Here is a 142,477-nt window from a genome sequence, read left to right as displayed (position 1 = left end):
ACAGAAACGGGGACTTAAAGGGTGCGTTTCTTTACTAAAATTTGTAATCCGAAAACGGATACCATAAAATTCCGAAAATAAGCTCCGGGGCTTATTTATTCGAAGGGCCTTATCTAGGGAGGGAAATTTGCGTCTCAAAATCGATTGGGCTAGCCTTATAGTTGGAAGTAAATTTAACGTTTTTGCTTTGTTTTCCTTTGCATTTCAGGGCAATTTTCCAAGTACAAGCCCCCGGGGGGGCTTATATTTGGAAGGGCGATTTAACGGAGGGTCTTTTACGTTACCGGTTTGGGGGTCTTATACTTGGAGGGGCTTATTGACTATTTTCCAATTGCCCATAATACACTCTGTTTGCCCCCCAAATTTTGCATAACTTATTGTCTTAAAATGCTCTTGGGAAAATGCAATACTCCCAGGAGCATTTAAAAACAATGGTTTATTCAGAATTTGGGGGGCAAACAGAGTGTATTATGGGCAATTGGAAAATAGAGAATTCAGGGATTATTTTCGGAATTTTACGGTATTTCATTTCTTTACTAAAATCAAAAAACGGATCATTGATCAAATGATCCACAACGGAGGTGGATTCTTTGGATCATATCCAAAACCAGATACTTTGGATACATGACCCGAAACGTTTCTTTACCTGACGGATCCGAAAAATAATAATAATAATAATGGAATTTGTATAGCGCTTATACATCGCTGTTCTAAGCGCTTGACAATGTAAGAAAGGACATAAGGATATCATTAAGCACGAGCTTACATATAAAAAGAGTGAATATTGCCTGCGTTAACTCTAAACTTATCAGTTGTAATACATGACATAGATCAGCTTTTTGACAAGACTGCTTATCTTTACGGCCATTTTTGCAGTCGATTTTACCCGTTTTATCGGGGTGGTAAAATCAACCTGCATAGTCCCATTGTTCTAGTTACAACGAAGAAAACTATTATACACAACTTCGCCGGCGCGTCTCACAAGACTTTACTTTTCAATTACATATCTTATTTCAACTATCCTAAAGCTAACCCTCCAGAATACAATGAAAGCCATCCGCAAACTTGCAACCTTGTCAGCAGCCGTGTTGTTCTTTCCCGGGGATACCGTCGATATTGTAGGTCGTTTCTATGGAAGTGAATGAAAAATAATCCCTTTTTGCATACATCGTTTCTTTTCTCAACGAAAATTCCTAATGATCCCGGATTTTTGATCTGATCTTGGATTTTAGTAAAGAAACGCACCCTTAGTCGATTAGGGACGGACCATTCGTTGGCACTGCGTGTCTAAGGCGCTTTAGCAACAATAACGGCGACGGCAACGACAACGGCAGAAAGCAGTAGGTTTGGATTAGCACGTGCATCACGCTTTTTTGATCATTTTCTCTGCTCAGCATTTTATTGAAAAAAATGAAATCAACAGAAGTTATGTACGTAAACTCTTATGATAAAGATATAAAATCACATTCTAGTGGCCGTCCAGTCCCCTGTTCTAATCACATCTCAACACATCAAGAGAACTCATGTTAACAATTTAAAGTTTTACATGGCAGTTGTTTTAATACTGTCATCATCTAAGGTGGCTATTTTGGCAACCCGAAAGTTGGGATTTAAGAAAAGACGATTGGGCGGTGTAATTTGCAGCATTTTAAAATGAAGTAAAGGATTTGCAACGTAGTTAAATTTCGATATAACCACAGCAAAAAGCTTGATGGGCTGGGTCACGGCCACACGACGAAATGCACCCACTCGGACCAGAGAGGTTGTTATTATGTTCGGAAACCAACAAATGAGAAAAATAGCGCAAGTTTGGAATGTTATTTTGGTTATCTTATATTCGCGTCGTCGATTTACAGAGGTTAAACGCGTGAAAATAAAAGAGCGAAGCTTTTTTAAAATCCGAAAAATTGTGATGACGATTACTATTGCGGTGATGACGTTGGGTATTGTACGTAAAACTAGAGAGTAAAGTACAATGATATGGTTGTCAGGAATGGTGACAAAGGAATTGTAAGGGTCCATTCTTGAGCAGACGGAAGACTCCTTGCGTAGTATTAAACCGTGGAGGAGAGCAAACAGAAATCCTGCTACCCAAGTGACGGAAATCACTCTTTTAACATTCGTTAGTGACAAACGTCGCTTCAAGGGAAATATGACACAATCCTGCCGATCAATGGCCATCATGGACAAAGTTGAAGCGTTGATTACGGTAAAACCCATGGAGGAAGAGTATCCGATTTTGCATAATAGGTCCAACGAGACGTCACCGATCGCTGGAAAATAGTTCACCACCGCCATTCCTAAGACCGCGGGCGCTGATATTAGAGAAGAAAGAAGACCATTTAAGGAGAGGCTTGCGAGTAACTGATGTGGAACGTATCGGAGGTCTCTTCTTCTTGCAAGAATTACGCAAACTCCAAAGTTGCCGACAGTTCCCACCGTCATAGCGATTGCTAACAATATAACAACAGAGACTGCAATTTCTTGAGAGGGAGCTGGTAAATTGAGATAACTATCCTCAGTTTCCCTTGAGCGATTCATTGGCGTGATAATAACGGTTAGCCAGGTGCAGTTTTTTTGATAACTTACACAGTACAGTGCCTGATGAAAAGAGGAAAGGACGTTGAATAAGTCTGGTGGACAAGAAATCGTAAATGGATACCGTATTTCCTCGAATAACAGCCGCCCCTCGATTAATCGCCCACTCGAATAATCGCCCCCCTTGGACGAAAATATTTAACATAATCGCCTCCCTCGAATAATCGCCCCCAGACCCTTCTCGCCATCTTCTCTTTCTTTTATGCCCTCCCTGTCAAGTTGAAGTGGAGTCCGGATGCTACAAAACTCATCAGTAACTATTCAAGCTCTGACGCCGAGGATCTGACATTGAAAAGTAGTCAAGGAACCAAATTTGGAGCACTAAAAAGCCCATGTTCAGTTTATTTGATGTGATCATTTTAGGGCACGACTTCCAGTGAGCAATGTTTAAAATAATCGCCTTCCCTCGAACAATCGCCCCTTTCTTGTGCGAAAAAAATAATAATCGCCTTCCTGCCCCCGGCTTCGAGGAAATACGGTAAATATCAATCGCGATTTGAATACTTTCTGTTTTTCCTCACACATTGCTGAGTATAGGCCATAACAATATTATGCCTCCTGAACGAAGAGCATCCGAAGGCTTTTACACATCTTATTTTTAAAACGGTTTTGCCGCGAATTTTGAATATCTTTTAAATTCCACAAACCAGTCAGCAAAACCTGCAGACCTAAAAATGATATCTTTTGCCTTTTAGTGACGTTTAATTTTCCTTTTTGATACCTTATACTTCGAATGTGCTCATAGACATAGCGGACATGCTATTTTCGCGGGAAAAAGTGCCCTAAACATGTGTCTAAAAATAAAACGTAAAGCGTCGTGACATAGGCCCGTGAGCCTAGAGTTACGCGCTCCGGGTTAGGGGCTCCCGAAATGTCCAAGGATTGAAAATTGACAACCTTGCTTTGCTTGTTACGTAAAAAGACATTTTGTTTCAGGTGACCAGGTATGGTCAAGTCAGGGAAAGAAGAAAAAATTGAAATGGAATGAAAAGACGCCAGCACAGACAGTAGATATCTCAAAATGATTGTTCATCGCATGAATCTGGCCGGAATGGTTGACTCCGATTTCCACTTGATGAATAATTAAGCAAAACAGATCACGTGACTCTTTTCCATCTGTTCATATTTTTGTAATGTATTTTAAAAAATCAAGATTCTGGTTTATGTAAACCAAACGTGCAAACAACCTTTGGTTGCATTTTTAGAATTTATCGTTCCTACCCCATGCATTTAAAGTTTCCTTTTCAGTATCTGCTAAGACGTCGAGACTCACGTGAGCAAATTCACGTGAACTCATCTTCATCGGAGAAAATTTTCCCGAGAGATTTCAGCGACTGTTGCTACTAAAATACACAAAGTATACAAAGTCTCATTTTTTTCCGGGGTCCGTATCAAAAACTGAGCTATGCTTAAAAACAAGCTTGAGAAAAAGTCAGTTCAGCACCCGTGAACAAGAAAGAACTGAACAGCCTGTTTGTAAGTGCGATCGGTTATCAGCAAGAAATGGGCCGAGTGAAATCGAAATCTGAAGTTGTGTCGCAAAAATTCGATTTGGTCCATATTTAGCAAGGCGGTAGACAGTCGCTCTACTGTTACCGTTGAATTTGAAGATTTGAAGCTAAATGACGTGTTTTAGGCCATTTCAGTCGGGGTTTCCGGTAAGAAGGATCAGTCAACAGTATATTGCGGTGATTTACCTCTTTGATTAGACACTGGAAGCTTGGTGGAGGCCAGATGGAGATAGGGTGCACCACAGACGCAACTAAACTTGTGGCTCAGTCGTACGTTTCTAACCGGGGCTGGATCTGTTAGATAACTTCTGCAACGCAGGCTATGTGGACGTAGACCCGAGGCAGTGGCAGAGGTGTGTAAAATTTAAGAACGCCTTCGCTCTAGTACTGTACTACGAGGTTGCTCTTTGCAAGGGTAAAGAGATCTGGCTTCAACGCAGACAACGCAGTTTCGTTAGTCATTAGGACAAGTCAAGTCGTCTTTGCAGCCTTGAATATTTAAGTCTTAAAACACAAAAGGGAAAAAAAAACGTCCCTGGATTAGGCCATAAGCCGCTCATATTTTAATAAATCTTTGTTAGTTCATTGTCAAATCGATGCATCTGGACCTTGTTTTGAGTCCTCTTGTGACCTGAAATACCATTAATGTTATTAATTCAAAAGGTCCGCTCTCGACTAGGAGAAGCAGCAACGGTAAAGACAGTCGCAGAAACAAGTCAGCTTCTATAATTTAGCAGAAATGTAGCGACGCCGCTACATCCCCAATCAGTGTTACATATTTTGAAAGAAGAAACTCAACAGCGGTGATATAAAAATACTGACCAAATAAGAACTTAGGATAAGTAAACCAAATAACTACTTGAGTACTTAGGATTATTTACTTTAAGACCAAATAAGCACTTTAATTACTTTACTATTAGGAGATGGCGGACTGTTACTGTCGCATCTCATATCTAGTAAATTAAAGAAAGTTGTGTTGTTTCTTTGAACTTGACATTAAGTGATTTTATATGACATACTTAAAGTGCCTCCAAATTAAATCTTACTGATGTCAAGGTAATATACGTTTGTTTTTTTTAAAATCGAAACTTTTTGATTAAATTTTTTTAAAAACGCCACGCTCTCAAAATTTAAGCTAAAACCAAAGTTTATTTATTCTGAGAAACACCACGCTTATTCGTAGTTGTGGGTTTCTTTTCTTCAATTTTGAATGATAGTTGATTTCATATCACATTTTGTTTGACTGGTAAGGTCACTTTGGCCTCGGTCGATCCTTGGTCGGCCTCCTTTTATTTTCAGGTTTTTTAACCATTAAAAAAGCACATAGTTAGTAATGAGGAATATTACCAACTTTCAGTTAAAAAACAATTAACTTTAATTTTCTGCGGGATTGTTGCAGTCTTAAGGAAGCTTTTAAATGGCAGTTGTAATTCAGGCTTCGGTTATTCAAACGTTGGATAGCGCTATCCACCGCATAAATCACTATAAAGCGGATAGCTTAATCGGTTTCCCTAATACTTATCCGCTGGATAGTGATTTATCCGATGGATAGCGCTACTACAAGATGGACTCCTGGGTAAAACGGACGCCTAAAGTTGGTGCTTTCGTTGCTCCCGTGATTTGATATCTCTATATGAAGATGGACACTTGGTAACGGTCCGGCCAAAGGTGTCTGTCTTTCGGAGACTGTTAAGTGCTTGAGGAAAAAACACAAAAAGAGCTATGTTCCAGGACATAAGGTATCTTCACTTGCTTTTACTTCAACTGTACCATCGTTTAGCGAGGAGGAGATATTCCTTCCCTTTCGCACAAAAAAAGTGTTATGGTATGTGCTCTTGAGAAGTTCGGTAATAACCGAATGTATGGTAGTTTCTGAATAAAGGCGTGGAAAGAATTTTATACCTGTGGGGTTTCTGGAAGGCAATGAGTCAATAGCTGAGAATGAAGTAGTAGCAGTACAGTAGCAGTAACGTTATTAAAGTGTCAGTCGTTCTAGCGTTTACACACTAATCGGAGACACTATATTAAAAATATACCCTATTTGAATATTACATCTACAACATAAACATTAAAATAAGATATTGCCTGGTGACATTAAAAAATATGACATAAATACTAAAACTAACTATTGCACAAACTAATCAAAACTAACTATTGCACAAATAGCAGCCTTTACAACACCCATCTTCCTTTGCCTCTGACAAGTCTCTTTTTCTTATCGAAAATTTCCTTTGCTTACGATACCCAAAACATGCAATTTTTCCTCAGTGAAGTAAATTCTATTCATAATTAATTTAATTCTAGTCATAAATCATTCGATCTCTCTTAATTTTCATGGCTGCATTTCTCAAAGACCAATTTCTACCGCAGAAAATGTATAGGCGGGTTACGTTTTTCATTAATTTTATTTAACTGAAGGTAGCTTACAACGCTTTTCAATATTATTAGGACTTCACTTTAATGGATTGATGCTACAACAGTTTTTAAATTTACCCTTCGGTAATGATATCAACTCAATACCTATTACTTGACAATTTTAAACACTTAATGACTGGTCCCGAGGGAAACAGTTAATTTTGTCAAGAGATCATAATAGGATTATGATCTGTTGATTTGTTTCCCTCGAATCCAGTCAATATTTCCCGCGGGCTCCGCCACGGGAAACATGGAGATTCTCAGGAAACAAAATTAATTGTTTCCCGAGGGACCAGTATTTTAAGTGTTTTGTTATACAGCTGGAAATTTTGAAGCTCAGGAAATTCATTAAACCTTGCTGTAAAGACGGACGTCGGTCAAGACTCGCGGGTAACAGAAACGGGTAACAGTGCACTGTCATTCTCTGACGTCATAGATTTGTTGAGAGATTTTGGCGGGAAACAGTTTGATAGTAAGATGTCATGTGACCTTGAAGTAACCAATGAGGGCGCGTGCTGTTGGGAAAAAATTTCCAGATATATAACAATTAAAGCCACTTAAACAAAATGGCCTATGTAAGGCAGAGGCCTCGCGTTTGAAGGCAAAACTTGAAGCGATTAGATATATGATATCGAAAAGTGATGGTAGCTGCCTGACTAGTGACAGGATGGGCAAATTACAGACAGTGCCGTGAATATAACTCTTACACTGTCCATGGGCCATATCAACAAACAGATAATCAATTTTTTCCGAGTTTTGTGGCTCACGGCCACTTTGATTTTCTACCAGGCTGAGTCAGAAGCCGATCATAGTTTTACGGAAAAATGTTTTGACAAAAGAGTTTTTAATTATTTTCTTTTCTCACTATACAGAGAAATACAATATATCTTTTCCATTTGCTTTTCTCGATATAAATTATTCTTTATATCTCTTTATATTTTACATTTAACTTCTTTCAGGCTCATGCTTCTTTACATTTTTAAATATAAAGACAAAAGAAATAACACTTTCTGAATATATCATACATAATTATATAGTCCGTTGACTTTTTTACTTTCCTAAACCTGGGCACGAGTTTCGACCACTAGTCACTTTTCAGCAAAACCAGCAATACCTGAGTTAACAATAGCGAATGCGCTTCTCACTAACAAGAAAGTAAACGGATTCAAAGGCTTAGAAATTGCTTCTGATGACCACTGTAACCATCCCTTTTCGGCCTGCACTGTCTTGAAGCCGGCTTGTTTTATACTGGCTAGCGTTTCCTTGTTACAGCGACAACCATTAAAGAGCGTGGGATATATCAGCAGCTTTGTTAGAAGATGCTGAACAAAATATTGGAGAGTCCAAGGTTTCCCTATTGAAATAAATCAGTTGAGATAAAATACAACTAAAAACAAATAACTCCTACTCGGACCCCGATTATGATAAATGTTTGGTGGTTAATACAGACAATACAAGTAATAGCCATTTTCCATATATGGAGGCAAAGAAACAATGCATTTGTTAATGATGACATATCGTCAAGACATCATCACTAATTTCGGTTGCGTGCATGATAGATCTACCGTTTCATTTTTCAGGGAAGTTTTCCGCATTAGCGTACTTATCAACCGAAGTTTTCATGCTAAAGAGCAATGTCACTACAGTATCATTCATAAGTAATACTAAATTTTTAGTGATTCTGATATAAATCACATGTATGTATTCGAGCTTATTCGATTTTATATCTCCTTTTATTCAACAGGCATGATCTGTAACATGTAAAAGATGAAACGTGATCTATGACGTTCGTAGAAAACAACAGAACGACTTTTTCCCGAGTTTTGTGGCTCACGGCCACTTTGATTGTTTACTGCAGACGTAACTGTGGTCGTTGTTGCAAATGGTTGATGGAATCCAACATGAATACTGATTCAGGCAGATTATATTGTGAAAATGTATGTTTAAACGCCATGTCTACTACAAGTACAAGTGTTTTAGTCCGGGGGAGGGGGTACTCGACCAATATTTGGGTATGGGTGAGCTGCTGAGGGCTTGGAACCCTGACAAAAAATTCCTAAAATACGTAGCCTGTTTAGGAAGACATCCTCAATTTTAGTACCCTGTTTAGGACAACTCCCTCAATTTTATTACTAGAACAGACTCGCAAAAACCATGCACACTGTTTAGGACAGACTTGCGCGAAATTATATACTCTGTTTAGGACAGAGAGGATGAAAACCATACCCTGTCCAGTGGCACATCCACGCATAGGCCATATAAGGGAGTACCCCCCCCCCCCCCCCCCGCTGAAGTAAGCGAGCGGCTTTTTACAAAACCATAAAGCTAGGACTCTGCAGCTTTTTTAAAATATCAAAGTACCATAATATTCGATGAAACGCCGAAATATCTGAAATATGTGATGACAACAGTGTGGTTCACATAACTGGTGAACCAAGAACAAATTCAAAGATAACGATTTTATTTCTTTTATTATCTATTTTTTTCCACATATACAAGTACAATAAACAGTGAACATTAATTTTCATACAGTGCTTTAAATGTAATTCTCATGCTTTCCTCTGTTGAACATTAATCATTAAATTTGCTTAAACATACTTTCTGGCAATAGACCTCTTTAGCTTGTACGTTTTGTTTTCCCAATACAGGTCATGTGATAATACTCTCGGGGACCGATTTCTTCCAAATTCCGTCTTACTCATGTGCATATATTAGCATATGCACGCACGTGCATTTGCATGACAAAGGGTCAAATTCCCCTGGGACCTCTATTGGGTAAACAAAATATACAAGCTAAAGAGGACTATTGTGTAGCTGATGTTAAACCTGTAAACTTCATAATTGCTTTTACCAGCCTTGTAGAATGCCTAGAAATTCCAAGTCCACTCTCATTTGAACTTGGACAATTTCTGGGAATTTCTAGGAATTAGGAACCACAAGTTTTAAACTGGGAATTCCCAGGAATTTCAAGAGTTATTTCACAAGGGTATGGTCTTGCCATTCTAATGAAACCTCTTCAGGAGTAACTTGCACATGGTACTATTTATTTGAGCACATGTATTCTTAGTTAGCTGTTACTTCATATACTGAGTCTGTGGATGAAACCCTTTGGTATGAAACCTTTTGGCAGAACTTTCGCTTAAGCTTAATGAGGGCCACAAGTTTATTAGCCTTTGGCTATTAAGTGCTACCCTCTTTAAATAAAGGCTGTATTATTATTATTATTATTAAGCTCAGTGACAGCTAGGGTTGAGTTTATTGATGGTGCATATAAAATAGACCAAGGCAATGATGAACATGATGAAGATTTTGATAAATACATGTATTTGTACCTAAAGGCAAAGTTGTTGATAATCAAATGATGAAGAATGAATTTCATGGATACTCCACAAAGTAAAGCGCACCCTTATTTCAATGTAAAACATTTTTGTGAGGGAGTGAAAGGCTCTTAAAAATAACATAGTGAAATTGTATGTACCAACCTGCTACATGCTCTAGAAAAAAAAATCTCCCGCCCTGAAAGACATAAAATAAACAGTCTCAGAGTCAATTCAAGATATATCCAACAGATAAAAATACTTAATTATACATTTATGTATCTGACATTTTGTGGCAAAGTTTTAGCACTTAATTGCGCTGAATTCAGTGACTTTAAATGCTCATAAGGCCCAACTCTACTCTCGGAGTGGAGTGTAATTATAACTTTTGTACATAGTTTGGATTCTATATAGCTAGATTTCCTCTTAGTATTATTGATTTTCATATTTTTTTTATTTTTTATATCTTTGTATAATTTTTATTTTATTTTATTTATTTATTCATTTTATTTTATTTTTTCCGTTTTGATATGTACTGAATTTGTGGTAATTCAGCATGTTCATATTTAAACGAGTCTTGTACTCATCAGTGTAAAATGGATAAATAAAATACTTACCTATCTACCAGTATTAAAACGTTCTGATGGTAATATAATCAAAATCAATGCAAGCTGTACATGTGCAAAGAAAAGAGACTTAGAGAATTATGAGACTCACTTAGATATATGTTGTATATTTATGAGTCTCCTGTAACATTTCTCCAATCACCCTCTTGGGTTCTTTTGTTATGTATCGGTCAAATCAAAGCTTCAACATCCCCCCCCCCCCGGGCATACCCCAGGCATTTGACACCTTTACCATCCCGGGGAGGAGGGAATTTGATTATCAGAGTCTTCCAGGGGGTGGGGAATTTGATCCCCATGCGTTAGGGGTGGGGAATTTGAACTGCACCCTCGATTTCATGTGAAATCTCTAGCGTGGCAAGCTATCATTAGGACGGGGTGTTAGAGGATTTTCATGGAAAAGATTATGCCTTTGTGGCCAATTGGTTACGAGGAAAGGGCTTGGATTCAGGCTTTGAATATATGAATGTATTAAGTTGTGTTTACAATGAAATACAAATATACCTATACCGGCGATTCAATTAAAAGCTCAATAGAGGTCAATTACTTCCACATGCCGAATGTATGTTAATTAATAAGGTGAGCGATGATGCACGTCAGTGAAGGGTCATGATGTAGTACTTAATCTCAATAAATGTTATTTTTTTTATGGAATGCTTTGTATGTTGCATGACACACGACGAAAGGCTGAGCATTCAGTATTAAAAACCTTGTAGCAGCGATTTCTGCCACTTTGCATGAGACGTTTGTTCGTAGTAAATACGCCAACAGTGTTTCTCAGTTTTTGTTACAGTGAATGTGAATTATTTGCTGTATTTATAAATAAAGATTTTTTTTCAACAACTGAAGGCGTTTCTGCCGTCCTTCTGTCATTTATGTGCCTTTGAAATGTCCCCAGGGTGGGGGCATTTGATCACATGAATGGACCCTAGTGTGGGGCATTTGAATGGTATTTTGGCCCGGGTAGGGGGGAATCTAAACAATAATTTTCGAAAAAGTCAAATGCCCGGGGGGGATGTTGAAGCTTTGATTTGAGCGATACATTAACGGCTTAAAGTTATGTTTTCATTGCGTGACAGTGAAAACACTCTATACGGAAGGAGTACCTCTTCGGTCCAAAATGGTGTATTAAAATGGTAAGGGTTTAGACCACAGGACAAGAGCCTCCCCGTATCAAACTTCGTTGAGGGATCCCCCTTGGGGGAGGGGGTGGGGACGCAAGAGCGATTATTGAACTTACGGGCATCAAGACCCTTTTCACGGCCGTTAACAAAACCCGGATCGGATTGCTTGGATCGGATCGGATCGGATCGGACTCCGGATCGGATCGGATCGGATTACGGATCGGACTAGTGTCTTCGCTTTTGGTGCAGAAGAATTATTTTGACAAAAGCTGCTTTAACAATGACACAGGTGGCTCGGAATAAGAAAGCCGAGTTCTCACAACGTGAGTCTAACCGGTTCGACTCGGATTTTTTCTTCCGAGCCGCCTGTGTCACTAATACCAAAAAAATAGTTTCTCATGTATCACCAGGCTTAAAATTCACCATCAGCTTTAAAATCATCGCAAAGAATTATTTTCAACTGAACTGCACTGGGAAATTTTCTGTTGCATAACTTCATACGATTACAATTCCAAAAAGAGGCTTGGTCACATGACGTCTCCCGAATCCAAGATGGCGGACAGAGATGTACGTATCTCTCATTGCAATGATTTTGTTTTTCTTTTCATCTCCACTCTCTTCTGAATTGGTCTTCTTTCTCACTGAGCTTGGATTGAATGCTTCTTTTCAGAGGAGACGATTAAGAAAATCGCGGTAATAAGCAAGGTACGATAGCGACGACTTGTTGTCAATAAGCGAATGACATCTTAAATGTCACCTCCGTTCAAGTAGGCTCAGAAAATAACGAGATCACTTTACAATAAAAAAAAAGAAAAGAAACACTAAATTAGTTACAGAAGATTGTATACATACTCTTCTCTCCGCCATCTTCATTCCGGGGGATGTCACGTGACCATTTTGGCGGGAATTTAAGGCGAATTGTCAGTCCGATCCGATCCGATCCGATCCGGAGTCCGATCCGATCCACAATCCGATCCGATCCGAGCAATCCGATCCGGGTTTTGTTAACGGCCCCTTTTCACTTCTGCAAGTGTTTTCGTCGTTTGATCGTCAGTAAGAGAACACAGTACCATCGTACAAACAACAGCAGCTACGGAGTTGTCCTCCACGCCCGGTTTTCCTAATGAACAGCTCATATCCTCTACTGAGGCTAGCACAAACTTCTTCAAGTGAACTCTCTCGCCTGCTTTCTTCAAGTTTTCCGTAAGAAGTTCCACAACGTGTGGGTTTGAATCAACAGCTATGAGGGATGTTCCTTCAGGATAAACATCGAAGTTCTCTCCCGCACCGATCCCGATTTCCAAAACATCGCCTTCCACTTCTTTCAAATGATGGCCAAGTTCAACAAAAATCTTTTGTTTCAGAGGCGCCATGATTCCTTTCACCAGCTGTGCGCTGTTGGACTCCATTTTGGCGAAAAACTTCTTGTACCAATCTGTTGATACTGCAATCCGTACGACCATCACGAGAAATATTATTACTAATGATGGGATAGAGAAAACAGTGGACAAGAAAGCTGACAAATATTCCGACACCATTTTGACGTGCAACGCAGAATGCGAGCGTAGTGGTGCGCGCATTGATCGTGCATGGTACCACGTAAAACGTGACAGCTACGTGACGGTCAACGTGACGGAAGTGGTATCAATGCCAACCTGTCCCCAGGGTCTTCTCGTTTTCCAAGTCGTACTCATCCCTCTGGACGATTTGACAACTTTTGTTTGTCTGTTTTTTTCTTTTCTTTTTTTTTTTTTTTACCACTGTCTGTTAAACCTGTACTAGAAATACGTTTATCGCAACACCCTCTCGAAGCTGTGATGAGGGGAAGCAATATGAATAAATTGAAACCAGCTATTAGGTAAAACAAGTATATATAAAAGAGAAAGAAAAAAAGATCAAAACGACCAAAAAATAAAGAGCCCCGGACCATTCACGCGACAGGTCAACGCTTTACCTATTGTGCCAGCACGCCAAGTGTTTAACTTCTTTGCCCATGATATTTCTGCTGATAGACGCTGTTTGAAGCTGGATTCATCAAGAATTCAGAAATATATTCGGGGACAATATAAGAAGGGCCGTTTGACGGTAAAAGCCATACTTTAACTCATTTCGCGGCATTTGAATAACAAAGAGCCATAATGGGACCGGCCCTATTATGATCTCTTGGAAGAACATATGGCCAACAAAGCGATATTTTAAAAGTGTCTCGTAAATCCGTCGCGAAGTCTCGTGTTAGCCTGTGTACAGACTCTCCCCTCTCCTCAGAAAAAATCGGGGAGAGAGACGACGTCTCTGTGAATCGCCATCTTTAATCGTTTTCCCATTTCCTCGGAATGTGGGGAAAAGCCTCTAATTGGTTGTAATGCTAATGCCATGACGCAAGTAATTTCCGGGTCATGAATCTCAGAATAGATTCCCCGGGGAAAACTTCAGCCTTTGTGGACAGCTTACCACATTTATATAGAGGGTTTTCACTCACGTGCACGTGACCAGCATCTATGCAAAGTTATTGGAATAAAAGAGAGCGTTTGTATAAGAAAAGAGTTCAGCTCCCACAGGATTGTCTTGGTACTCCAACATGGCCGCCGTTTTATTGTTTTGGAACACCAATATGGCCGTCGTGACGTCATTTGAAAATGCTCTATACGTTTACTTCAAGAGACTATAAAGGGGACAGAGAGGGCATCCCCCATATACACCCTATTCCATAGGTAATTCGTCTCGAGTTATTTTTAACACCACAGATCTCAAGGGGGATTAGACAACAGCCAATCACATAACGCGAATGTGTTCCGCGTGGATGACCCACGCTGAGAGCCACGCGTCCTTCACGAAATGACGCAGAACAAAATGGGGAAGACGCGGAGAGCGATTTTGCTATTCCTTTTGTCGTCGAAAACGACTACAGCGAGATTTCTGCGAAAGCTGTGTCAGCGAAACCGAAATTAAAAAAGAATCGCCCTTCCTCTCTTGTATAGAGCTAACAGTAGAGCAGGGAAATCCTTAACACACTGAATATTCTCTCAGGATCATTTATAATTTACAGTTTGAAGAGAGCAATTTCTGGTTTGATGTTTATTTTTTCAGTCTTTATAGCGATTATTCCTACCCACTTACTTTGTCAATTGTAGGCGAACCCTCCTAAAGCTGAATTTCAAGGGACCATATTCAAGCTCAGAGAGAGAAATAAAATTTCGTCGTTGCTTATTTACGTCCTCCATAAAACGCGAAATTAGGCATTTTCACGTCGTAGTCGTGCAAAAACGGGAAAGAAATGAACAAAAAAGTGTGTTGCACGAGCAAAGTTGTTGTTTTGCTAATTAAACCTATTGTTTTTTTGACGTTCTAGTTGTCGTCCGCGTCGTTGGATCTTAAACTCCCTAAATTGTACAAACGACCGGTTTCAATAGACCGGCGAAATTTCTCATTTTATTAAAGCACTGAGGTTACGACAACTTCGAGTTAAACTGATTTCACGGGTTGTCAAAGAGTCCAGCGATTCCTTTTTCCCAGGTGAGCGCCGACTCATTTCGCTTCAATATTCAGGAATGCTCTCGATCTTTTTACGCTTTCATTGCCTCTCGCCCGACATGTTTTGCACGGCGTTTGGTCATGCGAAACCTCCACGAAACATCAACGCCACGCGCGAGGTAACTTTATCCCGATTCTAAAAATAACTCGAGACGAATTACCTATGGAATAGGGTGTATATGAGGGATGCCCTCTCTGTCCCCTTTATAGTCTCTTGGTTTACTTGTATTTCGGCTCTCGGGAATAGGCTTGTGAAGCAAGACCACCGACTGGTTTGCTGCACCGGTTGCGCGCGCATGGTGCATCTGCTCTCTGCATGTGGCTATTGTAAATAAAAGAGAAGGACGTAGAGAATTAAACGCTTAATCAGAGATCTTTCCGGATTTTAGCGTGGACACTACGTAGAAGTTTTTTTGTCGGCTAGCCTGTGCTCAGAAGCTAGGGGAGGAGGCTATTTTTCGGCCTACATGTGACCGTCGTGACGCGTAAAATTAGACAAAAGTAGAGCTATAATTTCTTGCTGAAGAAAAGGGAACGATCCCTTGCGTGAAACCTACTCGAAATCATCGAATGGATCAACTCCTGCACAAAAGGCTTAAATTTGAAATGTAAACAGTGTTTCCGAGATCATGATACCGTAAATTATTTATTTCAAGCCCATTTGAGTGGGTGGGGCTTAATAGAGACCGGGGGCTTATTTATTAAGAAACGAAGATGGTATCAGTTCTCCATAAAGAACTTTAGAATACAAAGTGGAAAAGCTCAAGTACAAGAAGTTGGAGATAATGCAGCCTGTGAGAAAATTAATGCGTCTTTGCATTGTGGCCGGAAAACTCGTCACGTGATCTAAAAACTGTATTTTGCACCAGAGTATTGGACTTGTGTAGTCGTTCGGAGTCGTGGAGCTGATCCAATCAATAAAAATTTCGATGATCTACGCTCAATCTAGACTGTCCAGTGTGTAGATTGAGCGTAGATCATCGAAATTTTTACGCGAATTGGGGTCTATGAATTCTGTAAGTGTAGAACAGAGTACAGAATTCTAAAATATGAACATGTGAGGAAATATACTTTCAAGGGAGTGAAGAATTAAAGCTAAATGGAACTGGTTGTATCACACATAATTTGTGACACAGCCGAGGATCAGCAAACCTCGTCCCCAGGGCGCTTTCCCACCTCCAAAGCCAAGGGAGGTTTTAAAATCATTTCCTAGTACCCTGCAAATTAGTCTACTTTAAAACAACAGCATTTAGCGACGGAATAACTTTATTTTATGTTGGACTCGCGTCAGAGAATGCAAATTTCAGCCGAATAACTAGTGATATTTACCTCGTGACTGCTCCAATCATGGTTAACTTTCTCACTCGTAGTGTGGTCGCTGAGAAAGACGGATATCCCGCTTCTTGTGAGCGCGTTTTAGCTCTCCTCCTCATTCGTGATCAAATATCCTTTCGCCAACAGCGAAATATGAAAATTTCTGATTGGATTTTCTTACAGCACGTGTCTATGTAGCAACAACAAAAGTTGTTTACCTGACCACATACACCACGGGGCATTTGGGATTTGAAAAATATAAAAGTCTTTGTTCTTGGGTGATTGCCATTTGTTAAGTAGAGAATCCTGGTATTTTGGCGAAAAAAAAAACCGGACTTAATTGTAAAGTCGTGTAAACTTGCTTCTGTAAAGGAAACAAATCTTGTCAAGATTTCACATTTACTGGGGTATACAGTTTTGACTCTTTTAAAGCGGCTTTACAATAAAGTTCTCCCCAGGATTTTCAAAAGTATTTTCAACTATCGACATATAAAGAAGGCTCAAAGGTGGATACAAACACCTTACCCAACACAGTCTCTTCGTTCTGTTGAACATATCTTAGGATGACATGTTCGATTTATGTTGTGTTTCGCCTTTGATGGTGGAAATTTTCAACACCGGCGTAGAGATAATTTTAGGGATAAGGGTTGTGTGTTTTCAGATTAAGGGCGGGTTTACACTGTCGCGTAATTGTTTACGTCGGTTAGTGCGTAAAATTTTCACTCGCAAAGAAAATAGAGGCAATGTATGAAAGGTCGCTCGTAAACGTGAAAGTTCGAACCTCGATCGCTCAACTTCACGTTCAAGCTCGACAATTTATATCTTGCCTTTATTTAAGGGCCTGTTTACATGGAGTGGGGGACCCCGGTCTAGTGGGGTTGGTTTCTTTTGTTTTCACGCTCTGGCGGACACAAAACAAAAGAAACCTACCCCACTAGACCGGGGTCCCCCACTCCGTGTAAACAGGGTCTTATTTACACGAGTAAAATTTACGTCAGTCACGTAAAAATTACACGACAGTGGAAAGACACTACCCCTAACCCTAACCCTAACCCCCAAACAGCATTCTTTTTTTAAAAAAAAGATCGATCAGTAATGAGTCTGACTCTCACTCGAAGTATGGGTATGTTACAGGTAACCCAGGCTCACTGTGTGTGTCACGTACGGGTTTCATAACATGAGTAAATATAGAGAACATATGGGGCGAAGTTTAGGTCTGGAAATTTGCTAGGAAATGGAAATAAAAATCGATGGAACTTACCATGTGGCGAGTCGTTGTTGTCCTTAATATGCACACGAAGTTTCGGGAAAAATAGTCTCCTTCATCTTTCCTACATAGTAGACAACTTTGCCCCTATGTTCTCCATATTTGCTCATGTTATGAAACCTGTACGTGACACAAACAGTGAATCACCAGTAGGTACAGTTGGAGTGTGAAATCCATTAAGGATTTTCCCAAAGGAATGCTGCCTTCCCGGGCTGAAGAAACGGATCTCGGATTTTTCTTTGGCACTTTATGCTAATAAAACTAACAGGTTCTTATTTGAACAAAAAAAGTGTGGTACAATATGACTGCACTTGAACAGCATCGCAATTATAAAGAGGAACCCGGAACCTCGGTCTGAAGCTGCGTCTAGCTCATAAGGAGAAACCCGTCCTACAACTATGACGTAATTGTTTCATTTGATCTTCGGGTACATTTTATTTGCATACAAATCATCTTCTTTTTTCAATAACAACTTTGCAGCGTTCGCCAAAGCCACGGTGGTTTTTGTTAGATCTTGCACAACTCTTCGCTTATTCTTGGCCTTTGGGTCTCTGACGTGTAGTTCAGTTACAGCTACTACAATCTGCTAAAATCAATAAAGCTCTCATCAACACAAAACCTGCCTTCAATGATTTGGCTTTCAATTTGATTCTCAACAATCTATTAAATTTTACATTACAAATAAAACAGCAAATAAAATGCATTCCAGTTCTTTCATAGCAAATCGCCAAAAGGAAGAAGTCGGCGGTATTTGCGCAAGTATGAAAAGTACCTATGGGCTCCTGCTGGCAGCATATAGAAAGCATCTTCCGGCTAATGGAGCCTGCGAGGAGTAGGCTTTCGCATTAAGCTAAGTGCAACATTGTTGGGCCAACAATGTTAGGAGTTGTTGTGTGTTGGCAGTGGTCTGCAACCGGATGCAACAACTCCATCCCATCGTTGTTGGCCCATCATGCACGCGTGTTGGTCCATCACGCGAAGTTATTGCTTCGCTGTTTCCAAGGAGACCATGTGTAAAGCGCTTGCGTGGCCACAACAATGTTGGAAAGGGCTGTACAAACGGATCCAACATTGTTGCGCTACGCTTCGGCGATCACGGAACAAAAGAAATGTTGGGAGTTGTTGGCTCAAAAGATTGACTGGTTTCAAACTTTGCGCAAGAATTCCCAACAATACGCAACAACATACAACAGGGTGTGCAACGGAACGTAACAACGAACGCAACGAGTTGTTGGCCAACAATTTTGCGTCCGTTTACACGGAGCTTTAGAGTTTCTCGCCGCAGTTCGCGTTGGTGATCACTCCAGGATTCTACAGATATGGGAATCAGAAGCAGGGACGCGAGCGACTCGTCTTTGCAAATGCGCTTTGCGAGTCAGGTCGTCGGTTTGCTGCATTGCTCACTTGCGCTCGTAAAAGATAGCCTACTAGCGAGCTTGTAGTAATAGTGTTACGCGTGAGATGTTGGCGCGTGTATAGACAGATTCACCCTGCGAGGAGGACCTCTTTTTTGCGGACTTTAAACTAGGAGAAACTAGGAGTATATAAAAATCAATCTTCATTTTAGGATAACTTTAAGTTTAACTCAGACTATTGTTTCATGAGCGAGACCGGCAAGCATTAAAAATGCTTTTACTATGATAATTACTAATTCCTAGATCCTAGCGCTTTTAACTTTTGTTTTTTTCGATAAGCACTCCTTTGAAAGAGCGTCGGCCTTAAGTTTCCCCCAAATACCGTAACGTTCATAGCTGGTATGAATTGAATTCAGTCATCATGAACAAAAAGCTTACCTTGTTATTATTACGCTACTATAGCGGTTGACAGTTATGAAAGCACGATGTTGCTATGGATTTGACGTCCATTGAGGGGCATGACATTACGAAAGTTATTGCACATGCGCCCTTTGTTTGTGCCCTGAGCATGCGCCTTGTTGCTTTTCAAATTTCGGAATGCTTGAATCTGTACAAGAAAATGGCCATAAATTAATTATATGAATGGAACGATAAAATGTGGTTTAGTGAATGGTTTAAAGTGAGATTCATGTCATAATGAATAAATGCAATATGATCATCAAGACGGCTGTAGTTTTGAATAGGAATGAAAGTGACTGACAAGTCATGATCAGAGTTAAGGTACTTTTGTTTGCTGTCAATCATACTAATATATAGATTTAGCCAGGGCTAAAAGCGAAGCTCTCGTTAAATGATTTACTCAAACAAAAAATAAAATCGAGCAATGCTAAACGGCGACGGCAACGAGGACTGCAAAAAAACCCAATAGTCTAATAAGCAACAACAACAACAAAATTTGCACGTGCAGCACTCTTTTTTGAACATTTCTTTGCCGCTGTTTTGCACGACCACAACGTGAAACTTTCTAGTCACACATTTAACGGGAAAAAAAATGTCGTTTGTACTCTTCAAACACTTTGTTACTTGTGTTCAGTTCCTGTTCGCTTATCGCTACTTTCGAGTACTTTCGGAACTTTACGGTACTTATCGCCCTATTATATTGTGAGCGTTTAAACAAGCTCTTAGAATTTCTCCAGAAATAAGGCATAGATACTTGAAAGCCTATTTATAAAACACTTGATTTGTACGTACATCGAATAGTGTTAATTCTTTTTTCATATCCAAATTCTCGGTGTCTGAATATCGAATGCAACAATCCTTCTCTCGTTTGATATATGAAATACCCGGTCAGGGAGTTCTATATAACCACGAAATATACCCTTTTCAGTATAGCTTGTACAGCGGGGGTGATTTAGCCAAACATAAGGAAAGAGACTAGAAAAAATGAGACAGATCGACATCGCAGCCTGTTTAGCCCTGGAAAAGCTGAATTGAGTGAATCACATGTAAGGAAATATCCTAAAGATCTGAAATAAATACTGACTCAAAACTAATTAAATATTGCGAGAATGAAGAGTTGGAACGATTTCTTTTTTTTTTTTTCTTTTTTTTCCCACAGCTTTATTGGGTACTCCTCTTGTAATATATAACATAAATTTATAATACAGCACAAAAGAAAAGAAAAAAAGAAGGAAACACCCAAAAGGGGTAAGTGCAACGGGACTAGATCTAGGTTAAAACAAAATAAAATGAATACTCAAACATTTGTACAAAAATAAAAAAAAATTACGAGTGGCATGGGCACGTAGGGACTAGAATCCACGTGCAGGGGTAATTGATTTCATATACCCGCGACAGGTGAGTGCTCATTAAATTGCGAACAAAAAGTTGAAAGGCAGTAGGCGAGGAAAAACTGGTTGGTGGTGCTAGCTTACAAACATAGTTCCATAGTTTAACTATACGGTTAAAGTAGGAGGCCTGAAAAGTTGATGTTTTGCAAAAAGGGGTGCGAAGATTAAAGGAGTTACTTAGTCTTGTACGATCATGGGAAACAAAAGATACATATTTCCGAACATCTAAATCGGTACTACAGTAAAGGCATCTATAAAAAAAGATCAAATCTTTAAGTTCACGATCTAGAGAAAGTGGAAGTAAGTCTAGCAAAGTCAGCCGCTCTTTGTACGACGACTCGGTTCTCGATGAAGGCTGAAGATTCTCGGTTCTCGGTTTTCGGTTCTCGATGAAGGCTGGCGCTGCTTCCCCAGTAGTAAGGTGGCAACAAATGCCGGCGATTGTGGTTAGTATCAGACTCCTCAAGGAGTTTGCTTTAGTTACAAAGTTGCAAATGAGTATTTTTTCGTGAGAAGATATACATGTAGTTGAGAGTGAAAGTTTTTGAATTCGTTGCGGCCTGATAGATCATCATTCAAATGCGCCGTAAGGAAGCACTTATATAGAGTACGAGTGCACAGTACTCTAGTACGGACGGGCCTGGGGACCGTTTCTCGAACGTCCCGGTCACTTTTCGGAGTCGGAAAGGTGTTTCTGTTTGCCAGGTTTGCATTTAAGATCAAGGTATCAATGATTTTTAAAATGATCAATGATAAAACTATCCATTAACGAAGCAAAATTGACTGGTTTGTGAGTTAGGAATTGTGCTACTATTCAGCAGATTTTGATTTTAAAATTTGCTTAAAAGATTAAAAAAAGGTTAAAGTAGTCGAGCGCGAAACCCTACGCAGACTCTTTTCAGCAATTACGTTTCCCCCAGCTCAATTTGGAGTCGAGTAGCAAAGTCCTGAAATAATGCAGACCTTTTTTATTGTTTGCCCATTTACTGCTGGAATAAGTCCCAGCCTATTAATTTAGCCATTAATCATCTCGCCATAAAACTACTCACTCTGTTGCCTGGTTACTCTTACCTCTAACTCCGATATTTGTGGATGATTATTCATGACAAACCATGTGACAGATTCGTAACATCCGGGAGTTGTAAGAGAACCCTTGTATTTGAAAAACCTGTCAGCGACATCCGGGGAAACAAGAAGAGGTGCCAAATCCTCTATATGTATCGCTGCACTCTGAGTGACCACGTAATTGCTGTCTGTTTTCAAGATAGCGGTATTCTAATTACTAGCCTGCGTAGCAGGCACTTGGAAGTAGAGACAAGGGCGCGAGAAAGGGCGCGCGCGAGGGAGACACGCGAGGGGTGTCTCTCCTCGCGCGCCAATTTTTTCTTGTGCCCACTACTTCCAAGCGCCTGCTACGCAGGCTATCTAATTACTACCATATATAGCTAGAGTTTAACGGTTTATTTAGATGCTAGGTATTTCCTTACCTGTAATGTATTGTTGGTTTCACAAATATTATATTGCATGTATCTGACCGTTAGACTAAAACTACCTTCTGTAACTATAATTATGCTAAAAGTGAAATGTAAGTAAAGCTTGTTGTTGTTTTGTTTGTTTGTTGTACTGTCAGGGAGGTTTGCTTCCATATGAAAGTAGGGGCATTGTAAGGTAGAAGTTAGGTTAAGCACTACGTTTCACGGAAAACGGCTGCCCCCCTCCCCTACTGTTTGAAAAGCCTTATAACAAGTTATAAGGGGAGAGGAACGTCATGATTAAGAATTTAGTATGTCCCTTAGCTTTTCCAGTTCTTAGCGTCAACGTTCTTACAAAAAAGTTCCGTTAGAAAAAAAGATTATTATGTAAGGAGAGCAACTATAATGTTTATTACTAACCTTGATCAACAACGTTGTTGAGGAGTTTAGAAATCTTTTCTAGTGCATTGTTTGGATTAGATGTGCTAGTATTTGCCATTGGCAGCTGTGAAACAATCAATCAAACAAGCGAGGAAATACAAAGTTCAAATTAGCAGGCTAAAACTCTTAACTCTCCGGTCCCCGAAGAGTCAGGTTCAATTCAATGGCCTCAGTGTGGGTCGAGATCAATTTTAAGCGCCCCGAAAGCCGGCAAGCACAAAAGGAGTAGAGAACAATACCTTAGAAAAAAGGAAATCTCAAATACCTTGGTCTAAAAATTTGGTGTATTTTTTTTCGTTTTTTCTTTTTTCTCTTCACCCTAAGGATCTGTTTGCCGCTCCTGCAATTTTGTCATTTTTAATGTCCCAGCTCTTTGCTTGAGACTCAGTTCTCGGTCAACATAGCCTGACTGAATCTGAGTTAGGTCCCCATTAGCTTAAACGTTAAACGTTGTTGAATGAAAAATAAACTTCCGCGATTAGTTAATCCAGACTTTTTCACTTTAATTAATTCGACTGATCATTTCCGGTTATTTTAACCGAATGACCCTATTTTTGCGTTAATTCCTGGTTATAACACTCTTAACAGGTAAACCAATGTCTCACCTCGTACATGACAGATACCACAGCCAGTCCATCCTCTCCTTCAGCGGCCAGTTCAAAAGTTGCGTAGTTAGTGTTATCCCAAAAGACCATGTGTAACTAGAAAGAAAGAAAGGAAAAAGAAAGGAAAAATTGAATGGTTTTCACAACCTTTTTTACCACTTTTGTTTGTGATTTTAGTTAGGTTTACACTAACATTAAGATAAACTTTTTTAGACAGTATGGTAAAGCTCTCCTCTTGCCTAGTTCCTAGGCCTCACTATTGCGCGCGTCCAACGCGTTTCGGGTCACGTGGTCCGGGCGAAGAAGTTTCCCGCCTTTTCGCCTCGAATACGCCTATGTGAATTGACTGAGACGGCCTGGGAATACGGCCTTCCTCTTTCCCTTGGAGATCGAGTTAATGGTTCGCACCAGTGGAAACTTGAGGCGTAACTTTCGCATCCTACTAACGACGCGTCATACAAGATTTAAAATAAAAAAGAAAAGAAAAGAACTTTTGAAACTGGCAGAAAGGTAAATCGTCTTCGATCCGATTCAAATCCTTTCCCAAAACGTCTGATAGACTCATTAACACAGGTAAAGAACAAATGATTATGATATAACTAATACAGCGTTTGGATTCCATGTAGTCGATTAATCGTGCGTCTAAGCCAGGAGTTTAGAAGTAAGCGCGCAATTGTTCAAAAATACTAACGTGATTCCAATTTTAATTAAAGAAAACACTTCAAATTTTGATATTTACCTCTAGCGGATAGTTGTTACCATCAATAGTGTGTTCGGACCCAACCGAATCGTTGCAACCAAAGTGGAAATGGAATTGCTTGAGGAAGTAGTTTTCTTGAAGAAGACCGCCGGCCAGTTTGACCGTCAGTTCTTCTCCGACGTAAAACGTTGGCGCGTACCCATTGTTTCTAAGCTCACCGGTGATTGGTCTACCGCCTGCCACAGTGAGGCGCAGATTTGGCGGATTTGTCGGATCTTTCTGCATGACCTGGTCGGTGACGATGTTAATTGGAGATTGCTTGCGCCCATTGCAAGACCAGTTGCCATTCAAGGTTTCCCACTCGTCTGGACCTGGACAAAATAAAATTGAGGATTAAAGCTTGTCATATTTATAGCAACAATCGTAATCAAAAGTGTTGGTTGACACGTTCGACCTTTTTTCTCTCTCAACCTGTCTACGCCAGTTCTGTAAGTAACCGGGTTCTTAAAAGCGGATATGGTCTGTTATATCCCAAAAAATGCAATTAACCTTTGGAAAATGCAAATGGCGGATCCAAGTAACAAATGATTCGGAATGTTCACGGAACGTTAAGAGAACGTCGTTAAGCTAAGTCACACTAACAACATGATTTTTACAACCTTTTCAGCCTCTTTTGTATATGACTTTAATTTAGTGAGGCTGAAGATTAACCACGAGGTCGTTTGAAAATCGTCGACCTTGTCATTGAATATTTTGCCAAAAGAGAAGGTGCTTTTTCGAAGAGGAACGGTTATTTTTTTCCTCAACGAACCAACCGAACCTTATTTAAATATTTAATAGCTTAATAGGTATAAGAGTTAAGCATTGCCATGAAAGAGTGCGGAAAGAAGAAGCCTTCCTTTTAATACGTGATTTAACCTTAACAAAGTGAAGTGGGAATCGAGTGTCTTTTCAAGGGGCAGAGGAAAGGACTTATTTGTCAGTTTCACCTAAGGTTTGGGTGCTAATTTGGAAAAGGGCGTATCCGTATAACTCTCATTAAGGTTAAGTGTTAAAAAGAATTTATGTGTATATTAAACCTCTTTTTTTAGGTAAGATTATTAACCTTTTGCGCCTGCTATTCCACGATCGTAGGACCACGAGGTGCCGTGTTCCACTGAAAAATAAAATATTTACTTGCAAGTTAGTAAGAATGAAATTGAGTTTGATGGGAAGCTTTGAGCTCGGAAGATGATAATGATCTAATTTTAGTAACGATTGTCACTCTAAAGTTGCAGTATTCTAATCAACAGTTTTTTTTTTCAAGTTGTGTTGGTAGCACCTCCCGATCACCTCAGTTTGTTTCGAGCCTTTTCTAATCGAACTAGTTTAATTATAATAAACAAAAATAAACATGTTAAAGATGTTTTTTTAAATTTCTTTCTCGCGCGCCTTTATATCTTTCTCAGGTTGTACAACTTTCCTCTCAGGTTGTATGAGGTTTTAAAACTAGCTTAGGGTGTGTCAATAGACTACTGGGTGTGTACAATGTGCCTGCACCAAACAATTGATTAGATTTTGGACTTACTGGTGTAAACAACGTCCATTTTCAAGATGATCACAATAGCTGAAAAGCAAAAGGGGAGCAATCGAGATACAAATCAGTATTTATCTTTAAATATATAATGTGCGTAAATATAATCTTTGTCTGTTTTTCCAGTAAATTCATAAAGCTGGGTGTACTCCTTAGCATCTGAGTGACAGATTAAAAAACACTGAATACCTATTAAAGTTATTACATATGAGCGTTTAAGCTTGTCGACAGCTAAGTCTAGTTTACTTTACTTTACATTGTTCTATCTATTAAACTTGTCTAATACAGTTTCACTCTCCCTCCTCCCAACACAATTCCCTGTAGATTTTTGCCGCTGAAACCATCCCAACGGCTGAAACCATCCTCAACGGCCATCTTGAGAATAGAAGAAAGTGGCTGTTGTAGAGAGATGGCTGTTTGGGAGGTGACCTTTAGAGGTAGAGGTTCGACTGTTTAGAGTGTGCACTCAATTTGGCATAACATCGATTCAGACTCTATGCCACCTCAAATCGCCTCTGTACGACATATCTTATATTTTAGTACCTGTCACCTCCTTTCTTTGCCGAGCAGTGACATGTCAGAGAACGGTGAATGCTGAATCACTACAGTCTGAATGACTACAGCTGTATTTCGCGGACAAACTTTCGAACATTTCACTGCAAAAGACTCTACATAAAAAAAAATTGAGCAAATAAAATACTTTTCGTCGTATTCGTTTTATTCCCTGGTGTCGTCATATAATCAGTAACCCTGATCCGAAATGTAACTTAACGAAAATCAGTTTTACTGCTAATGGTTATGTGAACTAGTTTTCTTCGCTTTATTTTCATGGTTAACAACGTGTACTTAGAACTAACTACCCGTTAAACGTAACTAGGGTTTAGTGTAGTTTTTTAGTTTAAAGTGAATGAACTGAAGAATGTGGACCTCTTGGGCTTCCTCGCCATGAGAGTTTAAATAATTATATTTTATTTTATTTGTACAATTTATGGCAAACAAAACAATAAAAAATAAACAATAGACCTTGACAAGTTCCTGATCAATTAATTTTGAATAAGTGCTTACAGTTCTTTGCCATAGAAGAGTGTAATTGGGTCAAAAATCTATTGACCTTTTAAAACAAACAAGTTTTATGTAAAAAACTCAATATAATTATGAAAAAACAAATGTTTACTTTTTTTTTTGTATTGTATGGAAATATTGGATGAAGGAGAAGCGGTACAGCGGTACAATCGACAAACAAAAGACATAGAAAAAAATAAAACAGTACTCTGACACTTGATTTAAACTTCCCAAACAGAACTTTCTTACCACTTAAAGTTATAACGGAGAAAACACAGCTCCCTGTGGAATCCATCTTTGTTTAGCTCCGATTTTTTTAAAATATAACTGAAGTACAGGCGGTCAATATCGATGTTGGAGTAATTTTGAAGAAGCTGTTACGATAAATTTTTAAAGACATCGAATCGGTGATACAATTATTTCACTGGTAAAATTCAATGAAACTGTCACAAACCTGTCAAACTAGAACAGAAACAAAGAGATTTGGGGCTTAAAGGTTTTTTAGAGATTAAAAAAGGGCGCAAACGAAAACAGTTGCAGTCTACTTATGATATATATTTACTCTTAAAAGGGTGTAATGTGCACGTGCCAAACATTATCCAAACTTTTGACAAAGTAAGCAGCAAGGTTCGTACAGTGAAATCCCGCCTTACGACCCCTACGTTCTACGACCACCACTTTTATTACCACTATATTCCTTAGAACCAAACGCAAAAACAGTGAGTCAGTTTATTATTTTGAAGACTCCGTTAATATGGCACCTCGTTTTACTACCAGGATCCAACCCAACGGTGGTAGCAGTAACTGGTTTCCATGCACTGCGCTACGAATTTAGGAGAAAGTTGTCTTAAGCTTGAGTCCTCCTCTGTTGAAGTTTCGTTCATGTTGATGTATAGCAAAGTTAATTTTTCTACGTAGTATCACCACTCTTGCTGCTTTTTTTGTAATTTGTGTAGAATGACCCCAAACTTAAGCAGTAATCAGTGTAAAAAAGCACAAATTTCATAAATGATCGAATCCCACTAGCTCTTGCATGATTAGGCTGCCTCGAGTCTAGGTGTCCCAGCGTCCGCAAGAAAGTATCAATGGTGATCAAGAGCCACAATAGTTCTTGTAAATTTGCAAAAGAACGGAAGAAGAGAGTACTGCATGAATACTGATGTTTAGGAATAGAGTCTGGGAGATCTAATTTTGTCATTGGGGAAGGATTTCGAAGTCCACCTTTTTCGTGTAACCGAAAAATGCGCCAAAATATCCACGTCCACAACTGAGTTTTGAATCGTTCTCCACGATCCATGCTTATTCATCGAAGAAGCACTTCTGAGGGTGCGTTTTAGTTCCCGGGCTAACTTCGTATTTGTCTACGATTAGTGCTTTCGAAAATTTCCGTTTTTTCCGGCCTTCATACAAAGCAATAGACCATCGTTTTCACTTTGGACGCAAGGCCAAACTAATATGTGTTTCAAGAAAAATCGCATTGGTCCCATGATTGGTGAGGGTCGAGTCTTAGGGCGCTGTCCAAAAGTCAGAACTGGCCGGCTGGACCTGTCATTTTGAAAATGAAAAAGGCTTTTTCCAAGAGTCGATGAAAAACGATTTCCTTCGTTCATACTATTTAGGATTTCACTGATATGGCTGGATAGCTTTGATTAAAAGTAAAATTTTCATTACGACGGGAATGTTCTGGCCGATCAGTTCTGACAAATGGAAAGCGCCCCAGTAGGCGTCTCGTTTTGGATCCTTCCCATGACACCTTGCGCGTCTTGATATTCCTCTATATTTGAGCGTCGCTTGAGACCGAGTCTCCCACACCGTTTGATCAAGAAAAGGATACTCTTTGTTGAGGACACAAAAAAAGACCGTGTCGTTTTTTAAATGCAATAAATTAGACTTACGAGTTCACAGTTCCGTCTACGCGTGAGCGGAAGTCGTACCCCACCGGAAGTGAAATTTTACGCTAAGCGTGAACGGTCTTTAAGCCGAATAAGTTCTCCACTAGTTTGCAAACTGAAAAATATCGTCCTTCCAGGTTTACAGACACAAACACAGAAAATGTCAAGAAGTGTATACAATTACAGACTTATTAGGTTAAACGGACTCTCATGGTTTACTGACGGTGATAACTTCGATTAAAGTGAAAGGTTTCGAATCTGTTGAACTAAGGCTGCCGATCAAAAGAAAAAATATTCGCCAATAAAGGGGTGTGTGTTTTATAAGAGTCGCATCTTGTCTACGCCACGCCTCACGTACTACAACAAACTGAATTCCTATGTTCACCATTTATATGTGCTCGATCATATATAAGTTAAATTCAGCTAAGAAAACTTTTAACTCCAAAGTGTTACTGTTCGAGAAACTTCCTTTAAAAGCGAAAACTAGTTACAAACTAAATACGGAATTCGAACCTCTAAAGTTTCATTTTCCATCGTGTTCTCGTGATAATATAAGCTGAGTAGAATTTACATTTACCATTCAATCATCAAGTTTATTTGGGAGTTATCTGCCAAAAAAGAACCCACTGCCAAGATAATTCTGCGCCACAACAACCTCTATTCTGAACGTAACTACAGGTAACTTTCACGGTCATAATGTACCATATCAGTGACCATGGACAAAAGTCAATAGAATCATTTAGTTAACAAAGAGTATGATTATTCAGAGATCGCTTAAATATGCCAGACGGCACTATGGCTGATCCTATCAGGTACAGTTCAGCTGGTACGGGTGGGTCAGCTTCTCTCGTTGATGGTTGCAACAGCTTAAGATGACTTAAGTTGCGGCATTAAAATGTTTCGTCATCGCGGTTTACCCTACAGTATCCCTGCAAATATTCAGTTCAAACAATACACATTAATGTGTTTAACATTTCTTTCATTACGTAAACTCACAGAAGAAACATTTCGATATTTTAAAAGTTACTTCATAGCCATGAGGCCCAACGAAAGAAATACATCAGCGATTCATTAGCGGAAGTAGCCAATCTCATCAATTTCGCAATTTGCCACTTTCCGGAGTCGCTATATTTGGGGATTCTATACTGAGTCTGCGGAACAAAAAAAGGAAAGAAAATATCGCCAGTGGATATTAAGTTTGAACACAATTTAACCCCCTAATTTTCTGCGATAGGAATGTAGGAACTCTAGAATCTCTGGGCATCCTAGTAAAATTAACTTGATGAATCACTAACAGCATAATACGCTAGCGCGATGTCGTGCCTTCGATCTCCGCTGGTCGAACCCCAATACTCAGGGTTTTAAGTAGCTAGGAAATGATAAGGTACTGCCTTTGTCCTGCAAAAAACTTCTCCATTCAGGGGAGTAAAGTTCTTGTTCGTGGTGGTAACAAATTTAATGCCACCATATTAAAACAAGGGCCTATTTCGGTTTCATTGTTTTCTCAGTTTACTGTCCGGTAATGTCCGAAGAAGAAACAGGGACCCGCTTTGCATTTTAATCTTCAATCGTCTTATATCCTCGTTCGCATCTTCATTTGACAACGATACAGTTGACTTTAAGGGAAATTTTAATGGTTAGAACATACAAATACACCGATGTAGCCATAAACCATGAATTAAAGCGGAGTTGTTTGAGCCACTTTGGTGACCAAAGGGCTTTTTGAGAGAAGTTACAAAAGCTGTTGTTTTTGTTGTTGCTCTTTTACAGATGATTTCTGAGGATGTCATCTTTGAAGTCACTGGCAAATTCCGAAGACCAGTCACCGTGTCGGAGTGAAAATTCATCCCTCCTTCCCATACAATCTAACACAAAGCGAAATGGTCGTTGCAGAATCAATTTGGTTTACACTGGATACATTTTGTACGTAATGTTGCTGTTATGGTTGATCGCTGGCTCAGCCCTCTACTTTGTACGTGCGTATTTCTGTTGCATAAAAGAACGCCACACTTCTTTCAGGTGTTCAAACTTCGTTACGTTTTCTCACTCGCAAGAATTAGAGCTGGCGTGGTTGTTATCTCAAGTCGTCTGTATGGTGACTTTCGCATTTTTTCTAAGGAAGGTTCCAGGATTTCTCGGCTACTCTGTGATATTAGGAAAAGCTATTCGTCTTCCATCTTTTTGGGCTATTACGATACTGCAGATGATGGAAACGATCGGATTTGCGATCATCATATACTTCAGCGATTTAACTAAAATGCAGATCTCCTTAGTGGTAAGCTTTTGTCTGCACGGAATGTCGTTGATTGCAATCATGAGCGTTTTAAACTTTACTCCAGTTAATCCTGTAAAGAACTTTTACAATAACTTAGCACTTTTAAGTTGCAAATTGACGCTAATTGTGCTGTTCCTGCAAATTTTCATCATTTTTACAATAGGCTCGGTTCAGTTTGCTTTTAAGGTAACAGGCCTGGACGACTTGGGAAAGTCAGCTAATTTTGTTAAAGTTTTCAGACAGCTGCGAGAATTTCCGCAAGTCATTTTTTACTACAAGGCGTCGGTGTTCTTTTTTCACAAGCTCTTCTTGGATAACAAGAACATATTATCTTCCGGTGAATATTTGAAGTTAAGAAATGAACAAGTGTAAAGATGCTGTACATAGGAAACCCCTTGTCACCCGTGGAACCAACGTAAAACTGTAAATTATTCGCTTCATGTACAGATAATTTTTTTTTAGAAAAGGAAAAAGTTAGAGGACCTTAGAGATTGTGTTCAGGACCCCCAACAGGGTTCTTTAATCCCACCATCCAAACCCATGCAAATTTTCCCTCAATGCTTTAATCCCGATGATTTTCGGTACTCCGCATCCTGTTCATACTTTCAATCCTGAATCATGAGAACGGCGTCTTCCGATTTTGCTGTACAAAAATCCCGAATCCCGGCCTTCAAATAAAGCAAATCCTGGATTCCAAAAGAGCCTTGCTTGGGGCCCTCTATGTCTTTTCCAATGTTTTTCGATTTTGAATTGTTCAAAATAATAAAGTGTATATTTACTTACTCCTTTCTCTATAACTATGAGAGCCCCTACACATGGCTGGAATATTTGAACTGTTGACCTGCCACTGAAAAAGCCGGCATAACGTTAATCACTAAAGACCACTAAACCTCATCGCCTGAAGGAGACTGACAAGAAGTAATATAAGCAATCAAAACTCGAGAATTACATGAAGAGTTACTAGGCGTTGGACGAGTTATAAATATAACGACATAAGATAAGTGTTACGTTATTGCGCTTCAAAGAATATCACCTGAAAAAATGCTTAAACAATTTTTCCCCCGGTTTTAAACCCGTAAAGTTTAGAAACGCATATTCCAACCTATAAAAAACAAGTCCTTCCGTAAAGAAGCACCCTCAAAAAGGAGCCGTTGAAAATATAAACCCCTCCAGGGTTTATTTCAAAATTTTTTGGCCAGCATATGAACTGACAGTTCAGATAATCGCTTCACTTAGAAGTGAAGTTAACTTGGCCGTTGGCCTTGTCCTCTTTACCTTCCTTCCTCAGCATCTCGATGAAGATGTAAAACAGCCTATAACACGTAGACCCTAGTGGTGTTGTTTACCTTCCATGGGTTTTGTGCGGGAGGGGAGGGTGGGTATTTAGGGCAATGCTCCGGACCGAGAGCAATTAGCTTCTTGCTGTTACAGATGCCCTGTCAGCAACAGGCAAGGCAAGTAATCTTTTTTGACTGAGTGTCATAGGAACGAACTTGTAATATTCTGAAGGTACGTGCTAGAGAGACATACGGGTTATTTAGAGGCAGACTTCAGGATTTGATAGGAGTGTTGATATATTCCACATTGGTCAGGGCTTCGTGGTTGCATTCTTTTTCCACATGATATTTTATTGTTATTTCGATATTTTGTGTCGTTTCTTACAATTTTATTTGATATATTTCTACGTACATTAAATGGTTCGTGTCAGTGACACGAACGAAATCTTCTAGACTACTAGTATGGTGGCCTGTAGCCGTCCTCAGGTTCAACGCAGGCGAGCAAAGAGTTGACAAGAGTTGCATGCGAGGGAGCAAGATCTAGATAAACCCGCGAGGAACACGACGCGAGTTTGTATCGCTCTCTCGCATGTAACACGCTTCTCGCGCAAATGGGGGACTACTAGCGCCGGGTTAAGAAATGATCCTACGTGAATACAATATTAAGGTGTCTTTTCGATATATCCGATCACAACGAAGCTACCACCAACTAAAGAATGTTTTAGTCTATAGTCGGTAAGCATATCTGGGCTAATGTGATTTAAGTTGTATGATGAAATAATATGTAGGACATTTACAGCTGATCAGAAAAAAGAATTACAGACCAATCAGCTGAACAATTTCAAGCTATACTACCACGAAAAACGTTCATCTTCATTCTTTAACTTGTTGGGTAAAACCCTGTGAAGGGTGTGCTAGATATAACACTGTTTAAAGATAATCAATATCATCTATGTCATAAACTTATCCGAAAGAAATCAAATCTCAGACAAAAATCTGATCGTAAAATCAAATAATCATATTTATACAATAACACTTCATCCTGTTTTGACTTGAGACAAAAACAATCAAGAAGGTAATTCTATCTTAAGCAACATTGCAGCTTTGGATACCGCCCACGAAAACAACTGTATGCAACGTGTCCTTTCGGTCGTTTTGGGAAAACTGAGTTTCATGTCCCATCTCAAACACTTGAAAATTTGCCCGTTGCCAAGTCCAAAAAACAATGAGAACTATGTAAAGTTAAACTGCTACTTAGTTGTTTTTTAAAAAATAGCAACTTTTTTTCTTCAATCGGCCTGTGAGCAAGTCTCAGGCACTCGTTAAAATTCCCTATTCTATTCAAGGAGGCCGGCGGCAATATTTAACGTTCAACTTTCCCTTCCTACATTTGTTTGCACTAGATACGCCGCTAAAATAAATTCCAAGAGGAATAAAAAGAATGAAAGTCTTTTCGGTGGAAGGTATATTTTCATCTAGTGACATTTTTGGAAGACGATTTTGCTCTTAAGATATGAGCTATAAGCTGGATAATAACCAGTGGCTCAAACACTTGGGATCATGTATACTAAATGAGCAATTTAACCGAGGAACCCTGTAAAGCTGAAAACTTCAGACTTTATCATTCTGGTTTAAGAAATGATATTTCAGGAAGCATCCTGGAGAGAACGAATTCTTGGCGTGAGAAAAATGTAGATTAGGGAAGAGAGTTCCGTTCCCCTTTCAGTGATCGGATGACCGGGGCACACCCATGAAACTTCGAGATTTTTTCGACAATAAACGTCTTGTAACAAACTTTAAGTCGATTGCCACAACATGCCTGCCTAGTCAAAGACTTTAATGTCAATCGCTCTCGCTTCAAACCTGGGCTTCAAACAACTTCATGAAGTTCTTTGTAGTCTGATCCTTGAGGAGATTTCGGTAACGTATCACCTGCATCATGTCGATAACCTTTGTTCTCATACGAGTTTACATCCTCTTTCTCTTCCGTCCCAGCCTCATCCTCGCTCTTATTCAAGGGATATTTGCTATCAAGCTCGTTACTATTCTTTCTTCTGATTGCTAAGCGTCTCATAATCGCATAGTCGACTTTATTTGTCACCTCTCCATCGTCCTTATCCATCTGATATTTTTCCTCGAGCTCGTTGTAGTTACTTTTTCTTTTCACTGCTAGTCGCCTCGGAATTGAACGATCTCCTAGGTTTGGGAGCAAAGATGTACCATCTGCCATGTCTACAGACTTCCCTGTGGCTGTGTCTTTGTTAGGTTCCTGAAAGTGCACCCGCGTAGCAGTATTGGAAACTTGGCCGTTCTTCACGTTTGACCTAACTTCTTTCAGGATGGACCTGGTTTGCACATCGTAATGCATTGGACTTACAGTTATTTGGGTCTCAATTTGTTTCCTCGTTTTGTATTTCAGGCGCCAAAGAAGGAAAGCAATGACGCACAATAGGGCGGCGATTACGCTGCTCAGGGGAATTACCGCTACCGTCCAATGTATGTATCCGTTAGGAGGTTGACCTGGAATTGAATGCATTATAATTATTATAAATACTTCAAATTAGAGAAATTCATCAACGATATTTTATGAAATTATTGAAGAGTGATATTTCCCTCAATCAAAACATCCTGAGATACCTCGACGCTCGATTTGGTACCCCGTCAATTATAATTAACTGCATGTATCAGTTTCATTAAACGTCCCTTGCTGTGCCTTCGCGGTTCAGAAACAGTATAATTCACGAGCTCAACCTTCGTCAATTTTCCTTGAATTGCTCACAACAAAAATAAATAAATAAAATAACGAATTAATGAATAAATAAATGAATACATAAAATTAAATCCAATGGGCTGGTTATTTGAACGAAGTCTAACTTAGACCGCGGTTTAGGAAATCTTTGGACCTCCAGATCTCTTCCTTAGTGAGTTACTGATGAAACTGTTCACGATAAATGGTGTTTCAGTAAAAGCGCTCAGCAAACTGTAAAGAGCTTAGAACGCAATTTTGTTGAACAGTGGCTAAACTCCGTTTAAATAACTAGCCCATTGCCTTCACACTACTAGTAGTGGCTCGGGTAGTTGTGACATTGAGGCGGACTAGTGAATTTCTTCAATGCCCCTTTGCAATAGCCTCAGTGTTCAGCCTCCCCTCCCCTCAATCCCCGATTTTGTTTGAAGGAAGGGGAGGTTGTACACTGGCCTTTACCCTTTAGACGTAAAGTTTTGTTTGCATATACCGCTGTATTCCAAACAAAAAAAACGCCATTCTAAAACAGCCCTGGTCGAGGCACCGTAATCGAATCCGACGACAGCATATATAGCAGAGTTTTGAAAAACATAAAAAATTCTACTATGTTCAGAAGAAAAACAGGAAAAACTACAATCACAACGTTTATTTCTGGACAAGGCATGAAGACGGTTCTAATAAGTGTAGTGGACGTCGAAATGCGGTTATTTGAGTTGTGCTTATCCCCTATGTCATATCAATCTTTCATTTCATAAAGTGGTCTGTTGGCAAACATTTTGAAGAAGAAATCCATCAGAAATAAAGCCTCATTGCATTCTTTTTTACACTTTTTAAGGGCCATTAATGTGACGGCCACCTTGGAGACAGAAGAAAGTGACCATGTGGAGAGGTTTTTGTCCGCCAGGACGAAAAAAAGTAGCCGTTGTAGAGCTTTGTAGAGAGGTGGTAGACTGGGAAAACAGCCGACATTTGGCGACGCTACCACTGGTTTTCCCGCCAAATGACGTCTGAGAAATGAGCGCAGAAATTTCATACTGGTGACGCGTCAATACCCAGATCTGGGTAGTGCTTCTGATTGGCAAGAGCCATTGGGACTCTTCTGATTGGTCGTGCTGTATAGAAAATTAGATTCAACCAATCAGAAGCACTACCCAGATCTGGGTAGTGACGTGTCATCAGTATGGAATTTCTGAGCTCGTTTCTCAGACGTCATTTGGCGGCCCGGGAAACCAGTGATCGCGTCGCCAGATGTCAGCTGTTTTGTCAGGCTAGAGAAGTGGCCGTTAGCGAAGGTCTTCTGTAACTTCATGCTTAAGATTTCATTTTGTGAGTTGAAGCTCATGATCACTGAAGTTTATTCTCGGGTCCCATAAGAACCTTTCCTTTGGAGTTATTTCATACATCGTATTACATTTACCGCCCTAGAAAAGTGTAAAAAAGAATGCAATCATAAGATATGGCTTAAAGTATTCTGGTGTAAGGCTTTTATGAAAATTACTCCATTTCCTAATGGATTCCGTCTTAAGTTTTCGTTTTTAAAAAACTGTTGATCGAAACGAAGAAAACGTCAATATAAAAGATTAAATTTTCCTTCGCTATATCCTCGTGTTCTTTAGAATAAATATTACTCGTACTATAGACAGGGGCACCCAACGAGAATTTAGTTCAAAACCGCTAAAACATAGCATTGTTAAACGTATTTTGGTATTTAAACGGTAGATATAGGCATATTTTTATCCCCTAAAAGTTTTTCATCTGTTTGGATTTCCTAGCTGAAAGTCTAGTGATCCGAAAATTATAGGGATCAAAACTTACCTTTTCGAAAATTTCAGCCAGAAGAAAGGCTCCCGAAAATTCTAGGTGACCTTTTTAGGGTAAAAATCCGTTAAAAATAGGCAATTATACCATATTTTAGATGTTCGAAAATCCTAGGAGAAGCAGGCAAGCAAAAAAATTTTACAACAAATGTTCCGAAAATTCTAGATCTCAAATCGTCTTCCGAACAGATATTTTTCCGAAAATTGTCGTTGGGTGCCCCTGTATAGACAACACTGATCGATAAGTCTCCTAATGGGCGAAAACTTTAAAGCAGATTAGCTTTACAAAGCAGAGAGTTGTTCCCTATTTTAAACATAGTTCGAATGAAAAAATATCCTGCTATGGACCAGTTGGTGTGAGAAAAAGAAGTAAAATTCCAATTACGCTCTCAGTTAGAAAATTTGTCAGTTAGATTGTCAATAATTTCTGCCCGCAGATTCTATATATAGAAAGTCAATTACTTTTATCACCAGCACTTTAATAGTGATGGATATGAGATAATCAAAATCAAACCGTAACTGTAATTATATACAGAGCATTATATATTAAAACACGAATTATTTTTTGGAGGCAAAGAAATATTGAATAATATAAAAAATTGTAAATTCATTATTTATTATTATTATTATTTTATTATTATTTTCTTTACAGAAAGAGAAGTCTTTCAAGCCCCTAAAGTAATTACAGCGTTCTGTATCAGTAAAGGTCACTAAGGGCAACTAATATTTTCGCATTTGTAATATTTATACGTTATTATTTTCTCAGTTTGTTCAGCTTACCTTTCTCAACCATAACTACAGATTCTGAGTTTCTCCGCTTAGAAGTTTCCCTGCTTTGAACGATATTTCCTTGTTCTTCACAGATGACACGCTTGCTTGAACACTCTGTGGGAGAAGGTTAAACGCGAATTACAGTATTATCGCAGTTCCGGGTGATGGCTCACGGTAATATAATTTTAGCGTGCATTGATCTATACGAGGAAGTTTTCAGGACAAGGAGTGGACTAGTAAATTGTAAAACTTGACAATGTTATTCCGTAAGAAAGAAACTTGATCGTCGTTGGGAATCCGCCCGTCGCACCGCCAGTAAACACCTTTTCCTAGATATTTTCTTTCAAGACCTTAAACCAACTTGTCATTCTCTGCGTGACTTAAGGAAGGAATGCACTAAATCTCCAAACCAAAATTAGCTTGGTTTTCATTGCCCTTCCGGAGCGTCATCTTTGCCTATTCAGGCAAAACAAGTGTCTGCTATGACATCCTGTCTCAATATGTGTAACAGGCTGGCACGCAGCCTGTACGTTAGCCCAGTTTTATATGCGAAGGTGCATGCCTGCCAAGGAACTGTTTCATGTCGTGTGAAAATGACCAAAACACTTTAAAATAATACGAGAAAAATCTTTTACGGTTTGATCTGTCTTGTTTTAAACTGAAAATATAGTATAGGCTCCTTAACGGCGAATTTGGAGAAACGAAAATTAAACGGTACAGACGTCGAATTTAATTCAGTCGAATAGACCGACTGTTGCCGAAAACAGAACACAAAAATAAAGAAACAGTTAAGCAAAATTTTAAATGTATTGTAATGTTTTTATGAATTGAGTTCGGCATGGCAGTAGCGCGACGTTTGAAACCAAGTAGAGCTACTGTGGCCGTGTAGCGCTACTGTCGTGCTAAAGTCGACTTTAATACGATAATACGATCAATTTAGTTCGGCACGGCAGTAGCACGACGTTTGATACGGGCCTAAGGATGACAGTCATTAATGACGTAAATTCGAAGTCCGGCTCAGTTCGGCGGTTTTGTCCTTTCAACCGATTGCCGTATAAAACAATTTCCGGTAGAGCAATTTTTTGTCACTACACAGAGTAAAGTTTCGATTGTTTGTTATTTTGGTCATGAGGCACTTCAAGGGGGCCAACGATAAAGCTTAAAATCTGCAGTGAGTTTGCTGAAGGTGAAAATTAAGGCATTCTAAGGGACTTGTAGTTCGGTCACGTTTACGGTACACGTTCAAGTGGCTTGGGATGGACCGCAGAGGGAAAGGACACCTATTCTCTTTTCAATCTCCCTTTCACGCTATTTAGTGTCAGTGTCAGTGATGTTTTCAGCATTCAAAGGAGAGGTAAATTTTGAATAAATAAATAAGCAAACAAATAAATATAACTTGCGCTATTTTTGCCTGTAGAAAGTGTATTACAGAAGAAGTCAATGTTATGATAAACCGGAGGAGCAGAATGTAAACAAAATTTACACATTAACAACCGCGGCAAGTAGTTAGACCTGGATAGGAGTTATCTCTTAAATTTCGATATTTGATACTAAATTCAATTTAGCAACTAAAGAGTTATTTGGACATTTAAGTTTTGTTAACATGAAATAATTTTTAGTTTTCTAAACATTAAACATGATAAGAAATGGTTTACACAGTAACACAACGTTTGTAAAAACTATTCAGACTTCTAAATGCAGCTGAAAGGTCCCCAGTGAAATTGTGAGAAATCACTAATGATAAATGGCAAATTAAAAAACAATAGTTTACAACTAGATAAATTGTAACTAACGTCCGTAAGAACGAATTGCTGTAAATAACAGAAAACTATTTATAAGTATTAAAACTTACATGTCTATGAGGGATTTCATAAACGTTTTACAACCTTAACTGAAATGTTTACGATGCCGTGAAGCCGCACGCTTTTAATGCCTTTTGAAAACATTCCACCGATTTTACACGCAAACTATAGTCGAAACAAAGCACAAAGGGTTTCCTTGTGCAGCTGTAGCGTGACTAAATATGAGTTTCGTGCATTTTGACGATGAAAGCTTTTAAGATGTGTTAAAAAAAGAAAACTGACGACTTTGAAAAATCAGTAACGCAAGAGACTAAGGACACTTGCGAACAAACTTGTACATTCACAGTAACAGTATAACAAGTTTAATAAATTGATCAAGGTTTTTTAACCTATTAAATTAGTTGTACAGAACTCCGGTGTGACAATTAAGATTTTAAAAAGTACTTTGACATTTAAAATGTGGTAATTAGACGTTATGTGATTCTATAATGAAGGTGTATTACGTCAATCATTCACTCTTCCTTTCTGTAGACTCCTAATATCTTATTTTTGTTAAAGTTGAGTTTTTGTTTGTTCCAATCAGCTGAGTTGAAAGGATTGCAACCTATATTTTGGTCATAAACGGTGCTCTAAAGAAGGTGGATTAATATGCTAACACTACTGGAAGTAAATGACCCGAGAACAATAGGCATTCTGCACGATGAGATAAACGGATTTGGCTTTTAAAAATTGTGGTATTTATGGTTTTTGAAGGTTAATTGGTTTTTAATGAGTATTTAAAAATGGATTGTTTAAAGGTGGATAGCAGAACAATTTCAGGCTTACCATCTTTAGCTTTCTCTCAACTTTATGGAGCGAGGCATGATCATCTCAGTGTTTCGTATCGGTGGAACTACGTTAACTTAGAGCACTTCGCAAGCAAACGGAAACCAACAAAATCTTCCCACACACTCATCTCATGACAGGTATCTCAGAAATTATGTTTAAATGCAGTCATGCAAAACGATCTTACTCATAGATTGGTAGATGTACGTGATGCTCAGTGGTTCCACTGACTGACTTTTCCTTTCCCATTTCCACTTCATACAAAAGGAAGCGAGATTATCTAAATTCATACATGAAGGAAACAATGGCCACTTCAACTTGGCTGAACTAGTTATTTTAGTCATTGGCGGCAAATTATTTTCGTAAAGAACTGAAACTCTTCTTCAGAAGCCCGTCACAGTTTTCGCCAATTTAGAAAGGTCGGGAAACTTATTATTGTACTTTAGTGTCTTAATATAAATTCTAAGGAAGTAAATGTAGTATTCGTCTAAATTGGTGAGTGAGGAAAGAAAGGAAAACTCTAAGCACGCGAAACGGAAAGACCGTCAGTCCTGTTCACAAAACTGTATCAATTCGCACTAACTTTTGTCACAAATTACTTTGGGTGTTTATTTTGTTGAATCTTAATTTGCGATCGTTAAGTTCACTTACCGACAGGTTTCTCACAAATGAAGCCGGCAAAGATGGATCCCTTGACGTTTCTAAAGACTCCCTTAGTTCCTGGAGAGAAGGTCTTAGTCATAACCGCGTACGGTGCACCATCACGAGGCTGCCATCCATGCCACTGGTTTAATGTCAGCGGTTTTCCACTCACCCAGGTCCAGATCCCCCTTGACGTCATTCGCAAACCGATGTACCAACTGTTGTTAAACCTGTTTGTCCTGTTTTCAATCTGATCTCTTAGGACTTGCCATTCATGTTCTGTTTCTATGGATACAAGATCTCCGCCATGATATTGACAAGACTTCCTGGCGTCAGGCCACGTGACGCCTTCCTCGTGAATGGAAAAACATGAACAGGTTTTAGGCGTAACTGAAAAAAAAAAGGTTATATTTGCGCAAACGTTAATGATAATAAAAACGGTAACGATGCTATGAAGATAACGATAATTAGAGTCAAAGGTTTTGCAATACAACATTGTAACTCTCTTGTAAGTTGTAAAGCCTTTCAGTTGTGATAACAAGTTTGTATGGGGTGAGCGTGGATTTTTCACCCTCATACAAATCAAAAACGAAACCTTTCCATCTCCAACTTAACACTATAGAATACCCTATTCTTTATTTACTTTCATTTTGTAGACAACTGCTCGGCTGTTTAATCGACTTTAAGATTTTGGATGAATTGTAGTCTAAAATGTTTCCTTCCAAGCTCAATACTAAAAACGAAAAGAACTCGGAATTTTTTCCGAGCATTTCTTAGTTGTACTAAATAGCTATCTCTAATTTCATATCACTTAGGTGGCTGAAAAGAAAATATAATAAATGAAAAGAAGAGCCCGAGGGAAAACCACGCCAGAGTTTCTCGTCAGTCTGTCAAGATTATACGAGGCCCTTTAAAAAGTTTAACCGGAATTCAGTTTAAGGCAGTACTTTAGTGTTATTAGTTTTTGTTGCCGTCACAGTATCATATTCTGACAAAACAAAAATTGTTTACTGTTTCGTGATTTTCTATTTTGGACTTTGAGTTGTTCTTGCAACATTACAAAATGCGACACTTCCTATGGCAAGTCAATATTCTCCTAAAATGATTGTCACAGTTTCGTTTCTATAAAACAAAACACGGAACACTCAGAAGCTTAAACAAGTATTTATTTTAACAAAAACTTAAAAGTTTTCTTGGGTGCAAGGAGGCCAACAAATTGTAAAAATTGTTTGATTCTGCCACAAAAAAACGATTCCAATTTCTGAAATTTCAAATGTACGACAAGGACGCTGAGGTGGAAATATCTTGAGGGTTATTTTAAAAAGTTAATAGACTTTTTCAGGTGACGGGAAAATCGCACAACAGCCGCTTAAACCAGGATGCGCACGCCAATAAAACCTTCACTTGGGAACAGTTGAAGTTAGAGGTCCTGGTTTTTTTTCATTTTTCATTTCATTTACCAACACCTTTTTGAAACCAATAGCCAAAAATTATAATTGTTCACATTGATACTTTAGAGGCCTATATCCTATGAAAATGAATTTCTACCCGTGCAAACTAGAACAATTAAAAAAAATCCTACAAGCCCCTTCTATAAACGTTAAGTGATTCGATTTCCTGGTGAAACTCAGTCGTTACCAGGATCAAAAAATATTTGCTTACCACAGAAAGTTTGCTTCCACCATGTGTTTTCACCATCATATGTTATACTGCTTACGATATTCGAAACTCTCTGCTCATCAAAGAGAATCGGTGCAATTACCTGAAGTGCGACTATATAAAATACTAACAATCATTCTTACCTTCGTTTATGAAAAGGGCAATCAACATTATTCCATAAGGAAGCTTTAGGCCCATCGTGACTCCTATTACGATTTGCGACAATCCCTCGCCTTAAATGATATGTTGTAGTCTGTGGTGCTTTCAAAACCTACGCCTATATCGACACATGTTATTCCCAAATTCGGCTCCTTCGGGAGACCAAAATATTTACGTGGTTGTCAACGGCAAGGCTCGAAACGCAGTGATCCTTGAAGGACGAAAATATCAAATATTAAACTATTAGAATGTTGGGTAGCCTGTGATCATGACTGCTCTCCCTCTCTCCTCCGCTGAGACTCTCGCTGGGTACCCCAACAAAAATAGCAATAATAGAAAAACAGCTTCTCTCTTCCCCCTTCCCACCGTCCCCCGCGCGCTTTCTTTTTCCCTCCTCTGGTCTCCCAGTCTCCCTATGACACAAGAAAGAGGAGCCGGCCAGTTGTATAAATAATGCAACGTCGAACGTAAAAATGGAGGGATATAGGCTGGAATTAAAACTCAAACTTTGGATTGAGAAAGAACCTGACTTGCCTGACTTTAATATCTTATTCGAGAAAAGTTAATACAAAGCAGAAATATTAGCATGTATTGTTAAGGTTCGCAAATCACACAAACATAACTATTTTGTTATTTGCTGTCATTGATTTAGCAAAAAACATTGATTATTTTTGTAACCATGGTTGGCAATGTACCTTGGTCAAGAGCTGATAACACACCATGGCCATACAGCACGGTCACACAACCGCCCACCACGACCAAACATGATCAGCAAGGAAAAACCATCCCAGCCTACAGAATCTGCTACAAGCCAGCGAACCCTTTGATTCAAGTTTGGATCATAGACCGCGACTGAATAAAGTAGCCCTTATATTTGGGTTGCAGGGACTTGCCCCACCTTTTCCAGTTTTTATTGTTGTACTTTTAACCTCATTAACAGCGATATACGACATTTCTGTCAGAACACCACTAACAAAATAAGAGTCTCAGCCTCAGTTAAGTTGCTTAGTTCAGTTTATACACACAATTTACAATTTCTTGAACAATCTAAAATTCAGCGAAAAACAAATGATCATGAATAGGATCCCACTTTTCCTTCATGTAACTAAATATGTGCAAAAAGTGGTTGTTCAAGGATTTTGATATTTCTTATGCCTTACGTACCATTTAGAAAAAAAGTAAAACTGCTGAATGAAATGGCATAACATATAGGTATTTGGCGTAACATATGGGCACATGGGCATATGGCCTTTACTGAAATAGCTCAATAGTACTGTTCACTTATTTCTACGATTATTGCTGTATAAGCTTATCTACTTTTTATTATTCCTGTATATTCTACTGCTATTTCGAAAAATAAAACATGAACTCAATTCTACTGCTTCGTATTATAAAAAGCTATACCGATATATTTCAAACTGTCGAAGCTCTCTTGACGGCATTTTCTGTCACCTAAATTAATGAAACCCCTATGCTATTGATCTCCTTCAAGGATCATCCCCTTAAAGGAACTGTGCCACGAAATTTAACAAAATTCAAAGATCATTACACGTTTCTGGGAAACTGTCCACCTACCCCTCCCCTAAGCCAACATTTTGCACTAAGTGAGAAGTAAGTGACAATGTTGGGTTAGGGGAGGGGTAGGTGGGCAGTTTCCCAGAAACGTATAACGATCCCAAAATTCAAACTGTGGGAACAGCAACCAAACTTAAGTGAAACATAAGAGTAACCGCTCAAAACATGAACAGAGGGTATAACTGGCGCTTTCCACAAGTCACTCGAGATCTTCCAAAATGTTTCTCGGAATTTCTCAAAAAGGTTGCTCAAAAGTTGCGCAAACAACAATCAAAAGTTGCTTTTTGTGACGAAAGTTATTCAAAAGTTGCTCGAAAAGACGAAAACCTTTTTTTGGTCTGATGCTAAAATACGCAAATTGTACAACAAAAGTAAGATCTCTAAGCATTCTTGTGTAATTTGTTGTGCTAAACAACTTTGTCCTCAATTAAAACTAAAAGATGTAATGAGCCAATAAAGTTGTTGAATGACCTTTTTCACCCGAGACACTCCAGTCAGTCGAGTGTGAATCTTCGTCCACCATTTTGAATTTTCTCTAAAAACCGCTGACCGAGCCGCCCGGCTACTTTTACTTTGCGCCCATGATTTGCCCCAGGGGGAGGGATTTGGCTCCTTTTTTACAGGAAATATTGGCCGTATTTATACTAGAAGACGTCTTAGACGTCCAGACGGATTAAACGTCTGGCCCGGGTTGCTCAAAGCATGGTTAGTGCTAACCAGCGTTAAATACCATGGAAACCTATACATTTTGATTCCTCTTAACCAACGGTTAGCGCTAACCAGGCTTCGAGCAACCGGCCCCTGACTGTTAAGTGCGTCGTTAAGTGCGTTGGGTTTTTATACTAGATGTCTTAAACGTCTTAGACGACTAATTCATCTGTTAAGTGCATCGATCGGACGTACTTAACTTCAGACGTTTCATTTGTCTGACGTTTAATGCGTCTCCTTTATTAGAAGATAACTAGAGAGATTGCTCAGAATGCAAGAAGTTGCTCGAAATACGAGAAGTTGCCAAAAAGTTGCCGAGCAACTTGTGGAAAGCCCTAAGTATAAGAGACTCAGCAAATACAAAATGAGGCGTCACAGATGGAAAATTGGAAAAATTTTTAAACGGATTAAAACTGTAGTTTTTGAAAACTTGTTAACCGAACAGTTTTTCAAAGTTCATTTTATGGTTTGTAACGTTTGATATAATGCTTGGGAGACATATTTGTTTGACCCAAAGCTGTGATTTTACCATTCACAAGTAATTTCTAATTGGAATAATTTGAAATAATTTTTATCAAAATGCACCAGGAGCCCTTCCATTGCTGAATGAACTAACTAGCCGTGACGCAGCCCTTTTAAGAACCAACTCCAGTTATGGAACCTCTATCCGCTTCCTGAGGGTGCGGATTTAGGAAAGTTACAATTGCAATAAATGCTCTTTTATATCGACTAAGTGAACTACTTGGCTTCTTGTCTTTCTTTGTGTCGAAAGTAGACGTTGCGTCATAAGTATTTCATCATTTTAGTCCCTTACTTGATGAACCTGCAGTAAAAGGTAAGTAAGAAGTTATGAAATATCCAACAGTTGTCGAGTCTGTACCTCTGCAGTCAGTATAATTTTAAGCTATTTTAGAACTCAAGAAAGCGAATTTTACATAAGACGATAGGCCCTTTGCAGCTAGCCATTCACGTAGTACAAAACCGCCATGTTGGAGAGCAAAAGTCGCATTAGGACAAGACAAACAAAGAAAATTACTATTTCAAATTATGTACGTCTTTTGTTTGTCTTGTCCCAGTGCGAACGTGAATGGCTAGCTGCAAAGGGCCTATTACCGTATATTAACTGGCGCTTATCAACCCTGGGCTTATACATCTCCGTACGGGGTTTTAGGAGGGCTTATAACCCAGGGGCTCATTACCGACGTAGTAAAAACCTCTTCGAAACAAGCTATAGCAGTGCTGATTAAATAATTTTTGCATTTACTTTCTGGTTTTTAATTAAGCTTTGAACAGTCATAATAAATCGAATATAATTCAGTAAATCTAGAAAGGGGCTTACAATCGCACGTTTTTTTTCTTTTGTTTACAAGTAGGTGGGCCAATAGCTGGGGGTGGGGGGAGGTGTTATTAGTGGTGGGGCTAACAAGAGACAGTTTGAAGTATTAGCGGAGCTCTCGCGCGCGAAGCACGCGCAGCGGAGCCCCATAGGTAAGAAAATGAAGTAATCTACCCATCCAAGAAAATTTGGTAATCACGTGACTGTACGCCCGAACGACCGTTCGTCCGTACCACAGGTATACCAATGTAAAATAACTCAATCAACAGGTTTGGCAACCCAATTGCAACTCCAGGTTATTTTGGCGGGAAATCGCCGCATAGCCACCGGCGTCTTGTAAAGCAGAGACAACTAAAGAATCAATAAAGACGAAAACGGAAAGCGGAAATTGTTTCTGTATCCGTGTTGTCTAAAGTATTAAGCTTAGATTAGGTCCATAAATTTAGAATATAGAGCAAGAGAAAGACAGAGAAAAAGAGAAAAGCGGCAGGGCAGCGAAGCTCAACGAGAAAAAGGGCGACAGAGATCTAGAGCGAGAGGTAAAAAACAAAGGAGACATTTTTCGTGGAAGAACATGAAAATTTTGTATCGGCGGTGACAAAAGGAGAAATGTTGGCGGCCACCAATGCAAGGTGAAAATGGGCGGCAGTGAAAAAAACGTGAACGAACACACGTACGACACTTTCTCCATAAAACGTGTAACTAAGAAGTTTCTGGAAGATTCAGGTTGTAGCCGTGCAAAACAACGGCAAAGAAATGTACAAAAAGGTGTGCTGCACGTGCAAAGTTGATTTTTGCTAATTAGACCTATTGTTGTTTTTCACAGTTCTCCAGCGTTGCCTTCGCCGTTTAGAATTACACGATTTTAAGGTGATGTTACACGGGACGATTCCCAACGACAATTTTTAGCGCAACGAAGCGTTGCAAAATTAGAACAATGTTGCAAACATTTGAAACAATGTCGCAACAACAATGCAACGCTGTGTTACGGTAAAAATCGTCGTTGCGAATCGTCCCGTGTAACATCACCTCTATATTTTGTTTGAACAAACTATAAATATTATCGAGAGCTTCGCTTTTAGCCGTGAATAAACCTATATATTATACTGTAATTTACTATAATCATGCAACCTTTTCTACAAGGCTTCTTCCTTAGACATTCGGAAGGAGTGAGATAAGGGAAAGTCCTGGGAATGAGGTTTCAACCCCCTGCCAAGGTTTTTGTTTTTCCTTATGGAAATTCACCTACGATTTTATTTCTTTTATTTTACTTGCCACACAATAATAGAAATTACAAAAATATAGCAAAAGTAGAAGAAAGAAGTGGCGAGGAGACCTAACAGAAACTATAGGAATTTATGAGAGGTTAGGCCTCCTCGAACTACGGGCTAGAGCTGTTAGCATCAATTGAAGAAAAGATGGCGAAAAGAGCGTCTTTGATTGCAATGTGTTTTACTTTAAACTTTAAATCGATTATACCAATTCAAATAGTCTTGACACTACGGCTCTTAATGTCTTACTATAGATATACCTGTTCACTTTTATATCTGCCACCATTTTCTGGCAGCATCGCGCTCTGCTGATCGAACTCCAGTAACTAAAAGGGAAAAAGCAAATTAATATACGCTAGATGATACTTTGATACAGTTCGTCGCCATCACTTCCGAATTTGCGAAATCGTCGATTATACAATACGGGCCCGCAGTAAGAGGCTTTGAAAAGCAACAACCTATAAATCGCCACGCCGTTAACAATGGGTGCGTTCGATTAGCCGCATTCCGAAATACGCCATAAATTTTGTAGACTGTTCACAGTCCCCTATTTTTTCGTGAGATCGTCGAGATATAGCGCATCTTAGCGTTAATGGCGGCCATCTTGATTTTCAAATGTACCTAGGGGGCGGGCGTCGGGGATTATATCTCTAGGGGGAGTGGGGCGAGAAAAATAGAGATAGAGAATGGGGTGGGCCGGAAGCTCTAAGAACGGTTCACAGGATTGGTTTAGAAAACAATAGATAGCCCTAACCCCCAAACAACTAACTTGAACCCCAACTCTGAAACAATAGAGCTTCGAGCCAACAAGAACCTATCAAATTAGAGGTTCTAAAGAGGTTCTGGCCAATAGGAATTTTCCTCGCTTCCTCCCAAACCGCCCCCGCCCCCTAAGTAGTTTTGACACAGTCGTGCAAGATGGAAGGCCGTAACGCAAAGCGCTCGATCTCGACGATCTTATGGAAAAATAGAGGACTGTGAACAGTCTATGAATTTTGTAACAAGTCTATTTTATCGAGATTTTTGGACCAATGGAATACTGGCTGCTGTATCTGAAAACTGCGTTTCGCCAGATTTGCAGATGTTACGATGTAACGAATCGTGAGTGATTTCTAGAGTTTATTTCATTGTTCTTATTCCAGAATACAGTCAAACAATGAGCCCTTGCTGAGCGGGAGGATTTGAATTCCTTTCGAACCACCAAACAGAGCTATTGAAATCTAGATCACGCTGACTGCGTTGTAGCCTGCCAACCGCAGACGTATTTCCGGTCGTCGCTTCTCTCCCTACGACCGGAAATACGTCTGCGGTTCGTAGGCTAACTGTGCTCAAGACCGTGTCTCAGTTCATATGATCGCATCATTAGTCGATGCAGTTAACTCTTTAAGTCCCAATATCCACTCACAAATTCTCCAAACTGGTCTCCATACATTTCCTTAAATAATGAGTTGAGGGAACTTGATAAAAGATCAAGGCATTTTCTCTATGGTGATCATGTTATTAATTCTCATAACCTTATCTCTTGCCAATGAATGGATATTTTGAGGAGAAAATTGATGTCGGTCACTATTAGGACTTACAGGGTTAATAAACTTCTGTGCCTCAGGCTCTTCAGTGTGTGTGGGAAGGAGAATCCACCCAGCCCATACTGGTAAGTATTGTGGTGCCCTCTCTTGGCGTACTGATAAGCCAATAAATCAATAAGAAAAAGGGAGTTCGCAGGTAGTACCGTCTATTGCAGGATAACCGTTTACCAACCTGCGTTTTTTTTCTCGGGTGTGTTTTTCGTTCGTGTTCGTAAAGTAAAAGGTTAAACGAAAAAAATGTTGGGGGATGGCGGAAGGAGAAAAAGGCAGGGAGAATGGTTCACTCTGCCTTAACTTTCCCCTCGTCCCCTACGCCGTCGTTTTCTCGTACAACCTAAAGAGTCGTGCGTTTTTGTCTCTTACTTTACGAACCGAACAGGAAAAAACACACCAAAAAAAGACGCGTGCTACGCATGCTAACCGTTTACCTACCCGCGTACACGGAATTTCTCCATCGACCGCCACATGAATCAAAGGGATTGTTAGTGTGTTCGATAACTTCGTCAGGTTTTCTACATTTGATATCACATTCCGAGTCATCTGCACGTCCATATTTATCAAAATTGTTTCCACAGAAACAGAGGTCACCATTTTGAAGACCAGCGTAAAGGAATCCCTTAGCAGCACACTGGTCTACACAGTCTTGTTTCGTTGCATATCTTTCAACCTGGTATCCAAGAGCTCGAGCATTGATAAGGTGAAAGTTGTCGTCTAATGTTTTGTCGTCCTTGTAACAGCCAATAAAATCTGTAGGCAAATATTAAGGGATGAGTGAGGGAATGAAAAAATAACCAAGATATAGCTAATAAATTTCTTTTGCGTAAGTCTACTAGAGATGAGAGATGCATACAAACTCCCCTAACACTTCTTGACGGCAATAAGCTCAAAATAAGCTTATACTACTTTCTAACATCAGTAATCGGCTCCTGCTAACATATACAGAATCATTTCAAGAAAATCATTATTTCCTGTTTGTAAACTCGATCATTTTCATTACAAAAAAATTCCTTTTCCGGACAGCGTGCTGTGTCCCAGGACCTCTCGGGCTGATAAGGTGTAAACTCGATCAAAGGGGTACATTTCCTTAATATTTTTTTTGTATAAACTCGTTAAACCATGACCATTAAACCATGGCAAATTTACAAGCTTTGCCATCCGTTTAATTATCACCGTTACTTTGATAGAACAATCCTTTATGCGATACCTGGGTTTGTGTCCACCACTTCGATATTGGCGATTGTAGAACCTGGCAATTTATAAGAATAAACATTAGTGGTACCTGTTAATTAATGTTTTAGTTCTCATCTGTTCAAAGAACGAACTGTCGACTTTGAACGCAAATCGACACCTTACAATAAATAGATCTGGGAGTCATACCTTTATTTCTGTAAAATTACCAATCTAGGATTTGTGGCCAAACATATGCGATACTAAATTTTAAAAAATGTATCATTTTTCATTCCCATAAAATTGATAGCAGTATATATGCGAGTAATATTTTAAAGTATTTAAGGAAACCTGAGAAATTTCTCTAGTACTTTTGTTGGCTATGGTAAGAGATTTACCAAGGAATGTTATCGAAAGTTACGTCGTTCCGCTTTACATGTAATTACAATAACCTCAGCTTTTCGGACGGTTCGTCGAATTGAAGTGGGTTGAGAGAAACAGACTTGTTAATTAAGAGAGGGCACACTGATCATACTTACCAATCATGAATGCCAAGATCCCTAGTATTAAGCCTAGAAAAACAAATAAGATTATGAAAATCAGATCTAGACGTAAAGGAATAAGAGGAGGCCAGTGAAATGAAGCTTGCAACATAGCCTTACCTGAAAGTCTTGGCAAGAACATCTTGGATTAAACTCTTCCTACTGCGCGGAAATTAAACTTCGGCTTCCCGTTGGGAAGATGGCAGAGTTCATGTACTATTAATGAGCACCCGTGAATTACGTTATATTCTACGATAACGCAAAGCGAGATTCAACCTAAACCAGCGAAACCAACAGCTTTTTTTCCTAAACACTTAAGTTTTCCCGAATGATGGAGACGAACATTTTAAGTTCGTGAGTTGCGATACGCGCTACTAGAGCGTTGTGAACTTTTATTGTCCGAAGGTTATGCGCCATGAAAAATTTAATTGCCGTGTAGTTTTTGGAGTGTCCTCTTCAAAACAAGAAAGGGTAAACGTTATGGTTCATTTATTGGTTCTAAGAGCAGAAATGTGACCGCCCAAAACGAAAGCTCAAAAGTGGACAGGACATCCTCGCATAAACAGGCCAACTTTCTTTTCTGAAAAGGATTTAGAGACCTGCTGATCATAGAAGAGTGGTGGATTTTCGTAGAAAATGTGTTTTATTCACCTTAGATCATTATTTACAGCTACATTTAGGAGTTGACTGGTACGCTGAGGGTACCTGCATGTGAAACTTGACGACACGAGAAAACAAAATGTAATAACACTGTCTTTGAGTTTATCCTTTCAGCTTGTGCCAGGAGCGCAAAGAATACAATGTTGTCAGTTGCGCTTAAATTAGAATGCTTTTGAGGGCTGAAGTGGTGGAAAACTTTGTCTAACAGTCAAGGTTCTCACTGTCATTCAATTTATTTATCTGACCAAATCGCTGTAGGTAATCAAGTAACGTGCATGTTACCAGTAACTATATTAATTCTCTTTTATTTAATAGAATAACCTTCTCGTTAGTTTCACGCAGAGGATGATAAGCCCAGTACTTGTTGGTTTTCCTTATAAACCTGATTATAAATAAACCTGTCCCGTAAAATCTTTCTCAATGTGGCTGAGATGTTTCTGGGAAAAGCTGGGACAATAACATTCTCTTATCCTGAAGGGTTGGCGGGGGCGGTTGTGGAGGACTCAAGGGAAGTTTGAGTTGAGAGGTAGGAAGATTGGGAGGAAGGGAAAACAGGAGGGGGGTTGGGGAGAGAGGTCCTTTTAAAGCCATCCACTCGAAAAAGACGCCCTACTCAAGGCTTTTTGAGAGAGCTTGTCTACCTAAATTACTGCCAGAAGTCAATTGTGTTGTGACTGTCCACGCGTGTTGCTTGGGTCCGAGTGTTGTGGCGAACTGGACCATGGGACTGTTTTGGAGGCACGAACTTTGCCCCAGTTTCCAGGAGTTTTCAAAACGGCCTAATAGCCTTATATCAAATTAAAATAGGATATTGGCCAAGTTCTTTTTTGGGCGTGTTGTTATTATGGACCGAGACGAAGTTGACACCCACCTATATAAAGGCCACGGAGAAAGAAAGAAAGAGGCCGATATACAGCAATCTTGACCCGAAGAAGCCTGATCAAACAAGGGTTTATCATGTCATATGGCCAATGAAAACAACAGAGAGTTTATAATTTTAGAGCGAGGAAGATAGGCTAGCCATATCAGAATATAGAATTTGCAGTATCCTGCACGGTCGCGGAACCAGCCATATATACACTGTATATACAAAATATTTTCGTGAATTTAATTTTCACGGAGCCCTTTCGCTAAGTTTTTGAAATCGCCAAAGTTAGCACTCGCGAAAATAGGTAAGAATACATGGAGACTAACATAAAAGTACCTTTTTCGAGATAGAGTCATCGATTAATAGCACCAGCAAATTGTTCAGAATAAATATCAACAGCGAGGTGTGATGAAATTAAAGGGTTAAGTCTGAAGTCAGTGTACGTCTAACTTAAACGCATGAAAGTTCAAATGACATTGGTAGACATTTTGACTTTGGTACAGCTATGAAACTTTAAAAATCTTATTTATACACATTATAATTAAAGATACTAGTCGTCATCTATCGTTTTTTCACAAGAGCTACAGTTCTCCGCTGGGTAATTAAAAGGAGGATAACATCCATGCTGCATTTGAAAGTCACTCAGCAAAAACCAGGCCACCTCATTCGGCTTTGCACATGTCAACCAGCGAATGAAAATCGACTTCCATTTGTTTTTGGCAGGGCCACTCAAGTACTCTCCAATTGGCAGTCCATCATTTCCACTAAAATGGGCATTTAGACAGTCCCGGATGTTAGAGAGGCATGGATTCCCGCCAATGTAGATGACTTTAGAGTCTTGGCTGATCTCATAGACGCCAGGTAACCGCGTCGACTCGTAGTTTTCGTTGATGTCAAAGCTTCTAAGGGCCGTGGTTAATGGACGCGCATTTAACCGCTCACGGTAATATTTCATGTGTTTAAGGTCATCTTCTGATATCTCAAAATCATATGCATCCACTGCATAAGCCATCCTAACAAAAAGATATAAAAAATTTAAACATAGTTTTTAATGCTTTTTTACAACATTTTATTACACATTTACATACAAATATAAAAGGTACAGAAGTTACAAAATTATCATTAACCTTATATATAATAACAAAAGATTAACAATGAATAAATGCAAAATATTTAGCTGAGGCAGCATTCATTATAAAACGAAAAGAAGTCAGAAGTCATTACGTAAGCTAGTCACGATAGTCGTAAGCAAAAATCGTACCCTCTAAATCGGCCTATATACAGACATACAAAGGAATTAACAAGGCCATAAGGGACGGCGGCGCCAAAAGATAATTGAAGTTTTTAGATGCGGTTTAGAAAAGTGCATTCTTTAGGTGGAGACTGATTAGCAGAAAATTGAGATTAGGAGAAAAAAACAAAAAGCAAAAAGAAAACATCAAAACAAGAAAGCAATACAAGCAAGAAATACCGTCAGGACCAGTGGCTTTGTTTATCTTCAAAGTAATAAGTTTTTTCACGACTTCACCGTAAAAAATGATGCTCTTGCATCATAAATACATGGGATAGGCTTAGATGTTGTGGTTAGTGCCTGATGCTGTTGCTTAATGGTGTCTGCCAGTTTCATTCCAACAGTAGCGAAGAAACAATTTAATAAGTTAGCTTTTTCTTTAGCATCGCCGCGTATAGTTTCCTTTAAATAGCGCACTTTTGCGCACGAAAGCATTTTCAAGTTTTTTTGCTATGTTGACTCAATGAAAAGAGCTTTGTTGACAAGCTAACAGTAAGGAAAGTAAATTAAAATAATTTATGACATGACAGATAGAACTAGAAGAGGAAATCATTAAAAATATTAATTATTTCAATTTTTGATTGATCGACCATTTCCTCTTTTTCAAGGTTGTTTTTAGCGAAAGTTGAGACTAAAGAGATATATAAAAGATATTTAATAAAGACAAAACCGCCCTAACTTTTATCACGATTAATTAAGTTATTATAAGCGCCGACCTTTTTATGTCTTCTTCTTCTCCTTCTTCTTCTTCTCTTTTCAGGTTTTAAAACAGTCTTTCAAGTTGTACTGCGTCTAAGAAAAGCCTTGCAAAGTTGCTGGCGACGGTTAGCGGCTTTAAGGCGCAGTTCAAATGGAGTTCGTTACTTTTAGGAAGCTCGCGCTCTATAAAATTTTAAAACTCCCATGTCATGCACGCGCACACGAGAGCTCAAAGTCTAGTGCCCAAGTCTCTTAAAGATGAGGCCGAAGAAGTGGTAAAGTGATGTGGGTACGAGAAAAACGACACAAATCTGTGGAATTTGCTTAAAAAAAGAAAAACAAAGAAGCAACAACAACAACAACAAAAAGGAAAAGCAACAAAAAACAAAAAAGAAAAAAAAAAGGGGGGGGGGGGGGGGAAACGGTTCGCCAACCCGAAAAAGGGAAGAAAACTGACAGAACGGAGGGGGTAATGACATAGCTTAAATTTTACATTCCACGACGCGCCGTGAAATTTGCGAAATCGGTGCATTACATTCACCATGGGGAGATATAACGACAAGACAACCTCAAAAACGGGGAAATATGGAATTGTTAGTTTCGTATTGTGCTTAATACTTGGATGGTAATCTCAAGGTGTAATATGAGTTGTTATTCAGACAGATGATCAGAGCCGTCCAGCGTCAAATTTTTCGTAAAGTTCAGATTACACCTGGAATGCAGTTTGCACTGAGAGAGACCTTAATGGCTATTTAAGGACGTTGTCGAAGTTTCTGTTATTACGAATCACCGACTTGGATTTGATAAGACACCATCTCTATTTAGCTGTTCCGTTTCTTAGGCGAATACAATACAGACGAACTGGGCCATACTCCACAATTTACCGTCGAGCCAACCTCCTTCCCAGGGTTCTCTCCTACCCGTAGTAGAGAGAACCTGGGAACGAGGTTGCCGTCGACCTGGCACCACTCGTGCTTAATGGGTTCTTACTTCACTTGCCGTAAAGGCTTAAGCTTACTTCCCCCACCAGGCACTCGAGCTCTCCATTTCGGCAAAAAGGGTCTTTGAGATTACCAATCAGACTACAGTGCATTCCAAAATAACTCTGATTTATCAATCTCTTTTATTGAATCTGAAAAAGCATAAAGAGTAGAGTATGTAGTTAACTGTACATGCCTTAAGTCAGTTATGTCATTTAGCCTTGCAAAATTCCGTAAATTAGAAGAAAACGGTTCAATCAATCTTTACAGGCTTTTTTACTCTTCCAAATCCTTCAATTTTCCTTTTTCTGGAAGAGAATATTCCTTGCCACGCCTTAACAATAAAGATAAAAATGATTGCCGCAAACATCATCAAAGCGAGCCACTCTCCATTTAAACTCAAAGTCAAGACAATCAGAAAAACGCCTACAAATAGTAGTAAATAAAACAAGACTCCATTTGTTTCATTCATAATCGTCGTGACAGAAATCTTATCTAAGTGGCATGCTCTGGTACTTTGTAAGAGATGCAACAACTTCACTGTCTCATTGAGGTTCCGAAGCTCCAGGTTTGGGTCATTTACTCCCGGTTCCGATGTAAGCATTCTTAAAACTGTGTGAGGCGCTCAGTAATTTCTTTGATAAAAAATGTCTTCTTAGTTTCTTGATTTTTCAAGAATTCGATTATTGATTTTTCCAGCACAGGTAAATTTTGTTTCTGTAGAGCACTAGCTTGCTCGTATGAAGTTATGACTTCAGAGGTCAACCTCGCGATGGCAAAGTTTAGCTCCCTTTTTACTTGGTTAACTTGATGTCTCCTGTGTGCCAGAATGCGTTCATTAATTTCGTCCACCTTGTCAAGGTACAATGATTTGACAGGGGGAGGTGGTGGAGGAGTTGGAATCACGTGTTCATCCCCTAGCTCAGTGATTGGCATATTTGCGCTGCTTTTGTCCGACTCACTTCTCTCCAATTTCTCCCCATAACCATCGGCTGAACTTGTGGCTACCTGCGGTTCATCTATTAACGATCTTGTTGTGGTGAGTTGGTTATCGTTTCGTTCTGTGATTGACAGCTTTTTGCTGTTATCATTCAACTCGCATCTCGGCATTTCGTCTCCTTCATCTTCTCCTAAGCTCATAGCTGCTTCAGCTATTGATTTGCTTGATGTTAGAACTTCGCTTTCCATTTTCTCTGCAACTGGTAAGTCTTTACTATCGTCTTTTGACTCGCTTTTCGCCAGTTCTTTCCCGCCACCTACCTCTAAACTTGCACCAGTGTCAGCTACTGACGCGAAACTTTCCTCGTCTGGCTCTCTTACTTCGAGTTTCACAAGCAAGTCTTTCGCGGCGACTGAAACCTTCTCTATTACACCTCCAACTTCTTCGGTAATTTGTCTTCGCAAAATAAGTGGATATTCGTTGACTGCAGTTGTTAGACAGTTGCAAATAATTTCTCTGTCTTCCTGCAGCTTTTGCAGTTGCTCAACAATATTGTGTAAGGCATCTGGTAAAGATTTAAACTTTGCATCAGGTCTTTCGGTATTTTCAGCTACATCTCCTAGTTCCTCCCTCTCCTCCTCTTCTCGCAGAATAGCCAACACTTGTTCCTTAAATTTTGTCACGTATTCGATTACATCTTCCATAGCCTCATTTATACTTTGTTCCAACCTCTGCGCGAGTTCCTTGCAGTAATTCTCTACACTTCCACTTTTCGCGGCCTCATTTGCCTCTTTATCGATGTCGTAATTTTTCAGGAACAACGATGGAAGACTTACGGAATCCCATTTCACATCCGTCTTCGGTTCAAAACTTTCTTTCACGAATGATTGAGAGACCAGTTGAATTAAGTCAAACGCCATCTTGGAAGCCGGCTCTTCTTTTCTCTCGTTTTTTCTTTTGTTTCTCTCACTTTTCTTTGTTCGCTGCGGCATGTTCGATGAAACTTTCAAAGATAATTGCGATTTGTATCAATTCTTTACGGCATGATGCAAAAAGTTGATTGCATCTTTTATATAGTCGCTCAAATTTCTGAGCGTTCTTCTTTAAAGACACTATTATGACGTCACTACTATGACCACGCAATAATACGATCGAATGTTTACGTAAAACGCACAACAAAACGGATGAACTTACCTTTAAACTGCGGTGATTACAAGCACTTCCTCGCTTATCATTAGAGAAGGTATTCAAAGAACGTATATATTTTCCTCATACACAATGGATTTTCCTAATTTATACTGAAGAAACTAAATTATTTTCTTGTTATGACTGATTTGCGCGCGCTACGCGCGGACCGAACAAGTCAGAAGGCTCGTCACATCATTTTCGACCGCATGGCCCCATCCAAACTAAGTATCGTTTCAGTTGATCCGGTTTGGATAAAAATGCTTGCTTTTTTTTCACCTGATGCGCTGATTAGCTTGTTTCGTTCTCAAACATGGATTTCTCTAGAAAACTGCGTACTTTGCTCATATTTATAAGAATTGTACGTTGTCAGTATCGTGAATTAGCATTTTTACAAATCACTGAGCAATTTCTCGCGCGCTGATTGGTCAAGAGCTTTGGTTTCGTTGTGCAAAATTTTTCATTTACTTTTTTGGAAAATTTGGAATAATTAGTAAACAGTGGTCAGAAGCGTGGTCTTTGGAAGTATGGACCATGAAACATTGTTGTCTATTGGTTCAAAATACCAAGCAATAAGTAGGGAATTTCACAGGTTCTGATTGGCTAGCTCGCTGCTGAATACTTTTTGTAATCCACCCGCAAGCAAAATAAAATGACCGCCTTCTCTTTAGCCTGCGAGAGCATCCGGTCTTTTCGGCTTTAGTTTACTATTATTTTGCGCGAGAAATAAGAACGTTTGACAAAGCGATGCGTTTTGAAAATTTTCGACTTTCAAAATTATTTTGACGTTGTAGCCAATCCACCTTTAACAGCTGAATCCTCAATGCAACATGCAGTGATTGTCTCCTTCAAAAGTACAGAAATCCTTGCAAAGAATTTTCAATACTACTGCGACGACTCAGGTTTTTTTAATGATCTTCATTAAGATAATCTGGTCCCAGACTAACGCTTCTGACTCCGTGTTGTTCATAGTCATGCGCAATAGAGGACAGCTCTGATTTTCGAGAATGGGGTTATGTCAAAGGGCCCAGAGGAGTTTAGTGTGTTAAGGGAACATCCAACACTCTATTAAAAACCATCTCTCCGGTAAAAACCCATTCACAATGATGTCATTGCGTTACATTTCCGTGACGCAACATAAATACCGCGGACGTGAAGGACTGAAGACACCAAGATCGACTTAAAGTCGCTCGGAAAACTTACAACCGAGCACTGGATAAAATTTTTAAGTATGGCCCCAGTTGTTCAAAAGGTGTATAGCGTTATCGACCGGATAAATCTTTATCCAGTGGATAGCGCAATTGCTTTCCCTAATACTTATCCACTGGATAGAGATTTATCAAAGGACAGCGCTATCCAGCCTTTGAACCACTGGGGCCTGGTTTGTATCAGGATCGCATGACGGTTTGATCGGTCAAGTTCATACTCAATTCTACAGTAAACAAAGGTGATTTGCGCTATCAACTGCTTGTAAAATTTAACTGCAATCAAGGTCATAGAAAGTATGGCAAACATCCACTCGCCATTCAACCTCGTCCCCAGGGTGCCGCCGCTATATTGGAATACGAAGTGGAATTTCACACAACATGAAATGGCCGCCCTTTACCCGAACCGCGTCGCTTTTTAAACTTAGATTTAAAATTGTCGTGTAGAAAATTACAAACAGATGTATGAAAATTTCCCTTACCGTGTTAGACATCGTCCTCTTGCTCGGGTCAACCATAACTTCGTTCACCGGTCCAAAAGGTACTAGTACAGTCTCTCAAAACATGTGAATGTATTGCCATAATTAAACCGTCTGTTTTCCAAACACACTGTTCAAAGCGACTCCTCAAAAACAATGGGAAATTTGTGTTTTTCGACAAATTCCGCCTTATGGCTCTTCTGCTACTACTCATGATGGCACAAGGTCGGCTATAGCAGAACTGAGCAAAATGTAACAAATAGATCGTTTTCAGCCAAAAAATGGTACAAGTCATTCCTTGCGCTTCCCAGAACACACGACTCAGCACAACTGCATGAAATATCTGTTAAAATATCCTTCGCCCGTGAAGGCTAGAAATCCCGACGAACAGAAATGTCTACAACCTTCCTCATCGAAGAAAATGTGGTCAGCTTATGTTGGCTTACACAAGTTGTTTGAATTTCATTTAAAAATCCGCTGTACGGTTGAATTTCAAGCTCCTTTCTTCCCTGGCAAAGTGTGACTTCCGTGACAAAATTGTGAAAATGTGGAGATTTTATATTTTTTTGAACCTCGGCTATTACTTAGACCGGGAATGAAAATTGAAACTGTTGATGTATCTTGAAATTTCACCATTCCTCCTTTGGAATTTAGATTCTTTTGCGACGAGCATTTGTCGAGTCAAAGCCAGCCCGGCTTTCATGATCAAGTGGCAGGCAAAAAGCACTATTTCATTAATAAGACCTAACTTCCTCACAGGCAAAAAGAAAAATGGAGGGTGTGAGTACCGTTTGTTTAACGATAAAAGACGTACTTTCAAATTGAGTTTTGAGGGGGCGTATGGGCTTAACTCAACAACGATATGATTTACATGGGAAGGGCGACGCCCCGAGTCTAACCCCTTGCCTCTTTATATCGGCTAGCTAGCCTGCGTAACAGGCGCCAGTTATTATATATTATTTTTTTACTGACCGCGCGAGGGGCACACGCGAAGGGAAGAGGAGACTTTTTCTCCTTTTCTCCCCTCTCGTCCTCGAGATTTCTTTCTTCGCCCTAGAAAACCCACGTTTGCTACGCCGGTTATCTATATATCATCAGTTTGACAGAAAACAAAAAAGGTACCCCGCTCGTAAAAATGCACCCTTAAACATACTGACGTAATAAGAATAAATCGTGAAATCTTCTAGTCATTTTCCTTGTAATGTTTAACAGCTGACTAAAATGATATAGTCATGGGGCGCGCCCGTTTCAAAACATTTTAATCAAAGAGCTCTCTTTCATAATTATCGGCTTCAACTCGTAAATTCGGCCTATACCCTATATACCTGGCAACCTGTAATGTTTGATTTCCCTCGCCTTTGCTTCATTCTGGAGGTCAAAATCATGAATTACCGAAACAGAAATTTCCTTGGAAAAACCGAAAGGTTTCGGGATACAATAAGTTCATCAGCTTACACCAGGGTTATACAAATACGAATTCTAAAGCATTCGTGCTTCTACATGTACAAGGAGATCTCCCTCATCAAGCGTTTAACTATCACGTCATTTCTTTCTTGGAAAGTTGTTATTGTACCATGGGAATAGTGTATCAATTTTTTTCGCTTTTTTGATATTTTTTTGGGGGAGGAGGGGTGGCACCAAGAATTTTAGGATATTGTCGTGTTTAATTAATCTGAAGAAGTTCCTTGGCCACTCTGAGCACATCACACTGGACCCAAGATCTCTTGGAGGGCATCTTGGTGACTGTCTCCCAACTTCTCTTGCGTTCATCATAACATTCTACGCTGTCCAAACTCCCAGAGTTGTTACAGCCTCCAAACAGGAAAATCCTGTTTCCAAGCCTGGTGATACCAGCCGCCTGGCGGGGAACGGAGATATTGGGAAGCAAAGACCACTCTTCAGTCACTGGATCAAGCGCCTCACAAGAAGATAAATATGCCCCCGTTGAAGATTGGCCACCGATGACAAAGACCTTTCCGTTCATTTCCACCGCGCACGCAAAATAGCGAGCAATTTGCATAGGTGCGATGCTGGTCCATATCTTTTTCTTCGTGTTGTATCGCTCGACAGTTCGCAGAAACTCGTTTCTGTCGCTCAGCCCACCAATGGCATAAACGAAGCCTTGACAAGCTGCTGAACACAGACCGGCACGCTTGACAGACATGGGTGTCTCAATGAACCATTGGTTAATGTCTGTGTCATAACGCATGACCTCCTTAGCGGAGCCACCATTCGGTATCCTACCACCAATGATAAAGATGTGATCCCCAGATCTTACAGCAGTGGCAGCACAGCGTAATTGAGGCATGTTGGCAACTGCTACCCAGCTGTTAGTGTGGGCGTTGTACTGCTCAACAGACTGGCCGTTTTCCAACTGTGTGCTACCAAATGCGTACAGTACGTTGTCGTGTACAGCGGTACAGTGCTCATCTCGCGCGTGCAGCATATCTGCAAGTGGCAGCCACTTCTTCGTTTCTGGGCAGTAACAAGTTGCCTCTTTGCTAAGGTTTCCACCGCACACAGTGATAACATTCAAATGCCGCTTAAGTGTCTTTCGTGGCGAGTCGAATTCATCATACGCGTGCAGGACAATAGAACTCAAAGATTTAACCACGAGCTTCGTGCAGTAAAAGCTACTGCTTACAAGATCTTCTTTTTCTACTTTGTTAACCAGATAATGCTTTGACAAAGATGACAAACGGATTTTGCTGAATAGTTCCTCAAAATTCTCTTTGCGAGTTTCCAAATCATGTTTCACCCACGTTATAAGCGTCTCATAAACATCTTCTTCGCTCGAGACCTCGAGGTCATCGCGCTGGATGATCTCGGAGAGAACCTCGAAATCTATGGATTTGAAAGCCTCTGTGTCGCAGGCCTCTTTGAAGTGTTTTACGATGTAAATTGTAGCAGAAGATTTTAGCGCTTTGCAGCTGAACTTTTCCGCAAAATCTCTCAAAGCGAAACATCTACTGGGCGATAGGGAACTTTCTAAAAACTGGCAGCCAATATCCTTGAGGCTTTGAATGATTAAATAATCAGCTGCGGCAACTAGATCCTGTGCGTTCTCTTCAGTAAGCGTCACGTTTCCAGTGTAAACGTAACAAAGTAGAGCCTCCATAACAGAAGACTTTAACTGGTCTAAACTACACTCCATGACTTCTTTCTCTTTCATGTCGTTTGTAAACAAACCTCGAAAATACGGACTGCTTGAAGCCAAAATGCTTCGATGAGCGAGGAAACTCTGACCTTCTACAACAAGCCTTACATCGCAAAGAACATCATCTTTTCGTAGCTGGTCCATGGTTTTAAGAAGAGTTTCCTTGTATTGCTCGTTTGACACCGAAAGAGTCTTCGATTTCGTTTCTTTCGCCATGGCCATTTTTGAATTTTAATTTATATCCCTTCTAATACAGAAATTAGCATGTGGCACATTATATGCAAATTTCATCTATACCTGTTGCTTAATTAATTCAAGTTTAAGTCATTTTGTTCACACTGACATGACAAATATCACAAATTCAAAAATCATTATCGTTAGAAAAGAACTAGGAAAAAAATACTCAGGGCCACCCAACGTCAATTTTCGGAAAATATCTGTTCGGAAGGAATATCTGTTCCGAACATCTAAAAAATGGTATAATAGCCCATTTTTAACGGATTTTTTACCCTAGAAAGGTCACCTAGAATTTTCGGGAGCCTTTTTTCTGGGTGAAATTTTCGAAAAGGTAAGTTTTAATCCCTATAATTTTCGGATCACTAGACTTTCAGCTAGGAAGTCCGAACAGATGAAAAATTTTTAGGGGATAAAAATATGCCTATACCGTTTAAATACTATTATTATACATCAGACTCACTATGAAAAATCTCATTGGTCGAGAGCATTCAATCAATTCACAATAGCTTGTGAACTTGACATGATAAATGCAATATCTGCTGCAGATATGGCATTTATCATGTCAAGTTCAACGTCTGCCTGGTTACCAAGCCCCTTGGAGTGTTCTCCTCAGAAACAGAATGGCTGAACGTCTTCTTTTTGCCTATTGTTTAAAAAATGTATAATAAAACAATTATTGAATTCGGTTTTCGCATGATATCATGAATTATCAAAACCTCGTGTCTGTATTATCTGCCAAAACCTTCGGCTTCGGCAGATAACACTGACCTCGGTTTTGATAATTCATGATATCATCCTCAACCTCATCCAATAATTGTTTAAAATACGTTTAACAATGCGATGTTTAGGTGGTTTTGAACTATATTCTCGTTGGGTGCCCCTGAATACAGAGTGCTGCTAGCGAAAAGTTAGACCAGGCAGCTTGACCTTCATGGAACCTCCAAGAACTTGCCTCCAGATGTATATGTATAAAGAAAAGGTTAATTATTAAAGAGACTGTCATTAGCCTGATTGTAGTGGAGGGTGCTTTTTTGCCAACGAGCAGCCTCACGAAGACGCAAGGCTGCGAGGTGGCAGCCTAATAAAGCCTTCCGCGAAAGTTCCAAGGCAGAATGAATCTCGAAGCGATGTAACATAAGGTAGTGTAAGGTAACTTTTATGATGTATTTAGGAGCAGAGAATGCATTGTTTTTGAGCGAACACGTGACAAAGAACAGAGAATCCACTAGTAGCCGTATGCGTGTTTGTGAGTCCCCGTGCTCATCCCGTCTGCAACCAATCGTCGGGTGGATTCATTTGCAAAATACGCCTATTGCTCTCGCATTTGCCCGCTGGGATTTTTTTTATTGTTTTAAGGCTAAAAAACTTAAAAAAAAAAAAAAACTCTAACGGGCAAAAAGTGCGACAGCTATACGCGTGTTTCTCGTAAATTATACGGTAATCCATGACATTTTTAAACAAATTGAACGGTGCGCGCGTATAGGTAAAGCCCGGAGGTAAAGTCTTCGCTTGTTGTCACTTAGCGATAGCTATAACTAGTGTAGACTGATAAATGTTACATATAATGCAATTTTGTTATGTTGACTGTTTTTATAGTCTGGTAAATTTGTAAGACGGCCACCGGCGAGAGTGACTCCATCTGTCTGCCTTGGAGATCGGAGGTAACCGTTTAACTTGCTAAGAGCAAAATTAAGGGCCTGTTTACATGGAAGTGGGGGACCCAAAGTTGGTGAGGTAACCCGCTTAGGTGGGGTAACCCGCCTGTCCATATAATGTCTCATTTTAATTTGATCACGTTTACATGTTAGGTGGAGTGACCCGCCACATGTTACTTCACTTATCTGGGGTCCCCCACCTCCATGTAAACAGACCCTAAATGACTGAAAAAAGAATCGAAAGAAGGAACCAACACCAGGCGTTCGTCTTATATAAGTGACTGTATGCATTGATAGCAATAGGCAACTTTTTTTTTATATATATATACGCTTTCAAATCCTGCTCAACCTGTGTCGCTTTTATAATTCAAGTTAGACAAGGCTGTTTGTAGATTTTTCACCGAGTTTTAGAAGCCGCCAACGCCTATCTTGATTTCTTATCGAGATGGGCAAACAAGTTGTATTCGGCGATCCAACTGGACAAGCGCACGGAAAATTTTGGGGACCGTGACGAGTGAAGATTTTGTGGGTCTTAACAGGTTCAAGAGGCATTTCTGAATGCTAGGTGCATTCTGGACGGAAATGCTGGAGAACTTACCATTTACTTGGGAAAACCGGAAATTCTGGTAGGAAAATCAAATGGCTCACCCTATTCTGTTTGGGGAGTTTCAGAAAAATGGGCTATGTATGATTCGAGGGGATGCCATTTATTCTACTCTTGTAGTCTGTTCAGCTGATTTGCATCTACTTTGTATGTAGCGGATCGTTCTCCCACCACATCAAATATTATAGTTTTATGTTTATGCACAAGATTTCCACTCGGGTGGTTTGTGTAAATGGTAAACACCCCTGGTCACCTTCAGTCATAAGGAACAATTAATGTAGTTGATGGTGCAGGCATTAAATCATTTGAAAAACGCTGCTGTCAAGGTGAACACATCCCTGCTTCATCTTTGTTCACCGGGTTTAAGAGATATTTAGCACCAGGACTCAGTTGCTCGGGGGCCGATTAGCGCTAACCCGAAAAAATCTGATACCAGGAAACAACATCTCACCAATCTAGACTGACTGAATTACACCATTAATTTTGTACAGTTTTCAGTGCAGTCCAATGAAAGACTCGCCCCATATATATTTATTAGGTAAGTTACGAAATTTTTTATTCATTTAAACTTGTTAAACCGTTGTTTGGTCCGTTAGCTCAGTCGGCAGAGCGTGGTGCTGATAACGCCAAGGTCGTGAGTTCGATCCTCATACGGACCATTTATTCGATCCTTTTCTTTACTTCACACTCTTTTTTTTTTTGTTTTTTTGCAGAAAAGAAGTAGACAAAGAGAAGAAGTGGAGAAGGTAGATCTTTCACTTGTGAAGGAATCCACCTTAAAACTTTCAGATGTATATTTACCAAAGGAAAGAGCTTGTACTGTCTACTTATTTAAAAGGGGAAAATGTAGCTACACAGCTGCAAGTTCTAATGATAAAGAGTGAGCTGTTTCGTTTTGGCTAACTGAATACAACCAACATCATATGCGCGTGCGCAGTCATCGTCATCCAAGCACCATTTAAAGTGCCGTCGTCGTAACTATTCAGTTAGTCTCGAGAAACGCCATTCAGAGATTTTTCCTTTCTTATACCCAGGTGAAAACGTATGGATAGGTAAAGAACCACTATACATCTGGTATCATCTCCGTCTCACAGCTGATTGGCATAATGATCGGGGGGACAGCTTTGGGTCTTTGTCTAGATTCTACTGACTACATTCAGACAAGTCGACCTAATTCAAGCAGATCCAAAGTGCTGGCCGAAAACATTTTTTGTAGCCTCGGATGCACAGCAAATTGCACACAGCGAGCTGAGACGGCCTCCTTTTGTCTTTTTGAGTGAGGAGAAGAAAAGAATGCTCCGCCTGAATACCGTCCGAAACCTTTGAGGTCGTCGCTGTAAAGGTGCTTTATATCAAGGAGTCGGGAGTCAAAGAAAACCGACGTTTATTCTCCATGCTTGCTACACCGATCTCACAACCTCGTGCTCGCACATCCGGGAATCCTAGTCTACACAATACAATCCCATATATGGTAACAACACTATATATATATATGCTAACGACACTACATCCCCCTCATCTTAGGAGAGAAATCCACACACCGAGGCTAAACAACTATGAATCAAACGAAGAATATGAACATGCCTCAAAGTAAACATAACTGAATACGAAATAGAGTAACAGAAAATGTCCGGGTCCCTAAAAACCTAAAGTCCTTATGGAAGAGTTCTCGTGTAAAGCAATATCAGTCAAGAATATAGTCAGCAAACTTGGTTGGGCGTGATCGCGCACGCTAGGGGGAGGAAACCGGGAACAGTCATGTAATGGTGCTTTATATCAAGGAGTCCGGAGTAAAAGACAACCGACGTTTATTCTCTATGTTTGCGACACCGATCTCACAACCTCGTGCTCGCACATCCGGGAATCCTACCAGGTAGTCTACGGAATACAATCCCAGTGGTAACAACACTATATATATGCTAACGACACTACTGTCGCAGTCCAAACTTCTGGACTAGTCAATCTTGTTCTCTCTTGTCATAACCGAGCCTGCTGTAGCAAGCACAAGGCTATTAGGCCTGGGTTCAAAACTTTATCCTAGCAACATGCCGCGCATGCTCAACAAAGATCTTAGTCGATTCATGCTGAGTCTTTCGCGAATACGCCAAAATCGAGCAAGCGGAAGGAAGACTCTGTTAGCCAGGGTAGAAAATTGGCAACTTACTGTTTCCACGTCCAGTGACCAGCGCAGTTTCTGCAAGGAAAGCTCGGAAAGGCTCTAGGAAATGCCCTTTCTCTTTTGCATGGGCTCCATGAAGGACACCACAAACCAGCTACTTCATCATCCTCTTTTAATGTCGAGGTATCACATCTGTTGCTCCAAAAACAATGTCTTAGCCTTTCAAGGGAACTCCTTTTTCGAACCATATTAAATGTTCATAAATTTTCTGGACTATGAAAAACGTTATGCCTTCATCCGGGAAAATAACCTTTAGACTCACCTCCTTTGTCGAGATGTACGGAGAACAGCAATCACGCTGATTTACAGAGACTAAATTTCAAACAGTTTAACAATTTGCCAAGCAGATAATTTATATGTTCGTGGGTATGGGTGAGGTGTGTGTCAGAGTGTGCGCGAGTATGTGAGGGGGGAAGAAGGGGGGGGGGGGGGGGGGGTACTCAGCAACATTTTATTCGTAACACCTCAATTAAATGACCTTATAACTGACTAAAATGATAGAATTTCCTACGTATTCCCTACCCTTTGATATACCCGAGCCTGAATAAGCTACCCCGTTCGGGCGGAGCCTCCCCGTACAGGCCCCTTATCGGTAGTCCCCTCCCCCCGGGCTCGGTCCATACTTTTTTAAATTTGGTCCTTGATGTCAGAACCAGTTCGTTCAGATCCGTCCAGCTAGTACTAAATAGCTTCCCCTTCGGCCAGAGTGTTTGCAGCCGGGTTTGATAAGACTAGTAATATCCTCTTTGAGGTACGTCGGTAGTAACAGGACTGTTAATTTCTTCCATTTTTATTAGAGGTGCATTTAGTAACTTTCGCAATAATTTTCTGTGAGTCGGGTCAAACATGACGGATTCCGGAATCTGGGAAATTTTTGCCCGTAGAATCCGTAATCCTCGGCTTTGGAGTCCGGAGTTCAGCTCAATAAGGTGTCTGAAAGGGGTACCTTTCCTGTCAAAAAATGGTATACAGCTAAATCAAAAAAGGTTGCTTTGGTAATTGGGCATATTGAACAATGCGATGATTTACTTGAGTGACCAGCAAACAATATGCCCAAAGCAACCTTTATTGAATGAGCTATATAAAGGGTTTGGAAATCGGGGCTGAACCTCACCGGAAAAAAACTTTGTTCAGTTTCCATTTTCATATACACCTGGATAGAGAGAGACAAAGTGGAAGGTGATTCTTTTGAGAAGAAATACCATGGTTGAGCTTGAATACAAACCCAAAGATCTCAAGTGCTTTGTTTGACGCTAGAGTCCTTAACTTCCACCTTGTATACAATGATAATCAAGACGACGAAGAAGAAAACTCCTCGATCTGTAGTCAACTTTCACGATTCCTTTCCCATACTCAAGTTAGAACCACCTATTACAGCAGTTTACTTAGTGGCAGCAAAGGAGAGTGCTGACAGTAGCTATCGTTTGTATGGTCACACTGTAAGATTTCATCAGTAGACTTAGAACCAGTTTACACAGCGTCACAAATGGTACCATGCGAACTCACATCAAAGGTACCACGGGAAAGTACAGCTCAGTGGCTTTTCACATGAATAGTCAAGATTTGTCCAATTTTTCAGTAGTTGGAATCATTCAGTGCAAGATAAAACTGAGACACAAAAACGTGAATCGCCCTCTTCATTCCAACTCAAACGAGTTTTCTTTGGAGGCAAGGGGACAGACAAGAATTTATGGATTTAGTTAGATATTCACAATTCTAGAAAACTTCACGGTGCTTTACACACGTCCTCAAACTAAACAAGTTCGCTATTTAACATCTTAAGCATAAATAAAGCTATTAATCTACGCAATTATTACACTGTAAAAAGCCCTCAACTAATTTAAATCTAGTAATGGAGATTTTTATACAACATTATCACAGCCTACAATTTCGCGTACGTCTTTGACAATTCTGTACGTCTATTAGACTTTGTAGCAAATCTAACCGCCTGTTGCGTTTCTCTTACCAAGAAAGGGAGCAAAACCTGTCTACGGATTGTCTAATAGCTGGTATTTCATTTGGGCATACGCCGCGAAATGTTCTTTTGATTAACAGTCATGCAAACGAGGGAAAGGAAGGGGTAATATAATGAGGCTGTTCGCCTCGTTCCCATGCACAAACCGCTGAAAAAACATTAGATGCACTCTGTAAATCGTGATATCGCCGCTAATATAGAATTCTGGGATCGTTCGTCAAAAATAACGGAACACAGTCCAACATACGTTAATTAAACATCAGATGTTGCAGCTATTTAAAAGCAAATTGAACAGTGTCACAGGCTTTTTGATATTAAAGGGGCTGTGTCACAGCTGCCTAGTTCATTTTGTTTATAATGCCAATTATGAATCCTTATTCGCTATGGAACTTAAAAAAATACTTATGAACGACAAAATTAACCTTCGTGTCTAACAAACATGTCTCACAAGCATTATATCGCACGTTACAAACAGCAAAAATAAACTTTGAAAAACTGTTGGGCTAACAAGTTTTCAAACATCTCCATTGCAATCCGTTTTAATCTTCTTCAAGTTCGACCATCCGTGCTTCCTTTTACATTTGCCGTGTTATTCATACCTTCTTTTGACGTTTTCAGCGATTATTTTCATGTTTTAGTCAATTTGGTGGCAGTTCCCATTGATTGGATTTTGAGAAATTTCGTGACGCAGCTCCTTTAAGATAGCGCATTCTAAATGTTGAACGTCCTTGAACGAAAACGAGGGTCAAGTCTCAGAATAGGCCTTTCCGAGACGTCGACGGCCAAAACTTGTACAAGATCGCTCCAAATCTGGCGAGTAACAAACTTGCAGTATGATGAACGACGTATCATTCGCTTACAGTCGCAAGACAACAAAACGACAAGGCGAATGAAGACTGCATTAAACATTAAGACTAGTCACAAAACAGAACTCAATGTAAGAACGGAATTAGACGAATACTATATTCGATTTCATTGCTATCCGACCTTGTTGGATCAAAAGGTAATGAGAAGTCTACATCGTACTAAAATGGAAAGACGTTCCTAATGATTATAATGGAGAGATTGCTAAAGCAAGTCTTCTGATTCATGACAACTGCCAATTGAAATAACTTCAAGAGGCAGAAAAGTTTGCAAAACCAGTTCGAATATATTTTTTATAACCTAGTATTGCCGCACGAAGTGTGAACAATATTGCCAAGAATATTCTAAATATGCACGATTTGCGGCTTACGCTTAGATATAACTATCGCGAAAGAAGCATTTTAGCAACAAGACTATATTCGTCGAACAGCAATGAATTAGGTTGCAAAATACAACTATGTTCAAGATCTTTTTGAGGAATTTACGTATAAATTGCATCTTATATGACCATACTTATTATATTGTTAATAATAATCCTGATTATAATAATTAGAACCTCCCAAAATTACACTTCAACCCTATCAAACCAAGAGGTGGTCAGAGGGCAACATCTCATCAAACTAACCATAAGAAATCAACTATTTAGGTTATGAGAATATCCATACTGATCACCATTAGATTGTTGACATCAAAAGCGCGTTACGAAAAAAGAAAGGAAGACCATGGTCCCAGATGAACTGATATTCGGCAAATTATACGAATGTTATTCGATCTAAAGTTTAAAATTAAACGGGGCCCTCTGACGAGATTACACTTAACGTTTTGTTTAGATGCGGTATAGTTATGACAAGTTATCATATAATGGCAAGTGTCTTAAGTCCAGTTTTTGTCAGAGAGCGGCATACAAAAAAACAAAAACAAACAAATACCGTTTATATACCTGTTTACATCAGACGAGAATTTCACCACCACGTCTCATCTGTTAACGAAATTCTTCGCATCTGCACTCACTGTGAGCAGATCATAGCATCATCTATAAACTGGCTTGAATTTACGGCAAATTATTTTCCCTTAAACTAGCGGAAGGAAATCCTCGTATATTCTTTAAAATATAAAAGGAAGAAATAAAAACGACACAAATCTACGTAGCTTTTCCTAACTATAAAAGAAGGAACCATGGCTTTTTTTGTTTACTTGTCGAATTCCCCCAATCAACGGCAAAAGAACAGAATGCGAGCTGGTAGGGAGAACATTGATGTCAACGCCGATCAAGGCTTGAAGGGTTCAAGTAGAAAAAATAATAAAATACTTAGTTATAAAGCATTTGGGTATTATTACTACAAAACAATTATACAGTCACCTAATCAGTGCTGCTTGAAATTCCGAATAAAACTGACGAGTTCATAATATGATATTATCTTCATGATATTTTCATATGCCCCACGCTTGTTTCAAGGCCTTTACGGCGCTTTGGATTTTCGTCATGGGTCCCAGTTTATTTTCTGTTAGCGATTCCAGCATTTCTTGCGTCAACAGCAGTAGGGCGCGTCCATCGATCTCCTGAAAACAAGACAACAGAGGGGGATATGTTATGGATATTACTAAAACGGGGAACCGGAAATTGAAAAAAGAGAAAAAAAAAAAACCAGAGAGTTGGAAATGAAGTTACTGATAGAGTCTGCTCCACAGCCGTTCTTTGCGTCGTCACGCCGTTGGTGGGGACGAGCGTTGCGTGACAACACAAAGAACGGATGTGAAGCAGACTATTACTGATAGGGCTAGGGTTCAAGTTAGATTTTGTTCCCATTTTTTATTTTTCCGTTCCCCGTGCTCGTAAACCGCTCCCCGTTCCCCGTCTTAGTAACATCCATATGCCGCCTACACAAGCAACTGCATCAACGAAAAACTCTCCACTGTAGTTTTATAAGGGACACGGCCCTAGATGACACAACTTATTCTTGTGAGAAAATTGAAGAAAATCCGCGAAATATGACGACAACCAGAAGTAACTTCACACCAGCGGCCGTTCGGGCTATATTTCTATTTACTGGCATGTTAATTCTGTTTTTGACAGCGTCAATTGGCCCACCTGTCGGCATTTTAAGGGATAAATCAACGCTAAACCGTACTTAAATTTCCACGAGAATGGCAATTTTGATTCCGACTTCGCTGCCATCACTTTGGTTATCGAAGAGTTGTTTTCCACATATTGGTGTTGATCGGTGAACGTTTTTCAGCAGTCGTACATGACATATGGAAAGCAGTTTTTACTTGCATATTTGGGCACTGTAGGCAGTAAGCTTTCACGCTCAGGAGGTGAGGGGTAAAGCGTCAAGCAATGGAAGAAGAAAGAGCTCGCTTACTGCCAGCTATAATACAGCTGTGCAAGGAAGAAAAGTTTTCTTTCTTGCTGTTAAAAGTTCAATAAGGGTATTTTAAAGGCAACAGAAGCAAAGGAAGCAAGAATACACAAACCTCTTTGACGAAAGCATCGGCATAATTCGAGCAACCGATCGAATACATGAAGTTCGTAACCTCTTGGACATTCCACAGGCGGGGGTCTTTTCCACTGTTAGAGCTCTGATACAAGAGAACTGAGGCGGCGTCCGATCCACGGGCTTCAGAAGACGACGGTATATTACTCGTGGACGACACCATGGAATCGTGAGACGTGTCTCTCTCTGTAGCCATTGGTGGCCAGGCGGTAGCTGCAAAAGGAGCACCAGCGATGTGCGCCGGAGACGGAAAATCCGTTGTTCTTTCACGTCCGTCGCTTGAAGATGTGACGCCGTTGTCTTTTCCTACCATATAAACAAAACAGCGACCTTTAGAGTTGACAAACATTTATCTGTGATGCATAAAATTGGTTTCAAAACTCCAACTTGTGCTCAACCATTTCCTTTTTAGCCATTTCTATTGTGTTCTTCAAGAGTTCTAAGTGTTTATTTTGTTATTCTAATCAATTTTATCACCAGCCGGTAATACGGAGCTTGCGATCCGACCACGGCGACGTCCATGAAAACGTCACTGAAAAATAGACTTCTCAGCTTTTCAAACTATTCCGCGATTATCCCAAGTCATTCTGTAACTAAAAAGAAAGGAATTTCGGTTGGAGCTGAAGAAAAAGAACCGCTCCCAAGTTCAGACAGGGATAATAGAATTTATCACCTTACGGTCTCAATTCTCAAGTAAACGTAAAATTTGGTAATTTCATGACGTAGTTGTGCAGAGAGGGCAAAAAAATTTACAAAAAAGTGTGAAGGGCGCGCAGAGTTTTGACCTTCCCGTTGCCGTCTTGACCGAGGACGACCAAAACGCTAAAAAAGTGAATTCGCGTTCCTTCATTCTTCATCGCGATTACTACAAGTCACTAACTTTGCGATCACATGTAGGTGAACCCTCCTAAACTTGAATTACGAAGGACCATATCCAAGTTCAGAAAGAGGAAAGAAATTTCGTCGGCGCTTGTGTGTTCTCTATAAAACATGAAATTAAGTTTTTTCAGGTCGTACTCGTGAAGTGACGGCACTGAAAGAACGCAAATTCACTGCCGTCGCGTTGTTGGATCTTAAAGTCCCTACTATTGCTTTTTGATGTTCTCGTTGCCGTCGTCGGATCAGCTGGATAACCTAAAACTGCATGATATAGCCCTTTTAAGAGTTTTTTTTAAAGTACAGAACCACTTTATTAAAAAAAAATTACCGAAGCACCAAGCGAAAAATGTAAGACAGAATAGACCTCTTTAACTTGTATGTTTTGTTTTCTCAATACAGGTCATTTGATAATACTCTAGAGAATAGTTTCTTTCAAATTTCGTCTTATTCACTTGCATATCTACGCATAAATTGAAAAAAGACAAAGGGTTAAGTTCCCCTGGGACCTCTATTGGGAAAACAAAACATACAAGCTAAAGAGGTCTATTAGAGGACTAAACTGGACCTGACAAATTTGTCGCCAGACAGTTCCTTAACAGATAATCATAAGTTTGTACCGACCTTTCAAGCAGCAGGTTTGGCTGCAAAACCCCTGAGGATAACGTGTAGCACTGATGAGCTCTGGACAGCATCCCACCACCTCACAGACTCGTTTGAGATAAGGCTGAAGGTGTTCAGCTTTGTTTACTACCCTGACACGCCGCATTAGTCGTTTGCCATTCTTGCTCTTGGTCTCTATACACACTGTACCACCAAGCTGTAACTCCCTGGAAGAAAAAGTGTCAAACTATTGACCCTTTCAGCTCCAATATCCACCTACAAGTTCTCCAGACTGATCTCCATACATTTCCTTTAATAGTTAGTTAAGCGAATTCGATAATAGATCAAATTATTTGCCCTTTGCTGATCATTATGTTAATTCTCACACCCTTTTCTCTTAATGATGTATGGATATGGCTGGGAGAAAACTGACGTTGGTCACTTTTGGGACTTGAAGAGCTAAATTGCGTTCTTAGCTGTGCTATAGAGAAAATCAAAGAAAGAGACCTTTATCACGGAAGCCTATTCAGACGCCTTAGCAGCTACTATCCAATTGGGGCCCTAATAGGTTCCAAATGAAGAAATCTAAGATGTCAGACATAAATACTAAAAGGTGTTTTATGAAGGATAGTACAGTATACAAAAAAGATTGCACGTTTATAATGTCATGATTGGGGAGAGGTAGTACAAGACCGATGATGTTTTCACAAGCCGCAGTCCCATTGGGAGTAGTACCGAGTCCCCAATGGAATTCAGTTCCATGACCTGCCAGAAACTGAGCCGCATAAAGAAATTCAAGGCAAGCTAGGTTTCACACCAAGCTTCTTATTTACGATCACATAGTACGCCCTGGACATTGCTAATCCTTATAGTGGCATTAAGACTCCCAGAAGATGAAACCTAGTGATTAGCTTAGCTCGCAATAATAGTCTCCCCTAAGCGCAGCAGCTAACGCGCCCGACCGGTGTCTTGGACCACGATGTAGCCTGTGACACAGACGGAACTTAATTTCTGGTTAAGGCCGTCCGCGAGACAGCACCGAAATCCTAATGATCTGGCCGCCTACCTGTGTACCAGGATTTGAGTAAGCGCCATGATTGGCCTGTTAAAAAAGCCATTGTCCGTTTGCCAATCAGCTTGAAGGGAAATTCAGAACGCATTCCGGTAATTCGTTGAGTCCGTTAAGGGGGTGGGGGCTAGAACAAGGATCTCGGCTCTGCTTTCCCGCCAATCCGGGACGTTACTAACCGGGGTCACATTACCTCTGCGACCAGGCTAACAACAAATCTTCAAGAGTCAGGATTGGGCGAATTCAAGGAGACAGTGGATTTGGACGTTTAAGTGACCTTTTCGTCCAAAGCAAGACAAAACACACTCTTACCTGTTCTTTTTGCTCTGGTAGAATTCGCGGCTAAAGAGCTCGAGGACCTGTTTGGGGTTTATGGAAGCTGACACAAGATGCTGCATGCACAGTCGCATGACGTTGTGTTTTTCGGGTCCAACAACTGAGCCTCGCACGGCATCTGGCAGACTGCGCATCAAATCACGACTGAGTAGGGGTCCCAGGTAACAGCGTTTGTTTATATACACAGTCTCCTGAGGGTACAGTGGCTTGGCTAGGATAGAGAGATATAAACAAGCACGCGTAAATACAACCAGTAAAATGAATGAATACGTCGGTAGCCTGTTAATCCAGCCGCCCTTCAAAACACGTCGTAGCAGGACGTCCTAGAGACGGAAAGCGGCCAGAGATACTTATTATCCCAGGCTGAAGAATACGTGGATTTGTCTACCCAGGGAATTTTCATGGAGACCATAACGTTCACACAGCCTGCGATCCTTTTGGGGTCAGCATTAGGAAACAATCGTAACAAACGCTATGGGGGCAAGAAAAGGTGTCCACACGGAACTAAGTTTACCCGAGCCAACGACTACCATCGCTTTTGTAAGCTAGTTAGGCAAATTTCTGCTCATCGTAGGTCCTTCTACAGGCCATTTATCAACTCATAAATTACAAAAGTGTTTTGTGCGTCACGAGATTTACATAAAGCTGGGCAACGATTTTAGACGCTATTTAGTCTTGCCTCGTCACCGGATGCACAAAGGTAGTAGACCTAAAGTTGTGCAATGAGAATTGTGATGCAGGGTAACTGAGTATCCACATCGAGCACTTCGACACAAACGTAAGAACCAGACCCGTGGAAAAACAGTCAGGTGAACATTTAACCTCCCACGAAGAGATTCTTGGGGCTTCGTCAAGTGTTCCTCCCCCACCCCACGAATGCTCGTGGGTAAGAGGTAAGACCGCGTGACGAAGCTCTAAGAACGCCTGCATGGGAGGCTAGTGAACATTACCACATTCGTCGATTTCCACGCGGTCAGTAAACAACAGCATTGTTACTCCTTACTGATTTTCATTTTTTTTAAACCAACCTTTCTTCTTGTGCCCTTCATCATCAATTGACGTTCTTCTCTTCACAGGCCGACTAAGGGGTTTAGATACTGGATGTCTGCTGCTTCCGTCTGGCAGTGGTCCGTACCGCTCCACATATCTATCAGGCATTGGTCTGCAATTTAAAGCAACCTTATTTGAGTTGTGATTATCGCTTAGGGTGGATTTTAACTGTCGCATAATTTTTACGTGGGCAAGAACGTAAATTTCACACTCGTAAATAAAACAGAGGCAACGCATGGAAGGTTGCCCGTACACGTAAAAATTGAATCTCGCGCCGCCTTTCATACATTACTTCTATTTCTTCACACGGATAAAATTTACCTACCTACGCAATAAAAATAACGCGATAGGGGAAATCAACCTTGAGGGATCACGCAAGAATCGTCACAAGCAAACCACCTTTCTATTCCACACAGACGTCTTTTGGGTCGTCGCGCAATCTTTCCCACTTACCCAAATAAACGTCCGCTTAGGACGATAGCTGAATGATTTGTGAATTTTACACCCGCTTTCCCCTGGAATACATATCACCAAGTCTGCGCGTCGATTGTCTATTGTTGAATCCCCCATGATAGACTCTGGTTGCCCCCCAAACTTTGCATAAGTTATCGTTTTGAAACGCTCTTTGAATACAAAGTCATACCAAGAACAATTGAAAACAATAATTTATGCAACATTTGGGGGGAGGGGCTAAACAGAGTTTATTAGGCGGATTCGAAGGTACAAAAATATTAAATTCAATTGAAAAAAATTAATCCTCGCCTTGAAATTGTAAATTTACATTTCCCCAGCAAAAGGACTTTTAGCAAGCTTCTTCAATTTACAGCTTTGAATTAAAGCGGTTCCAGGTCCATTGACGTTCCAACGGGACTTGCTTCCGCAGTAACGTAGCCTCCCACGCCTACGTGGGGGGCTAGCAGTATCACGTGTCGTCAAAACAATACGGAAGAAATCTCTCTGGCCAATCACAGTCGGCGAAGTCATTTAAAATCAGAGAAGCCAATCAAAACTTGAAGGGAACACGGATAGCCGGTCTCAAGCGCGAGAAAGCGAGTGTGAACAAGTGGCGATTGGTTCTGCTTCTATTTCTGATTGGTTGAGGAAAAAACAGGAGATTTTTCTTTTTAGCCAATTAGAACGCATAGCAACGCAAAACCAAGGCTACTACGAAGGTGCTTTTAATACTCCATTGAAAACACTCTACAGTGGACTCTCTCTTAACGGACACCTCTATAAGACAAACAACTCGGTAAAACGGCCACCTAGAGTTGGCCCCTGCCTTTCTTTACTCCCTTCATTTGACTCTCTATAAGATGCACACCTCTCTACAATATCTCTAAGACGGACACTTTATGCCGGTCCTAAAGGTGTCCATGTTAGAGAGAGTCGACTGTAGATTGTTAAATGAAAATGAAGTTAATTACCCTGGAGGTTGTAGAGGATGTGAGACTGAACCGCAGTAACTAACAGGGAAAATATCCAGAGAGTCCATGTCCACCAGCTGGTCATAGGATTCGTCCCAGCCATCAAAGTGGATTCGCAACAAAGGTCCTTTCAGGTCCGTCACTGTGGCTGGACAGATCAGAGCTGGTTCTCGCAGATCCACTGCCTCTAGTTTGCTTCCAATTTTGAAGCCGTTTTCATTTCGGCTTTCCTGGTTGTTAGATAAAGGTAATGAATGTAAGAATTTTCCCTCGCAGTGTTTCCCACAGTTTAAGTAGTAGAAGTAGAAGTAGAAGTAGCAGTAGCAGTAGCAGAAGCAGCAGTGGTAGCTGTAGTGTTGGTAGTAGTGGCAGTGGCAGTAATAGTAGCCGCCGCGGGCCGCCGCAGCAGCAGCAGCAGCAGCAGTAGCAGTAGCAGTAGTACCGGTAGTAGTAGTGGTAGTGGTGGTGGTGGTGGTAGTGGTAAAGGTGGTAATGGTAGTGGTAGTTGTAGTGGTGGTAGCAGAAGTGGTCGTGGTAGTGGTAGTGGTAGTGGTAGTGGTATTGGTAGTGGTAGTGGTAGTAGTGGTAGTGGTGGTGGTGGTAGTGGTAGTGGTAGTGGCGGTAGTGGTAGTTGTAGTGGTAGTGGTAGGGTAGTGGTAATTGTAGTGGTAGTGATAATGATAGTGATAATGGTAGTGGTAGTGGTAGTGGTAGTGGTAGTGGTAGTGGTAGTGGTAGTGGTGTGTTTACACATAGGGTATATAAAAACATTATATACCCTATTTGCATAATTATACCATCTACAACATAAAGATTAAAAAAAGCTATTAAAAAATTAAAAATATTAAAGAAATATGACAAATATTAACATTAAAAAAATAAAATAGAATAAATTAGTATTTACCAAATCAGTGAATAGCACTTTTCGCGCGTTTTGATTGGCTCCCGTAACTCGGAATATCCTTGGCTATTCACTGTTTTGCGACCGGAGCCAAGATGGCGTCTCGTTTCGAGACATTTTCGAAAGACGAAATTTGAGCGATAAGTGAAGCAGTCGTACAAACAAATACCAAGAAAGCGATGAATTCTGGCTTGTCAGTGTTGACTGGTAGGTAGGAAATGATTATCATACTAAATTTGCAACAAAATCGTAAAAATGCACTTGACAAAATCCCCGATATGTTTGTAAATTGTAAACGAAGGTCCCATTAAGTGACGTTTTTAATTTCCAAAAGTTACTTTTTTGCCTTTTTATCCAACTGATTTGGTACAAACTAAATCAACTATCCCCCTCAAGGTCAGTGAACAGCGCTAGATAGATATCTGGACACTTCGCTTCTCGGTTAAAACCACCACTATTCGCCTCCCCTTCTGGGGATAGCTGTTTACTATTACACATATAGCAGCCTTTACAACCCCCATCTTTCATTACCTCTGACAAGTCTCTTTTCCTTATCGAACATTTCAAAGCGTTCAGACTATTCATATCACGTTCCTTCTTTGACAACTTGGACCACAGAAAAGGTCCTAAATATGATACAGAATGTTTTCCATAGTTTATCGTGTTAAAGCATGGCATGATAACATCAGAGTTCCTAAAATTATATCGTTTTTCTCCCTCTTCTTGAAGGTTGAAAAGGTCCTGCAGATACTTCGGTAATAGATTGTTCTTAGCCTTAAACATTACAATTGCTATGTCTTTTCTGTGTCTTATGATCACAAGGTTTCACTTAAAAGGCCACATCTTAGCATTTGTTCATAGACTCGAACGTTCCAAACGTAAGAAGCCCGCTCACCTGTCTAAAAAGCTGGGGAGGAGCCTCGATCCCTCCAGTTTTTGCAAGATATTCAGGCCAGCTGAAATTTTCTTGAGTGTAATCTAAACAAGAACAACAGGATGTGATCACACCTCAAAATAACAATCGTTCCGTCAAACCAATTGTGGGTTAGATTCAGTTAACCCCAGGCTGGATGTGTAACCTGAATTTCCCAGAAATATTCATGATAAGAATTCCATAACTTTTTCCAAGTATTCCATGACCTTAGCTTTAGCTGTTCCTTTCAAAACTAGTCTTGTTATGGGTTCCTTTTTTTTTTACTTCAGTCAGTTTAACAGACAAACTTTAGTGCCCACCAAAATGCGTGCCAAATCGCGCCGTTTAATTACGGCTCTATCTTGCATCGTCCTTGCTTTGACATCTGCAACTATTACCTACCAAACATAACTTTAATTTTCCATGACTTTCCATGACCGACAATTAAGTTGCATGAGTTTTCAGGCTTGGATAATGAAATTCTTAAATTTAATGACCCCCTACGAACCCTGCACATGTAATACTGAGAACGGTCGCAAAAAGCGCGTTTTTACTATACCTCTTGGAGGGTGCAACTGAAGATTATGGGCTTTGGCCCAACCACAGGGGAACACGGTAGTTGCATTAGCGTGGCAGACAAAGTAAGTCGCCAGAGAATCCACTCCTAGGACAAAGTAGTTGAATCGCAGCACCTTTATCACAGTCACTACACATATGTGGCTTGGGTTGAACGGGTCGATTGCTTCAAACTTCATGCCAACTTTAAACTGGTGAAGGCCAGGAGCGGTTCCTGTGGAGTCCTGTAGAAAAATAGATAACATCAATTTTAGGGATTAGCGCAACACAGCATCACAACATTATTGCAACATTGTTGCCGATGCTTTCAACATTGTTCCAAAATTGCGACGCTGTGTTGCGCTAAAAATCGTCTCGTTTATTACCGGAAGAATATTTTAAAATAACTCTTCCACTTTTGACTGATTATATCTTCTGAAATATATTTGAAGGTTAAACAGGATATTAAAAATGATCAGTTTTGTACATGTAATGAGGAATCATTGATCTTTTTTGTGCCCATAATTGAGCAAGCCTCAAGTAACGTAATAATGCGAGTTCAATTCTAATAACATAGTTAAAAATTTCATGCAGCCACAAAAACCATACCTGTACGAAAAATTCTTGGGGGGCATCTAGCGAATTTGCCAAATCATCTGCTAAAAATTCATTCCATTTGCTGAGACTGTGTTTCCATCCTGAAGAAACAGTAAGTTGTGTATGAAATTCATAAGATAATTCTGTCACTGAGACAAAGAATTTCGCACAAATCCTTCAGTACATGTCGCCTAATGTGTTTCAACCTTAAGTGATGTGAGGTGAAACTTTAAAGGGACACCACCTTGCTATCTGTCATAGAAGTCCGTAATTATTTTTTTAAAAAAAGGTTAAATAATCTAACTGGCAAAAAGTAGGCTGGCAATTAGAGAGAAGTGTGACGTCATGCCGCCATGGTAACAAAATATCTGGATTACGAAAATAGGGAAAGAATGAGGACAGATTTATTGTTTTTAACGTCGTCACTAAATTACAGGAAGTCTATAATCTAAGACGACAATTTACCATTTAATTTTACCGTTAGATCGGTTCTTTTAATATATATATATATTTTCTTTTCTCCATCAGCTTCTTTCACTTTTTCTTTCTACCTCTGGCCCTTAAGCTCTGCTTCGCGAGGCTCTGCGATTCACGTATTTCTAGTAAAAACCCTTAACGCTATGTTTCTACTAAAGTGGATAAAGATTTTTCATGCCCACGAGAAAAGCTGTTCGGTGTAGTATGAACAACTATCCGATATGTGACTCTCCACTTTAGAGATCGGCGCGGCGCAGCTTTGTTGCGTGACAGAAATCGCGAGGAAATCACCGTTCTTGCGTGTGAACAGAAGCCCTACCCGGTGTGATTTTCGTGCAGGCGCTAAAGCGGAGTAGGGTCGTTTCGCTATCAAGTCATTTCGCTGCACAGTGAAGTCGATTCACTGGAAAGTTGAAATAAAAGTCGTTTCGCTAACTTAAGTCGTTATTACCCGTTTGTAGTTCATTCTAGATTTTTTTAACTGTTTAATTAAAAAAAGTTGGTTGCACCGAATCGACTTTATGATGCAGCGAAACGATTTCATTATGCAGCGAAACGACTTGTAGCGAAACGACTTTGTAGCGAAATGAATGTAATTCGTGTGAACACAGCCCAATTATCCCAGGTCTGTGTGTTCAGGCGAAAATCCGCCGACCAAGAAAAAATAGATGAGGACTTTAAATGCGGATCAGCATCCTAACCCGTTGAACACACCGCCTTCAATTCAATAAATCAGGTATTTCGGTCCACATTGCACTTACCAATGGGAGGCTGTAGCGTGTGACCCACCAGAGAGGACCATCCTATTGGATGAATCTCAGACGACTGATAATGACACCAGAAGTCTTCAGCAACATCATCATCAAGTCCGTCATATCGCATTCTCAGACGGTCACCTATGACATCCACAATAGTGGCCACGCACATCGAGTACATATTCTTACGATCTGCCACTTCAACCTTCATGCCTTTTTGGAACCTGTTGTAGGGCTGGCTTTGAAGCTGTTGTAGAAATTCCGCGGAGAACGTCTTTGCTCCCGAAAGGCACTTGAATAGGTAATCTCGCCAATTGCCACATCTCTCTCTGATTGCTGAAATGAAGCAAAGGTATTTAGATAAACTAGCCAGCCAGCCAGCCAGTTCTGACTAAATGGAAAGCGCCCTTAAGCTGGCCAGAACAGTCCAATCATCGGGAGAATTTCACTGTTAATCAGGACTATCCAGCCAGATTAGTTTATTCCTAAATGGTGTGCACGGATGTGGTGGGTTTGAGCAAAATGTCGAGAAAAGACTAAGATTTCAGGCCCTAAGATTCTCCTAGTTCCAGGAGTCCCCATGTCACAACACTTTTCTTTTAGACTTCTGGTGGAAATAGACAGTGAATGTAACATTCACTAAAACAATCGAAGATGATCTACTCAGTTTCGATACATTAAAAGTTATATTTGGCCTCAAGGCTTGGGGGAAATAGAGGTTCAGAGATGAAAAACACATTTCTTTTATTCGATTCCCCCAAGCCTCAATCCCAAGGTCACTTAAAAAGTGAATTTGCGATGCCTCAAACTTTATCGCGCCTATTCCATATCGAACAGTTCGTCAAATGTTGGTGAATATTTCTGGAGTTGAATTTTACAGGACTGTATCAAAGTTCACCGAGGAAAACAAAAGGAAAATTGTTGTCTTGCGTCCCCGTCCACGACAAAACATGAAATGAGGCACTTTCACGTTGTAGTCGTGCAACGACGGCAAAGAAATGTACAAAAAAGCGTGATGCACGTGCAAAGTTGTTTTTTTACCAATCTAACCCTCTTGCCTTTTTCCGTCCTCGTTGCCGTCGTCGCTGATTAAGCCTCCTAATAACACAAAGAACTAGACAGGCCGTGACTCAGCCCCTTTTAGCAAGAGTCCCCAAAAGTTTAAGAGAGGAAGAAAACTAAAGGTACATGTATAGGTCTAGCCTGCGTAGCTGGCAGCATAACTTGTGTCCTGGGTACTTTCTTGGCGACGGAGCCGCCACGCGAAGCGAGCGGGGCGAAGCTGCGAGGGAATTCAATTTGACTTGATACCAGTCTTCACGCGGCTCCGCCCCCCAAAAAACTACAGCAATAGTCCACTAATCCCGCCAGCTGCGCAGGCTAGTACAGGCCATCATAATCCCTGCAAGAAATGGTTCTCTAGCACTTAACACTCTATTTAAAAAAGTGTAAGAGTTTACCTGGGGGTGGAATAAGCAGTTTGTTCCTCTTGGCACACCATCCTACTGGATGAATATTCTTGGATCTCAAATCAAACCAAAAGTCGCCGGCTGGATCAGACTCGTAACCTTCGTAACGCAACTGAACTCTGTAGTGCTTGATCTCTATCACAGTTGCCACCCAAAACGCTACATCTGTATCATCAACGACATCTATGCTGCAATTAACCACTTCCACCTTCATGCCAACATGGACGCCCTTTAAACAGGGGCTTAGGCTCACCTGTCCAGTAAACAGAGGATTTAAGTATTACAATAAACAAGACAAAAAAACAACATTTTCATTTGAACGTAAATATCGCACGATTTCAAGCCCAAACTAATACAAGAACTACAAAAGTCCGTACAATGCATCTAGAGCACTTTTCATCTCTACATATTTTTGTGGACATCATTCTTGAGTGACTATGGGGAATGGAAAAGCTAAGGCTAGTCTCGATATCAGCCAGATTGCAGTTTGAGGAGAGTTCACTGCTCAGTCAAGAATATTGGCTTGAGTATTGAAAAAGAAAATGACTTCATGGGTGTAACAAATTTTACTGACAACCAGTAGTGCTTTGAAGTTTGAAGGAGTGTTTCTGTGGCCCATAAATAAGGATAAGAAACAAACATTTGAAAATAAACATAACGAGTTTAACAATGCTAACTGGCCGGAGGCAAACCAGTTGGCTATTTTACAAGCATGCCTAGGGAGGTGAGCTTGGGACTATTGAACAAATCCTGGTAGCGGTTAAGGTCGTGGCTTGAATTCGATGCCTTCGGATTAATATTCCAGAACTCTAACCGCTTGGCCATTCTCCAGGGTGGCAACTGGGTTTTCTGTGACGCGTGATGGGACCCAAATTATCAGCGTGGAGCGTGATCTGGCCCAAATTAGCCGCGTCAGGCGTGATTTGGCACACCAGTGTGATGCGTGATTTACTATTTTCACAACGCGTGACGCGTGATTTTCCTTTGAAATTTCCGTTATGGTTAATATCATTCGAAACTAGAAGCAGACACCAGCTTCTAGCCCTTTTTTCTCGTTCCTCGACCTCTGATTTCCTCAGTTCAAATGATAATAGGATACTTGTTAACGTAGTTAATATTTTATTCTATTTTTCCATGATCGGCGTGATGCGTGATAGCTATCCCCCCCCCCCCTCCTTTGCCACCCTAATACCGCCTCCTCCCTCAGAGCAGTCAACAGAAGAAAAATTCGGATCATTTTTGGTTTCTGGGAAACTGCCCACCTACCCCTTCCCTAAGCCAACATTTTTCCCTAAATGAGAAGTAAGTGATAATGTTGGATAAGCGGAGAGGTAGGTGGGCAGTTTCCCAGAAGCCTAAATTGATCCAAAAAATCATCTAAAGTAATGACTACTCACATGTTCAAACAGGTGCGTGGGCGCTGCTTTGGCACCTGTTTTCTTGAGGTATTCTGTCCAATCAAAACTACGATTCTGCCAGTTTTCACCAACATCTTAAAAAAAAAATGATAGCGTAAGTAAATTTGTTACATCCAATGTAAATGTAAAAAGTAATAATTTGTTAACCACGAAACACTTAGGAATTCTCAAGAAATCATTTGAAAGTGTTTGTGCATTCCAGAATTGAATTGGTATTGGTAATTGTTGGTCTTTGAGAAAAGGGGAAAATCAGAGTACTGAAGGAAAACCTCTCAAGGCAAAGATGAGATCCAACAACAAACTCAGAACTCACGTTTGGCATCAATACCGGGACTTGAAGCTGAGCCACTGTACCACACTTGCTAAATTTAATGTTAAACATGTATAGGCTCCAGTACTTTGCACATGTACTGTGTAATTTATACAGTGTACATGCAATGGTTAAGGTATGGAAAAACGGGCAACAAAAAGCGTGCAACAAAAAACGTGCAAGATGTCTTGCAATATTGCTGAAAAACAAGTTGAATAGCGATGTTGCGCGTTTTACCATCCTCGTTCAAACCTCTTAACAACCTGATTTGTTGCAAGACAGGTTTGGTGTGGGTGGTAAAACGCGCAATTTGTTCATCGCTTTTCATTTCGTTTTGCAGCAACGTTGCAGCGTGCAAAGATAGCAGTGTCCGATAGCCTGAGGCTAGTGGATTTTGCTGTCGGGCTAGCGAATTCTGTTCTTAACTTGTCCCATGGGCAAGTGAAGTTTTTTTGAGGAATTCAAATGACACAAGAACAAATAAATTTTGGGCTAGTACATGCCATCTACAGCTAGCCCGAATGGCAACCTGTAAAACTGACTTTCTTTGCACCCTGTGTTGCAAGACAAGTTGCACGTTTTTTGTTGCCCGTTTTTTGGTACCTTCACATGTACATGTACAAGAGAGTGCTAATGGGGAGCATTGAATAGAGACAAGAGAGTGCAATACACTAGAAAAGTAAAGTGCAGTTGCAAAGGGAAAAACCCATGCCGCTATTTTCATTATTTTCTTGTGTGTCAGAACTTAGCAACAGCAATGTATGGCAACATGCTGACCACTATTCTCTTAAATCTCGACATACAGTGATACACAATGAGACACAAAGTAAATACATGTGTAAATGGTACCTTCTCTTGACAATGGAGTTGCACTAGCAGCAGATACTTCACCGTCATCCTGTAATGAATATATACATGATTTACACATCTCGCTTTTTTTTGCTCTTACAATGTACGGTGTAAATGCACATTTAAGTTGCTCCTGGCCTCTTTCTGAAGTAGCAGTAACTTCAGTTCAGAACACCTCCCCCACCTCTCACCCTCCAATCTACAGCAGAGAGTACAGTTTTTTAATGAACTTTATTAACAAAAATGAGAGAAAACCAAGTGTTTATTTATAAGATGGTACATGTATCACATTGAACAAGTAAAAAGTATCTTTGGGACTGAGGAGAAAACTCTCTGTGATAAGGACATTGCCCTAATCACAGAAATGTCCAATTGCAGGGTTGTTAGAAAGTTTTGAGGTAGATGGCTGAGTCGTCAAAGTAAGCTGCCAGTCCAGGGATATTTTATTTAAAAAACGCCATCCATAGAGAAATGCCAAGCACAGTAGCCAGCCAATTCTACCCAAGTAGGTGGCGATTTTCGGCGGCAGCCGGCTACTTTTGACAAACCGGGGAAACTGTCCACTTGCCCCACCCCCACCCAAAGTTAACACTAACTTTTCACAAATGTTGGGTTAGGGGAAGGATAGGTGATAAGTTTTCCACAATCCTATAATGATTTGTGTCCACCTACCCCTCCTCCAGCTAAAGTTAACACCAACTTCTCACTAAGGGCAAAATGGTGAGTTAGGAGAGGGGAAGGTGGGACATTCCTAAGAACCTTATCATGACTTTTGTCCACTTACCCCTACCCACACAAACTTAACACTAACACTTATCAATAAGGGCAAAATGTTGGATTAGGAGTGAAGAAAGTAGGCAGTTCACAAGAATGTTCTACAAAGTTTTGAAATTAATGTCCATATAAAGGAGATGATCACCTAGCTGCTCTTCAGACTAGCTTTACCTTGTTTATCACTGACACAAAAGGTCTTGTAAGCTATTGTCCTCACCTCATCTCCTCTAACCATTCCTTGTCCACTTGAAGCTGCTACGGAAGTATTAGCAAGAGCGGAACTCAATGTTGCTGTTGATGCCCCTGCACCTGCGCTTTGATGAGCATGCCTTTCAGAAGTTCTGTGTTTCTTTTTTGGTGTTCCTATCTTTTCTTTAGACTTCTTTTTAATATTCGATGCAGAGTATCTTTTTGCACATTCCATTTTACAGAATCGTTTGGACTTGGAGAAAAAGTTTTCCTTTACTCCGATGTAGCAGCAGAATTCACATTTGGCTGTATCGGACAAAACAGTCACTAGATTAGAAAGAAGGTCGAGTTTTAAAGAAACTTTATGATGTCTGTCTGAAGTTCTGTGTTTCTTTTTTGGAGTCCCAATCTTGTCTCCTTTAGACTTCTGTTTAATATTGGATGCGGACGAGTATCTTTTCGCACATTCCATTTTACAGAAGCGTTTGGACTTTGAGAAAAATGATTCCCTTATTCCAATGAAGTTGCAGAATTCACACTTTGCTGTATCAGATAAAACATTACTATGTTAGAAAGAAGGTCTGAGCTTCCAAGAAAATGATCAGTATAGTTAAGGATTAAAGCCGGTCACTTAAACATGCTAGATAAATACAAAAATCATTTAGCTCTTAAAGAATAAAACTTGCATTGTTAGATTACAAGGAAATATGACTAGCTAAAATATTATTATTTATGGCCAAGAACTTTCCAAACCTAACAACTCTACAGCTTTATGTCAATGAAAGTAAAAGTTAACATGAAGTTTCCCTTTAGTGTTACAATAATGCTTAACAGTTATATTTCATAACATGGAAAAGAAGCTGTCTTAAGTTAAAATAATGTAGCAGAGAGGTTAAGGACATGGCACCTGACCAGAAAATTGGTGCTAAATAAATAGAGTAAACTATAGACATTGCAAACTAAACAGGTAATCTACATTCTGTTTAAAAACAATATTATTAAATACTTTTCTGGTCATATTAAACTGAAAAAGAATTAACTTAATTTTTATTTCTTAATATTTAGCTTATTTATTTACTTAGTTACTTAGGCATTAATTTTATGTACTGCAAACAAGAATCTAGTAACAAAAATCATAACTACATCTTGATCAATCCCTTACTTTCCTTTACCAGTTTTTAATGTCAGTACCTGGAAAGACAGCTATTGACATTCTTCTTAACAGAGTCTAGTATAGACCCAATGCAAAAATGCCTGCTGGTTTAAAATTAGACTGACTGGCCTCATTCTTCTGCACAAAATTATCTCAAGCAAGGGTAGTCAGGGTAATTTTAGCTCAAACAAAATAATATCACAACTCTAGCAGCCATTTTTGGATTGGGTCCATATATACTTCCAAGTAGTGAGGGCAATGCTACAGTCAGGGTTGCCACTCATCAGAAATTATAAAATTCTCTGACTTTTCCCAGACTTTTCACTGACATCTAAACACCTTGCATTAGGTGACTAATAAAACAATCCACATTGACAGTAATTTTGCTCCAACATTTTTCATCAATACTCCTCACTTTATTTTTAACCTCTTTATACTTTTTAAGGGATTATGTGTGCAAAGAGGATATAATTCACTGACTTTGACAATAACAAAGATTTCCCCTGACTCAAGAAAAAAGTTCACTGACTTTTCCCTGATCATGAAAAATGTTTGTCTCTTCTTGATTTTTCCCTGACTGTGGCAACCCTAAAAATGCTGTAATGTACACAAAGCATAACTGTACATGTATATATACAGTTTGTAGAATCCTGAGTTTGCAAACCAAAAAATTTTCGAACCTCCCATAAATTTTTAGAACCAACACTGCGTTTCCTTTACCAGTAAAACATGTTATCTCCCCGATTTTTCCAATCCTCCAGATAAAATTACCGCAAAATCTTACAAAAACTCTGTATTCCGATGTATATGTACAGCATAAGTTAAGAGTCTCAAGACTGAGACATTATTTTAATCCATGGTTAAAAAACATTCTCTTGACTTAAAAGTTATTTTAAGAAATTTTGACTTGTGATTAAGACATTGAATGCACCTCTATGTTGGTATTAGAGTCTAGGTCACTTTTAAGAAAACAAAATGAATTTACAAAAATAATGTGTTGGATGTTTAATCCACAGTTTTGTTCAGCTCTAAAACTGCACCAACTTTAAATGGGAGGGGCCTTTAATGTTTACGTGTAGTTAGATTTATTTTGATTCAGATTTGCCAAAGGTAACGAAACTCAAAGAAGTTCAAACACTAATTCTTTCAAAACTAAGCTCTCAGCTGCAAAAACTACAGGCACAGTGAACAGCTGTATTTGTCAGTAGTGATTGCTGGTGCGGTGAGTGGTTGTTGTTTGCCACAGACATCAAGTATTTCTACCCCCTGATGTATTTACGAGTACCCTATAAGCAATTAATTTAAAAATACAACGACATGCAATTTTACCGTTTTTCCTTACATTATTGTTAGAAAGTTATGAAACTGTTTTGAGAGGAAATAATCTAGAGTATGTGAAAAATAAATAACGCAGCTTTTTCATAGTTTTTCTAGTAGTTCCTGCTTTACATGGAAGTTTTTATTACCCATATTTTCAGGGAGTGGCTCTTCTGCTTTTACTACTTCCTTAGAAGCTTCTTCTTGAACCTGTCAAAAGCAACATAATTTTTGTTTTGTTCATCCATGCGCTTATAATATTGCCATAAATTAAAGTACAGGAGTATAACTATTTCAATTAGAATATACATGGAATAACACACTAAATCACTTCCCTCTATCCGACGTAATGTCAATTTTTTAATTTGCTTCACAAGCAAAGTGGGTCTGTAAAGGGGACCCTTCACATAATTCACAATCAAATAATGAATCACACTAATTAATATTCCCACTTCATAATTCACTGTAATTAGCAAACAAGTGAAAAAATGATGGCTTAGAGTTTTAAAACCTTTGAAAACAGCATTGTAGCTTAATGGAGGTGGGTGCCTGGAATGTCCAGAGACTTCAGACTCTTTGGCAAAGCCAGCCCCTAGATAGAGTTAAACCCTGCTGGCTGGTAAACCAGCATCTTGCTGATGCAGCCATGAGCCCCGATGCAAACAGAACCAGGTATCTATCACACTCATTTATCAGTGGAAAAATTGAAAGGGAGGTAGGGGTGGGGGTAAATGCATGCTCCAAATGCTAAACGAAGCCAGTGGCCACTGGCAAACGTTGTACTTAGCACATGGGGCTGATTCAAGCATGGCTGGCTATGCTTCAGCCTCCAAACAACAACCAGTTCTCCTTGTTGTTGACAGTGTTAAATTTAATTTAACTCACTAGCAATGAAGTTGGAGAAGGACTTGTAAGTCTAGCCATAAGACAGCTTATGACCAAGCGAAAATAAAAAAATTGGGAGTCATAAGCCGAGTCCTAAGCAGACATGATAAAGCTTGAACTCAAACCTGGCCATTGGCTGGCTCTGCTTGCTGATGAGTAACGGGTGTATCGTCTTTTTCCACTGCAGGCCCTGGCTCAGGGCTGTCATAATTTCTGGTTTCCTCTTCACCATAAAAAGCCAAAATTTCACCCTGTCTTTCTGCTTCAGGGTCCACCTAAAAATGGTACACAGGTGTATCAGATAAAAGAAATTAAAGATTAAACAGCTCAACTCATCATCTGATAAATTAACTTTACATGACTGTACGTGACTGTGCTCCATGGGGAATTGATTTCAGGGCATTAAGAACAAGAGGCCGAGATTTTCCCCATGAAAATACCTTTAAGAATGTGACCACTAGGGTAAATTTAATAAAACTTTTACCAGTGTACATGTAGCCATTGTAATATTGTCAGTGTCTTGTAAAAGTTTAATTAAATTAACCCTTACTATCGTAGGAAAATCACAAAAAAATAATAGAACCAAAAGAAGTCCATGGCTGTTTGATTAATTGCTTGACCTATTATTTTACCCAGCAACTTGAAAATCTTAGTGACAGCCCTGATTACTCTGACCCCAAAACAGTGAACACAGTAGCCACGTGTTTCAATAAAATTTGAAGAAGGCAACTCATTAAAGTGCAGGTACAGTAGCAAAATTTTAGCAGTTCTCACACATACATGTAGTGTTCAACATATTATAGTGTTGTACAACCAATGTATTCTATTGCAAGCTCTTTAACACTGCTTACACTGTACAAATAAGACCAACAAATTCTATAACAGCTATAGACTATTACAGATACTGATTACATGTTTGCAAGAAATCTGAAAACTTAAGACTGAATACATCAGGAAATTGAGTGCTTTCAATTTTCAGTGGACAAAAATGTTGTACCAGAATAACTTAAACAATATTGCATTCTTTTTTACATTTTTTCAAGGCCTATAGATATAATTAGTTATCTGTAATAACACCAAAGACTATTTCTCATGGGAACCCAAGAAAATAAAAGTCAAATTTCACAAGAATAAATTGTGAAAACACAAGGAAAATTCTGAAAATTTCAGGTGGAAGATGTCATTTTGTGAAATTTGACAATTATTTTCTCAGGCTCTCATAAGAAATTTTCTTTGGTGTTATTACAGATAACTAATTACATCTATAGCACTTGAAAAATGTTAAAAAAAGAATGCAATATTGTTTAAATTATTCTGGTACAAAGTTTTTGTCCACTGAAAATTAAAATTACTCAATTTCTTGATGGATTCCATCTTAAAACCATTTTTTTCTCATATCCAAGTATCCAACACATGAATACAGTAAATTATGACACTGTCTGATTACACTTAAATTTGTTTTTTGTGTACTTTTTTCATTGTTCCAGAAAAGCCCCTTTGGGGAGGTAACAATAAAGTATGTATGTATGTATGTAAGTGTGGCAGTATTTTGAAATAATATAAATAGCATGTAAACAGCAATTAGCACTACCTGAAGAGCATTTCTATGCTACAACAAAATAATTTAACTTGAGATCCAATTATTGATGCTTTAATTTAGACAAACTCTGCTTTTTCCGAGGATCTTGTTAGAACACAATGTCTATGTACAGTACATGTACATTGTAGTTTCCTAAATTCATCTTTCAGAAAAAAGCTTTTCTAAAAGGATCAACTCATGATTTTTCTTAAACCTTTTGCACAAGTGTGCATGTAATACAATGACAAATTAACACAAGAGCAGAAGCTTTGCAAGTTTAATTGGCCAAACATAATAAAATTGTTGTAACAGAGGAAAACCAGCAAAGACCTGCTTGAGTTGGTTTAGTTTAATTGTAAAGTTCTCGGCTATTCATTACACTTTAACTGGGCTTTTGTCTACAAAAAAAATTACTGAACTTACATTGAAAATAATTTACTACTTTGGGGAAAAATATCACTTTTTTCACAGCCTCCTTCAATTAAAAAGGTTATGTTTAATGAAAACTTGAATGTTATTTAGCTATGTGAAATTGCTATAGAAACGGTTGGAGTACATGAAAGTGTGACTTCCTGAAACAGCATACAATGTAAATATGAATTAATAATTTAAATTATATATTTTTAACCCAAAAACCTGAGCATCTTCAATTTGAATCAATGTTCCTTTTACATGTACCAAGATCCACAGCAATAAATCATGACTGCATGTTATGTACAAGTAAATCCCACAATGTTCAGCATTATTGGTTTAGATGGTTTAGATAAGTTAATCTCAAGCTACTCATTGTTAAAACGCCTGCAGGTTGTCCTCTTTTGTCTCAAAATGTAGATGACCAGTTTGTAAATTGGCACTGTACAAGTTTTCTTGCTAAAGGAAAAAAATTAAAGGTGCAAAAGAGGGCTTAAAACAAACCACCTTGATCTGTTAATCAACCAATGTGAACTAACCATTATAACACTATGTGTGTGAGTGACTTACATGTATTTTCATGCATATTTGTCTTCTTGTTTCTGCTTACATGTAAATTAAATTTTGTTCTTAAAAAAAAAAATCAATTTACAAATGTAGTTATCAAACCATTGCCCTTGTTCCCACATGAACTTGATGGTTCTCTGTAAGTCTAAAGTGCAAGTACATTAGGTTTATTCACACCACATTAAGCTTGTAATCCCATTTACCTGTACAGTACATCTCATTCTCGTCTTCATGATATGGTGAAAGGGAATAAATATTATTGCATGTCACTTGTTTTCACTACTTGACTCGCTACAGGTCATGTCTGACAAAAAGACATTAACTTTCACAGCACAGCTTGACTGATCCCCATCTGTTTATAGCTACACTAACTTGTAGAGTAAAATTCAAGCCCTCATAAACCTTGTCAAATGTACCAACAACAAAACTTTATTGAGAGGCAAATAATTAATTTAAAAAATAAATTCAGCCAAAAAGTTTGAAAAATAAGTTTTTTTGATTCCTCTTTTCTGCACTTACAGTTTGTTATTCGTTTAATTCTTTGTTAGTCCTCAATAAATTGCAGTCATTTATTATAATTTTTATTTCATTTATTTATAAATTATAAACATTCCTTAGTTAGCCTTATTCTTAATTTCCCTTTTTTTTGGACGCACTGTCCTGCCTCAAATAGCCATACTAGCTGCGGGCAGTGCTTTTGTTTTAACTTATATTATTTGCTTCTCAAAAAAGTTTTGTTGTTGTTGTTGCTGTTGTTGTCAAATGTACCTTTACTGAAGCTTCTGGCATTTCTTGTTCCACTGGAGCTGATAGACTAGGCTCCTCTGACATTGGGGTCATCAGAGAAAGGTTGCTTGCAGCTGGACTCTCTTCCTTTGGTTTGACATCAGCATCTTCTATTGATTTCACAGTATTTTCAGAGGGTTTTTCATTGCTTCCTAAGAAATAAGAGGACCAAAACTGCATGTACAGTGCTGTTCAAAAACACAGCATAATTTATAGTTTTTGCCCGAGTGGCTGTATGCTTAGATCAACACAAGAACAAGTTAGACGAATGTATCTTTATCGACATCTGTATCATTGTCTTAACAACAGTTTCGAATGCCTGCTCCAATTGCAAACAAAGAGAGCATATAGGTGTACAGGCAAGAAATAAAATATAGCATGTTTATTTTGTAAGTAACTGCTTATTGAAATGAAGCAACAAAACCACATGTAGGCCAGGTACAACTGCCAAGTGTAAATAAACTAGTCTCAAATTTAAATGACTCTAAAGTTACTATTGTTTGTAAAAGATATGCAGCATATACAAAAGTTTTCAATATACCCTGGGCCAAGGACAGAGGCCAAAATTAAGGCAGACCAAAAAGGTGTACCTGTCAATTCACTAGTAAAAAAATGGTCTTGAGATGCCATAATAACATGTATTTAAGTGGACTTGACAGTTTACAATTCACAAGATAACAAAAATTCTGTCATGGCGACATCAAAAACATCATGCAAAACTTTGTTGATCTTTACCCTTAATTGCATAACCAAATTTAATTTAATCATAACAGTTTGAGGCAAAAAAAAATCATTCATGCGTCAACTTTGGCAGATGAAAAGTTGAGTGCCTGAATCACAGTCATTGCAGCTGTATATAGTTAATATTGCCAGCTGGGTCATGCACAAGGAATGGTTAAGCCATTTCAGATTAAAAGAGCTGTTCTTACTACTCTAATTGTTTATGATTCAGAAGCCAAACTTATCACATATTCAGAGCCAGGTGTTACTTCCATGTTTGGCATCTGAACAGTGCCTTAGTTAGCTGTACTTGACTGTAAACAAAGTACAGGTGAAATATCAAAAAGACAAACAAACACACACAAACGACTGGTAAATACGCCTACAAGGACAAGATATTGAAACCAGTGCAAAATTTAGCTTGAATAATCCACTTTCCCTCCACGTTGGGCAACTAAATGGCTTTTCCATCAAACAACTTGTAATATTAACCAAAAAAAAATACACTTTACATGTATCTTAAAAGGTCATTCCACTAGCCCTGGGCTATCAGACAGAACTTTCACCACACCCTGGGAAACGCATAGTTAAAATACCGGTTGAATGAAACTAACCCAAACTAGATCTCCCTTTGTTAGACTATAAATTTTGTAATGAGGGTTGGATAAACTAAAAGAAGTAAATGTACAGCCATAGGCATGGAGAGTACCAAATGGTCTTAGTCTTTCTTGCTATATCAAGTATCCTCAAAACAAAACAAAGAACGTTGCAAACAAAAAAAAATGTTTTTACTTTAAAATTGGTAACATATGACTTTCAATATTTAACCTAAATATCACAAGTATTAAAGAGTTTCCTTGCCTTTGTATATAGATTACTGTAATATTATTGTAATAATTTATTATTGATGTTATATTATCTGGAAGTAAACCTTCAAGTATTTAGCTCCCCTTACACATGTATTCCTGAAAATCTTATCATAGAATTACAAATTGACAGTACAGACCACAGTATACAGTTACATTTACAGTTTATTAACTCATACTCTGTTAAAAAAAAAGGAAAATTGCAAAACATACCTTTTGTTTCATCTGAGACTTGGTCCTCCTAAAAGTTATATTTGAGAAAAGAAAAACTATCTTGTTGTGGTTTCATTTAAAATGATAAAAATAAAAATAATAAAATAAGTACTACATGGTTCATTAATTTTTAAGTTATTACAATAATTTCACACACTAATATTACAGTGATGTTTTAACTTACACTTAAATGTATCATGAAAATTTTGCGAACTGCAACTCATAAAACAATGATGATCTCTAGCTGCTTAAATACCAATATTCAAATGCTTAATTTTTGCCTTCACTATGTATTTTTTTTTCAGTTATGCTAGAAATGTAAGTGACAAGTACATGTACTGGAAAGTATTAATTATGTGGATTTCTCCCCTTTTTCAGTAACTTTGAATATAATGCAGCAAGGAAATCTGTGTTCATGTTCTAAGAGTGTTAAAGAGTCAATTTCTCAATCAGAGATTGGTAAATTATACACATGTACCACCACAACGTGAGGAAGTTTTTCTAATTCTAGAATGATTCGAAATACTACGGGAATGGAATGATCATACACTGTATATGAGTAATAATATCCAAGCACAATATATTTATATTTATATTTTAAATATAAATGAATGCCGAAATACTTCTCTTAATATGTACAACCTCCCACGAGAGAAATTTGCAATACACGAAAATACGTGTAGCCAAAATAAAATTCAAGGAACTCAAGCTTGTTTCGATTAAAATTTGTATACAAAAATTCCTACGAAGCTTAGTCTGCATTAAATGCCAGAATGTAAGAGGATAAAAAAGGTTTAAACGGCTCCAATTTGAGTTCACCTTCTCCCAAGTACGCTTCGCATTTTCAAAGCAGAACATATGCTTTCTCTCTTTTTTTGTTGAGGGTATTTATGTAAACAAATACTCTACGCCAAGTCGTGTATAGTATTGGACAGCTGTTTGATTGGTTTTTCTGGACAACCTCAAAATACGCTTAAAACAATTCAGATTAACTTGAAACTAAACTAGGTTAATTTCCCGTTTATCTGACGTCCATTTTGAATGATCTTTTGGGTGTTGTTTGGATGCGAGATTATGTTTTCATGTCAATTCCATTGTTCGAAAAAGGAAAATTTTATCAGAAAAGAATTTTACCACAGACCACGGAATACTAAATATAATTCCAAAGCAAAATGTTAAATGTTACCAATAATAGGAGAATTAACTCTCTTTAACACAATACATCACGTTTTTAAGGAGGAAATTAAGACAAAATTCGAAGGAAATACTCACTTTTAGCGTCTCAGCTGTCGCCATCGTTGAGAATTCGAACCTCGCTTCGGTGTTCTGCATCATGCCCAGTCCTCAAGTTTAAAGGGGTTGGTCGGCTGATGACGTAGAATAGAGCCACAAAACTGCAATATCTTCTGCCTTTTCTGTTCACGAATACTCCATGTATGAATATTTATGTGATTTCGAAGGATTTTTATCGATTCACATGTTAAACTCTCCTTCAATTTTCATTTCGCGTGACCAAGATGGCGGCCGAATCTTCGCCAATATACGTCATCAGTACCCAGATTTCCCGAGTTAACATTCCATAGCGAGGCAAGGCTGGGCTCAAATATCCAAGATGGCCGACGAACATCCTGGAAAGTTTGAAGTCCAGTCGGGTTGATTTCGCACAGGTAAGAAATGTAACGTTTTTGTCACTGGAAAACGCCATAGAATTGTATATATAGGCTTTGTATAGCTCTTTTTGAAAGAATACTTCGTGGCACCAAGCCTTATGGCGTTTTTCGCCAAGAAGGAAACGACACATAGGATTATCTGCAGTACAGAACTTTGCAGCGTCAACGGACGCATATCCTTGATCTCATACGTAAATGGACCTACTGCTGAGTTTTTATACTTCTTTATTTAGATCCTGAAGTCTGTTGTGTTCAGCAGTAAGTTTACACGCTCCTGGGAGAAGTGCACTGTTTTCAAAAGTTAGGAGTAGCGAGGAAGGAAAGAGAAAACAAGTCATAGAAGTTTCATGTGATGTACATGTAGCAATGGACAGCACCCAAATGAAAAGCGTCTCCCACAGCAAAACCTCTGAAGGAAGTGCCAGCCAGCACAGATCTCACTCACCAAACAATGATTTCTCCGAAGATGGTTACTCAGAAGACAAGGTGTGTTCCACAGGCACACTCCAAATAATATGTTCACACCACTTGTTCAAATTCGCTACATTTAGCCGGACAAAAACAGCCAAAAGGTCATGATACTACCACTGGTTTCCCCACAAAATGACATCTGAGAAACGATCACAGAAATTCCATACTCAACTGCATGATAATGCATCACCGTCCAGATCTGGGCAGTGCTACTGATTGGCTGAAGCAAATTTCTCCTGCAGCATGACCAATCAGAAGCACTATCCAGATCTTGGTAGTAACTCATCATTTATACAGAATTTCTGCATTTGTTTCTCAGACATTATTTGTATAGGTAATAGCATGATTTGTAGTGATATTTGGCATAAATACCACGAGTGATATTTCAAAATTGTTATACGTAATTTCGAGTGAAATTTGAGGCAATTTTGAAATATCAAGAGTGGTATTTATGCCAAATATCATGTACAAATCATGCTATTATTTGTTTATACTACTACCCGCAAAAGATTTGTAATTTTCACATGTAGGTATTTCAAATTAAGCTGAAATACCACTGCTCCAAGCCAATCAAATTGCAGAAATTTCTCCTGTAGTAGTATATAGGGGGAAAACCATGGTGGCATCGTGAAATATCAGCTGTCTTCTCAGGCAAAATGACAAAATTGGAAACTTGCTACAGTGTATGTAAAATGGCACATATCAACAGCCACTGTCATGTATGGAGAAAAAATACAACAACAGCAACACTTCAATTCCTTGGATCTAGCCTGCAAACACATACATGTATTTCGGGTTGTTGCTTCTCTCAGTTTTCAGGTGGAGAGAAGCAACAACTGGAAATACATCTGCCTTTGCAGGCTATAGATCTGGCTCATTGAATTTATTAATTTCATTCTGTAATTTCTTTAACTTCCAGACCCTTTTCTTTTCCTTGTATAACTGTGAGGATGTTATAAATAATTATGTTGTGTTACACGTAGACTGATGTATACCTTGTTATAGGAAATTAATGCTCCATGAAATTAACACTAATCGTTAAAATTTGCGTTTTTTAAGTCACGTTAATTTTGTTGAGCGTTAATTTCCACGGCGTTAATTAAGTGCAGCATTAATTTCCATGCTCTTAATTTCCAGTATTTTAACCCCAATTTTGGAACCTGTCCAGATATTCTTGACACCTAAAAAACATTAACTACTAGCTTTCTTTCTTTCCATTTACCCTTTATTTTTCATCTTTCACAAAAGCTAAGGAGTTCATCTTCATCGTTGTCGCTGTCAGAAGTGATGTTAGCTCAGTTTTGTTCAGTTTTGAATTTTTTTGCATCCAGTGTTGAAATAAATTTGTTCCAGTTGTCACCACCAACTGAGTCTTAATCGCATTAATTTCCTTTATTATGAAATTCTACCACCTCTTTCATGTTAATTTTCTTTTTGAAAGTCGTTTTCCATTAAATTTGCATTAATTTAAGTCACGTTAATTTCCAATACCTTAATTTCATGGCTCGTTAATAAGGTAGTGTATTTTGTCTGATGCTTATTAGGGTGACCCAAGTTCTCATGGTGACCTACGACTATTTGAAGGCGAGAAAATTCAAGCCAGTGGTAAGTGATAGTAGAGCTGTTATTGTTTTAGTCATGTTATACACTGTCAAGTAACATAAGTGTTTGCAGTGGAGTTTGTCATTTTATTATTTATATGTACAGCATACACTGTACATGTGATGATAGTTATTTGTTGACTAATGGGGTGGGAACAGCAAAATAAAATAAATAAAACAACAACAGCGACAACAACAGCTAATACCAACTAAGCATTAGTTTTAAAGATCTTCTTTTCTATTTATTTTTATGGTTTCAGTGTGCAAAGATAGCTATACAATAATATGTAGGAATAGTTCAGGCTATTGAATTTTGCTTCCAAGCTTGTGAATTCTGTTTTTAACTTGTCTGACAGGGCAAGTGAGGTTTTTAGGTTTTCAAATAACAAGAACTGTAGTCAATCCTGGTCATCAAAAATTTCTTCAGTCTAGTGAAAATGATTCTTGGTCTATTACATGCTACATGCCTAAATGGCAAGCTGTAAAACTGACTTTCTTTGCACCCTGTTTAGTGTGATATTTGATGACTGACTGATCAGTGATTGACTGATTAGTCCAGGGATGTCGCTAAGAGCCGGCTGCCTGCTAATTTCTCCAGCTGAACGATGTGTGAGAATGTTAGAGATGCAGATGAGTAAAACAGCTGGCTAGAATAACAAAAAAGCCTGCTTATCATTTTGTTAGCTACATCCCTGTTAGTCACACAACTACAATGTGGCTTTTAGCATCAAAAGTTATTTATTTTCTCTTGACTTTCTGCTCATTTATTCTCAGCAAAAGAAGTCACTTTTCTCTGTCCATTCAGTGGGGCTGTGCGTGGTCTCCTTCAAATTACAAACTACAGACTGCACTTCAAGGCTGATGAGGTAAGGTTTATTTGAATACATGTAATATATAATACTTGTGCAGTATATAAGTGTATACAGTCTGTAGGTGTACTTTTTAAGTGTGTAGCTGTACCTTTGTTGATCAGGATTGAACTGTTGTTACATAAGTTCTTAATGAAAGGCTAATGTGTACAGTAGCTGAGCTTTATGGCATGCATACTTTGTAACACCTGTACTAGTACTACAGTACATATACAGTGTATTTAGGTTGTGGCATTATAGCGCTAGCAAAGAATATATTATTTTTATAGTGTATAGGAAATATTAAATTCATTAATTAACATATATGTTACAGGTCAAAATTAGATTCAGGTCAAAATAATATTTTTTAACCTAGGTTAATTCAAACTTTCCTTTGTCTCCTAGCCCTAATTATTCGTGAAAGAGGGACAGGCAACAAAGGAAATTGAGATTTGAATCAACCTAGAATCAACCAAGTGTAAAGGGAACTGTTTTGTTTTTGACGTAAAAACAGTGTTGAACATTGAACACTCCGGAAATGATATTCATGCATGGCCATGACCTTTCTTATTTATTTCAAATTTGTAATAATTACATGTATTTAATTTTAGGATCCACCTTTCACAGTAGAAGTGCCTCTTTGTACTATTTATCGTGTAGAAAAGATTGGTGGAACAACAAGCCGAGGGGAAAATGCTTATGGCCTAGAGCTGTTTTGTAAGGTACATGTACTTCATAAGGACCATCCTAACAAATAAATGTTGCAATTTTTACCTGCAATACAAAAGTTACCTAATAGAGCGGTTTTCACTTGACTGTCGAAAGGGATTGGTTTTGGTTTTGGTTTTGGTTTTGGTTTTACTACGCCCTTTGGTTGGCTAGTGTAATTACTTTGGTTTTGGTTTTACGACAGTCAAGTGAAAACCGCTCTAATAATGTAGACTTAGCTGTTCCTTTTTTTAGGGGTTGGTAATGTATGAAGGAAAAAGCCAAAGATAAAAAATTTAATAATTGAACCACATCAAAGGCAACCCTCAGTAACTTCTTTTTTTGTTCAATAAGATACATGTATAAAAATAATGATCGACATGTTGATTGGTCTTAACTGTACTGGTAATCAAAAATCAATATGGCAGGTGTTGTTACTTCTGATTTGACTAAAACGTGCAGGTACAGTGTGTGGAGATCAATAAGACTTAACCATTCGCCCCTAAAAATGTTGCTGAAAAAAGTGTTTTGAAGCTAGTTGAGCAGTTTTCTGGTCACTGTCATGCTATAAGAGCTAAATCTTACCACAAAGCCGTTTACAGGTTGTAGACTTTGCTGCCTCCTGATCCAGATGCAAAATAATACACCACTGTAGCTTGCGAAGTTCGGGAATGCGTTGATGGCAAAATTTCCGAGATCAGTCTTGACTTTTACTTTTCACTTTCTCTCCTTCCCTCTTGTTTTGCTTTTCTTGCCTTGTGTTTTACATATTATGTAGTAGGCTTCAATATGGTGGGAAATGTTTTTGAGAAAGCTTAGGAAACATTTCTGACGTAATTTTCCTGTTCATTGCTAAATAGAATTAAACAGGATCAGTTCAGCAAAATTTTAAATACTGTTTTTATCATTTTGCTTTCAGGACATGAGAAACCTACGTTTTGCCCACAAACAAGAGAATCACTCCAGGCGAATAGTGTATGACAAGCTTATGGTAACAAATACATTTACTACTGAATGCAGATTATTGTTTTTAATTGCTTATGCTTATTGAGTATAGAAGTAATATTATTTACAAGCAGTACATGTATGTACATGCTACAGTACTTTCTTTGCTTTGTCCAACTTACTTTGAAGACATCACTGGGTTACTGGTACAAAGAATGGATCGAAGCCAAAGTCAAGTGCACATTATACATTTGTACTTTGAAACTCCCTACAAAATACAAAACCTTTATTATTACTTTGTTACATTATGAAACTTTAGCGATTGTATATATTTTTTAAAGAATAAATTACTATAAGAGCATTATTTATTGCAAAACAAAAAAGGAGGCTTATAAATTCCTTCGTCAAGGTAAATGGGAGAATTAAAACTTTTTTTGGAGTAGCCTCTTCCATGCTCTAAGATGGTAGGGTTAATGTCGTGGAAACTAGCAAGATCAACCCAAAATGTTAAAGTTTATGCTTTGCAAAATTAGTTGGTCTCATGCAGGACCAGTCTTCAATATCTTCTGCCAAAACTTGCCGCTGCACTGATTCCTTTGTGATTCTTTTGTGATGAGAATCATGTAGTGCACGATGCTATTCTTCAATCCTGTCACGCAGGAAAAGAGACGCCACTGGTACATGTAACTTACTTTTGAGTGGTAATCATCATCATTATGTCTCTCATACTAGTAGGTGCATGCATAAAGCGGTCTGACCAACACCTTCTGTCTCATGCAAGTGCTTTGGCTACCTCCCATCTCTTCCACCCTGCTGTGTTTTGCTCTTTCTCCTCAGTCCTTCTCCAAGTGCATGTGGTTGTGGTCTTCTTCTCGCCGTCCGACCTTCTGGGGTGCACCCTAATTCTGTAAAGCAGTCATTCACACCCTCCCTCCTAAGTACAATGTATGTGTCCTAGCGTGGACTCACTTATCCCTAGCACTTCATTCCCATACTCTTTCATCTCCATAGCTACATGTACTTGCCCTACCCTTGTTGCCTCTGCCATGGTCCTCACATTCCAGTAACTGAGCATGGGGCCTATTGGCCTTTGGGTGTCCCACTGGCTTTGTTCAAAGAGCGTCATTACAGCCCCGGCAGTGACACCCCCTGTTAGTATTTCTATGCCCACCCCCCCCCCCCCCCAACCTGGAGGACCAGGGGGTCACTCTTTGTGTGGTCTCTACCCTTTGACCTTTTCAGCATGGGTGGCCCTGCCAGGAGTACAAGACTCCAGTCGGCATACATGTAGCCCTGGGGGTCATTGAGACTAGTAAATTGCCCGACCATGATAAGGTGGTGTTCTCATTCAGAGCAGACTTTGGAGTGGTACTCGTACGTACAGTACAACTGTAATTGCATGCTCTGAAAAAAGATCCTCAAAATTAAATTTCTTTCTTGTACAGTGCAATGACATTCCAGAAATATTTGTCTAGTGTTCATGGTCTTCTGAGTTTCACAACAGTAATTAGGTTTTTGAAAAGCATTTCACTATAATTAGTAATTAGGTTATTGTTAAAATTATGAGTAATAATTTATAATTATTTTATATCATTGAAAAGTGAACTGTGGCATCAATCATTATTTTAAGAAATTTGACAATGCTTATTTCTAGTTAACATGACATGTTTCTGGCAGGTTTTTTTTCTCTTCTGGCTTCACCAGTTTAAAAATAAAATAATGGCTTTCTCAAGCATGAAAAATAAAAAAAATAAAATGGGATAATACTATTTCAACTGATAAAGGCAGGACAACTGTGGAAACATTTGTTAACTTGCATTGAAATTTACTGTATAAATAACGAAGATGTTGTCAGTTCCCTGAGAATAATCTTACTCCTTCTGCTTGCCAGCCCATTATTTGATTTACATGTATCATTAATTATCATGCTTTTGTTTTGTTTAGGTGTATGCTTTTCCTGCTACAAATTCAAGGGTAAGCAGGGTTTTTTTGGTTTTTGTTATGATGTGTACATGTAAAACCACCATTTACATGTACTTGGTTTTAATGCAACCTTTAGTACAACTGGCATGCAAAAGCGTTCCATGACCCTAGCTTGCCAAAAAATAATTATATTACACCAGTAGAGAAAGAAATGACGTGGTGCTCATTGGAATATTGGGTGCCTTCCATTTACCAAGCAAATTTGGGTTGGGATGTCAATGGAACATGTTCCATACATTCAACTGGAAAATTTCCAGGCCTACAGCTGCAAGTGGAAGTTTGAAAATGTATAGCCGTGTTTTCCCATTGGAAACTATTCTGGTGGAAATGCATGTTCCATTTACGAGTTTCACAAGGATTCACTAGTCTCAGGCTGTTCATGGTGATATCAGAGCCACCATCTCAGATTTTAGCAACAGCTGGGAATGAATGGAACTTGTGTCAATGGAACTACATTCTTCACCTAATGGGCCTTTCAATCAAAGTTTCTGAAAGTGTTTGGTAAATGGAAAATGCCTACTTTACATAAAAAACTAGTCAATGTTATTCTGCTTTTCATTCTACCTGATGTCTTGGACAATAATATTACAATAATAACTGATAATGAATTGTCTACTTAGATACACTGAGATGCTAATTAGAGCTTCATGTATTGAACTTTTTTACATCAGAACCAGCTTTATTTGTGCCAATATTTTTATTAACTTTTTCTGATTCTAATTTACATTCAAGCCAGGTCAAACGTACCCCTCAATAATTCATTAATGAATTTATTATTTGAAAAATATATCCATTGGTAGGTGTTGATTTCAGGTTCATCTCTGCATTCCTGTATGTGTAATGAGCAATGAATTCATTTGCAAGGTAGTTATGAAATTTCTAACAGCTCAGTTTTCTTGAATTTGATGTACTGTAAATGTCTTAAAAGCAATCTTGTCTACTCAAAGATATTTCAATCTGACCAAAAACAGAGAAGTTATCATAAAAAATTCCCTGCTCATTATTCCTGTAGGAATGCACATTTGAATTTGAATTTGGCAGCAACTAATGGCAAATCAAATTCAACTTCTGAATAATGAATTCATTAGTGACTGTAAACTGATAACTTTGTGCAGGTGTGGTACGTACGAATCTAAGTAACCAAAGTAGAAACTACATAACAGTGGGTATTCTTAATTGTGTTTTCCAGCCTTTCTTTGCTTACACTTACAAAGAGAGATTTGAAGTCAATGGTTGGGACATCTATGATCCAGAAAAGGAATTTCTAAGACAGGTATAGTGTACATGTATAAAAGATGACTGCTAACAGAAGATATGTGATAAATTAATGGGTAAATTGTGACAAGTTTTGTGGCCTAGAAACAGTGTCATAAGGCAGATAAAATGGTAACGTCACAAATTTAAAGTTACAGTGTAGTTTGAAACTGCAACAGTGAAGAAGACAACCGCTTAGATAAGCGCTTAGAACAGCGATGTATAAGCGCTATATAAATTCCATTATTATTATTATTATTATTATTATTATTATTATTATTATTATTATTATTATTATTATTAACCCCAGTTACAATAGTGAAATATCAATCTGGACATGGCTTCCTCTGTTTTTTTTTTTCATTTCATTCATTTATTTTTGCCATTGACGACATACAAATACAACAACAATATACAGAAATTTATAATAAATTAAATATAATATACACTATTCTAACTAAATTATGTACAAAAATTGTTAGTGACAAGGAAGCCTATATAGAAGCCGGGGGCTTATAAACTATAGGCTTCCAGGAACTATAGGGTAAACCATGCAAGTTAAGGGTACTGAATGAAAATTTGGATTAATTTTTAAAAGTGAAGAAAAGAAAAGAGAAAAAAGAAAAAGAAGAAAAAAAGGGGGATATAGCTCAACAAGTACAGCTACACACAAATAATAAATGCAGTTGACTCCCGATAACTCGAACCCTCGCTAACTCGAACCTCGCGCTAACTCGAACCAAAATCGATTTCCCCTGGATTTCCGTCATACATTTACTGTAATTTTACCCTCGGTAACTCGAACCCTCAATAACTCGAAACTCCCGCTAACTCGAAGTAATTTTTGTTTCCCCTCAGATCATTTCTAAATAATTTTACCCTCGATAACTCGAACCATGTTTTGAGCCCTTAAAAAGTTGGGAAAAAACAGTGTACTGCCTCCGAAGCATTGAATTTTGAATTTCCCATTGAAGTGTTGTAGGCATATAGTTTACTAGTGGATCGATGGTGGAGGCTGATGTTGTTTGTCACAAATCTAACGTGAAATAGCTTTACTTCTCAAACAGTAAAATGCATGCTCTATTTAGGCAACGTTTTGTTACTTTATGTTCTGATTTATAATCTAAAAGTATCTTTCAATTTCCACTCAACATTTCTACAATTAAATGTGATTAAAATGCTCACTGTGCAGTAAAAACGGTTTTTTTTCCTTACTCCCGGCTCTTTTCTTCGAGCTTCCGATAACTCGAACTCCCGATAACTCGAACCTTTTTCGATTTCACTTGAGGGTTCGAGTTATTGGGAGTCAACTGTGTAATAACGTTGTTGCCTTGAGATAACGATTAAAACTTTTATTTAAAACAAAATTTCATCTTTTGTGAGAGCACAGCAAAACAGGTCCGTACACATTAACACCAACAATCAATGTCCAATGCAAGGTTTTTGTTTGTTTGTTTGTGTTTTAGACCATAAACATGCATACATGTACCCAATAAACCAAGAAAGGCGTTTCAAAAAAACTGAACAGTAAAATTTGCAAATGTCAAAACTAGAGGGTATAACGTTATTATTGTCATTTGTGGGTTGTCTGAGCCAAATCATCTAGTCTTTGTCAGCAAATTAAATGTGAACGTTTCTCTCTTACATGCATGTATAATGTCTGTCAATTGTTTTAAGGAACATCATTTTCTTCACTACCTCTAGTCATAGCACTGCATACATAAGTCTGATATATGCACATGTTTTTTTTTTTCCAGAATGTTCCCAATGAGTGTTGGCAGATCACCAGAATCAACGAGAAATTTGAGTTTTGTGAAACATATCCTGCTCTGGTATGTTTCTCCATTCTTTTTCATACTGTTTTAAGCTCTAATCATAACTATAACAAAATTCTCAAATCTGATTGGTTCTCAACTGCCCTGATTTCAGCCTTAATAGGACAGTTTAATAGGACAGTACGCGTCATGCCTAAGTAATTGGACAGTACGCGCCATCACGCGCGCGCTTAAATGGCTTTTTTTTTCATTGCTAGCGGAAAAATCTTAGAATTTCTTGTGTTTTGATTTAAAAAGAGCCCTATATATCACAAATTTTGTTAAAGTTATGATTAATTGGTAACAGAACTTCGTGTCATCCAATTCGGTCTGTAATCATACTCGTGATTAAACAAATCGGACTCCCGCTACGCGGTCGTCCGATTTTGTTAATCACTCGTATGATTACAGACCGAATTGGACTCCACTCAGTCCTGTTACCATTACTTATATGTACAGCTGTGGGTCCAGTCCATAGTAGACTGAGACCAGGCTCTGCTGTGGGGGAAAAAAATGGCAAAAAAACGGAGTGAAACGGGATAGAAAAAATTGGAGGGCCGAGCGGTGGACTGAGGAGAGGGAAAGGGCGGTCTTCTGCTCCCTAGAATATTTTTTTTCGCCGATTTTTTTTGCCTTTTTCCCCAAATGCAGAGCCTGGTCACAGGCCGCATTTTTTTTTACACAAATCGACCTTCTGTCCATACGAAACCAGTGAATCCGCTCACCAAAACGTCTCTCCAGATTGGTTTATTAAAGTTCCCTCCACACGAATTCAGGTTAACAAATATGTGGTTTGAAAAATGTCCAGACTGTCATGTAAAAGTGATGTACATGTAAGTTATCTGTTTGTTTCATAATGGAATCCGACAAGCACCAGTTATAATTGAAGAGTTCCCTAGAAAAGGGCGCTTGTAACGACCTAGTAAACAAGCACCCGTTTTTTAGGAAACCCTTCAGTTATTAGACAATTATTGGTGCAAGTAGCATAGTATCTTTTATTAAAAAACTGAATCATTGAATAATGCAATTCTAGGGCTCTGATTGGCTTAGCCATCATGGTGCATGTATATGAGCCATTTTACCATGCTCTCCAAATATGGTAACTGTACGCGTCTGCTTAAAACTAAAAACAAGCTGAAAATCCAATCGGTTGTTTTTAGAAATGAAGTCGGGAAGAATTCTCCATATTTTGTGGGCGTTTTTAATAAAATAATCATTCCACTCGTGCTTGTTGGATCAGGATATGAGATGATTTTAACCAACTCGGCGCTACGTGCCTCGTTTGCTATCTACAATCTCATACCCAACGCGCACGCGTGGAATAATAGATTGTGGATGATGATGATGTCTTTTACAGTGGAACCCCATACTTTTGTACAAAGGGCCAAGGGACTGGCAAACAGACATGTACATTATATCTATTATATGTTCGCTACGATGAATTTCGTTATATCGACGTTTCGGTATTTTGCTTCAACTGGGGTAAAAATTTAGTTTGCGATACCGACTTCGATATATGGGCGTATATCGAGGTTCCACTGTACATCTAATAGGCCACAATCGTTGTGGTTGACATTTGTCAATTCCTAGAGTAAACCCTGCTTACAGGTTTTTTGGAAAGTCTCCTGTTAGAGGAAATAATGTCTATGTATCGGTATACGGTGTACTCATACTGTACATGTTTCTTCTGTTTGAAATTTTTAGTATTACGTTTGTGTTTTAGCTTGTAGTGCCGGCTTCTGTTACAGATGAGGATTTGAAAAAAGTAGCAGTGTTCCGCAGCAGAGAAAGAATTCCAGTGAGTTATGTTTATCTTTTGCAGCTCAAGCTGGACTTATTGGCGTGTTAAGAAATGCTAAAAAGAAGGAGCTTAAGCAACGAGGATGAAGACGGTGGCGAAAACGTCTCTTAAAGAGCATATTCGCAGTATTTCAAAGTTTGTCGCTCTTATTCATATTTCTTTTCTGCAGTCCTCGTTGCCGTTCTTGTCGTAGTTGCTTAAGCTCCCGAGTTTCTCGTTCTTACAATAGAAGTCCGGTTTAAACTGAGAAATATAAACCCTTTAAAAAACTGTTCACTCCCAGAGTGAATGGAGTCGTGTGAGATGGTTCTAACTTTAGAGTCTGTAGATGAAATCCTATGGTGTTGCCATTCAAATGAAACCTCTTCAGCACTACTTTCTCATGGTACTATTTATTTAGTAGGTGGTTCTAACTTTTGAGTCTGTGGATGAAATCCTATGGTGTTGCCATTCAAATGAAATTTCTTGAGCATTGTTTCCACTTTTTTGTTTATTTTTTTCCATATTAATTTTGCAAATTGAAGTTTGAAAATTTTGTCGAGTTTTGACTTTCGCCTCTTCTAAAAGTAAAAGTGTTAACCCTACTAGCCTTAATTGACCAGCATCCATTTTCTTCCTGTAATTCCTGTAATAACGTTGAGTACACACTGTAAGCGCTGAAAACGAGGTCATAAAGCCGTAAGAATCGAGGTACATCAATTTATGTATATGATCACTTAGGCCGATTGGCAGACGGTCACTAAAAGTTCGTCAGGTTGAAGTTGCTAAACTGCCAACTCTAAAACCGTGTTCATGTGATAGTTTAAGGGGATGTTCACACTTAGTGCCCGGGAACCAGTGCCTAGGTACCGACACAAAATGTTGTTATGTTCAAACCTTGAGTACCCGGAGAAAAAAAAAACCGATGTACCCACAGGGACCTGCCGCCCACTTCTCTGCCTGAGTAGAAGGACTCGACCTTGTACTCGGGCACCGCACCCGAATTCTGGCTTGGGTCCTTGAAAAAAGGGTGTGTTTACATTAACGTCAAGCGAGTACCGAACTCGGGCACCGTTGCCGTACGCAAAGTATGAACGCTGCCTAAGAGCTTCAAACATGTCCAGGCAACTCCAAGGGAATTTTCAGAGAAGCAAACGCTGTCATTGGTTTTCAAGTAGTGATAAATGTTGGGGACACAGTACCTTTCCTTGCTACAGAATAAAGATTAATGGAAGCTGGGTCGTGTGACACCTCACACGTTGTTTTCTCTTTTTATCACTTTCTAGGTTCTCTCATGGCTTCACCCAAAGAACTCAGCCTCCATCACTCGTGCCAGTCAGCCCAATGCTGGACTTGTGGGAAAAACTAGAAATAAGGATGATGAACGTTATTTTCAGGTGTGCTGTTTTAACCTTATTGCCAACAATTTTAAATCTTTATCGGAGGATAAAGGATAGTTAGGACAGTTTACCCTTAAGTATGGTCAATTTACATGGACGGTTTCGTCGCGAACCAAGAGCGACCATTCTAAAGCGATCTGTCTTCAGTTTTGTGTTTTATCAAAATTATAGTTTTTAAATGTTATCATATAATGTAAAGAGAACGGTTTTCGGTCAAGTCGCCCGAAAGTCATCTTGCTCGAAGTTATGTCGCCGAAAATTTTATCATGCTCAACGACATCCTAACATCCCTGTTTCTCATTTATCGCGCTTCTTTCTTCTCATCAAGGCTTAAAGTACGAGTTATATTACACATTTATCGCGCTTGTTTCATCTTATTGTCAATGTGGCTCAAAGAATGAGATATATTACTGACACATTCTTGATGCTCTATTTAACTCTATTTCTTTGTGTATTAAACCTGATAAAATTTCTGGCGACATAACAGTCTGGTTTCGAGTGACATACGGTCGACCGAGAAAACTTCGGGGGGACTTGAACAAACTTTGTTATTTTCTCATAAGCGACATTTGGTCTTCTTCTAAGTTATCGATCGTAGGGCTGGTGAAGGGCTGGTGCTCGAAACGTCAGCTTCTTTGATAAGCCTAACTTGTGGAGAAAATCGAAGGCGCTTTGATACGTGTTCATTGAGGCCGATCTCACTTACAGTAAAGAATAACCCGAAGTGAACAACTCACTCTCTCATGACACGGCGCTTTCACGAACCGGTTTGGTTTTAGACACATTTCAGGGCACTTGTGCTGCGAAAATGGAAGCTCCGCTCCGTCTATGATAGGATTCGAAATATAAAGTATTAAGGAAAGCTGAATGTCAATACAAGGTCGAAAATGTCATTTTCAAGTCCGTAAGTTTTGTTAACTGTTTTGTAGGACTTGAAGATATCTAAATTCGCGCCAAAATCGCTCTAAAAATAGACTGGTCGGTGAAAACGCTGTGACAAGAGTACGTGGAAGTTGCTCGCTCCTGTTTATGGGCTCCTGATAAAGTTCTTTTTGTTGTACAGTTATTGTCTCAAGTGGCCCTTACTGTTTATGTTGTCCATCTTTGCAGGCCATTTTGGATGCCAATGCAAGAGGCCATAAGTTGTTGATCATGGATGCGAGACCTAAAATTAATGCTCTGGCAAATCAGGTAAAAAAAAGATTAACTTTTGGCAATAAAATTTATTGATCTTGCATGTTGTAGATGACCATGTGCTTGTTAAGAAGTGACGGGTGGGACTGAGTACATTGAGCTGGGTTGACTTACTTTGCCGAGATGTCTTTCACCCTGGTATAACTTGAAGCGCGCCAGCCCAGAGTCGCTATGTTGATAGATAGATGTTGATAGCCGTGTTATTCGCTGTCCTCTTGCTGGTTCCGCCCAATGAGCGCGATTACTCTGGAAATTTCCGGCCCTAAAGGCACTAAGCGGGCTTGCTCGGTTTTCATGTACTAACGTAGTTGGTCTTTGTTCCGTTTAATTGCTGGTTTGCACGTGACGTCACGGCGGCCATGTTGGCGGTCAAGAACAGAAGCATTTCTCTCCTCTGGGAACCAAACTTTATTTTAATGTAAATTCTCCTCGAAAAGAATCTATTGTATTGACTTCCAACATGGCCGCCTTGTCACGTGGTTGCAAAAACCAAGAATAGGCCATTCCCAAGTTGCCTCAAGCCTCTGTTTCAAAGCGAGGCTAAGTGCGAAGCCATTGATATGAAATGCATGCAAGTAAAATTCATTTTCACAAGAAAGGTTTTGTTCTTAGCCTCGCTTTAAAAGGGAGAGTTTTTGGAACCCGGAAGTGGCCAGTGAACTAACCGAATTCTCGGCAAAGCGAGCCAGCTGGACAAACCGGATCCCTATGGGACCGGCACTAAGTTCGTCCTGGAGAGGTGTCCTTCTCATAGAGAGTAAAAACAAAAGGACTCTAGAAAGGAAGGCACCAACTCCAGATGTCCGTTTTAGGCAGATTTACATTGCGAGAGAGTTGACTCAAAAAGGCAGGTCTAAAGGAGGTCTAAAAATTTGGGGAATTTTTATTTTTATTTTGACAACATTTTGAAAACAGCTGTTTAACTTAAACTCGTGACCAGCCCTAAAAGGATATGGAGACATAGTTATTTGACTAGATTCAAATTGACTTTGGTCGTAGATTTACCCGGCCAACTGTCGAACTTTTCATGAGACGAAACAAATGTAGTGTTAAGTTCATGAAAAGTTCAACGTCTGGATTAGTTTTAACTTAAAAGTTCGTCTGAATGCGGTTGGATCGTTCAACACGTTCTATCCGTCTGCTTCAGACGGATAGAACGTGTGAAGATCGTCTCCGGGACCAACGTCGATCTTCACATGTGACGAACTAAACTATTAAATCAAAAATTTGCGTGATAATGTATACCGTGTAGCACAAAATTTTGCGGGAGTTTATTTTTGCGGATTGGCGATTTTTTGTCCTTTGCGGGAGCTAATTTTTGCGATTAGGACAGTTTTTCTTGCAGGGAATTAATTTTTGCAATTTTCAGAAAGCACCCAGTACTCAGTATTGATAATCTTTCGGTTTTTATCAAGTACGTGCAATAGAAATACATATTTTCAAACAATACTACGGTACGCATACCCTATGTAAAACTAGTAATTTATCGTATGGATGAAAGAGGCAAGTTGCAATTGAACAGACACGATTTCCTAGTACTGTAAATTATGTAGCGAATTTAAGTTACAGAATGTTTACTCTGGATTGAATTTTGCGGGGAAAATGTTTAAAGCTCGGGAGAATGTATTACTGATCTGATTCAGTTAATTGGTTCGACGCATCCTAAGTTCAACGTGTGACCCAACAGACGATCTTAACTTAATTTAGGTCGACCCAAATTAGAGTTTGGCTCAGGCCTTATATGTTTTAGTAAAAGCAGACATGATGAGCAGCCAGTCAGTAGAACATATGATTATTTTGATTTTGTTTTTACTGTTAGGCTTTAAAAGGAGGAGGCTACGAAATGCAGGAGAATTATCAAAACACAGAGCTTGTTTTCTTAGACATTGCAAATATTCACGTCATGAGAGAAAGGTATGTGTAGCCAGAGGCCGCCATTGAAATCAGTTTACTTTTGTGTCTGTGGGTGAAAGTTTACTGAAACCATTCAAATAAAAAGCACTGAAGCAGTTCGTTCTTGCGGTTTTATAAGGTGTAACCAATAAGAATATGAATGTGGTGCTTTTCCCTGAGCTTGCCTACGGAAGGTTACTTTAAAATTAAGGTACAGCATAAAACGGGCGACAAAAACGCGCAACTTGTTTTGCGACTTTGCTCTAAACGAGTTGAATAGCGATGTTGCGCGTTTTACCACCCCGTAATAAAAACCTTGCAACCTTATTTGTTGCAAGGCAGCTTCGAACGTGGGTGGTAAAACGCGCAACATCGCTATTCACCTCGTTTTGCTGCAAAGTCGCAAAACAAGTTGCACGTTTTTGTTGCCCGTTTTATACTGTACCTTAAATTTAAAGTAACCTTCCGTAGACAAGCTCAGGGAAAAGCACCACATCCACATTCATATCATATATGCTAGTGTCCAACAAAGCCTTGTAGGTGAAGGAACGTGCATTTGTGCAAACGTGAGTCCGATGACATGCATGGTATGATGTAGAGGCGTGATGGCCAATGGTCTTGTAGTACCTTGGGCTTGCCACAATGTTGTTTTATTAAATTATTTTTGACTTTACGCAGAAGCATTCCGCTTTACGTTATTGGTCGTCTTACTGCCGGGGGGGGAGGGGGGGGTAGCCGATTGAGAAATACTAGCAACTGATATGTCAAAGCTTTGTGAGCCCCCCCTTTTGTTGTAACATAGGGCCGTAATGTAACCCGTGCGTTGGCCGTCCGCGAAATGCTTTCATCTTTTGTTCTTCGAACTGGAATGCAACTTTGTGACAATCTCTTCCGCGGGTTTTTAGAGAGTATAAAAGTAGACTGATTTTTCCTGGCGATCTCCAGGTATCTTACACTTACATTTATCGCCGGCTATGTCTTCTCTTTATATTTTTAGCCTGCGTAAACTGAAGGATATTTGCTTTCCAACAATTGATGATGTTCGCTGGCTGACAAATCTGGAAGGAACTCATTGGCTTGAACACATCAAGGTATTAAAACTAACGTGATACTTGTAAATCGTGCCTCGAGATACCAAGAATAACCTTTGAAGATTTGTTTGCCTTTTGTTACGTCTTACATTTTTTGCGGTAAATTATAACTTGCATGCCTTAAGTAGGGTTCATACAGAGTCTTGAATTCTTGAAAAAGTCTTGAAATTTGCCCTGCAATTTTCCAGACCTGGAAAAAGCCTGGAAAATGGAGATAAAGTCTGGAAAAATGGTTAAAAGTCTTGAGGTTTTTTTTCAAAGCTACAACAAGTAATACTTTTTTCGTTTTGGTCAAATCTTATTCAATCTGGCCGGTTTGTTTGCTGCGCATCATGAAAAAAAGCTTTGTTCCTGCGTTTCTTATAAGGTCTCTATTGATCACCTATTTGATAACCTCGAGTCTGGAAAAAGAAATAATTGTTTTTGAAAAAAGTCTGGAAAAAGTCTTGAATTTTAGATCCGAAAGTCTGTACGAACCCAGCTTAAATGCTTTTCATCTTCTTGGAGCGGTGATATTAAAAAATTTCGTAACAACCACGTAAGGAATTTCATGTGGTTCTTTTTTACCGCGGCATATATTGAGCATTTCAGTCATGCGGTTCTTACATACAATACTAATTTTCAGGTCATTCTCGCTGGTGCGGTTAAGATAGCTGATGCCGTGGACAGATGTCGAACCTCTGTAGTTGTACATTGTAGCGATGGATGGGATAGAACATCACAGGTAAGCATACATGCCTCAATCTTGTACAGTGACTTGTATGAAATTGCCACCTCAAGTCTCGTTTTATTGTGTGTGTCATAGGGGCAGAATGCGGGAAGGTTTTCTTTTCACTGAACAGATAAAAACGACATACAAACATTTTTAAATTTGGTAAGAGTACCCTATAACTTTGAAAAGGGCGAGACGCATTCCCTCGTTTTTCACCAGGAGCGGCGAGTTATAAGGTGTCGTTACCGTGATAAAAGTGAATTATTATACCAATAACCGCCTATTTTTGCTTTTTTATGCATGTATATATTTTTTCTTTTGTCTCTTCAGCTCACTGCACTGGCAATGCTTTTACTCGACCCTTATTACCGAACCATTAGAGGATTTGAGGTGATTTTTAGCAAAACGAAATAAGCGGGCTTGCTGATGAGTACGATCCTCTATTAAAGAAAATGAATAATACGATGAACCTGCCGTAAGCGACCACCCAAAATTAGTGGTGCCTGGGTGCCCAGTAAACCTAGGCGTGCAAGTTGTTGTGGAAGAATTAAAGATAGAAGAGACCGTTAAATTCTAAAGGAGGAAGAGGTGTTCTCAATAGGGAGCTCAAACAACCACGAGGGCGACGGCAACGAGGACGGGAAAAAAGCAATAGGTTTAGATTGACAAAACAACAACTTTGCACGTGCATCACGCTTTTTGTACATTTCCTTTCCGTCGCTGTACGACTACAACGTGAAAGTGCCTAATTGCACGTTTTGTCGTGAACACAAGACAACAACTTTCTTTTTCTTTTCCTGAACTTTGATACAGTCTTTTAGAATTCAACTCCCAAAAAAAAAATGCCAACATTTGACGAATTTAACGAGATGGAATAAGCGCGATAAAGTTTGAAGCGGTGCGAATTCACTTTTTATGTGACGTTTTCGTAGCCGTCGCCGTCGTTGTTGCTTCAAATATTAAGCGGTGCGGGCTCGTGAACCAGCGCCATTTTGGCGGGAAAACTTGGTAGCCGTTATCACTCTACTGCGGGTTTTAGTCGCGGAAGCAAGTTATCGATTGCTTATCAAATATTGGAAGTTTTGTCATTTTTGCGCTCCGGACTGTGGGGGGGGGGGGGGGGGGGTACTCCCTTATATAAGCTATATAGGTATGTGCCGCCCCACCGGGTAGGGTTTTTGCGCCGTTTTGGTCTGAAAACGGGTATACACTGATATGGTTTCGGGAGAACTACGGGAGTGTATGAACGTATTTATCGTTTTAATTCCAAATGAGTAAGAAAAAAAGAGAAATATACGAATTCGAAACGAATTTGAGGAATTATGTTTGTTTGCGCTCTAATTTAAGTAATGCTAACATAATTTCTGCCTAAAGGCCAGGTCTGAAAACGGGTATGGATTTTAGAGGTCTGGACTGAAAACGGATATGGAAAATGACATTTTTTTGGCTGAAATAGGGTGGGTCAGGACTTGGCGAACCGAGCGGCACACCCCCCACCAATAATTCCCAGGAGTACCCTCCCCCCCCGGGGGCTCGAGAGAGGGCTTAACCTCGTTCAATTGAAGCTAAGGGTCTGCCGACAAAGAGAGATGATATGTACCACTGTCTACATCTAGTCAGTACTAGGGAGCTTAGGCAACGACAACGGCAGCGAAAATGTTACGCAAAATGTGAATTCGCGCTGTTTCAAACTTCATCGCTCTTATTCCAACTCTTTTTAATTTGTGAAATGTTGGCAATTTGTATTTAAGTTCACAAAGATAGAAAGAAAATCGTTTTCTTGTGTTTTAAGCGGTTATTTTTATGTTTATGTTAATTTAACTGGCTTTTTGTTGTTTCCTAATTTGGCTGAATTTCGTGACACAGCTCCTTTAAAGGGTAAAATTAGGAAGTTTCACGTAGCTTAAGGTCCCTACTGAAAAGTTTAATACTCTGGCACTCACTAGTCACTCACATTCACTAGTCGGAACGTTGCACAAAAATTGTTATATCAAATAATACTTGCTAACTTTACAACTACAGCCTTCTGTTTTAGTTATTTGATAGTGGTTTTCAAAATATTTTTAACCAAATATAGATGTTTTTCGCTCCTGTCATATCTGGTCTTGTGTTTTTAAGGATCTCTCTTCTTTTGAAGGTGCTTATCGAAAAAGAATGGACAAGTTTTGGGCACAAATTTCAGCAGGTAAAGAGATGACTAACTAAGCCAGCTTTTGTTTGCGAAGCCACGCCCAATTTGGGCCTTCAGTAATCATCATATGTCGCAACGAAATCCTCTTGCTAGTTACAGTACAGTTACAGTACATTAACAGTATTTACGGATGAAAGTGGATTAAGACCGTTTCCACACTAACCACCATTTCAAAACGCATGTGTCTTGGCCTTGGTTCCACACTATCGATCATGACCAAAACAATAACTTTCGAAAACGCTCTCGACACGGGGAAATTTTTGAAAAATAATGTAGGTCTGTCGCTTTAGCGTACTCAGGAAAGAACGAAAATTATACTGAAACGCTGTCGTCATAGTCACTGGTGTATGACGTGTTTGAGCATTGGGACAAGGCGAGAGTATCGTGCACACGTCCGGGAATAGCTTGGGGACAGAAATTTATCACCAAATATTTGTGTTCATCAGCGGTCGCAAACAATGCGAAACCTCCTGCCGGTATGGAGGCGAAGCCATGGAGTTTCAGTGACACAAAACGGAGATTTTTGAAAACACATCAGTGCGGACAGGGCCTGAGTCGGGCGAGAAATTAAAATTTCTCATTCTCACGATTTGGTTTTTATTAAATACGCCGTGCTTTTATTCCTGTAGCGGTACGGTCATGGAGACAAGAATCACGCTGATGATCAGCGCTCGCCAGTGTTCCTCCAGTTTATTGACTGTGTATGGCAAGTCACCAGACAGGTAGGATTCATTACTGTTTCGTGGTTTCTTCTTTTTTGTGAGAAGAGCTTTTATCTTCTTGTTTATGTATGCCGGCTAATTTGGAGCCTATATGTTCATTTCTCTTTCCTTTCAGTTTCCTTGTGCTTTTGAGTTCAATGAGAATTTCTTGATAACCGTGCTCGACCATCTTACTAGGTATGATAAAATATGGAGTGTGAAGTAATTCAATAAAAGTAACGAATAACGCTTTTACGTTGTGCAGTGTATGGAGCTTGGCCTATCCTGGATAAATTAAAAGACCGTTCAGACAGGGGAAAATAAACTTTTTGGCTTCTGTGAACGGTCTCATTGGTGAAGGGGACAGATCTGTGGGTTCAGTTTTTACTTCATTGAATTTCGTTTATCTATTATTATCATCTTCATCATCATCATCATCAGTATTCTTGGTGTGAACCCTAATCCACCCGTTTGAATTTGATTTAGTATTATATTGTTTCTTTAATTTTATTAGGAGGGTATTTCTGTATGCGTATTTTGACTCAAATCTCCTGTCTCTCAAATATTAGGAACCTTAAGATCCGAGGACGGCGATGGCAGCGAAAGCTTCGCGTAAAAAGTGAATTTGCGTTCTGTTGGTCTTCATTGCGATTATTCTTGACCAATTCAGTTATGTTGTCAATTGTAGGCGAACTGGAGTTGAATTCCTAAGAACAACGTCCAAGTTCAGAATGAGAAAGAAAATTTCGTGGTCGCTTGTTTACGCTCTCCACAAAACGTAAAATTAGGAATTTTCACAGCGTAGTCGAGCAGTCACGGAAAAAAAGTGCGTTGTACGTGTTGTTTTGCTAACTAAACCTATTGCTGTTTTGATGTTCTCGTTGCCGTCGCCGTCTTCGTATCCTAAGGTCCTTAATGTTAAGCGGACAGTCTTCCTCGGCCCGTTCGAAGTTGACCAACGCTTCAAAGGAGGCGGATCGTTTTGTCACAGAAAACAGCGCACATAAGGCTCCTTACTCCATCTTTTGTAAGACAAGATCTTTTCTGTTCTGAAGATCCGTCGAGGATAATCTTTCTGCCTTGCAGTAATGGGCAAAATAAAATATCTGAGATTTCATGATTTATCTGCTTCCCTTCCGCTTTTGGTCTTATCGTTCGTACAGTTTTGGATGTTTCTTGTGACTCAGGAGGTAATGATTTTTTTCAGTATTTTATATTTCGTAATCTTGATAAACTTGTGTGCTGCTTTGTTTTTTTGCAGTTGCCTGTTCGGCACTTTTCTATACAACTCTGAGCAGCAACGAGTTAAAGAGGTAAGTGTTTCGGTTGCATAAACTAGTAAAGCATGATAGCGGGAAAAAAAATAGAGCACCAAGATGTTTTGTATTAGTAAAATCCAACTAGTGGTCTATTATCAATGCTGCGTTCTGATTGGTTGAGCTACTACTAGGCTATATGTTATAGCCCACTAGTAGCGAAAAGCACCGGTTTTAAAAACCAAAACAATGGCGGCTGAATAGCGTTTTGCTAGCTAAAGTTCTTTTTGTCTCGATATTTTTGACTAACTAGTTGGATTTTACTAAAACAATTATTCCTCTCGCCCTCATGGCCTCTGAGTCAATAGAAGGCCTCATGGGCTGTTGACTCAGAGTCCATTCGGGCTCGAGGAATAATTGTTAATTATAACAGTCTCGGGCGATAACATTCTCATGACCTCAAAGATTTTTAGACAGTGGTTCAATGACCGCTGAGTTCTATATGAAAGCTACCCGTTAATAAAGTATGAGTCCCAAATCCGCGAGATGCTGCTCCTTAAGGCTCTGTTCACCCTACTGGATAGCTTTTGCGCATGAAAACCATACCTTTAGGGCTTCCAGGGTTCGTACGCACCTTGAAAGTCCTTGAATTTTAAAATAAAAATTCAAGGCCTTGAAAGTGCTTGAAAATTGCAGTCGGTGCTAGAGAGTCCTTGAACTTCGGCGCTAACTTTATCCAACCCAGATTCTCAAGTGTCTAATAGGAGTAAACACAGAAAGACCTTCAGGCTAAAATTGCTCTTGTTGTGAAAGAACCAAGAAGACAGACTCAAGGCTCTTTTTTGCACTGAGGAGTCCTTGAAAAATGGGAAATATGTCCTTGAAAGTCCTTGAAATGTCCTTGAATTTTTTGTTCAAAAGAGGGTACGAACCCTGGGCTTCTGTTAACACCCAAGGAAGATGATTTCGGCGCGATTTCTGCAACGTAGCAAAGCTGAACCGCGCCGCGCCGGGGTGGAGAATCACATATCGGATAGGTGTTCATGCTATACCGGACAACTTATCCGGTGTAGTGTCAACATACCCTTGATCAAAACGTGTATCTATCTGTTTTGTGGTCAACTAGGTGATATCATGTAACTTTTTTAGTGATATTTTTTTTCTCTTCTTTCAGGATGTAAGAGTGAAGACTGTTTCTCTATGGTCATACATCAACACTCGAGTATGTCCCCTTCTTGATGTTTGTTTTGGTTTTCCTTTTTAATTACCTTGTTTGCAGTAAGACCAATCATAAGGCATTCATCATAAGAACACTTCTTGATCAGATGCGTGCCGTAAAATTGAAACAAACTTCACTTACTCTGGCCAATCACAGCAGAGCAAATATTCCAAGCAACCAATCAAAACACAGCGCAAATTGCATGCAGCAGGCGCCACCTAAGCGCAGGAAAGCACGCAGGGAAATCACTGTTGGTTTCAATTACACTTCTAATAGAGGGGCGAAGTGTGACGTCACGTTACCAAGGTGGCACTATTTCTGGATGACAACAAAAGCAACGACGACTGCGACGGTAAGGAGAACGGGAAAAAAATAATATGTCTATGTTAACAAACATCGGTTTGCCGTCATCCAAAAATTGTGCTACCTTGGCAACGTGACGTAACTCTTTATAGAGTGTTTTCACTCACGTGGCCAGCATATATGCAAATTTATTGTAACAAAAGAAAGCGTTGTATAAGAAAAGAGTTCAACTCTTAAGGGACTGGTTTAGGACACCAACATGGCCGCCGTTTCATTGTTTTGGGACACCAATATGGCCGCCGTGACGTCATTTGAAAACACTCTATTGGTTGAGGAAATGGCGCGGTTTTTGTAAAAACAAAAATCCAATTACAAGCGGATTCATTGCATAGCCAAATCAAGTGCTTACCTAGTTCCTACACAACGATTACAAAAAGAAAACGCTCTCCCTGCTCCCGATTGTCCCAAGGTAAATCTCATTGCCACCGATCTAAGGCCTACTCTGGGGCCTTAAGTCGCCGTAACTAGCCGCTGTAAATATGTCATCCTATTTTTGTAACTAGTACGTAATTAAGTTGTATTATTCTTCTTTTTTCCTGTATCCTAGTTTACACTGTAGTTTATTTTTGTAAAATCGCGTCATCTTTTCCCAATGTTATGTCTACTTAAACTAATCTAGGGAGAGCCTGGACCTGGTATAAGTCCCAAGCTTCCAGTTCAGGCTTCCCAATCAACGTAACAATTGATTTCTTTTGTCGTGTTCTGTGGTTTGTTTTTGTTATTTTCACTGAATAATCTTTTTCACCATTGTATAATTTTTCATTTAATTTTTGCAGGCGATGGAGTTCAGTAACCCTCTATACGCTCCACACCTTCACCAACATGTACGTATCCTGAGTTGGTTGACGTTTACTTTTTCAACCTGCAAAGGTTTTCTGTCAAAACCGGAAAGATAATGGCTTTCCTGCATGAACCAGAAGTCATTTCTCGATGAACTTTGTTGGTTTTTGAGGGCCCATTTTTTGTCTTTAAGTTTCAGTTTATTTATTATTGCCAAAAAAAATATATATATACAGACATTCAATATACCACAAAAATGATAGTTAAAGATTAAAGAGATTTAGAAGTGTTTTTCTGGCGAGGAAACTCAAATTGAAACCTTGGGGCATATTAGATGAGCTGCCGCCCCCTAACCTAAGACTATAAATATAATAAGTAAATAGGCCGCGAAATAATACTGAAATATAATTAGGATAAAATGCAAGCAAAACATGCAAAAGGGCAAGAAACAAATATTATTTGCAACTGGTGAATCACTAGCCTCTCACGCAGGCGTTTTTAGGGGAGCTGGTGCTCCCCTAAAACTACCTGTGTGGGAGGTTAGTGAATTAGCTAAGGATAAATTTTTTCAAAGAGATGGTAGAAGCATTTTGTATATTGTTATTCAGTGAATTGAAAAATTTAGGACCCTGAAATCTTATACCAAAAAGTGTTGGTCATCAGTAATATTGTCTCTCTAGACTCGTAGCCCTTTGCTGTTTATTTGTTTTTAGATCGCGAGAAAATTGGAAACAAGAATATTGAGTGCGCGATGTGACACGTGGGCGAAGTTTAAAAAAAAGCCATTTTCCGCTTCAGAATGTCTTGATTCCTTGTATATAAAACCAGCGTCAGGAATTTAAAATGGATATCCAAAAGATTTCAGAAATCTCAGTGCTAAGCACTGGTGTTCAGTCTGTCGAGCGAAACATTTTGCCGGGGCGGATATTTTTTTCCACTTGCCCCATCCTATAATACACCTCTCCCCACCCAGTCTATTCTCGCATCCAGTCCTTTAACGATAGGGATCTTAAGCAACGACGACGGCGACGACAAGGAGAACGGCAAAAAAGCAATTGGTTTAGATTGGCAAAACAACAACTTTGCACGTGCATCACGCTTCTTTGTACATTTCTTTGCCGTCGCTGCACGACTACAACGTGAAAGTGCCTAATTTCACGTTTTGTCGAGGACGTGAACACAATCGATACAGTCTTTTAGAATTCAACTCCAGAAAATTTGCCAACATTTGACGATTTGAACGAGATGGAATAAGCGCGATAAAGTTTGAAGCAGCACGAATTCACTTTTTATGTGACGTTTTCGTAACCGTCGCTGTCGTTGTTGCTTAAGGTCAATTTCATCGCGGATGGATCCGTGACTGTTGTTTTCAGCTGTTAATGCACAATACGTTCGCCAAATGTTAGGTCCATTGCTTACAATGGCCTCATACCAAGATCCCAAAACAACCTTCAGTTTGCCCGAGAAGCTAATTTACCTTGAGAGAATGTGTTCACAATCTTTTGTAAGGCATGAAAATAGTTCCCTCAAAACTATTTGGAACGTCAAAGCCCGATAGACGTTCGTTTTGGCTGAACGCGACAAGGAGATATTTTCAATAGGGGACCTAAGAAAGTACGAAATAGGATGAAAAAGGTCTGAACGGTAATGCACTTGTTTGGGCTGAGAAAATTATGATTAATAGTTTTAAAGAGAGAAAGAATCCTTTATCGACGTTGTAAACTTTCATCTCTTTTTGTTGTCACCAGGTGTTATTTCCAGTAGCAAGTATGAGAAGACTTGATCTGTGGACTCGTTATTATATTCGCTGGAATCCTACAATGCAACCTCAGGTATGTGACATCTCTGTCTGTAGTGCATGCATGTGAACTGTTGAAAAGTTTGATTTTGAAAGCAGTTGTTGGTTTTTGTTTGGTTTTGCAGGAATCAGAGGAACAGAGAAGTCGAGAATTGCACTTTCTTTGCGAACAGGTACCCAAAGAATATCCCAGTATTGGAAGAAATTTCATACCTTTTTCTGCAATTGGCAAATGTATATTTCGCCGGCTCTTTTCATGAACAGTTTAGACATTTTTTTTTTCTTTTTTTGTAATAATTTTAAATAGAGTGCAGTCTCTGAGAAAACTTACTTTCATTTCTTGCTAATCGTTATTTTTACAAATGAGTCCTTTCACAGCTGAAGATCACCTTTTTACAGTGAGACAGAAGGGGGTGGGGGGTGGGGGTTGGTTACCATTCAATAAGGTATGGATTTTCTGTAGCCGTGAAAACCATTTCCATCCCCGTCCACGTTGTCTTTGTTTCAAGCTTAACTCTTCTTCACAAATTGGTTACTTTTCAGCTGCGTCAAAAGTGCGAAGAACTGGAACGAGAGATCCTGGCTCGTTCATCAGTGGAAGTGCCCACCACACCAGATTCCATGTCCGTTAAAAGCAACCAATCACAACAGTGGGCTCAGTCTTCGGCCGTGTGAATACTACTTGAAATGATCAAAGAGACTATATACAAGTCTCTGTGGACTCCACCGCGGCCTAGCATGTTTAAATGTGCTTTAGTTTAGCCACGTTTTAATCCCCTATATGGAACATTTTGAACAAAAACTTTTATTCGACATGCCTGCTTCATGTCCAAAAATACTCAGAAAAATATAAAGAATTCTTTCTGAGTAAGAAATTATTTTGAAGATAGTATGGAAACGTGGACTTCAGACTGATCAGTCAATGTTATGTTGAAAAACTTCGTTTATGTAAACTAGCTTTCATTTGTTCAGAGATTATTGAACTTTGTTATAGATAAATGGGTAGAAAGAATGCTAATTAACATATAATGTCATTTTACATTCATTTGGTCAGGAAATCTTGCTTTTAACAGATATATAGATTACGAATTTTGACGTTGAACTGCTTCTACGATATATAATTATATGATTCTGTATTTGTGCAAAAGTAATTAAATAAAGTTGCCTTCTTTGAAGATTTCCCTCAAATATCAGACTCAGCTACACTTTCTCAGTCTTCTTAAGCTAAAAAAGTAAAAATAAATCAGTTGCAAATATTCTTAAATCACGAGAACGCCTCTGATTAAAGGTCAAGGCGAAGCATATATTATTTACAAGCTACTACCTAATCATACATTGTGAACTAAAACGATGCAAAAAGGTTCCTATGGATGCAGAAATGCTGTATCATAAAGAGGCTGTCTTTTGGCTCAACAATTTCAAGAGCGTCCACTCCCCGCCCCCTCACCCCTTGGGGGCTTTTTCCATCAAAAGTCTGTTCTGGGGGTGTGTGGTATCATTATTTTCCTCAGAGACGTCTTATCGCAGCCCAACACTGATCAGTCGATTGGCTAATGACCGGTGTCCGTTGGTGTTGAACGCGACGCCATTACCATCTGAACCATTAGCGGCTGTGCGAAAGTACGGCGACGTGAAATCACCACACCAATCACTGCATTCCTTGTAACAACCTCGTTCAGATACTATTATTTTGCGGTAACCAGACACGAGGAAGCCAGAGTAAAATTCATTATCACAAATCAACAGTTGATACTCGTAATCATCATTCATTGATCCGAAGCCGTGCCATAATCCATAGGTATCAGCTCTGTTGCCATAGTTACCATCGGCCTTTATCTTTGTAACGCCTGCGTTTGTGAAGTAGGACTTATTCCCAGTTTGGTGATCAATAAAGATAATTTCACTAAACTTGGGAAAAAACAGAAATAATTAATTAACAATTAATGAATGAGGCTGAGTATCTTATGAAGCATTATGGAGATCGAGGTGGGTGTATTTCGAGATCTCCATAATTCTTCATATGATACAAACGGCCAATTCAATAATTGTTTTATTATTCATTCAAAACAATTCCTTGTTTAAAAACATAGCTAAAACATGCGCACCTCCATCGATGTTACGTTCATCTTCGAGAGACTCGTAGTGCACGTTTAGGGTTGTACAGCCCCGCAGATATTCTCCAAATAGCAGATGTCGCCGTTCGAGTTGTCTTCTTGCTCTTCTTGCCATGTTTTTGGCAATTATTTAGCCTAGTTCTTACTCTTGAAACGAATGAAATGTCCGACATTTTTGTTTTCATAACCAAAACAACTCAACCTCGTCCCCAGGTCTTCTCGGTTAACGGTGCATTAACCCGCAAGGAAGCTGCACTTTTGACGTCATCGGTTGATTAATCGCAAAATTCTTCCAAATTTGGTCATCAGTAGCTGGTTAAGGTGAATTATGCGTGTGCTTTTAGCCAATCAGAATCGGGAAAATATTTTGAATGAGTGATAAGGAATGTTAAGTCTATTCAAAAATGGTTGTTTTGGTTCTCTTTTGGGCACTGGATTTTCTCAAAGGAACTATTCTCATGACAGCAAAATAGCTTGAATTAATCCGACTATCTACACATACAAAGGCAGAACCTTAGCTTCTGTCCTGTGTTCTGTATATGCCCCGAATATAAAAACCATATATGGGAATATACCCGACGTCGATAATCGAACAATCGAGCTCAATCAGTCGGATCTTTGTTCGATTGGTTCGGTGATCGAACATAATCGAACTGAAACTTTTCGGTGAGTTCTCCGGATTACCGAACTGCATCGAACCAATCTAACTCAATCGACGCGCTTAGTTCGATTTTGTCCGGCAGAAAGGCAAAACGCATGCAGTTTCAATTGAAACGTAAAGATCTCTCTCTAGTATGCACGTTAGAAAACAAAAATATTTCAATGAACTAACTCAAATAACTTTACGAAGGAACTACGGTTGTTTATCAATGTGTTCGTCGTTTCAATTCCACATGAATAAGAAAGAAAGTGTAATATACGAATTCGAAATGGATTTTAAGAAATGTTTTTGTTGCTGTTTTAATCTCAGCAATGACGACATAATTTCTGTTTTATCTAAAAATGTTGTGTTGCGTTTTGTGACCACCTCCAGGTCTGAAAACGGGTATGGATTTTAGAGGCCAGGACTGAAAATGACATTTTTTGGTCTGAAATAGGGTCAGGATTTTAAGAACCGGGCGGCACACCAAGCCAAGAATTTCCAGGAGTATCCCTCCCGGGAGATAGGGATACTCTAACTTCAAGATAACAATCTAAATTTTTGAAGGTTCACCACAAAATGGAATACTTTGTATGATTAAATATCAATTAAACAAACTGAGAAAGAACTCTTTACGAGCGCGAGCAGTGGTGCAACTCAAGCCTGCGTTAAACTCATCGCTAATAATGAGCTTAGGAGCAGGTGCCTTGAAGGTTAGTGGGAGGCCAAATGCAATAAGCAGAGAGGAGGTATCCATGGCAACCCTGGAAGCGGGAGCCACCCCAAGAGCGGCCACTAACCGGCACCGTCACACTGAATAAATTCAGTGGAGATACTTACCTGAGAAAACTGATGATTTACCAAACCACCAGGCAGAGAGGGAGGAGAGGGAGCAAGAATCCGCAATGATTCGCAAGAAGGCAAAAATTGATCCGCTACGATCAGCAAGCTACAATGCAAAGCAACATTAGAAAAAGGGCACACAAGGAGCCCTGCAATTCCCCGCGGGCCGCCCCGTAGGTCACATACAGAAGTGGGAGAAGACCGCTGGCCAACTCGCTCGAGTTTAACTTTACCTAAATGATATCTAGCCACATAAAACAGCTGTCTCAGTCCTGGCGAAAAGTCCTTAGCGGGGAGGAACGAGGAGAGAAGGCTGCCTCTACCCACCTCGCAGTTTTTTTTCTGCCGAAACATCTCTTTGCGCCGTCTGCCCCGTTCCCACGATCTGAACGCTTGGAACAGGCTACTTATGCAGGTTATGGAACAACTGTCATAACAATGAATAACAAACTTTACTCCTGGCTGATTTCCGGTCATTTGAATTAATTGTGTTAAAAAAAACGGTACCGCGCATGAGCCTAAGTGTAGGAGTATTTAGTAATACATCAGTTATGGGCTCCTGACAGGTGCAGCACGGTTTCTTTAGCACAATGATTTCGGGAAATCGGCCGCGAATACAGATTGTTTTGACAGTTGCACCACCATAACAACAAACAACAACAAAAAATTTTATTGAGGTTCAACATATAACTAATAACATTATTTTCCCACCCACGAATAGCTTATAAACTAATTGCGGAGGGGGGAGGAAGGACATCTTTACAATACAAGGTTCATCTATTGCCGGTTTACATGTGAGATCACGGCGCCCACGTTGGTGGTCAAGAACAAAAGCATTTTTCTCCTCTGGGAACTAAGCTCTATTTTCATGTAAATTTTTCGAGAAAAAATTCAATTGTATTGACCCCCAACATAGCCTCCTTGTTACGTGTTTGCAAACCAAGAATTAGATGGACTAAACAACAATACAATACAATCAATAGAATACTCTAATAACGTAAAACAAAGTACCGTATTTATTCGAATAAGCGCCCAACCTCGAATTAGCGCCCACCTCGAATAAGCCCCCATCCTAAAGGCAGAAAAACTTATTATTATTCCTTCAAAATATGTCCCTAATTCTGATTGGCTAGAAGCACTCGCATAATTCACCATAACCAGTTACCAGTTGTGTTTAACGAGGAAATGACGTCAAAAATGAAGCCTCTACAGGTTAATGCACCGTTAACCGAGAAGACCTGGGGAGTTGAGGTTGAGTTGTTTTCTTTGTGAAAACTAAAATGGCGGACACTTCACTCGCTTCAAGAGTAAGAACTACAGCTGGAACTAGGCGAAATAATGGCTAAAAACATAGCAAAAACAGCAAGAAGACAATTCGGAGGGCGACATCAGCTATTTGGAGAATATTTGCGGAGCTGGACAAACCTAAACGTACACTATCGAAGATAAACTTAACATCGATGCAGGTAAGCATGTTTTAGCTGTGCTTTTAATCTAGGAATTATTTTAAATGAATAATAAAGCAATTAACAAATTCGGCTCTCGTAGCATATGAAGAATTAAGCAGATCTAGAAGGGAGTTATCCATCTCGGCCTTCAGCCTCGGTGGATAGCACCCTCCTCGATCTTCTTAATTCTTCATATCCTACTCAGCGTCATTCATTAATTGCTAAATAAGGGCCCAGCCTCACCCCACGGCCCTCCCCTTCCAACTCAAACTCAATAAGTGCCCACCCCTACCCCAACCCTACCCCCTTCCCCCTCCGACACACACAAAAAATTAAATAATAAGTGCTAATAAGAGACTTCCACGAAGACGGATACGCGTTTTCTTCAAAGTATTTTACAGAAACCTTGCATTGTTACATCTTCGCGTTTTGTTATGAGCATTTATTGTTTGGTTCCAAAAAATGCATACTACACTTGCTGAAAATGGTGAAAATTTGATAAGCGCCCAGCCTCAAATAAGGGGCCACCTCGAGTAAGCGCCCACTCTCAAGGTCCAAAAATTCATAAGCGCCCAGGGCAATTAATTGAATAAGTAAGTATAAAGACTGCTAAGATAAGAATATAATTTGTTCAAAAACTTGATATATAATTAGGTGTGTAAAGAGTGAAGAGTTCTTTTCCAGTTTGTTTAACTGATATGTAAAGTTACAATATTATTTAGAGATGCAGCATCAACAATGTAACGCCCAATGTGTCATTACTCTAACAATAAAAAACCTTCTTATTTCACCAACTTGAGAATGGATTCTTTATCGATTCACTAAATCCACTTACGTTAATATGGTTGCAGTTCGTTCTGTACCCATCCGTTCCATAAGGAAGCTCAGGATTGTAGGTGACTTCAGTCTTGGGTTTGGTAAATTCATCAGTTGTGTAACACATGGTCCATCCTCCATTGTATGACGTCATGTCACAATACGCCAGGAACGCGTTTGAATGGTTTCCTCCATCAGGGTCTAACCAATACATAGCGTCTTCGGAAAAATTACTTTGCTTCTTCCAATCCTGGCAGTCAAACCTGACTGAATTTTAAACATTTTCACGTGACTATAAGTTTATATGGAAATCAGAGTGAGAAAAGGTTTCAAAAATTTACTTCCTCGAGAGTGTTTTGATATAGGGTTTTAGGGACCTTAAGTTCCCAGAACGGCGATAGCTTAAAGGTGAATTCGTCATCGTTGTTATTCCAATTAACTTTCTTTGTCAAATGTAGGCGAACTCTTCTGGAGTCAAGAGAGAGTGAGAGAAAGAAAATTTTGTTGTTGCTTGTTTCCATCCTCCATGAAACTTTCACGTCTTAGGTCGTGCAGGTGACGGCAGGATAGAGAAATGTACACAAAAAGTGTGCTACACGTGCAACGTGGTTGTTTTGCTAATTAACCCTATTGCTGTTTTGATGTTCTCGTTGCCGTCGCTGACTCGCCGCCGTTGTATCTCAAGGTCCCTATAAGGTTTCATACTCCAATGACTTGAATATCTATCTTACTTCTCCTTCATCCCGCCCTCGCTTTACTTTTAATTGTGGTCAGTGTAGGGACTTTCACAACCTTACAGCCTGATTGCATAATTTCACACTTGTAAAGTATTTGTGAGTAAGATATAAAGGTAGAGAGGCAGTCTGGCCCGCTGGTCCACACGTAACCGAAATTCAACTCCCCAACTGGATACAATTCCATCATGCAAGAAAAGTGAAATGTCTTGTGAGAGCCACTGAGAGGAAAATGTCAGTTTGGCGGATGGAAAACAAGTGACAACGTTGTTGAGTACCTTCACGGGAATTTTTCAAGGTAATGGCCTATTGCCTTTTCTCTTCTCCTCCTTCCTTTATCTATTTTCCTCTCCTTTCCTTCGCTATTGTGATTTTCGATGCTTACAAGAAAGTCTGAGGCCAGACTTACAAGCAACATTTAGAAACAGAAGTTAAAATACCTTTTTCTTCACAATATTTTCCGAGGAATCCCTCAGCACATGCGCAGTGATATTCATCATCTTCGTACTTTGCAACACAAGTCCCACTGTTCATGCAAGGGTCACTGGAACAAGGAGTCTGTTTTACAGTAAATTGTAAATAAATACCAATAAGTCTTTTATTATTTTTTGAATGTCCTTACTTTTTTCCTCGAGAGTTTCCACCACACATCTTTTCAAAGATAGAAATTTGCTGGATCACCATAACCGTGGTTAAAGAGAAAAAAAGAATCAAGAAAAAAGAATCGCTTGGGCAAAAATTAAAGAAAAGGCCTTTTGGCAGGTTCTCACGTCTTCAAATTGTCTAATTCGGGATGAGATCTGTTATCAATGGCTCGGCCGCCATCTCTTCTTACAGTTTTTCGCAACGGATAACAATTTATATAGAGAAAACCAAAAGGATTTATTCTGCCTCTTGAATGTTAATTATAAGACCAAGGGCCATCGCTATCCATCGGAAAAACCACTGGATAGCATGATTGGTTTTCCTAATACTCTCCCCTTGGATAGTTATTTATCTCTTGTGGATAGTGTTATTTACCCTCTGAAAAACCGGCACCTGAGAACTAAATTTGACCTAACAGATGTGCTTTCCCAAAATGAAGAAAACATACACCTAATTGCAATAATGTTGTCATAGAAAAAAAACAAAAAGCAAAAAAGCCAAATAGGAATAAATTAGCCATGTGATTTACATTTGTGTATTTTAATTCAGTATTTAACAATTATTTAAGAATTCATTCACAATAGCAAGAGATGATTCTGTAATTCCGCGCTGTAAGATAGACAGGCGCCATAGTCATTTTAGAGCCAACATTCTCCATCAAAAGAAGTCGCACAATTCGAGAAATAAAAAGGTAAATTGACGCGAGCAATGTTATGTCTCACTTGTCGCACGTTCAGTTGCCAATCTATTATGTCCTGACAAACGAAGCTTGGTTTGTGGCTCAGGTGAGGAACTGGCGGAGGACCCCCTCACCCTCTCCACAATGAAAAGTCCTGCCTACGCCCCTGATTTGTTGCTTGAAAATTGTGATCAGATGGTATTGTGCACTGCAAACCATACGCAGACTGGCTTTTCTATTTAGCACTAATCTAAAACACGCGTTGAGTTCCTGGAATTTACTCCAGGCTATATTTATTGAAAAAAAATGAAGCCATTATTTCTTTGGTAGTTATCCGATGTGCTTTGTAATTCGAGCAAGTTTGAAATTCGCTAGATGATTCAGCCTTGAATTGCATGAGAATGACAGTAAGAAACTGATGCAAATGATTTCTCTCATATTACGTGATTAATATTCAGCTGTAAGCGTGTGTTGTGAATGTTGCAAGCTATAATAATTACAGGCTAATTAATTCCTATTTAACTTTTTGCTTTTTGCTTTTTTCTTTTTGCTTTTTTCTATGACAACCTTATTGCAATTAGGTGTATACTCCCGATTGTAAAAGCAGTTTTGAATTATTAATAACATCTCACGGGCATGAATAGAATTATTTAACTGGAAACTAAGCAGTAAATTGACTTTGTCAGTTGGAAGCAGTCATGTTTTGATAATGAGAAAAATTTCTAACTGGGACACCACCTAATTAGCTTCTACAAAAAGCGGCAAAAGTTTTAATTTCAAAAGGAAATTGGCCCCTCCTTTTGATTTACCAGAACATGGATATCTCAGCTCTGAATATCAAACCAAACTAAATGTGTAACACATAGCAAAAAGATTTTTCCAGGCATATTTACCCTTAAATCTGCTTGAATCAGATTCCTTTACGGAGAGCGTGACCATTCACTGACTATTAAGAAAGAGTAATTTGAATATGCTGGATTGCGTAATCCAAAATACATTGAATAATAACTAGCTCCAAAGTTATTTATAATAATTAAAAAAATCAATTATATGAAAGAGGATCATCGCAGTTATAGACGCAACTTTTGCAGTTGCGAAAAGAAAGCCTGAAAAAAGTTCAGGCTTGTACTGGGATTCGAACTCTTGACCTCTGTGATACGGGTGCAGCGCTCTTACCAATTGAGCTAATAAGCCAACTGGGAGCAGGTCGTTGGATTGTTTGTTTATAAACCCGTGAAAGTATTCCAAGCTTATAATATACAATCATTTTGAGTTATATTGAAAGGATAATCTATATATAACTCGCATTTTTTTTGTCAACTTTTCAAAATAATGAAAAAAGATACTGAACCTGACAGCGGATATTAAATTGATACGGAATCTGTAATGAATAAAATTTACGTAACTTTGTCATGAGTTGTTGTTTTTTGTCTTTTGTTTTTATATTTTTGTACGTTTTAAGCTCACCTTTATGCTTAAATGATGGAACACAACGCTGTCAAGAAACTTGTCTGAGTTGTTGTATTTATCGCTTGGTAGAAGCTCACATAAAATTAGTCCTTCTTCGTGAAAGAACGCCGCAAAATTGACGGAAAAACACGATAAATGATCGACACAAAGTCTACCGCAGTCTTTAACATTTTTCACGGAAGCAGAGACCAAGGGGGTGATGTTTAAGTGGTGAAATTTGTGAACAGCAAAGTTAGCAAAAGCCAAACCATTTCCTGAATGTCGCTTTAAACTTTTCGTGCCATCAAGATATTCTTCGCTAAATGCTGGTAACAAAGAATTCATTAAGATGCAAAACAAGATCATATCCAATGTTGCTGACCCAAATAAAGCCATTTTTTTGGTTTCAAAGACTTTTACGCAGAAGTTCCATCGAATGTCTAGTAGATTGCAGCGCCGAATTTTTGCCTCAGTCCATGCTTTGATGTTTAATTTAAAATTTATTTTACTCCAGAACAAAAACCGTTCGATGGGATTGGCCTGCTTTAGACAAAGTCAACTTGTAATCTCATTGGTTTAAAAGTAGCACAATTTTTAGTATAATGTATTTAACAATGATTCCACGACTGCGCGTTGGATATGTGATGGTAGCTGGCCAACAAGGCGTGAAGCGCCGAGTTGGCTATAATCATCTCATATCCAACAAGCGAGAGTGGAATAATTTTTTTTTATTAAAAACGCCTAAAAAATATCGAGAATTCTTCCCGACTCTATTTGAAAAAACAACCGATTTTCAGCTTGCTTTTAATTTTGAACAGAGGCGCACAGTTACCATATTTGGGAGAGCATGGTATAATGGCTCATTGGCTCATATACCATGATTGCTAAGCAAATCAGAGCTCTAGAATTGCATTATACAATGATTCAGTTTTTAATAAACAGCTTTAGCCAAGGTCAAAAGCAAAGCTCTCGCTGATGTACTTATAGTTTACTCAAACAAAAAAAGTGCCGATCAAAACGCTCTTTGTATTTACACTTTTTAAGCTTCAAAACATCGTAAAAAATCGAGTTTATTACCGAGACAAGCTAGGGAGGGGTTGGGGGTTATATCTGGTTGTATTTTTTGTTTACAGGTAGATGGGCCTATATAACTGGGGGACTTATAAGTAGGGGTGGGTTGGGGAGAGCTTTTAACTGTGGTCTACGGTATATGAACAACCGAGAAACAAACACGCACTTTTTAACAAACACGTTCTTTATTAATAGGAAATGTTTAAATAAATGTAGCCTGTGAAAACAGAGGAGAAACGGCTACTTTCGCTGGCTAAAATAAATGTATCCTAAAAATAATTATACAATTACACCACAGCCGGATAAGTAAACCCCAAAAACCAATTTTGGAAAAACACAGGGCCCTTGTAACCCCACCCCCCGACCAGTGCTGGGTGTTTTAAGGCCTGCTACTGTATATAAATATGAGAAAAAAATTATTAAAAGGTAAATAAAAATATATCTCTTAGTTAGGCTCAGGAAATACGGCTAGGCTGACTCTAGTATAGCGCGACTTGAAATCTGTCGCTGTCTTTAAGTGCTCTCGAGAGCAATGAAATCAAAGCGTGTTTCGTTTCCAACAGATATTAGATCATTCGTTGAACCTATGTAAAGGGTTGAAAGATATAATTCCCTACCTTTCATTCAGCAGGTAGTTAGCTATAGCTTTTTAATTTTGTTTGCAGAGAAATTAAGATCAGGCAAAATTTTCCTCGGAACCTTTGAAAATCTTCATGTATTAGAAGGTCTGCTTATGTTACATGTTAAAATAAATCAGCGTTTGTGGCGTTAATTAAGAAGAGTTCAGAAGTTCCAAGTTACGCTCCTATTTTCGCAGCAATTGATAAAATTGACATTACAACTGCACCCAAAAAGTCTCCCATTTTTTAAATAGAAGCTTTCTTCCTTTACATAATAGCTCCCACATTTTCTGTACATTCGGCAACGTTCATCTAGCACAAAACTGATAATGAAAACTAATAAAAAACGGCTTTTTTGTGGTCTTTTATAGCAACCCTTTCGCTCTTAATAACGTCAGTCTTAAGAATAACAAACCTCAGTCTATAATTCATAAATATCTACTGTCTTCAGTTCGTAAAATCTTATTTTAAAAAAAAAGAGAGTGGTACTATGATAAATTACTGCTAAAGAAGTTTTATTCAGTGTATGCTAACCCCATTTTGCAACAAAAACTTACAAGTAACAAGTTCAGTTTTTTTTCTTAAGGTTTTGAAAGAGTTCGATCATTTAGGTAAGTGTAGACCGCATTAAACCGTTATCGATTCATCGGCCGAGAAAAAAATTAGTACTTCTTCAGTACATAGGCCCAGGTTCAACCTCATTGCTGTTTGGAAGCGAAATGGCCGCTTTAGAAAGTTAAATATAGCAAAAAAGTTGAGAAGATGAACAATTGTCCGAATCTGATCCCGATAGATTGAAGTGGAACCCTTATTTTTCAGTGATGCTGGACGGCGACAGCAAGCTTGAGCGGTGCGAAAAGTAGTCGGTTTAAACATGGGCCCTAATTAAACATTATAAAGACGGTGTATCGCTAGGTTTCTCGTACTGCACAAGGCATGGTTGGGTAGCGTACATCCGCACTCCTCCTCCAAAATGATATACTAACACACCCAATAGCACTCTATTGGGACGAAAAAAGAAGATTCAATTTATTGTTTAATTTTTAAATAAGGATCTCCTAGATTAATTTTGCTATTGCAGAAAGTATTTTTGTCGTGTATGAGAATAAATAGCCTATAAATTTTATCATAGAGGTAGGTGCGATACTATTCCTCCTCCCATTATATTATTGAGCAAATTCATTTGATGGAGTGTTGAATCTCAAGGAATCATATACTAGTCAGAACCTCTCGTCTTTTGTCCTTCCTTTGCAGTTCACAGCTTTGATAAGTAAAGCAGGGAAAGCAAACGACTATGGCGAGTCAAGACTTCCAGTTTAATGGGACACATTTTAAAGCTTAGCCTCCTCCCTCACCCTTCTCGTTGTAGTTTTTAGGTCTTTGTGTTTATCCTATCAAGGCTGACTTGTTCCCAGCCACGTCTTGTGTCTCTCGATCTCAGAACGGTCGCGGGGGACTACGTCAACGAAGAGATATTCCACGCGCCTCCCTCATTGAGATCAGGGAGCTTTAGCAAAGACGACGGCGACGGCAACGAGGACCTCAAAAAAGCAATAGGTGTGATGAGAAAAACAACAACTCTTTTTTGTACGGTTCGGTTGCCGTCACTGCACGACTACGACTTGAAAATGCCTGATCGCAAGTTATATGGAGGACGTAAACAATGGATGACGAATGTTTCCTTTCTCTTTTTAAACTTGAGTGCAGTCCCCAAGTAATCAACTCCAGAGAAATTCGCGTACATTCGACATTTTCAGCGAATTGGAATAAACGTGTAAAACTGTAAAAACACGCGAATTCATTTTAAAAGTGACGTTTTTGCTGCCCTCGCCGACGTCGATGCTTAAGCTCCCTATGAGAGAAGAGAGACGACTGGCCGGAACAGTCAGGTATTTAAGAAGAACGAAGATTACTGTTCTGATACTCACCAAATAACCTCGCCATGGCCATTTACTGTGCTTCATAGTTTCTTCATCAGCGAACAAATTTATTAAGGTCATCATCATCATTGTGGTCGTCGTTGTCTTCATCAACATTATCATTATCATGATCATTTTCAGCATCATCGTCATTATCATCATCGTCCTCAACATCGTCGTTGTCATCATTAGGGACTTTAAGATCCAACGACGCGCACGGTAAGGAGAACGTTAAAAAAAAACAATAGACAATAGGTTTGATTAGCAAAACAACAACTTTGCACGTGCAACATGCTTTTTGGTATATTTCTCTGCCCGTTTTTGCACGACTACGACGTGAACATACCTAATTTCGCGTTTTACGGAGGACGTAAACAAGCAACGACGAAATTTAATTTCTCTTATTGTACTTGGATATGGTGCCTACGAATTCAACCCCAGGAGGGTTCGCCTACATTTGACAAAGTGAGTGGGTAGGAATAACTGCGATATAGACTGAAAGAACGCAAATTCACTTTTTGAGCGACGTTCTCATTGCCGTCGCGTTTTTGGATCTTAAAGTCCCTATTATTATCGTTAGCAGCATCATCGTCAGCATCATCATGATCATCATCATCAACATCGTCGTTGTCGTCATCTTCAGCATCATCACCATCATCGTCGTCGTGCAGAAGCCCATTACTAATTACTATTATTAATAGGCTCCTGCGTCACGTCATCGTCAGCAGCGCCAGCATCATAATCGTCAACTTCATCGTCTTCATTATCATAGTCACCATAATCGTCAATGTCATGATCGACATCATCATCGTCATCATCATCTTCTTCAGACTGCCCAGCTTGTCGACGTCCACTATTCCTATATCTCTCAGTAAGTCAAGACAATAACGTTTAACTAAACTTATTATCAAAGTTTAGTCTTCGCTCACTCCTTCCTTCATTGAATCAATGCGTCTAATAACTACTATAAGGAAAAAAGCAAAGACAAAAGCGACTTGGCGTTTCCAGATAATTCGGATAGCCAGGCCGTCCTTATGTACTATGAAATCGGCTCTGTTGAAAATTCGATACAATAGTTTGAAAGTCCAAATTATATAGATCTACAGGGATCAGACTTCAAGATAATGACTGTTGCACAGAATAATAAAGACGAAAAAAAGTAATTAAATAAATCTGAAGAATGCAACAAAAAGTAACTTAAAAATAGTAATAGTATTATTAATATTAATAGTAATGATGACTAAACTGACAGTAATAGAAAAGGAAAAGCATTAAAAGTGGCAACTAAAAAGACTTTAAAAATGAAAAAAAAGTGCTTCTTGCTGGATTTTTGAAACGTAACTGCTGTAAATTCCTTGCAGTTTCGTTTTAAATAATCAATCAAGACTTTTTTGTTGCAGTTATTTCCTTTTCTCTTATTATTATCATTTTTGTAATCATTATTATTATGTTTCTTATTTTCATATTATTTATTTCACTGTATTTTCAATTTATTATTATATAATATTAAGTATTATTACTTTATTATTTTTCGTTTAATTTTTTGTTCTTTTTATTTATTTATTATTTCAAGCTCATTTTTGTTCCATTTTTCTTCATTTATTTACTTTTTTGCCATTTTCTTTCCTTTTGTGCTTCAAATGAGTTCTGATCATGTGCTTCATTTGAATTTTATTATTTTTAGTTTTATCCCTACTAGCCTTTTGAAAATCCTCCGAGAAGAACGCCCAGACTATCCGCTTTATCGGGAAAACTAAAGTCCCTTTGGCCTTCGCTGTTGTGACATTAAAGGTCAATTAACCTGACAATTTACTCTATCTCCCTCCATCCTCTCATCCCTATCATTTTACGGGCAATCCAACCCTTGGCCCAAACTTGTTCCAAGGGTCTCCTCATACTCATTCCCCGAGAGGACCCTGGGAACAAGATTGCCCTGAACCCCTCAAGAGGTTCTGCGACAAACGTATTTCTACTTTAAATTTCAATGCACGTTTCACCTGCTAAAGGTCATTGAGTCATAAGTTGATCCATTTCATTATTCCTTTAACCTCTTAAAGGGCACATGTAAACGCTTTCTTCACTAACCAAAGCTGAAACACAAAAAGATCATGTAACAGTTAAATAAAACTGAAAAAAGAATCAAATGTCTGCGTTACCTTTAGAACTTGGAGTCGTTTTCAGTCGTAATTAGATCCGCCATGCGTTTCTTCAGGAACGCAGCCAGAAGTACTTCCAACACGAACTTCTTGAGCATATTAAGCCAAACAATCAGTTTGTCGTTCTCGGTCTTCAGAGGGAGCGCCCAAAAAGACGTCTTCGAGGCGGGGATGTTCGAGCAAAAAAATAGTCTTAAAAGATGACTTCCAAAGTTTCTGCAATAAAACTTGTTAAATTACTTATTATTGCTTTAACAGAAAAAATACACTGCTGAAGCGGCACTGTGTTGTTCAACCTTTATTGTTTATTGCCAAAAAGAAACTCCGTTACAACAAAATCAAACTTATTTAGATTAGTTAGTGCTGGTTTAAAGGAGAAAAAACACGCAGATGAATATCTCTTTTGTTTCTTAAACTTTATTTTTCATCAACTTTTAATTACATAAAACTCAATTACAATAACCCTAATATAAAAATTTCTTCCTGCACTCAGCACTTCACTTGCGACTTCCAAAAAGGTAGCGCCATGCGTTTCTTCAAGAACGCATCCAAAAAAAGGAAAAGGTAGAAAAAATGGCCGTGTGAGATCCTGAGAGGGCGCGCCGTGTTTCGATTCAGTGTAGAAAAAAGGTGCTGTGGAGTCCAAAAAACGGAAAAATATATGATTTCGAAGTACCAGTACCCGAAATGAAAAATTAGTTAGTAGAACACATTGACGCGAAACTTTTAAAATTTCACTCAACGCGCGTAATTGTGTTAAAAGACATCCCACTCACAACTCAATGTTTTTTGTTTTATTTTTGTTGTCGTTATTACAAGAAGTATTTAATAATATTCCTGCAAATCAAATCATCATCAGTATTTATAATTAATTACTCTATAATTTTAGCATTAAAATAAAAGAAAAAATCACACAGATAACGCATTAGGTGGGGTGTTTTTATTGAATTGAGTTAGTAGTTTACAAAATTAAGATATCTATGTAGCTAGATTGGGTGCGCTCTTACAAGAATTCAGCACTTCACTTGCGACTTCCAAAAAAGTAGCGCCATGGGTTTCTTCAAGAACGCATCCAAAAAAAGGGAAAAAAGAAAAAATAGCCGTGTGAGATCCTGAGAGGGTACACCGTGTTTCGATTCAGTGTAGAAAAAAGTTGCGGTGGAGTCCAAAAACCGGAAAAATGTATGATTTCGAAGTACCAGTGCCCGAAATGAAAAATTAGTTAGTAGTCAACGCGCGCAATTGTGTTAAAAGACATCACACTCACAACTCATTTTTTTTTGTTTTATTTTGATTGTCGTTATTGCAACAAGTATTTAATGATATTCCTGCAAATCAAATCATTATTAGTATTTATAATTAATTACTCAATAATTTTAGCATTAAAATAAAAGAAAAAAATGACACAGACAACGCATTAAATGAAGTGTTTTTATTGAATTGAGTTAGCAGTTTACAGAAATTAAGATATCTATGACCCTAGATTGGGTGCGCTCCTACAACAATTTGGTGCACAGTGAGACCGAGGAGTGTGACATGTGTCCATAAACCTTGACACCTCGAATGAAACAAACCAGGGTCCCCCAGACGGCACGCAGGGATATTTGGCGGCTTACTATCGAAACATCTTCGATACCAAGCCTTCAGAATTTTCGAAGCCGTATCCGCCGGAATCATGTCGGAAGTCGGGTTGAAAACCGAAAAAAGCCGAATGGACCGAGCCAAAGATCTAATCAACTAACAAAGAAAAAGAATCCACATACCTTGCGCCACGTTGAACTATCACTTGGGCTGATTGATGCGGTGCAAGGTTTGCATTAGCCACGAACGTTGCCGTAGAAATCATAATTGCCGTACGCTATTCCAGACCAAGCGAGTCTGCTTTGCGCAGACTTTGTACCAGCATCAATCAGCCCTACCTTATCTGGGCTGCTGCACTTTGTCGTCATGTCCTCCACCAAAGGACCAAGGGTAGGACAAAAAATCCAATAGACATAGGCGTAGAGATGTATAGTCCATGACGTTATTGTTGTTGTTGTTGTTGACGATGATTTGGAGTTGCTCCGAGGAAGTTCGGCCGGCCAATTAAAATTAAATTTATCAAATATTAGTAGCTGTCTCAACTAACATTGTACTATGCGACAACCACAACAACCACTGAACATGCGATCCAAGTTAAGATTGAAATTCATCTTCTGCGCTGAAGAAAATTTTTTTGATTCGTTTCATAATTTGTTAAAGGGGCTGTGTCACGGCAGTCCAGTTCATTTTGTTTAATTTTGCCAATTACTCGCCCTCAGTTGATATGGTACTTGAAGTACGCAAAGAAATTACATGTAAAATGACAAAATCAGAGATCCGAGACAAACAAATATGTCTCCTGAGCATTATTTTTGAAGTTGCAAGCAGCAGGGATCAACTTTGAAAAACTGTTAGGCTGAACAGTTTTCAAAAACCCTAATTTCAATCCGTTTCAATCTTCTTCAGATTTGCCCATCCGTGGCATCTGTTGTTTCTGTTATATAATTTTAACTTTCCTTTAAAGTTTTAAGCGTTTTTTTATGTTTCTCTTAATTTAACGGGCATTTTGTAATTTGGCTGAATTTCGTGACACAGCTCCTTTAAATTTGCTCCCCATTGGAAGGAGAAAGGAAAATATAGGGCCTTAATTATTTTGGAAATGTCAGTGTTAGTTAAGACAGCTCTTTAAAGTTGTTACTCTATGCTGTCTTCTCTGGCTTTACCTTGCCTTCCTAATCATGAAGTCGTTTACACTACGAAGTCACAGGCTTCTGTTTGCATAGAAGCAAAATGACGTCTTAGTGTAAACGATCATCAACACCATGGTAGTCGTCATCATCATTGTGAATGTCCGGCCGACTTAATCCTACAAGATTCTTCTTCTCCGTTCATCGCTGCTAAGGCAGCTACCTCGCCCACTTAAGTAAATTGACTACTGGACTATCTTTCTATGGCTCTCGAAGTTCTTTGTTCTTCTTTCTTTGGCCGGCCATTTCCCTTGATGTAGCCTTTGAACCAAAATGCAATATGACACAAATCAAAAAAATAAATTTTATTCATATTTCCAAAATTTTGTTACAAGATTGAGAAATCAGTTGAAGAAAGAGCGTGTTGCATAGGATTTGGCTCCACTTATGACGCACTCCAAGAACTTTTGGAAGTATAAAACACTGCTGAAGACTCCCGGAGGACGAAGAAACCAATTGCCACGAACAGTCGACGTGAAGACTACGTACGCCTACCATTTGTAGACGATCTGTGCCTGCGTTGTGCAATGCAGGACTTCCTAAGAAGAAAACCCTCCAACAAGGCAAAATTGACAGGAAGACAAATCAAATCGTCTCACTGTCAACAATGCCACAACTAGAGTATCCTCTCCTGCTGCTTACTGAAAGACTATCTATAGCCTGCCAGGTTTTCACCTGAATGCCATTCAGGGGCACGCATATCAAGGTATGTTAGGCCTTTACATGAGTGTCCCCGAAATATTCGGCCTGAAAATAGCATTCTCGTGATTAGTTCGCAGGCTAATAACCCTTCTAAAAGACTATCGATGAAACTGCGTCGTATATTGGCCTCGAAGATTTCCTACGCTTACGATTTGTAAACGATCTAGCCTGTGGTGTGTGGATTGTCCCATGTTGCCCTGGCAACCTGCAACAAGGTGTTGGCTCTTCGCGAGAAACAATGCCTGGTGGCAGATTACCTTTTTGTATGACTAAACCTCTCAACTGATCTACCCTCACAAATTCGAGGTCTGTAAATGCCCATCAACGAAAATTTTACTTTACAGGCCTTTACTTTTCAACACATCAAAAGCCAAATTGGAAGGAGCAGACCGAAATTTGTGAGGCTGAACTAACTATTTCCCTGTAACCAGAGGGACCATTAAGATTGATTGAGTAACCAAATGAGGTCCTCGCACTGTAGCTGAATGATCTGAAGTCTCTAGTTTACTAAGTTATGTCTTAGAATAATCACTGTGTGGTTGAACCTTGCCGATGAAAGCTTCACTTGACGAGCGCATAGACTATCAAGTGAAGTGTGATAGATCAATTCAATTGGCGCAGCTAAGCGGGAGGTTGTAGTGAAGACGAAGACAACCACGACGACAACAACGACGGCGATGAAAACCATCTGAGAAAGCGCAAAAAGATGAAGCCGAAGATGAAGCCAAACGGAATTAAAAAAGCCGAGCCTATTTCTTAAAGCCGAACTCTCGTCGCTGACCGAACACCTGCAAAGGAACCCAACTTATGAAAAAGGGCAGGGGAGGCCCTTATCAGCCCGGGGGGCCCCGCTAACTA

The 142,477-nt window shown here is 39.1% G+C and overlaps 9 protein-coding genes and 1 non-coding gene across 13 annotated transcripts; 3 read left to right on the top strand and 7 right to left on the bottom strand.

The window, feature by feature from the left end:
* Positions 1-6,617: 6,617 nt before the first annotated feature.
* Positions 6,618-13,227, bottom strand: LOC140947755 (thiol S-methyltransferase TMT1A-like). The gene is made up of 5 exons (XM_073396936.1): positions 12,598-13,227; positions 11,923-11,930; positions 10,007-10,040; positions 7,639-7,878; positions 6,618-7,039 (listed from the first exon to the last, which is right to left on the bottom strand). The coding sequence occupies exons 1-5, from the start codon at positions 13,166-13,168 to the stop codon at positions 7,005-7,007; spliced, it is 888 nt and encodes a 295-aa protein (XP_073253037.1). The 5' UTR covers positions 13,169-13,227; the 3' UTR covers positions 6,618-7,004.
* A 6,269-nt stretch (positions 13,228-19,496) lies between these two features.
* LOC140948934 (carbonic anhydrase 1-like) lies at positions 19,497-25,709 on the bottom strand. Its single transcript, XM_073398196.1, has 7 exons — positions 25,691-25,709; positions 25,229-25,279; positions 24,163-24,494; positions 23,424-23,519; positions 22,798-22,882; positions 21,977-22,158; positions 19,497-19,662 (listed from the first exon to the last, which is right to left on the bottom strand). The coding sequence occupies exons 1-7, from the start codon at positions 25,707-25,709 to the stop codon at positions 19,528-19,530; spliced, it is 900 nt and encodes a 299-aa protein (XP_073254297.1). The 3' UTR covers positions 19,497-19,527.
* Positions 25,710-29,219: 3,510 nt separating this feature from the next.
* LOC140948663 (uncharacterized) lies at positions 29,220-31,660 on the top strand. The gene is made up of 2 exons (XM_073397933.1): positions 29,220-29,328; positions 30,421-31,660. Exon 2 carries the CDS (start codon positions 30,434-30,436, stop codon positions 31,295-31,297), a length of 864 nt encoding a protein of 287 aa, XP_073254034.1. The 5' UTR covers positions 29,220-29,328; positions 30,421-30,433; the 3' UTR covers positions 31,298-31,660.
* Positions 31,661-33,749: 2,089 nt separating this feature from the next.
* On the bottom strand, positions 33,750-42,779 carry LOC140947918 (uncharacterized). The gene is made up of 4 exons (XM_073397143.1): positions 42,608-42,779; positions 40,815-41,195; positions 37,546-37,650; positions 33,750-34,722 (listed from the first exon to the last, which is right to left on the bottom strand). Exons 1-4 carry the CDS (start codon positions 42,660-42,662, stop codon positions 34,073-34,075), a joined length of 1,191 nt encoding a protein of 396 aa, XP_073253244.1. The 5' UTR covers positions 42,663-42,779; the 3' UTR covers positions 33,750-34,072.
* A 2,892-nt stretch (positions 42,780-45,671) lies between these two features.
* LOC140948420 (sialate:O-sulfotransferase 2-like) lies at positions 45,672-51,625 on the bottom strand. Of its 2 annotated transcripts, XM_073397657.1 has the most exons (6): positions 50,929-51,625; positions 50,806-50,838; positions 50,304-50,345; positions 49,532-49,846; positions 47,774-47,839; positions 45,672-45,729 (listed from the first exon to the last, which is right to left on the bottom strand). In XM_073397657.1, the coding sequence occupies exons 1-5, from the start codon at positions 50,948-50,950 to the stop codon at positions 47,784-47,786; spliced, it is 468 nt and encodes a 155-aa protein (XP_073253758.1). In that variant the 5' UTR covers positions 50,951-51,625; the 3' UTR covers positions 45,672-45,729; positions 47,774-47,783. The 2 variants fall into 2 exon arrangements, with proteins under 2 accessions (XP_073253758.1, XP_073253757.1); XM_073397656.1 differs by lacking the exon at positions 45,672-45,729 and having other exon boundaries at positions 47,566-47,839.
* Positions 51,626-60,765: 9,140 nt separating this feature from the next.
* Positions 60,766-62,562, bottom strand: LOC140947843 (kelch-like protein 12). Its single transcript, XM_073397044.1, has one exon. The coding sequence runs from the start codon at positions 62,492-62,494 to the stop codon at positions 60,779-60,781; it is 1,716 nt and encodes a 571-aa protein (XP_073253145.1). The 5' UTR covers positions 62,495-62,562; the 3' UTR covers positions 60,766-60,778.
* Positions 62,563-65,354: 2,792 nt separating this feature from the next.
* Positions 65,355-65,427, top strand: Trnai-gau (transfer RNA isoleucine (anticodon GAU)). The gene has a single exon. It is a non-coding gene; the product is annotated as a tRNA-Ile (tRNA).
* A 3,140-nt stretch (positions 65,428-68,567) lies between these two features.
* Positions 68,568-93,699, bottom strand: LOC140947882 (MBT domain-containing protein 1-like). Of its 2 annotated transcripts, none has more exons than XM_073397095.1 (17): positions 93,527-93,699; positions 90,327-90,476; positions 89,466-89,526; positions 86,875-87,389; positions 85,884-85,932; positions 84,704-84,798; positions 83,298-83,559; positions 81,844-82,173; positions 80,618-80,706; positions 80,013-80,253; positions 79,436-79,518; positions 77,640-77,869; positions 76,194-76,327; positions 75,142-75,376; positions 73,782-73,987; positions 72,262-72,587; positions 68,568-71,346 (listed from the first exon to the last, which is right to left on the bottom strand). In XM_073397095.1, exons 1-17 carry the CDS (start codon positions 93,596-93,598, stop codon positions 71,218-71,220), a joined length of 3,207 nt encoding a protein of 1,068 aa, XP_073253196.1. In that variant the 5' UTR covers positions 93,599-93,699; the 3' UTR covers positions 68,568-71,217. The 2 variants fall into 2 exon arrangements, with proteins under 2 accessions (XP_073253196.1, XP_073253197.1); XM_073397096.1 differs by having other exon boundaries at positions 86,875-87,152.
* Positions 93,700-96,866: 3,167 nt separating this feature from the next.
* LOC140947881 (phosphatidylinositol-3,5-bisphosphate 3-phosphatase MTMR2-like) lies at positions 96,867-124,203 on the top strand. 2 transcript variants are annotated; one of them, XM_073397093.1, is made up of 25 exons: positions 96,868-97,010; positions 97,247-97,499; positions 99,029-99,089; positions 99,860-99,951; positions 100,545-100,655; positions 101,561-101,632; positions 103,531-103,560; positions 104,759-104,842; positions 106,581-106,655; positions 108,361-108,435; positions 109,704-109,814; positions 110,928-111,008; positions 112,831-112,925; positions 113,902-113,995; positions 114,621-114,719; positions 115,038-115,097; positions 116,845-116,892; positions 117,528-117,620; positions 117,736-117,797; positions 118,861-118,912; positions 120,030-120,077; positions 121,214-121,261; positions 122,966-123,049; positions 123,141-123,188; positions 123,559-124,203. In XM_073397093.1, exons 2-25 carry the CDS (start codon positions 97,380-97,382, stop codon positions 123,688-123,690), a joined length of 1,875 nt encoding a protein of 624 aa, XP_073253194.1. In that variant the 5' UTR covers positions 96,868-97,010; positions 97,247-97,379; the 3' UTR covers positions 123,691-124,203. The 2 variants fall into 2 exon arrangements, with proteins under 2 accessions (XP_073253195.1, XP_073253194.1); XM_073397094.1 differs by lacking the exon at positions 123,141-123,188 and having other exon boundaries at positions 96,867-97,010.
* Positions 124,204-124,533: 330 nt separating this feature from the next.
* Positions 124,534-132,754, bottom strand: LOC140948273 (uncharacterized). The gene is made up of 4 exons (XM_073397504.1): positions 132,402-132,754; positions 130,051-130,168; positions 128,896-129,143; positions 124,534-124,923 (listed from the first exon to the last, which is right to left on the bottom strand). Exons 1-4 carry the CDS (start codon positions 132,747-132,749, stop codon positions 124,534-124,536), a joined length of 1,104 nt encoding a protein of 367 aa, XP_073253605.1. The 5' UTR covers positions 132,750-132,754.
* Positions 132,755-142,477: the final 9,723 nt, after the last annotated feature.

The sequence above is a fragment of the Porites lutea genome, chromosome 9 (genome assembly GCF_958299795.1).
Source record: "Porites lutea chromosome 9, jaPorLute2.1, whole genome shotgun sequence".
Taxonomy (NCBI): Eukaryota; Metazoa; Cnidaria; class Anthozoa; order Scleractinia; family Poritidae; genus Porites; species Porites lutea.
Note: the sequence above shows the minus strand (reverse complement) of the source record. Positions and strands in the feature narration are given on the sequence as shown.

Excerpts from the sequence above, each read along its gene's own strand:
- LOC140947755 (XM_073396936.1), bottom strand. The coding sequence starts at position 13,168 with ATGCGCGCACCACTACGCTCGCATTCTGCGTTGCACGTCAAAATGGTG. Across the intron at positions 7,879-10,006 it reads TTTTCTAGAGCATGTAGCAG|GGAAACCTTGGACTCTCCAA; the intron begins GTTGGTACATAC and ends TTATTTCAATAG. Across the intron at positions 7,040-7,638 it reads ATTCGCTATTGTTAACTCAG|CACGCGCCCTCATTGGTTAC; the intron begins GTATTGCTGGTT and ends TTTTCCCAACAG.
- LOC140948934 (XM_073398196.1), bottom strand. Across the intron at positions 22,883-23,423 it reads TGGTATCTGTCATGTACGAG|CTGCCAATGGCAAATACTAG; the intron begins GTGAGACATTGG and ends ATTGTTTCACAG. Across the intron at positions 19,663-21,976 it reads CACAAATATCGGAGTTAGAG|ATTCAAGCATTCCGAAATTT; the intron begins GTAAGAGTAACC and ends TTTCTTGTACAG.
- LOC140948663 (XM_073397933.1), top strand. The coding sequence starts at position 30,434 with ATGTCATCTTTGAAGTCACTGGCAAATTCCGAAGACCAGTCACCGTGT.
- LOC140947918 (XM_073397143.1), bottom strand. The coding sequence starts at position 42,662 with ATGGGCCTAAAGCTTCCTTATGGAATAATGTTGATTGCCCTTTTCATA. Across the intron at positions 41,196-42,607 it reads TGCCCTTTTCATAAACGAAG|TTACGCCTAAAACCTGTTCA; the intron begins GTAAGAATGATT and ends TTTTTTTTTCAG. Across the intron at positions 37,651-40,814 it reads CATTTGTGAGAAACCTGTCG|AGTGTTCAAGCAAGCGTGTC; the intron begins GTAAGTGAACTT and ends CTTCTCCCACAG.
- LOC140948420 (XM_073397657.1), bottom strand. The coding sequence starts at position 50,950 with ATGTTCTTGCCAAGACTTTCAG. Across the intron at positions 50,839-50,928 it reads GTTCTTGCCAAGACTTTCAG|GCTTAATACTAGGGATCTTG; the intron begins GTAAGGCTATGT and ends TTGTTTTTCTAG. Across the intron at positions 47,840-49,531 it reads GAGAAATTCCGTGTACGCGG|TTACTGGAGTTCGATCAGCA; the intron begins GTAGGTAAACGG and ends TTTCCCTTTTAG.
- LOC140947843 (XM_073397044.1), bottom strand. The coding sequence starts at position 62,494 with ATGGCCATGGCGAAAGAAACGAAATCGAAGACTCTTTCGGTGTCAAAC.
- LOC140947882 (XM_073397095.1), bottom strand. The coding sequence starts at position 93,598 with ATGACCCCAATGTCAGAGGAGCCTAGTCTATCAGCTCCAGTGGAACAA. Across the intron at positions 83,560-84,703 it reads CCACGCACCTGTTTGAACAT|GTGAGCCTAAGCCCCTGTTT; the intron begins GTGAGTAGTCAT and ends TTTACTGGACAG. Across the intron at positions 77,870-79,435 it reads CTCCCCAGCTTTTTAGACAG|GAAAGCCGAAATGAAAACGG; the intron begins GTGAGCGGGCTT and ends TCTAACAACCAG.
- LOC140947881 (XM_073397093.1), top strand. The coding sequence starts at position 97,380 with ATGGACAGCACCCAAATGAAAAGCGTCTCCCACAGCAAAACCTCTGAA. Across the intron at positions 108,436-109,703 it reads GCAGCAGAGAAAGAATTCCA|GTTCTCTCATGGCTTCACCC; the intron begins GTGAGTTATGTT and ends ATCACTTTCTAG. Across the intron at positions 121,262-122,965 it reads CTCCACACCTTCACCAACAT|GTGTTATTTCCAGTAGCAAG; the intron begins GTACGTATCCTG and ends TGTTGTCACCAG.
- LOC140948273 (XM_073397504.1), bottom strand. The coding sequence starts at position 132,749 with ATGATCTTGTTTTGCATCTTAATGAATTCTTTGTTACCAGCATTTAGC. Across the intron at positions 129,144-130,050 it reads AAAATATTGTGAAGAAAAAG|TCAGGTTTGACTGCCAGGAT; the intron begins GTATTTTAACTT and ends TTTAAAATTCAG. Across the intron at positions 124,924-128,895 it reads CGAACTGCAACCATATTAAC|TTTAGTGAAATTATCTTTAT; the intron begins GTAAGTGGATTT and ends TTTTTTCCCAAG.